General features: G+C 41.3%; 4 protein-coding genes and 1 long non-coding RNA gene across 14 annotated transcripts; 2 read left to right on the top strand and 3 right to left on the bottom strand.

Annotated features, from left to right (window-relative positions):
- The first annotated feature begins 5,407 nt into the window (after positions 1-5,407).
- On the top strand, positions 5,408-43,763 carry LOC100927035 (protein regulator of cytokinesis 1-like). 2 transcript variants are annotated; one of them, XM_031955619.1, is made up of 13 exons: positions 5,409-5,593; positions 19,170-19,290; positions 21,035-21,157; positions 21,462-21,695; positions 22,326-22,496; positions 23,325-23,474; positions 24,702-24,849; positions 30,425-30,561; positions 32,501-32,596; positions 34,124-34,270; positions 35,355-35,465; positions 40,346-40,519; positions 43,094-43,763. In XM_031955619.1, the coding sequence occupies exons 1-13, from the start codon at positions 5,589-5,591 to the stop codon at positions 43,166-43,168; spliced, it is 1,692 nt and encodes a 563-aa protein (XP_031811479.1). In that variant the 5' UTR covers positions 5,409-5,588; the 3' UTR covers positions 43,169-43,763. The 2 variants fall into 2 exon arrangements, with proteins under 2 accessions (XP_031811480.1, XP_031811479.1); XM_031955620.1 differs by lacking the exon at positions 32,501-32,596 and having other exon boundaries at positions 5,408-5,593.
- A 7,634-nt stretch (positions 43,764-51,397) lies between these two features.
- MAN2A2 (mannosidase alpha class 2A member 2) lies at positions 51,398-71,748 on the bottom strand. Of its 5 annotated transcripts, XM_031955626.1 has the most exons (24): positions 71,267-71,340; positions 69,775-69,926; positions 68,937-69,194; positions 68,709-68,853; positions 68,059-68,230; positions 67,433-67,560; positions 66,706-66,879; positions 65,684-65,870; positions 64,783-64,960; positions 64,257-64,459; positions 63,721-63,903; positions 63,456-63,570; positions 62,956-63,023; positions 62,598-62,763; positions 62,071-62,307; positions 61,450-61,572; positions 60,655-60,769; positions 60,205-60,338; positions 58,969-59,110; positions 54,325-54,458; positions 53,989-54,066; positions 53,400-53,594; positions 53,084-53,194; positions 51,398-52,411 (listed from the first exon to the last, which is right to left on the bottom strand). In XM_031955626.1, exons 2-24 carry the CDS (start codon positions 69,904-69,906, stop codon positions 52,259-52,261), a joined length of 3,531 nt encoding a protein of 1,176 aa, XP_031811486.1. In that variant the 5' UTR covers positions 69,907-69,926; positions 71,267-71,340; the 3' UTR covers positions 51,398-52,258. The 5 variants fall into 5 exon arrangements, with proteins under 5 accessions (XP_031811486.1, XP_031811482.1, XP_031811485.1 ...); XM_031955622.1 differs by lacking the exon at positions 53,989-54,066; XM_031955625.1 differs by lacking the exons at positions 53,989-54,066; positions 71,267-71,340 and adding an exon at positions 71,730-71,748 and having other exon boundaries at positions 51,900-52,411.
- A 6,884-nt stretch (positions 71,749-78,632) lies between these two features.
- FES (FES proto-oncogene, tyrosine kinase) lies at positions 78,633-94,189 on the bottom strand. Of its 3 annotated transcripts, none has more exons than XM_031955628.1 (19): positions 93,884-94,189; positions 92,581-92,799; positions 91,931-92,104; positions 89,585-89,681; positions 88,780-88,963; positions 87,865-88,002; positions 87,606-87,725; positions 87,215-87,337; positions 86,907-87,093; positions 86,671-86,754; positions 85,255-85,464; positions 84,551-84,673; positions 84,177-84,230; positions 82,665-82,783; positions 81,825-81,919; positions 80,672-80,795; positions 80,350-80,507; positions 79,843-79,965; positions 78,633-79,085 (listed from the first exon to the last, which is right to left on the bottom strand). In XM_031955628.1, the coding sequence occupies exons 2-19, from the start codon at positions 92,791-92,793 to the stop codon at positions 78,943-78,945; spliced, it is 2,469 nt and encodes an 822-aa protein (XP_031811488.1). In that variant the 5' UTR covers positions 92,794-92,799; positions 93,884-94,189; the 3' UTR covers positions 78,633-78,942. The 3 variants fall into 3 exon arrangements, with proteins under 3 accessions (XP_031811488.1, XP_031811487.1, XP_031811489.1); XM_031955627.1 differs by having other exon boundaries at positions 93,628-94,189; XM_031955629.1 differs by lacking the exon at positions 91,931-92,104 and having other exon boundaries at positions 93,628-94,189.
- A 40-nt stretch (positions 94,190-94,229) lies between these two features.
- LOC111719232 lies at positions 94,230-100,317 on the top strand. The gene is made up of 2 exons (XR_004232450.1): positions 94,230-95,123; positions 99,621-100,317. It is a non-coding gene; the product is annotated as an uncharacterized LOC111719232 (long non-coding RNA).
- On the bottom strand, positions 99,790-116,282 carry FURIN (furin, paired basic amino acid cleaving enzyme). Of its 3 annotated transcripts, none has more exons than XM_031955633.1 (16): positions 116,263-116,282; positions 111,146-111,497; positions 109,263-109,361; positions 108,509-108,604; positions 107,717-107,845; positions 107,462-107,538; positions 106,859-106,947; positions 106,053-106,225; positions 105,642-105,854; positions 104,976-105,076; positions 104,412-104,515; positions 104,179-104,296; positions 103,705-103,884; positions 102,911-103,035; positions 102,669-102,788; positions 99,790-102,396 (listed from the first exon to the last, which is right to left on the bottom strand). In XM_031955633.1, the coding sequence occupies exons 2-16, from the start codon at positions 111,314-111,316 to the stop codon at positions 101,846-101,848; spliced, it is 2,346 nt and encodes a 781-aa protein (XP_031811493.1). In that variant the 5' UTR covers positions 111,317-111,497; positions 116,263-116,282; the 3' UTR covers positions 99,790-101,845. The 3 variants fall into 3 exon arrangements, with proteins under 3 accessions (XP_031811493.1, XP_031811494.1, XP_031811492.1); XM_031955634.1 differs by lacking the exon at positions 116,263-116,282 and adding an exon at positions 115,542-115,870 and having other exon boundaries at positions 102,669-102,785; XM_031955632.1 differs by lacking the exon at positions 116,263-116,282 and adding an exon at positions 115,542-115,870.
- Positions 116,283-142,382: the final 26,100 nt, after the last annotated feature.

Below are 142,382 nucleotides of genomic sequence, written 5' to 3' on the forward strand. Positions count from 1 at the left end.
ATTATGCAGTTATCTAGGTTAAACAGAATAATATTTGGGGAAAAGAAGGTAAAATAAAATAGAAGTTCTGGTTGATTAACTTTTAAAATAGACATCATCCTATTCAGTCCTACTCTGGTGCTTTATTGTGCCATTTGAGGTGACCCTGAGTTCTTAAAAGGCTATGGCAATGGAATACAAATTCTGGCAAATCCCTCCATGCTGGAAAGACTAAATAGGATGGGGTCAGCAACACACTTCATTGGAGAAGTAGAATAGCTAAATTCAAAGAGGGTGGTTACCAAAGACTTGGGTACCAGATGCTGAATTTTCATCGGAGCTCCTAAAAATCTTTTTAAGTAGAAAGAGGTTTTAATTCGATTTGGTGAACATAGTTCTCTCTCCCAGTGAAATCAGATGCTGGAAATATATTCCCTCAGAATTTGTTTTGCTTGACTAGGCATAATTGCTACGCGAGTTTTTTTGTTTTTGTTTTTAGTAATAGGAGTAGGAAAAAGTGGGAGGGAGAAAAAAAATAAATGCTTATAAATTAAAAAAAGAAGTTTTAATGTGTGTATGAGTGTGTATACATACATCATATATATTCCTTTATCACCCTTCCCTAGCATCAACTTGGCCTTTGACTGAAGGAAAAATCCCAGGGAGCTCTGACCATTACATTAAAATTCCCAGGGACCTCAACAGCATTCTCTAAAGGCTCAGAGGTACACTACTTTGTAGCACTTTTAAGTAATTTTTTCAGTTGCAGGAAAGGGCTTTAGGATTATCAGTTTCCTAGAATTTAGCACTAAAACATTGCAAGTTAAATATTCTTTCATTATCCCTTCCATGAAACTATAGAAGTCTCATCTTCTAAATCTCCAAATAGAGCTCTTATATTCCATTAACTCCTGGTCTCTGGATTTCTCTTACCTTTGAGTCACAAGTTTGAGGTACAGATTGAAAGCTGATATGTTTCTACGACTTGTGGCCAGCCACCAGTTTCTGAAGTCTTATTCCAATAACACAATACAACTTGACAACATTACCCTCTCAATGTAGCAGCAGACTTGATTAGCCCCAGGAGGCATGGGACAGGTGTGTAAGGTTTGGGGAAATAGCCCATGTGACAGAAGAAAACAGTAGAAATTTAAATCAGCATCCTCAAAGCTCAATCCAGGCACTGGACAAGAGAGGAAAGAGAAGATTCTACAGAAACATCCTTGTTATCCCCTAAATCAAATAAAAAATAATTATCAGGATCATCCTTTGTAGTACCCCTAATTTGAAAACAGACATAATTGGTGCTTAGATCTTAGGCAATTTTCTTATTAATGAGTTCTTTTGGGTTTAAGGGTTAGGATTTGGTCCCCATAGCAACCATGTCTAAACCTGTTGGGAGAAGTGTTTAAAAAGCACCTCAGGGGTTTTTCTGAAACTTGGTAAATTGAGAGTCCCTTTCCTGGGGGAAAGGAAGTACCCCTAGTCAAATCCTCAGGAGATTAAAAGAAGACTATGTAAGATCAAGTACAACATTTGGTACCTCTGGGGCTTGGAAAACACCCAACCAGCTGAGTCTATCCTTGCCTCTAGAGAGGGATAATTGCTTTCCATTGGCTCTCTCCCATCTTGCTTCTAAGGTAGATTGGAAATTTTTAATTCAATCTTCTGCCTGCCTTCTTATCTCAAGCCTGTGTTGAATCTGGTAATAATATTAAAATTAAATGTTTGGGGGTTTTTTTTTGTTGTTGTTTTGTTTTGTTTTTGAGGCATTTGGGATTGAGTGACTTGCCCAAGATCACACAGCTAGGAAGTGTTAAGTGTCTGAGGTCAAATTTGAACTCAGGTCCTTGACTTCAGGGCTGGTGCTCTATCCACTGCGCCACCTATCTGCCCCTAAAATTAAATGTTTAGTTTTCGAATAATTAAGGACTATAGTAATATCTGTCTGGTAGTTACATAACAATACTAAAAATATTTGATTTTTCTTGTCACAAATGTACATTTAAAGATTGGCAAAGCAAGGCTTGATTTATATTTGATTGCCTGTATTTTAGGAAAGTAATTTTATAATAGTAATACCAGAATGGGAATATTACATGAATTTATTTTTTCTTGTTATTTTTTAATGCTAAACTCAACAAATAGTAAATAAAACAAGCACTATTATATAAATTGTAGAACTGAGAAATTGAACATGAAATTGCCAATATTGTGTATAGAGCTTGCTTTTCTTTTAAAGTATATAATAAATTCAACATTTTTTTGGTTAATTAGTTTTCAACATTTACTTTTGTAAGATTTTGATTTCCATTTTTTCTCCTTGCATCTCTCCCAAAACAGTAGGCAATCTTATATAGTTTATACATGTACAGTCATATTAAAATTTTTTCCACACTAGTCATCTTGTGAAAGAAGAATTAGAAGAAAAGGGAAAAAGCACAAGAAAGAAAAAAACTTAAAAAAAAAGGCAAAAACAGTATGTTTTGATCTACATTCAGACTCCATAGTTCTTTCTCTGGTTGTGGTCAGCATCTTCTGTCATGAGTCCTGGAATTGTCTTAGATCATTATGTTGCTGAGAAAAGCAAAGTCTATCAAAGTTGATCAACAACACAATGTTGGCATTACTCCGTGTTCTCCTGGTTCTGCTCAATTCACTCAGCATCAATGTCTTTCCAGATTTTTCTGAAATCTGTTCATCATTTCTTATAGCACAATAGTATTACATTACTTTCATATACCACAATTTGTTCAGCCATTCCCCAATTGGTGGGCATCTCTTCAATTTCCAATTCTTTGCCTCGACAAAGAGAGCTGCTATGGACATTTTTTTAAAAATGTGGATCATTTTCCTTTTTTTATGCTAGTCTCAAAGGTGTCCTATTTGTGATTCCTCTGGTCTTCTTTCTGTACTTTTAAAAAACATGATTCAATGACTCTTTTCTTCCTTTGCTTCCTTCCTTCTTCTTCCCCTCCTCCCTCCCTCGTTTCCTTCCTTTTTTCCTTCCTTCCTTCCCTCCCTCCTTCCTTCCTTTTCTTCTTTCCTTCCTTTCTGATCTCCTTTCCTCCTTCCTTCTTATCTTTAGCTCTCATTTCTCTCACTTTCCCCTCTTCTTCCAATTTGAGAAAAAAAAGAACAATTATTTGTAAAAATATTCATAACAAAGAAAAACAAATTACCACATTTTGGCTGAAAATGTCTCAAACTGCAACTTGACTCCATTGTATCTCTGTCAGGAAATATCATGTTTAATCTTTGGTCCTCTAGAATTATGTTTGTTCTTTGTAATTAGTTAATAAGTCTTTCAAAGTTGTATGTATTTATAGTGTTATTGTGTCTACTACTCAGGAAAAGCTGGGGCATTTTGCTTGAAATTGACCTAATTACTATCTAGCAGAACTGTATGAGGGTGAGTGGTAGAATTGGTACTGGAGCTTTTGGTAAGGAGAGTAATTTTTAAAGATTGTAAATACATTGGCAGACACTTTCTGGGGAGAGAAAGAGAGAAGAGAAGCTTTGGAAGTTGTAGATTGGAGGAATATTATTTTTCAACAAATGTCCCTGATTTTCAGCTTCTCCCTTTCCCCTGCGAAGCTGGAGAATCTTCCTTTGCATGAGATCTAGCCTTTTTCTTGTTTTGACTTAAAATATACTCAGGCAGAGAGTTCATTCACTCTTGTGTATTTTCCGATATATTCTAAATTGTAGAGCATCTCTACTTTATATTGGTTATTTGATTTGATCAATAGTTTTACTTGCTATTTATTATGGTCTTTTATGTAACAAGTTTTTGTGGGAAAGACCCATGGCACTAGTTAAAAAGCTGGGAATATTCCTTTCCCTTTAAAAGAAGACATATCAACTAAGAAAGTAGCTTTATGTTTTGAACCTAAAATCTTGCCCCCAACCAGCAATATTTATAAGAACTCAATATATAGTACTCAAAGACTGCTGAGAGCCCAGTCTCATCATTCTTTTACTGCCTTGAGAAATTCAGTGAAGGAATTGCAGTCTTCCTTGGAGAAGGTCTATGATAAAACATATTATCTACTTCCTGACACTGAGGTGACAGACTCAAGGTACTCAGTAAAAAAATACTTTTTTTAAGACACGGCTATTGTAGAGTCATTTTATGTGCTCATGCTTATTTCTTAAAAGGGTTTTTTTTTTCTTTCAATTTTTAATTGGGGAAGAAATTTAGGTAGAGAAAGTAGGGTTTAGTTAATAGTGATGTCAAAAAGGGCAATTGAAGCATTTTAAAAAACACAGAAATGAATAGAAGAAAGCACAGACATGCAGGAAGTTTTGAAATGAATGTGTGAAATTATATATTAAAAAAAAAAACAAGCAGTATGTAATGGAAATTCTTGGTATTACATATACCGCCCCCCCCCCCCCCATTGTGTACTGTTGTGTATTTGAAAGTGCTTTTTTATGTTTAAGTTCATAATAAAAAAAAATAAAAAAACTGCTATTTGATATATTTAAATGAATTTAGAATATGTTAAAATACCATTTGAAGCAAAAAAGGGAGAAAGACATACCAACAGATTATTGCATGCAAAAAATATGATAATCCTGAAATGCTGACTACTTAGGTTCTGGCAGCACCATTAATTAGGTTAATTTACTAGTAAGTGTGATGCAAACAGTTGATCAGTGCAGGAAAATAGTAAATAACTTCATCCCTTAAAAGGCATATGAGTGGGGTTGGAATTCCACAACTGAAAAGAAGTTTGAGCAAAGTTTGAGGAAATTTCTAAGAGTGCTGGGTCTATTTAGAAAGTGAATTACTATATTTTGATTCGACTCTAGAGGGATCACGGTAAAGAATAGTATGAAATTCTGTGGGAAAGGTGAATGGAGGGCCTTAATCCAGGCAAAAGATTTAGAATTGTATTTGGTGGACAATAGGGAACCATGGAAGTTTTTAGAGCAGAAGAATGACGGAGCCAGATCTGTGTAAAAGGTAGCTTGTTTTAGCAGTGGTATGAAGGTAGGATTGGAAGAGGAATAGAGTGCAGTTGTTAAGACTGGAAATAGGACGTTGCAGCAGCTCACGATAAAAAGTCTGAATGCACTGCATGGGGTAGCGAGGGGCACCGACACAGTGATCCTTCCTTTTCCAAAGGGTTAACTTAAAAAACAAAACAAAACACTGGTGGGCTTAACTATTTGAAGAAGGGAAGGAATTAAATCTTATGCATAGTTCGTGATGAAATCTGGTCCCTAATTTCCCTTGTCCATAGCACTTAGTTCCTGGAACATCCTCCCTTCCTCCTCGGCCCTTCCAAGTCATTGGACAAAACTTAAATCAGCCTTTATCGCGGTCACTTTTCTCTGGCTCAAGTGCGGCTGGGGCTGCGCTTCTCGGGCAAGGGGAGGAGCATTACAGCCGCAGGCCAATTGCAGCGCGGGTCCTCCCAGCGGTTCTGATTGAAATTTGCGCCGCTCAGTTTTTCAAAGGCTTTGCCGGGAATCTGAGCAAGTGCGAGGACTGGGCGGGTGAGGGCGAAGGCAGAGCTTGCTTACTGTCCGGGATCGGACCTGCCTGCTAGCTCCATCGGGACTGTAAGCCTCCCTGGGAGCGGCTCGAAACTGCAGCTATGAGGTGCGGGCTTGCGGAGGGGATAGGGAGGTCAGAGACCTCTGGGAGGCCAGAACTTGGGCGGATGGGGCAGGGAGCAGCTTGTTCTGCTGGGTAGGTTATTCGCCCCTTCCCTTGTAGGTTGCACCTGCGTTTTTCCGATCCCGACGTGGCCTTCCTCTCCCTCCCTCCGTTCTCGTCTTCTCCCTCCCCTCCCTGTTATTGATGTTAATTTTAAGCAAGCATTCAGCAGACTTTAAGAGGTCGACATGTGCAGAACACTGGATTAGGTGCCTACGTAGATACAAAGTTTAAAGGCAGTGTGGGAAAAATGGTTGCCTTGGTTTTTGGAACACCTGAGTTCGAATTTTGCATTCAGTTATCTGGGTCACTTAAGCAGGCAATTGATTTAACTTTTCTGAGGCTTTTTTTTACGTATAGAATGGGAATAATATGTATATTACCTGAGTTGTGAGGTTCAAGTGAGATAAATAATGCATGCAAAGTGTTTTGCAGACATTTGTTAGCAGGCTTTGTAAATGTCACATTGTGATCTCTGAGCTGAGGTTAGGGCTTGAGCAGATTAAAGTTTTGAATCTTGAACGAATGTGTGAAGAAATATTACCTCCCTTGCTTTTACGAAACTTACATTATTGGGAGGGAGGTCCGTGTCCCATAACTAGGAGAGTACTATCAGAGAAGTCAAGGGCATCAAATGTGGGGCCATAGAACCATTGTTTGGACTCTCTTCCAGGAAGGGTAGGTTGATTGGATTATTATTTCTAGAGCCAGAGCTCCTGGAAGCAGGAGGTTAGTAAAAGGGCAGTGATGGGTCAAATTAGAAATGGTTAAGATTCACCAATCAGAACCTCAAATCCCAGGAGTTGGAGATGGAGGCTGAAGTACAGCTGCATGACAAGGAGATAATTGAGGGAATTTAAGTAATAACTAACACTCAATAGATATTTCTTAACTGCCATCTTTTGAGAAGAAAAGAGAGAAATGGAATAATCTCCCACAAAGTGCTATTCATTGTTGAATCTCAGCAATACTTGTAAATTGTTGTGGTGTGGGAAACAAGTCTGTACTTGGATTTGGGAGAGACCTGGGTTCAAATCCATTGCCTAGCTCAGTGCTTAGCATATAGTCGGTACTTAATAAATGTTTAAGGATTGAAATCCTACCTAATTGCATGACTGGCCAAGTAGTCAATTGGCCTGACCCTTAATTTTCTTTATAGGATCATAGGTTTATATATCTTTTGTGAAATGAGGCTAACCCCCAAGTACTGTAGTCATTCCTTTACAGGGTTGTGAGGTCAAGTGAGATAGTATATGTAGAACAAAACTAGAAAACCCGTTAGCTTATGTTTATCTTTGGTGTGCCAGTAGAAGCCACACACAAGGCAACCAGCCACAGATCTTTAGCTCAAAGTTTAGCCCAAGAATATGAAATAGGGAGCCCAAGGACATTTTTCATTTCAGGTATTTCCATTGATCAAGAGCAAGGTAAACATCTGTGGACACAGAGCAGTTGCCATGAAAATCTTAGGAAGAATTGGTTAGGCTGGTTTGCATTTCTAGCCCATTTGTTGACTTCAGATGGTTTGGAAAGTTGGAGAACAATGACTGAATTGAAGAAAATACACTGTTACTATTTATCAGCTAAAGAGTGTGGGGAGCCTGCAATTTAAATTAGTGATTTGAACATCAGCTCCACAAGAGAGTTTTTTTAAGTGGGTGTGTTCTTAAAGGTGTGACCCTTCTATCTCATGACCCTAGGACATTTTAAAATACAGTGAAATTTGGAAGAGGAGTTATAAACAATGTGGTTTTTTGTTTTTTAAGAGAAGACGATATTAAATACCAACACCTTAAGGCATAGTTCCCAAAGATTTCTTTAATCTAGAAATGAGATTATACAGAGACCACAACTATATATGCAAGCTATAATTTGATTCTCTTAATTTGGGGTCTCTAAAGTTGTTTAAAATGTTTTAATAACTATTTCAGTATAATTGATTTCCATTGTAATCCTATATGTTTTGTTTTGTACATTTAAAAACATTATTCAGAGAAGGGGTCTGTGGGTTTGACTATACAGCCAAAGCAGTCCATGACAAAAATGATTAGGAATCCCTGGTTTAGAAAGTAGTTTTGTCACCAGATTTCTGAGTACCCAAGGCATGTCCAAGCCTCTGCAGTTAAACTCCTTTTACTCATAGGCTAACTCTTCATTTCATCACTTAAAATGACTTTCTAACAAGCCATTTTTTTTTAAAGTCAGGTAGATTGTCTAGTTAATGAAGCTGCAGATTTGATAAGGGGAGATGGAGTTTGGCTATTCAGTACTGCCAATAACTGTTAACTCTTAACATGTAAGGAACAGGTAGAAAGGAAGCATACATTTCCAGAAGCTTTAATCACAGGGGATATAGAGTATATTGACCAGAATACTGCCCTAGATCTGGGATCCTCTTCCTTCCATGTGCCACTCTGACAGTCTGGTGAAATCTATAGACTCTCTCAGAATCATGTTTTTTAAATAATCGAGGAAAATGATAAATTTCAGTTAGATGTTAATGGAAGTAAAGATATATATATATACACACATATGTTATATATGTAATATTTATATATATATGTGTGTATATGTATATATTTTCCCCATTGAATTTCACAGGTCCTGAATCTGTGCACCCCTAGTTTAGGAACTCATTCTTTGACCTATTAATGCAGGAACTTGTTTCCTTTTCTATGTTTAATTTGTTACAAAGTTTTTGGGGTTTTGTGTGTTTTTTTAATTGGGGGAAGAGAGAGAATATTTTTATTTATTGAAAAGTATAAGATTAAAATAAATAAAATATAAATTTTAATTAAAATTAAGATGAAAATGAAAAAAAGCTTTCCTTAGATGTTTTATTTAAGATAGACACTGAAGATAACTTCTGCTTTATTATCTTCCCCTTTGCTTTATTAGGGTGCTGCTTTTCAGAGCTAAGTAAATTTAGCCAAGGTTCTTTGAGAAAATAGAGTTAGCAACCTCAGTTTTAGGCAGTTTTGTGGTTCTGACTTGATGCTGAATAGAACTAGATTTGTGACTTGTATATATTTTCTTCAGAAGCTAAATACCAGAATTGCCCTGTTAAGTCTTTTCCTCCTGGAATATTTATTGAATTGAATTGAATCCAGGAGGACAGCTCAGTTCTATTAGGAACAACAAAAAAGAGCTTCCACATAATTCCACTTGATTCTCTCTTCAACCTTGCTTGTGGTAAGTCTGTGTCTCTCCCCTTTCATCTCTCTAGTCTCCCTCCCTCCCACCCCCCAACTTTCTTCATGAAAGTTTTAGATTCTAGTAATCTCAGTCACCATGGTTGCATTAATTCTTTGACCACTCATTTCCTGCTGCTAGCTTTGGAGAGTTGTTGGCTCAACTTCTATAAGTAGTCTATGAACTTTTTAGGGGAGTGGCTTTTGAATGGTCAAGTAAAACAGTTGGGAAATGAGGTCATTCAAATTCTGGACTGGAATACTAGAGCCCTTGTTGGAAGTTTGGTAACAGAAGATGAATACAGAAGGAAGGCTTTTTTGTATGGATATGGTTGTAAGAATAGGTTCAGGAGTACTAAAAGCTCAGAATAAGCCTAAGGCCAATAAAAAAGGTTTTGAAAGCTAAGTTGGGGGAAAGGATGATCAAATAAAGCTTAAACCAATTGCTTTGAGAGGGTAGGGGTATTGAAAACTGGTGCCAGAACTTTTGGTTTATTTTTACTTTCTTTGATGAGAATAATCTTTGAATTGTCAAGGATAGAATGAAAATTACTAATAGGGATTTGGTACTCAAATAAAAGAGCACCTGCTTGTCCTTGGTGAGTTTAAAGTCACCCAGGACAAATGATTTATCTAGAGGAGTACTGAAATATTTGGCAATTATTATTGTTCAGCTATTCAGTGATTTTTGAAAGATTGAAGAAAATTGGAGAGATGCTGTAGGATCGGAAGTTGTTGTTCTGATTTTCCAGAAAGAGAATGGAATCAGTGAGCTTGCTTTTGTTTCTTGTCAAAATTCTAGAACATAATAAAGGAATGGATTGTCAACATCTATCTGGAAAAGGAAGCAGAGATCACAGAAAACCAGTTAGGTTTTATTAAGAATGTTGTTTTTCAATTCTCTCTGACTCTTTATGAGTCTGTTTGGGGTTTTTTCAGCAAAAATACTGAAGGTGGTTTGCCATTTTCTTTTTCTAGTTCATTTTACAGATGAGGAAACTGACACAGACAGGATTATATGACTTGACCAGAGCATATCATGCTAGCTAGTGTCTGACGCCAGATTTAAATTCACAAAGATCCAGCACTCTATCCACTATGCTCCCTAGCTAACTTTTTAAGAACAGATTATCTCAGATTCTTCTACCATACTTTAAAACAATGTCCAAATAGGTTGAGTGACCTAGATATAAAAGATGATATCATAAATAAATTAGAGCAGAATAGATCATGCCAGATGAATATTCTCCCCCCCCTCTTTTTTTGACAAGATTACTGTTAAAAGGGAAATTATTTATTCAGGTTTTTGTCCTGATCAATGAGGCAAAACTCAGGAAAAAGACAATTAAAACAAATTTATTTTAAAAATAAGCCTAACAAGTACAAAAGACTCATGGAGGAAAATGCTGTCCATATTTAGATAAAAAACTGATGGACTCATTCTGAATGTGCTTCAAAGTATACTTTTTTTTTTTTTAAACTTTATTCTTTTTCATGTTCTTTTATATGAATTGACCAGAGTGTATCATGCTAGCTAGTGTCTGACGCCAGATTTAAACTCACAAAGATCCAGCACTCTATCCACTATGTTCCCTAGCTAATCTTTTAAGAATAGATCATCTCAGATTCTTCTACTATACTTTAAAACAATGGCCAAATAGGTTGAGTGACTTAGATGTAAAAGATGATATCATAAACAAATTAGAGCAGAATAGATCATGCCAGATGAATATTCAACCCCCCCCCCTTTTTTTTTGACAAGATTACTGTTAAAAGGGAAATTATTTATTCAGGTTTTTGTCCTGATCAATGAGGCAAAACTCAGGAAAAAGACAATTAAAACAAATTTATTTAAAAAATATGCCTAACAAGTACAAAAGACTCATGGAGGAAAATGCTGTCCATATTTAGATAAAAAACTGATGGACTCACTCTGAATGTGCTTTAAAGTATACTTTTTTTTTTTAAACTTTATTCTTTTTCATGTTCTTTTTTTCTTTAGATCTGTTTTTTCTTTCATAACTGGAAATATATTTTGCATGATAGTTCACGTATAACCTATAATCAGATTGCCTGTCACTTTAGAAAGGGGGAAGGGAAAAAGGGAGGAAAATTGGGAATTCAAAATCTTATTACTAAACATTGAACACTAAAAATTGTCTTAACATATAATTGGAAAAAAATAACGTTAAAAATGTTAAAGTAATATATTTTAGGGTTGTTCACTATAGAGATCAGCAAGAGATTTAAGATGGAGCCAGCTTTTTTTTTCAATAATAGCTTTTTCTTTTTAATAATAGCTTTTAGTTTTCCAAATACATGCCAAGATAGTTTTCAACATTTACTCTTTGCAAAACTTGTTCCAAGTTTTTCTCTCTCCCTTTCCCCTCCCCTAGATAGCATAGAACTTTGTTTTCAAAATACCTGTAAAGATAGTTTTCAATATTCACCAGTGTAAAACCTTGTGTTCCAAATTTTTCTCCCTCCCTTCTGACCATTATTCATTTCTAGATAGCAAGTAATCCAATATAGGTTAAACATGTGCAGTTCTTCTAAACATATTTTACATTTATCCATGGAGTCAATTTTGATTGATAATTTTTTCCCCTGAGGCAATTGGGGTTAAGTGACTTGCCTAGAGAGTCACACAGTCAAGAAGTGTTTAAGTGTCTGAGATCCAATTTGAACTCAGGTCTTCCTGACTTCAGGGCTGGTGCTCTATCTATTGCACCACTTAGCTGCCCCGATAATTTTCATATTGAGATGGACAATTTAGGTAAGTCAGTAATGGGCCATCTTGTCTCAGCTCCTCTCCCATTACTGGTATTGTTACTTTACAGGTGGCCAGATACATTCTAGATAGTAGATAATAATGAAAGCTGCAGCCTGAGTGGCATTCCCTCTCTGCTGACAAGCAGAGCTGAGATGTTAACATGGGTCACTGAGTCAGTTTTCAATGTTACTAGATTAGTAGAACCAAGGAATATTGCAAATATTGCTTATCTACATAAGACTTTAGTAAAACATGAGAGAGAATTTTAACACTTTTTGTACAAAAGATAGAAAGATAAGGAATATAGCAAAAATTAATTCAGAACTCATTAAATAAACTTAAATATGTATTAGTGGTTGTCAGCAGTTCAGGGATCTGTGTTTGGTACTTTGCTCTTAAACATTTTTTTAAATTAATGATTTGGATAAAGGCATACAAAGGTGCTTATCAAATTTGCCGGTAACAAATTTGCTAATAAATTGGATGAAAAATTTAGGATTAAAAATTATCTTCATGGATTAGAATATTGGGCCAAATCTAATTAGATAAAATTTTAAAGGAATAAATTTGGTTTTAAACACCAATCTCACAAATACAATATGAGATAAATGTATCAGGAAAGCAGATTGTTGGAGAAAGATCTATGAGATTGAATATTCTGCGAACTCAGTATTAAAAAAAGACCAAACAAATCCCCCAAACCCTGAGTATAATCTGAGGCTACATTAGAAGAGGCAGAAGAAGATCCAGAGTTAGAGAAGTGAGAACTATACTCTGTCTTGGTCTGACAACATTTTGAATATTATGTTTGGTTTGGGGTACCACATTTATTTATTTTGGTTTTCTCAAAACATTTTTTAAAAAGCAGATTTTACTGATTTAAAAAAAAATTCATAAATATGTATAGAAAAATTGTACATATTTAACACATTGAATCATTTGAATCTTGGGAAGGGGTGGGGGAAAGGGAGAGAAAAGAAGTTAGAACATAAGGTTTTGTAAGTGTGGAGGTTGAAAATTATCCATGTATATATTTTGAAAATAAAAAGCTTTAATTAAAAAAAAATTGTAGTTATCTCTTGACCAGATTGATTCCTCTTTTATAACCAAGAAAAACAATTAAGCACAGACATCTAATCTAATGATCTGCTTTAACAGTGTATACAGATTTCTTCCAGTAGCTCCCCATGTTTCTGCCATCAGGAGGGAGATATGTTTCATTACTTGTTCTTCGAGATCATGATTGATTTTTTCATGATTTGGAGCTCAGCTTTTCTTTGTGATCTTTCAATTTACATTGTTGTCTTTCTTGTATATATTGCTCCTGTGGTTCTGTATTTCTCTCGGACATAGTTGCTAGACCTCTATCTCAGTGTTCACTTTGTTTCCGCTTATTTACTCTAATTTCTTATAAAAGCCTTCCATTTGTTGTCTGTGCCATATTTCTCCTTTCTCCAGACCCTCTTCCACTCAGCGGCCAAAGTGATCTTTTCAAAATGCAGGTCTGCCTATGTCACTCCCATATTTATTAAAATCAGTTTAATTTTAAGATACATTTAAACTCTTTTGTGTATTTAAAGCCCATAAACTGACTCCAAACCAAGGGAGACAACCTAAGGTGGCTAGGTGGTATGGTGAATTATTGGGCCTGGAGTGACGAAGACCTGAGTTTAAATCCAGCCCCAGATACTTGCTAGTTTATGGACCTGGGCAAGTCACTTAAATGTTTGCCTCCATTTCCTTAACTGTAAAATGGAAATAATGAGAGCACTTACATGAGCATCAGATGAGATAATATTTGTAGTATGCTTAGCACAATGCTTAGTATATGCTTGATAAGTGCTTGTTTCCTTTTTTTTCTGCCTTCTCTTTAAACATGTTTTTACATGTTACTTTTACATACTTGATAATATAAATCTGATGGTATAGATGGTGGTCCTTTCATGTGTCACTTAAACTCCTTTCCCCCGACTTTGTACGGATTGCTTTTTCTTCTTTTTTTTTTTTTTAAACTGAGGCAATTGGGGTTAAGGGACTTGCCCAGGGTCACACAGCTAGGAAGTGTTAAGTGTCTAGAGACAGATTTGAACTTAGGTCTTCCTGGTGCTCTATCTCCTACACCACCTAGCTGCCCCATACAAGACTGCTTCTAATAGTTAGGATGAGCTCCCTTCTCTCCTCTGCCTTTTAGAATCCCTGGTTTCCATCAGGAATCACTTTTTACACAGGACTTATCTTAATTCCTCAACTGTTTCCCTCAGCTGCTTTCCTCTCAAAATGGCCTTGGATCTGTTTTGTATGCACTTGGTATCCATCTACATATATATTGGTTGTCTCCCCTGATACAATGTAAGCTTTTTGAAGCTAGGGATGACTTTACTTCTTTTTGTCTTTCTATCTTCAGAACCAAGTAAAGTGCCTAGTACATAGTAGGTGCTTAATGTGTACTTGTGAATTGATTGCTATCAGGTGCTTCTTTGAAAATTTTGGTATTTATTGGATCTTTTTATGCCTATTTTTGGTTTCCTTGGAGTTATATATCCAGTAGAGTGGTTGGTGGATCAAAAATATGGGTAGTTTTATTTATTATTCTTGAATCATTCCAGACTCGAATCCATAATAGTTGAACCAGTTCATAGCTCCCTCATCATGATATTGCTATTGAATGCCAAATTTTAGGAAGGATTTTATATAAACTGGATTATATGCTGGCATATGGCAACCACACTGGTATATGACCCTTGAGTTGTGACATGGGATTTAAGGAAAGACTGAAGCAGGATATGATTGCTGTTTTCAGGTGTTTCAGAGCTCATCACATGGAAGATGGATTAAACTTTTTCTGCTTTGCTTTAGAGGGCAGAACCAGGGGAAACAAGGAAAGATCCAAAGAAGAATATTTAGGCTTTTAAAGTAAGGGGAGAAAACAACTGGAGCTATCCTATGGTAGAATGTATTGACTTGGAAGATAGTGGGCTCCCCTTCCAAGAAAGCTTTTTTAAAAAACTTTTATTCAAGCTTTTTCTTTTCAAAACATATGGCAAGGATAATTTTTCACCATTGACCCTTGCAAAACTTTGTGTTCCAATTTTCTACATCTTCCCCCCGCTCCCCCCGATGGCAAGTAATCCAATATATGCTAAACATGGTAAATATATATATTTATATAAATACAATATGAGCATACATATTTATACAATTAAAAGAAAGTCTTGAAACCAAAAATAGATAACTATTTGCCCAGAATTTAGTACAGTGCCTGATAGATGCTCAATTGTTGATTGATGATAGAAGTCATTGTTGTTCAGATACAGATTGTATTTTTTTGATTCCTTCCAACTCTGAGATTTTGTGATTCTGTGAGTGATGAATGGAGATAAATCCTGGGGAAAATAGCAAACTGTATACACACATAAGTATGAATACATATATTACATGTATATGCAGATACACACGTATATGAATACATATTTATATACAAGGCAAAATAATTTATTGGAAGGGAAAGAACATTTGGCAATGAGAATTCTGTAATCGGAATGCATGTTCCTTGTTGAAACTCACACAAGTAAGAGTGAAAAGCTGAAGACAGAAGGATGCTAGGCCATGTGAGTAAAGTTGATGAGGGCTGAATATATCAAAACAATTTTGATTAGTCTTTTGAGATGAATGAGTGACAGTTGGGTAAACTGATGTTGGACTGATATTCCTTTCCTGTTAGAATCGAAAGAAATAAGTCAACAAGTTAGCCAGCATTTTTTTAAAATTTTATATTTTGTAACTGTGAAGTTATACAGTTGTTTATTATTTTGATTAGCTTTTATTATTATTATTATTATAGCCTTTTATTTACAAGTTATATGCATGGGTAATTTACAGCATTGACAATTGTCAAACCTTTTGTTCCAAATTTTCCCTTCCTTCCCCCTACCCCCTCCTCCAGATGGCAGGTTGACCAATATACATGTTAAATATGTTAAAGTATAAATTAAATACAAAATAAGTATACATATTCAAACAGTTATTTTGCTTAGTCAGCATTTATTAAGTGCTGTGTCAAACATGTTAAGTCCCGGAGATACAAAGAAAGGCAAAAGACAATCCCTGCTCTTAAAGAACTAATAGTTTAACTGGGAATACAACATGCAAACAACTATGTACAAAGGAGTTATAGACAAGATAATCTCAGAGGAAAGGCTCTAGCATTATGGGGGTGGAGGGTCAGGAAAAACCTATGGTTAAAAAAGATTTTAGCTGAGATTTTAAGGAAGCCAGGAGGTAGAAAATTCTAGGTGCGGAATTCAGCCAGTGAAAATGTATAGTCGGGAGATGACCGAAGTCACTAGATAGAGTACATAGAGAGGAGGAGAAAAATTGATTGAATAGGGGCTGACACTGTCAGATGTGGGCTTAAGGAAGGTAATTTTTAATAACTTTGATAGATGAGTAGAGGATAGAACTGGAATGGGAAGACACTTAAGACAGATCGATCAGATGATGAATATGAAGTGATAATAGCTTGCACCGCAGTGGGGGCAGTTATAGAGGAGAGAAGGGGGCATAGTATTTTAGGGGGAAAATATAATATTCTTATTTTCCAATGGATTTCCTGTTTACATCATGGAACCACCAGGGTTTCTTGGAACACATTGTGAGAAATACTGATCAGTAGAATTCATGTGGTAATCAACCTGTCTTATACTGTCATGTTTGCTTATTTTTTTCTATATTCTTTGTTTTTATTAACGCTTTTTATTTTCAAAACAGATGCATAGATAATTTTCAACATTCACCCCTGCAAAACCTTGTGTTCCAAATTTTTTTTCTCTCCCTTCCCTTCACCTTCTCCCCTAAATGGCAAGTAATCCAATATATGTTAAACACGTACAATTCTTCTATACAAATTTCCACAGTTATTATCATGCTGCACAAGAAAAATCAGATCAAAAAGAAAAAAAATGAAAAAAAACAAAAAACAACCAAACAATACAACAAAAAGTGAAAATACTATATTTTGATTCATACTGTTCCCATAGTCCTCTCTCTAGGTACAGATGGCTCTCCCATCACAAGATCATTGGAATTGTCCCGAATCACCACATTATTGAAAAGAGCCAAGTCCACCAGAGTCGATCGTTGTATAATCTTGTTGTTGTTGTGTACGATGTTCTCTTGGTTCTACTCATTTCACTTAACTTCAGTTTGTGAGTCTCTCCTGGCTTTTGTGAAATCATCTTGCTAATCATTTCTTTTTTTTTTTTTTAATTATAGCTTTTTATTTTCAATATATATATATATATATATGGATAATTTTCAACATTTACCCCCTATGAAACCCTGTGTTCAATTTTTTTCCTTCTCTCCCCCAGTTGGCAAGTGATCCAGTATATCTTAAACAAGTAATTCCCCTATATACATATTTCTACAAATTTGCTACACAAGAAAAATCAGATCCAAAAGGGGAAAAAATGAGAAAGAAAACAAGATGCAAGCAAACAACAACAAATGAATCTCTTGGTTCTACTCAATTTCACTTGGCATCAGTTCATGAAAGTCTCTCCAGTCCTCTCTAAAAATCATCCTGCTGATCATTTCTTACAGAACAATAATATTCCATGACATTCATATGCCATAATTTATTCAGCCATTGTTCAACTCATGGGGCATCCACTCAGTTTTCAGTTCCTTGTCACTACAAAAAGCACTTGTGGGTAATTTTCCCCTTTTTTTATGATCTCTGAGATACAGATCCAGGAGAAAGACTGCTGGATCAAAGAGGATGCAGCGTTTGATAATCCTTTGGGTATAGTTCCATGTTGCTCTCCAGAATGGTTGAATCATATACTGCCATCTTAAAAAATAAAAAAACTTGATTTGTCCTTTCTCCTTAATTTATTGAAAGTTTCCTTTAAGGCACTGGGTATATCTTATACTTTTTGATGGGCCCACAGTTGTCTGAATATAATAGGAAATTAATAAATATTGTTATGGCAAAGGAATCAGTGGGGAACAGCTCATACTCTCTAGCTATACAGTGTGATCATTATCTCTGTCTCCTATTTGAGAAACCCAGTAGTTTGTTGTGAATGAGATTGATGTGAGAATATAACTTGTCCAAGTCTGGATTTTTCTGTTGCTATTTTCATGCATTCACCATATGCCCTCTAGAGGTGGGAAAGGATAACCTTTTTCATGATTTAAATTGGATTGCTCTTCTGGTGATTTTGGAGTTGGGAAGTATGAAGCAGGAAGGTTTAGTTATTATTATTATTTTTTTTTTTGTTCTGGTGAAAGAAGAAAGACGTTATGAGAGTTGGGAGATGGCAGACATATGGGTCCCAACTCTGGCTGTCCCACCAAATAGCATGGCTTAGGGAAAACCACTTAAGCTTTCTAAGCCTTAGTTTCTTTTATGTTTTATAGATGCTTTAAAAAATTTCTGCCATTTCTCAGTAATTTCCAACAATTCAGTAGGCTTCTTTCTTATAATAAATACAGTAAATGAAACAAATGTATATATTTACAATGTCTGATAATGTATTCCTTATGGCAAACCCATAGCCTACTACCTCTCGACCAAGAAGAGAAAGAGAGAGATTTCATCATCAGTAGTCCAGGGCTCAGTTTCTTCATTTATAAAATAAAAGTTTTATCTAACTCTGTGGTTCCCTCCTATTCTGACAGCTATATAATTCTATGAAATGAGGATTGTTAAGGAAGAAAGATTTTCTGTTTTACTTAAAGTGACAAAATAGTTGAATGACAATCACTCCAAGATTTCCTACATTCTATAATATGATCACTTTCTCTACCTCCCATCTGAGAATTCTTATGATTTGTCAGATGTGTGAGCTCTGAACCTAGGAATCAGGAAACTAGAGTTCTGGACATGGTATTGTCCCTAATAAGGGACATAATCTTGGACACAACATTTAGTTTTTCTGTGTCTGTTTGCTTCTTCAACTGTAAAATAAGTATTATACTTTATAGGGTTATTATAAGCATCAAATTAGATGATCATAAAGTGATAAAAATATATAGGTTTTTAAAAGGATTTTTTTGGATGCTTTTTGCTTTTTATCCCACATTCCAAAAAACTCTCTTACCACTTTAATCCCTCTTGTAAAAAAAAATAATAATAATAACCAAATCAACCAATAAAACAACCTTGTCTAACATATACATTTCAATTCTATAGTCCCTCACATCTGTACCAAGATGAAAGAAATGTTTCATCAGATTTTCTCATTAATAAACTACAACTACTTTGAGTTTGACTTCTTTTTAAGTGTTATCTTGATTTACATGATTATAGTTATGCATGTTGGTTGGTCTCTTGTTTCTGTCTACTTCTTTCTGTACTAGTTCATACAAATCTTCCTATGTATTTCTGAATTAATTATATTTGAATTAATCATTGTCTCTTATGACATAGTAGTATTCCATTATAACCCAATTCGTTTAATTTTTCTCCCTAAATTGAGAGTGAACCCACGTTGTTTCCATTTGTTTTTATTTACTTATTTTTCTTTTTACCACCACTAATTGCCTTCAGTGAGGTGCTGAATGTGGAATCAATGGCCTATCTCCACAAAGCTCTGAGTTTTCTTCAGGATCTCTTTGAGTCAATGGGAATTCCAGAAGACCAGAGGCTAGAGAGGATGGAAGTGGTGAAAGTAAGTATAGCTTTGACTTTGCTGATATTGTTCATGGTATTCAGGGTCCATAAACTTTTTGATATTTGATCACTATTTCAATATAATTGATATCTTTTGTAATCATGTATTTTTTATGCATTTAAAAACATGTTTTGAGAAGGGGATCAATAGGTATAACCAAACTCTTAAATACAAAAGCAGTTGAGAATCTCTGCTCTTGAGGGAGATACTAGTTGAGACAAAGAGTGTATCAAAAGGTATGTTAAGCAGCGATAGATTTCAGTTCAGCCAGCATTTCTTAGGCACTGTGGAGATATCACAGTGGAGATAGAAATATAGAAGTGAAACAGTCCCTGCCTTCAAGGAGTTTATACTCTGTTGGAGAAACACAAATAAACGCAGAATAAATATAAAGTAATCCCAGGAGAATATAGGGAGGCTATTGCCCAGCAAATAGCATCTAGCACTAGACTTTGGAATAGAGGGAAACTATTTCTTTATTTGAAATTAGTAAAGGAGGAAGGGGAAGGGAGGGTTCCTAGGGGCTCAGATGATAGAGCACTGGTCCAGGTATCAGGAGGACCTAAGTTCAAATCTAGCCTCAGATACTTTCTAGTTGTATGATCCTGGGCAAGTCATTTAACTCCAGATCCTCCTCCATCTCCCTTTCTCCCCAAAAAAGGAAATTAGTTGTAGCATGTCAAATCAAGAAGCTTATATCTGAGCATCCCTCTTTTTTCAACATTCACTTTTTTTATTAAAGCTTTTTATTTTCAAAACATATGCACAGATAATTTTTCAACATTGGTCCCTGTGTAGCCTTGTGTTCCAAATTTTCCCCTTATTGTTCCCAGCCCCTCCCCAGATGGCAAGTAATACAATATGTGTTATACATGTTAAAATATATGTTAAATCCAATATATGTAAACATATTGCACAATTATCTTGCTGCACAAGAAAGATCAGATCAAAAAGGAAAGAAAATTAATGAGAAAAAATGCAAATGAACAACAACACAAAGAGTGGGAATGTTATGTCATGATCCACACTCAGTTCCTGCAGTGCTCTCTCTGGGTGTAGATGGCTCTCTTCATCAGAGATCATTTAAACTGGCCTCAATTATCTCATTTCAACATTCACTTTTAAAAGATTTTGAGTTACAAATTTTTTCTCTCTACCTAAGATGGAAAACAATCTGATATAAGTTATTCATGTACAGTCATATTAAAAGTATTTACACATTAGTCACACTGTAAATGAAGAATCAGAATACAAAGGAAAAAACAAGAAAAAAGACCAAAAAACCATGAAAATAGTATGCTTTAATCTGCATTCAGACTCCATAGTCCTTTCTCTGGTTATGGATAGCACCTTCCAACATGAGTCTTTTGCAATTGTCTTGAATCATATTTGCTGAGAAGAACTAAGTCTGTCATAGTTGATCATCACACAGTATTGCTGTTACTGTATACAATGCTATCCTGATTCTTCTCCCTTCACTTAGCATCAGTTCATGTAAATCTTTCCAGGTTTTTCTGAAATCTGCCTGTTCCTCATTTCTTACAGCATAATAGTATTCTATTACATTCCTATGCCACAACTTGTTCAGCCATTCCTCAGTTTATGGGCATCTCCTCAGCTTCTAATTCTTTGCTATCCCCCAAAAAGCTGCTGAGCATCCTCCCTCTTGAAAGCCCTGGACTTTCATGTTCCCAAGAATCCAAAGAAGTTGGATTGCTAATTTTCCCCTCTCATGCCATAGAGCCTTTTGGACACAATAATTGCAGAGGAAGAGAACAAGAAGATGAGGCTTCTGGAAAACATAGCATTATATCGAAAACAGCTAGACACTCTGTGCTTTGAATTAAATGTGGAACATTTTCAAGTAAGTTCTGAACTAATTGGAATATTCCCCCAATTCTCTCCAGTCTCCCAGTGTTAATTTAGCATTTTATTTCTTCTCTAGTTATATGTAAAAAAATTTAATATGCATTTTTAAAACTTTGAGTTCCTGATTCTTTCCTTTCCTCCTTACCCACTCCTACTCTCTGCATTGAGAATACAAGCAGTTTGATACAAGTTATACATGTGTCAGCCTTCCAGTCTTTAGATTCCCCCTTTTAGTGTAATAAGAGTCACTCGAGGAGGTAGTATTTGGGCAGAACTGATGTGGGTTTCCTCTAGTACAGGAGGAAGAGGGCATCACCATGCTGCAGCTGAAGAAGGACTTAAGCATCCAGCTGGAAGTCAGATTAAAGCAGAAGGAGGACAGGCTATGTGAGCTGAAAAGACTTCAGGAGCAAGACCAGGCCTTCTGTGAACTCCTTCACACATCCCCCTACAGCATGGACAGGGGCTCAGTGCCCAGCCTGGAGGAGCTGGACCAGTTCAGATGCTACTTGGCAACCCTGGCTGAGACAAAAGTATGTGGCAGACACCTGGCACTTCAGTCCTTCCCTGGCGCATCACAGCCAATCTGCTGATCTGTAGTAGTGGTAGTAGTAATGGTAGTAATAGCTGACATCATCATCAAAACAACCCGGAAAGATATTCTCATCATTCCCATTTTGCAGATGAAGAAACCAAGGCTTAAAGAGCCTAACATCTAAGTAGCACAGGGCTAGAGCACCAGCCCTGAAGTCAGGAGGATCTGAGTTCAAATCCAGCCTCAGACAATTAACACTTCCTGGCTGTGTGACCCTGGGCAAGTCACTTAACCCCAATTGCCTCACCAAAAAAAAAAAAAAAGTTGTCACTTGCCCAGGGTCACACAGGAAGCATAAGGGTGAAGCTGTCCAGTGTTCTTTCCAGCACATTACGCTGTCTCTCGTTAAAGAGTTGTATGGTTGGAAAGTCCATCCCTTGTGGCCATCCTCATGGTGATGAGCCCCAGCTAGGTCAGGCAGCTTCTTCAGAGTTTGTTGCCAGGTCTTTTTGGCTTGTGAGGAACTGCCACTTACCCCCCGATGATGAGTCCGGCTGAAGTTTGTACATGGAGGCACCTTTTTAAAAAGTCACCCTGAGGGGAACATGTGCTTTCTGTTCTCTTCTAGGCCTGCAGACAGGAGGAGTTTGTCAGCGCAAAGAGGCAGATCCTGCTTCTTATGGAAGAGTTAGATTACGCCCCAGACACAAGCCTTGAAAAAGATGTGTCACGTGGAGATGAAGATACTTCTGACCTGTCACTGGAAAAGCTTGCAGCTCTGCATGACCTGCTCCATCGGGTATGGAGATGCGGCCTCAGGTCCTTCTTGGACCTGATCTGTTGCTGAGGGAGTGCTAGATCAGGACCTGGAGATTGCCCTGTTCTGAGCCAGATGACTTGGCCAGAGCCCTACGAGTGCTTCACTGCTCCTTAATAACACATCCATTCTCTTTATTGCCTTTATCCCCATTAGAATGGGGAGAGGAAATGTTATTTTCCAGGAGGAAAAATAGGAAAGAAATGCTAAAAATCTCTAGTTTTGAATTCAAGTTTACAAAAAATTTAACTAATAGATGATAGATGACAGGTAACTATGGAGAAGGGTTGGGTAAAGGTGGTGTTTGAGCAGCATTGATGTGTTTTCTTCCTTTAGAGGAGGGCATCACTATGCTGCTAAAGTTAGGAGTGTATGTATCACTTGCAGCTTCTCCATTAGAGCGTGTATATATTTAGAAGCTCCTCCATTAGATTGTCAGTCCTTGAGTTCAGGGACTATCTCTGGCCTCTTTTTGTCTTCCCAGTGCTTGGCACAGTGCCTGGCACATAGTAGGATGCTTTATAAATGTTTCTTGATCAATCCCCTTTATCAATCTAGAGTTTGGTGATAATTTCTGGTCTGGGACATTGAGGTTCTATTCTGTGGCATTTCCCTGAAATGATGATTTCTGGATGTTCCTTGGTCCATATGCTGAAAGAATTGTAAATACAAGCATGACTCCCTGATTTAAGGCAAATACTCATTTGCTTTCCCTCTCCTTATAGGCTGGTAGGTTTTAGGCATCTTCCTCAGGTAGGTAAATGGCCTACTGTGAAAGGCCCTTTTCTCTTTTTCTTTTTTTAATGGCAGTTAGAGGTGCTGAGAGCTGAGAATGAGATTGTGTGTGAAGAACTACATGCTCAAATCCAAAAGCTCTGGAATGAGTTACAAGTTCCTTGTGAGGAGAGAGAAACCTTGGCTATACTTATGACTGACTCATTAACCAAGAGAAGAAAAGTGGTAAGAGAAAACAATAGGCATTAATGCTGCTGGCTGGGAGGATGGCGACTTTTGGCCCATGGGCCACTTCAAGATTGCCCTCTCATTTCACCTTCCTTGTTTCCTTCAAAATTTGACATGGATGCTATCTTCTGTGTCCAAAGCTTTCCCTGATTTTCTCCCACTGCTGATATTTTCCCCCACCCTCATTGCTTTCTGGTTATTTTGTATATGATTTTATGTATAGATATGTACATGCAATTTTCCCTGATAGAATACGGAACAGAAGCTTATTAAAAGTAGGGACTGCTTCATTTTTGTCTCTGGTAGTAGCTGACATAAACTAGGTGTTTGATTGATTGGGCCAGCAGTGGAATTTGTAATGATTGTTTTATTTTAAATAGACATGATTCCTTAATTCCAGTCTGCAAGACTTCTTTTGGGGGAAGGAACCTCACTATGGTTTTAGTCTTGGAAACCATCATGGAATTGAGGTTTAAGTAGTTAACATTTTGAAAAATGCCTAATATTCCATTACTTTGTACCTAACTCAGCTGATCAATAAGCTGATACCCATAAAACCCATTCTAGAGGAAAGAAAATTTTTTTTAGTGTCATAAATTAAGGCCCTATATCTGGCCCATTAAAAGGAGAAAAGAAATGCAGCAGAGCTCAGGTGAATGTTCAGTATAAAATTATGATGAAATGAATACTATAGGTGATAATGAGCTTAACGATCATGGAATGATCTTTGCACAAAAAAATGAAGAGTAAAATGAGCAGAACCAAGAAAACACCATATATAGTAACAGCAACATTAAGAATGATTGTGAATGAATACTCATTTTGAATCAAATTAAAGGTCATATGAAGAAAGACTTTCTGCATCCAGAGATAGAACTGATAAGTAGAAATATGTATAAAATAACTTTACATATATATATGTGTGTGTGTGTGTGTGTGTATATATATATATTATTTATGTCTAATCATAGCTATTTCTGAGTCAAGGGGAAGGGAAGAAAAAAACTTATATGATAATTTTATTATATGTCTAAAAGGAATAACAAATTTACATAATGGATTTGCAGTTTTGTGTGCCAGTCTTTTTTTTTTTTTTTTTTTTTTTTTTTTGTTAGACTATATTGTGGAAATACTTGTTTAACACCATAAATTAAAAATAAATAAAATTAAGCAAACCACCAAAAAAGAAAAGCTCTTTTTGATGCTTCCTCCCCTTTTTGGCAGCTTCAGTCAGAAGTAGATCGGTTGGAAGAGCTGAAGATTGAGAACCTGAAAAAAGTGATTGAAGCTGTGAGGGAAGAACTGTCTCTGTATTGGGAAAAGTGCTTCTATAGTCAGGATCAGAGAGAAGCCTTTGCCCCCTACTATTCTGGTTGGTATGGGAGATGTCAACACAGTCTCATAGATAAACCTGTCTGCTCATTCTTTTTGTGATTCTGTTTTCTCTTATTTGTCTAACAACAAGTATCCACATTTATAAGAGGCCATTGGATGCGGCCTGCCTTTTCTATTTCAGGGGATCACAGACTGAGGGTCGGGAGGAACTTTGAAGAAAAGTTAGTCTGGCCTTTTCATTTTACAGATGAGGAAAAATGAGGCTCAAGGGAAATAATGGGATGCTCAGTATAAGGCAATAATGTGATTTGGCAGCCAGAAAAGCTAACGTGATATGAAGTTAACCTGAGAGAGCCAGGAAGAAAGTGATTTATTTTGGGGGGAAGGAAGAAAAGGGATACCTGGACTTAGGACTTAACTAGTCTATTTCCCCTAAATAAAATCCCTCTACCTGGGCAGATTAATATCTATTCATAATTTACAATCTTAGATGTCCGGAGTACTGACAGATTTAATGACTTGTCCAGGGTCCTAACACCAGTATTTGTCAGGCAAGATTTGTAAGCAGGGCTCACTATATACAGTACTACACTGCCTCTCATTTCAGTCTGTCACATTGGAATTAGGTCTGGGTGCTACATTTTGCAAAGGAGACCACAACCAGACCAAGACAATTAGGATTGTTTAGGCAGTGGAGACAATGTTGTAGCATGGTTATTTAAAGGAACTTGGAATATTTAACCTGGAGAAGGGAAGATTTTGGTGGGAGGGGAATATAGGAAAAGTGATAGATCTTCAAATATTTGGGGAATTGATTGAGGAAAAAGGATTGGAGGTTAGGAAGGTTGATTATTTTGGTTTAGTGTGAGGAAAAAAATCTAATAACTAGACCTGTTCATAAGTAGAACTGGAATACCCAGGCAGATCTATTCCCCCTCGCTGAAGGCCTTCATGTGGAAGTGGCGTGAACATTTGTCAGGTCATAGAGGAAATTCTTACTGGATTATTGGTAGATGAATTTTAAGGTTTCTTCCAGCGATGGGGTTTTGTGACTATTTCAATAATGAGAAGTTCTCTGCCCCATAAGGTGAGCTGTTTTATTGGCAGATGTCTATAGCTGAGAGTCCTTTCTTTTGGTGAGTTAAAATCTATCTCCTTCCTGCTGGTCCTAGTTATGTCCTCTGAAAGATTATCGAACAGATCTGGTCTTTTCTGGGATTAACTATTCCATTTTAGACTGAGATTTAAGGTTACTCATGTGCTTCAGAGATAAATGTGGATCATATTTTGCACAAGAGCCATTCTTTCTATGATATAGTTACTGGATTCCCATCATGGTCTGAGCCTCCTTTTTGAGACAAACTCTGTTTATTCAGGACCCTTTTAAATTATAGATATCCAAGTCTCAATAAAATTGCTGAGGAATAGCCATTGAACCTGTGATTTCATTGATACACAGAATTCTCAGGTGATAAATCTCCCTTTACCAAAGCAGGCTGGCACACTTTCTGCAATTTAAACTCTTAGTAAGTGTTGAGATCAGGTGACTTGCTTAGGGTCACACTTTTGGATTGGTGCCATCTACAGATTTTTTAAAAAAGTAATCATACCTTCTATGACTGGCCAAGCAAATTTATAGTTTGAGGTGGGGGCGTGGAGAAATAGGGACAGGGGAGTTTTGTCTTACATGGTTAAGCTCAGATTTGTAGGACAGGTTGCCTTGGCTTGCAAGTTTCATGGCTTGGACTATATTACTCCATTACCTTTTCCTTTTAGTGGATGCAGAAAAGTCCTGTATTATTTGATTGTCCTTTCCTTTTTATTTGAAGGTTTTTCTCCCGGTGGCTTGCAGAACTTATTTTTACATTGAATTGTTAACCATGGTATCTTGGAATTTGCAGCATTTTTTTTTCTGGAGGCAATCTATGAATTGTTTCCATTGGAATTTCATTTTTTGTGTTTTGAAGTTCTGTATAATTCTCTTCTGTTTTTCCTTCATTTTGGTGTTACAGTTTTTTATCTGTTATGTTCTTCTGGGAGATCTTTGATGCTTGAGTTATCTCTGTACATCCTGTTTCAAAAATCAACAGCATATTTGCTTGTATAGTGAACATATTTTCTTTAATTCTTTTTTGGTATTTTTCTTTTACATTGTTCTTCAGTTCTATGTATTTATATCCTCAATTCATTGTTCTCTCTTTTGTTTCTTTGGTAAGGCTTGCCATTACAGATTCAAGTTTTTCTATTCTCATTATTTTTGTTGTACAGTCCATAAATTCAATTCCCATAATTCTTGTTTTTCTTTAAAGCTACTTAGAAACAGCATATTATGATCCCATGTTCACTTCAAGTTCTATATGATCCTTTTTCTTACCAAGTGTTGAATCATTTTCCTTCATTTTGCAATATTTATTCATTGATGCTGAAATTCATTTATTAGATCCAGGAGGCCGAATTTCCTTCTGATGTGACTGTTTTCCTTATTGATATATGTTTGTATGCAAGGTCTTTGAGTTTTCTTCTTCCTGAAATCCTTGGTAATTTTTGTCTTTCCTCCCCTTATTTTCCTCATGGCTCAATTCTAATTCCCTCCCCTATAATTGTGATTTTCTTGGGGACTGGATGTCAGAGCATGTTAGCCTCCTCCCCACAAAGGGCATTTCATTGTTTCCCAATCTAGGTTTCTTCCCCAGTGACTTTTGAGTGGTCAGAACTAGCCCTAGCTCTTTATCTCAGGCTCATTGGAGAGTTTTGCCCAGCTCTCCACAGTTGAAGTGCCCTGTCCTTCACCCGTCCCACTCCCTCTGTCCCTCAGTTTTCTGACCTGGCAGCAGCAGTTCAGAACTTTTCTACATTAGTGCTTCTGGATTGCAGCCTCCAGAAGCTTTTTGCTTCTGAAGCTGGCTGGCAACGTAGCCTCTGTAGTCTAGTGCCAGGGTCTTTACAGCACTGGAAAGAGATAGAGGTCTGGTGTGGGGTGGGAGGGGATGATCAAGGAGCTGAGGTGGATTTTAGTATAAGTCTCTGTTCTGTTCTTGGGTCTGCTAGTCCTGTTAATATGAGAGATAGGGGTGGGTGCTGAGTGAGCTCAGGGTCATGAGCGTCAGTTCCTGGGTTTGGACGATTTTTCGTACCATTTTTTGGATTCTGAGTGTCTTAGATCATGGAAACAGTGTATGCTGTTTATCTTTGGTACATAATTACTATTTTGGAATTTAAGAGGTCATGGAGATCAGAGAAAATTTCCAGTCTACAGTCTTGTTGCTCATGTGACCAAGAAGTTCCATTAGCTGTTATTCTTATCTGTCTGGTGATAGGATAGTTGGGAAGTAATGAAGATGGGGCAGGCCTCCTAGGATACAGTAATCATTGAGTAATTAGTTAAAAGCTTAAAAGGCTGAAAGGAGCTAGCCTAGGATGATGGCAATAGAAATGCAAAGAAAGTGATGGCTACAAGAGACATTTCAGAGAAAGAATTAGTAGGATTTGACAACTAATTGAGAGGAAAGAGGTTAAAAATGTCTTTGAGGTTTTGAGACTAGGTAATGTCATTGATAAACATAGAAAAAAAAATCCAAGTAGGGGAAGTTTGTTTCCAGTACTAAAGATGTTTAGTTCTGGATGTCCTAAATCAGTGATAATGGCAGGAAAGTGAAATGGAGATGTCCTAGGCAAGTGTGAATATGGGATTAGAGCTTGAGTTGGTTTTACTCTTAAGTGGAATGCAAGTTGCTTGAGGGAAGGGACTTTTTCATCCCCAATGCTTAGCATAAATCCTTTCACATAGTTGTACTTAATAAACATTTGAGTAAAATTAAATGTCAGTTTGAGAGTCATCCAGATAGATTATAGCTGAAGCTGACTAGATTGGCTTTTCAAAGGGAAATTATAATTTTGATATTACTCTATGCCTATTTTTTCAGTTATGTCATGAATTAATAACTATGAGAAGGGAAATAATAATGGATAACATTTATATAAAGCTTTAAGGTTTGCAGTTTCCTTCATGTGTATTATTTCATACAAATCTGTGAGGCAGGTTCTATTATTATCCCCATTTTACAGATGAGGAAACTTAAGCTGAGAGTTTTGTGAAGACTGAGTTAGCACCCTGGATACCTTAGAATCAGCCAGAGTTAGAATAAGCAAAAGTCCTTGGTCTTTATTCTTGGTCTTTAGAGGTAGAAGTGAATTGGATGGACACAGGATTTCCACGACCTCCTTCTTCCCTGTCTACTGCCAAAGTGATTCTGGCTTGTCTTACTCCACCCCCTAATTCTTCCCATAATTCTCTGTATACACCAAAAGATTGAACCAGCACAGAATAGTGGGAAAGGCCATTTTCCAAGCATATGCTAGTAGAGTTTTGTCCAATTGGTAATTAGCCTTAAGTGCTCGGTTGTCCAACCTCGGTGCATCAATTCAGAGTTTCAGCCCTTTACAGAGTTTAAGTGACTTGTAGCTAGTAACTCAGGGGTAGGATTTTTATTTAGATCTTTTTGATTCCAAGTCCAGTGCTTTGTCTACTATGATAGAATGAAAAGGAGAAATCTTTAGTGATCTAGGAATATTTCAGAAGACAGTCACACTTGTTAGTAGAGGAATTGGGGAAGGCATCATAAAAGAATGGTACCTGAGCTAAAACTTGACAGAATAGAAGCATTTCAGTAGGTGGACATGAGGAAGAAAGGCATTTCAATGATGGGGGATGGTTTATACAATTATACAGAGGCAGAAGAATTCAGGGTAAGACTGGGGAACACCTGGCAATCTGGTTATCTGGCTTGTAAGATTCACAAAGGGAAATAATATGTAATGAGGCTACAAAAATAAGTTGGAGTAAAAATAGAGATAAATTAGAGAGAAAAAATTGAGAGAAAAATGAATTCTAAGCTAAAACAATTTATTTTTTCTTCTAGACAATAGAGAAACATTGGATATTTGTAGGCTTTGGACTAATGTAATCAGACCTGTGCGTTAAGATCATTTTGACATCTGTCTGAAGAATAGATTGTGAAAGGGGAGAGATGTCATTGAGCCTGTATGTAGGATCTGGTTCTCAGTAAAATTTTATGCAGTTGACTGGAAAAGCACCAAGGCTGACATCCTCATTTATCTCCATAGTTACATAAATACAACATGACTTTAAAGTCATTAATGGCAATCTACTCACCGGGCTAAAGATGGTAATGTTGCTCCGTGAAAATCTGTGTATCTCTTGTATGTATCACTGTCTTTTTCTCATATCTTTTGTGTCTGTGCTTTTCTGTCTTTATGTCCTTTAAGAAGGCAAATGGTAAGAAAATTAATAAACATTTAAAGCGAATTTAAGCATAGTCTAAAAATGCTTCATTTTAAAAAATGAACAAAAATCTAAATTTTATATTTTAGAAAATGAGTGGCATATCTTTAGGGACCTTAAGGAAACACTGGAGGTAAATGTGTATGAAAAATAAGAATGTTCTTTCTCATCAGACTTGCATTAAAGGCTGAATAAAAAAGTAAGGGGATGCATAAGCTGGGGCTTGTGACTATTTAGGGGCATTGAAACGTTAATGGGGGCAAATTTGGATTTTTCCCCCCTCTTCTGTTGGACCCTGACTGTTGTGCAGAAGACTACTCAGAGACTTTGCTCCAGCTCCATGATGCTGAGGTGGTGCAATTGAAACATTACTATGAGGTGCACAGAGAGCTCTTCGAAGGTATCCAGAAGTGGGAAGAAAACTGGAAGCTCTTCTTGGAGTTTGAGGTACTATTCTGGTATTTGCTGAACAAGTGGAGGGCAGGGGGGAAGCAGCCAAAGAAATGGGGATGAAGGATGCATCTGGGCTTTCATTGGGATTCCCAGATAATGAAGCTCCTCCTAGCAGCACATCAGCCTTTCTCTGTAACTTGAGGGAGTTAAGTTCATTGTCCAGGATCACACAGCCAGTATATGACAGGTAGTACTTGAACCCCACAACTTTTTGCCTCTGTGGCCAGCTCTCTATCCAGGATCTCAGATTGCCTTGTGCACAGTTACATGATTTTGGTATTACAATATTTCTAAAACTTGTGAATTGCCTACGGATTTCTTGATAAGTACTTCTGTGGATCAGACCAACATGTAAATACTGGTTTATTATGTGCTCAGTGTATAAACCCACAGCATACAAACACCAGTGGGCCCTGAGCAGCAGTTTTAGAACCCTATAAAAGTCTTAGTTACATAGGCAGGGCACAATGGAATTTTATAGAAGAGTAACAAAGATTTACACATGAGAAAACAGCTAGCAGAAGGGCAAGATTTATATACGTTAAATAACAAACTAGTTGGTAAACACTGGGGAATATAGCTAGACTTTGCAGACTAACCGGTAACACTAGAATGATAGCTAATCCTAATAGTGACAGCCTAATCTTAGGTAAATAGAGGTAATAAAGGTTGAGCTAGAAATTCTCTTATTGATAACAAGTGAATGACTAGAGCTATAGTTAGTTCTCTTAGCTTGATTTTTTACTGTATTAAGCAAATATTGGTCATATCCAGAAAAATTTTCCTATGCCCGTTTGACTTTGGCACTTAAATCTCCTAATTTTCACACCCCACACACAACCCTCAACATTTTGTGAAACTGCCTGAGTATCAGTTTTAGTTTGGGATCCATTTAGATTCCTTTACCTTTAATGTGATGAGATAATTTCAAACTTTACTACCTTCCAGCTCTTGTTGGGATTTGAAAATCAGAGACAGAGATAGATGGGCAATCAGTAAACATTTATTAAGAATGTATTATGTGCTTCAAAGACCATTACCTTTAATGTGTACTTTTTTTTCCCTCTGAGGCAATTGGGGTTAAATGACTTGCCCAGGATCACACAGTCAGGAAGTGTTAAGTGTCTGAGGCTGTATTTGAACTCAGGTCCTCCTGACTAAAGGTCTGGTGCTCTCTCCACCGGACCCCCTAGCTTCCTTCCCCCCCCACCTGCAATTTTTTTTTAATGTTTATCTTTAATGTGAGAAGATGATCTCAAACTTTCCTACTTTCCAGCTCTTGTTGAGATTTGAAAATCAGAGACAGATGAGCAATCAGTAAGCATTTATTAAGACTGTATTGTGTGCCAAACACTATTAAACTCAAGGGATACAAAGAAAGCCAAAATTATAGCACCCCTTCCCCTCTCCTCCTTCCCCTTACCTCCCCTTACCTCCCTATCCTCATGACTGTCCCTGCCATGAAGGCACTTACATTTTAATGGGAAAGACTATAAATATTTAGCTATATATAGGGAACCAAAGAAGATTTCCTTCAGAAAGTGACCTTTGAATTGGATGTTGAAGAAAGCTGGGGAGTCTAAGAAGTAGAAGTGAGGGAGGAAGTATTGGAGGCCTGGAGAACCAACTCGGCAGCTCTGGGCTTGATATAATTTAAGCAAAGTCAGAAGAGGGGCTCATCATCATTCTCTATCAGTTCTCCAGTTTGTCAGCCTGCCAGACTGAAATGCTTTTTCAATTTTGGTTTATTCTTTTTTAATATTGGACTTCATTTTTTTTATTGATCCTTAGAAAAGGAAAGAAACATTAGACTTCCTTTCTAATTCCTTCTAAGAATAATTCTTTGAGATTAAGAGATTTCCAAGGAACTAACTAGTTATGCTGAGACTTAATGATTGAATACAGTTCTAATTGAAGTTAATTGTCTTCACAGAGAAAAGCTTCAGATCCAAGTCGTTTTATTAACCGGGGTGGAAACCTCCTGAAGGAGGAAAAACAAAGAGCCAGGCTCCAAAAAACTTTCTTTAAGGTAGTGTTATTTTGGCTGGTTGACTCCTAATTCCAAAAGAAATCAGACACTTGAAGGTTATTCTGTATAATTAATGTCTTCTATATACTAATCTAGTAATGTTGATGAACATTTGGAACCTGTGATATAATTTCTTTTCTGAGCTCAGGATCAACCTTTGTAGCTTTGTGAGAGCCTTGGGTTATTCATTCTCATCTACTTTACATAAATGACTCATATCAAGGTTTCTTGTTATCAATTGGACTTTAGGGCAATATCTCAAAGGCTAATGGGGAAGAACAGCTGCAAACTATTATGTACAAATGAGATCCATGTAGGATAATTTTCAGGTAATTGCAGAGGGAAAGTATGAGCATTAAAGAAGAGCAGGCTTTTTGCAAAAGATGAAATTTTAGCTGAGACTAGAAGAAGCCTATAAGGCCAGGAAGTAGACAGGGAGGGAGACAGGCCTGGAATGCATAGGGCATGGCGAATGGAAATAGAGTTGCAAGATGTGCAACAGCAATTGTCCCTGAACATAGAATATATGGAGAGGGAAATAAGGCACAAAAAGACTGAAAATCAATTGGAAGGGACCAGATTATAAAAAGCTTTAAAAGCCAAACAGAGAATTTTATATTTTATCCTGGAGACAGTAGAGTTAATTAAATAGTGGAGAATTAAGTGGTCAGATTCACACTTAAGGAAAATTTTGATTGAAAAGTAGAAGTAAGATTCCAGGTTTGATGAATTATGAGTACAGAGCAGCATGATATTTGTGGAAATATGTATAGAGGAATTGCACGTTTAACATATATTGGATCAACTAGGGTAGGGGAAGAAGGTGAAAAAATTAGAACACAGGATTTTGTAGGGGTGAATATAAAAAATCATCCATGTATATATTTTGAAAATAAAAAGTTATTATTTTTTAAAAAGCAAATAAGTACTACAGAGATGGTCAGTTAATTTAGACTATAGTGACATTTTCCCCTCCAAAATAGTAATTCTAAAATTAAGTGTTTATCAAAAATAGTTTTGTAGTCCTCCCTTTTGGAGAGAGATGTTATAGGATTTTTAGCTCCAGAATTTTCCTAGTTCCCCCTCCCTTTTTTTTTTTTTTTTTTTTAAATTTATGCTCCCAAGATCACATATCTCTGGCCACTTGTTAAGTCTTAAAGTGCATTTCCATTTAATGAGATTAAAAATAATGGGTGCTACAGCACCATGGCCTCCCAAGCATTAATTCATTTTTTAAAAAATAATAGCTTTTTATTTTCAAGCATGAATTTCTTTTAAAAAAAAAAGTGAAGGGTTTTGGATTTTTCTTCTTTTCAGCGTGTTGTGACTGAATCAGGTCTTTAAATTTTTTAACATCTGAACATTTTAGTCACTGACAAGCACATCCTTTGCTATGAATTACATGTTCCTGTTAGAGATACCCCAGGGAAGCTCCTGAACAGAAGTCTTCATTTGAAGAGATCTCTGGAAATTTCATTGTGACAAAAGAGAGACAGTAACACCCCCCCCCTTTTTTTTCCACCCCAGCTGGAAGAGGAATTAAAAACACAAATTGAACTGTGGGAACAAAAATATTCAAAGGACTTTGTGGTGAATGGGCAGAAATTCTTGGAATATGTGATGGAACAGTGGGAGATGCATCGTTTGGAGAAAGAGAAAGCAAAGCAGGAAAGAGTAAGTCTGAATAAAGAAAGGGAAAGAAGAAAAGCAGTAAGTTTTTTTTTTTTTTTTTTTTAAATAATGAAGCACATTTTAATATTTCTGCTAGGAACTATGGGTGAAACCACCCAGGTCTGCATCTTTTAGTTTTTCTTTTTGTTCTAGAGATGAGACATCATATTTTTCTTTTTACAAAATTTTTTTATTGATATATATGTATATAAATATATACATTTATATATATACAAAACACTTAACATATATATATATATATATATGTATATATATATATATATATATATGTATATGTTAAGTATCTGAGACCACATTTGAACTCAGATCCTCCTGACTTCAGGGTGGTGCTCTATCTACTACATCACCTAGCTGCCCCTATATATATATATATTTTTTTTTTATCACCTTAATTCCCTGATATATTCATACCTACCCTTGAACTTCTCTGTGAGACCCTTTGTAATAAAGAATAAATATGAGGGGGAAAAAAGTTCAACAAAAATAAACCCACATACTGAAAAAATCAGGTATATGCAGTATTGCACACATTGTACCTCGTCTTTAGAAAGTGGAGATATCTTTTCTTTGAGACCAACTTTGGTCATAATGTAGCATTCAGTTTTGATTGTTTTATTGTTCCATTTATATTGTTGAAGTTGTTATGAAGTTTGTTCTAACTTCTCTTTGCATCAGTTCATATATATTTTATGCTTTCCTTCATTCATCATATTTATTTCTCACAACACTAATATTTATTACATTATATACATAATATATATTACAACATTATATGCAAAATTAATGTACCATAATTTGTTTAGTCATTCTTTAGTCATTAGGTATGTATGTTATTTCTTGTTCTTTGCTACTATAAAATGTGCTAAGAATATTTTGAAATCAGATTTTTTTAAAAAATGAGCATAGTGTTGGACATATAGTAAGCACTTAAATGCACTTAAAAATGCCTTTTCTATCTATCAACTTCATTTCCAGGCTTGTCCCTCAATTCATCTCCTCCTATCCCAAGCCTCTAATCTTTCTGTTTTTTTATGGTGATTATCTGTTTCTTCTGGCTCTCCTTCAGCATCTAAAGAAGAGCCAACAGATAGAAATCGAAATGTTTTATGGCAGTGCACCTAGAATTCCTAGCAAGAGGGAAGGCCTGGGATCCCGAATAACAGGCAAAGTTCTCAAGGTAACAAACATGAAATTACAAAGGGTTTGGGGTGTTTAGAATTCTTGGCTATAGGACTGTAGATGAGAATGGATTCTTGTTTTTTCTGAGTAGAGTTTGGATTGAAGTTAATGATGAGGAGTATTCTGTAGCTTCCATTTAGCTGATTTCCAGTTGAGATACTACATAAAAAAACTTGTTAGTATAATCATGCTCATCATAAAATAATTGTGCTCCCATACTGATGAGCTGATCTTGACATCTGGGAAACAGATTAAAAAAACCAAATTATTATATGAATATTGTTACATATTATATAAAATATAATTTTAACAATGATGGATGTCATGGCAGTTGATTTCAGGAACTGAGTTGCACTGGGAGGGATGGGGCCAGTAACTGAGTTTGTTTATTTTTCCCCTCCTACTACAAGCTGCTGCTGTTGTGATCCTTCCTATATGACTGAATGGTGTTAGGAGAAATTGTTATCCTTTGGAAATATTACTGGTATTCTTTGTATTTACTAATGAATGGTACTGTAATGTGATTAGAAATAAATAAAAGTCTTTGCAGACTCTTAATGTTTTTGCTAGTTAGTCTTTATCAATTATATTAATACTGAAATTCTCAATTATTTCTTTCATCTGGATTCCAGGATAAGTTTTGAAATGGCTTTTGTCTTTTCATCCTGTTTTAGCTGAATAGACCACTGTTTCCCATGATGTCTACAGACTGACCAAAATGTTTGAGTGCTGCTTTTGATCTACCTGTTTCTCCATTTCCATCTTTCTTTGCCTGTGCCTATGCATTCATCAGCCAATCTATCTCCTCTTTCTTCCCTTAACTAAGAAAAACAAACAAACAAAAAATTCCCCACAAAAAACTGGAAAAGCATGATATCATACACCCAGGGTGCTTTTTGGAGCAACCAAAGCATTCCAGCACATCATTAGAATGCAATAGAGGTAGTATGCTGAATGGTTAAAGTTCTAAATTTGGAACCAGGAAAGAACTGGGTTTCCAAATCTACATCTGATATTTTTTAGCTGTATAACTGTGGGCAAGTCATTTTAACATCTCTGAGTTCGTTTCTTTATCTGTAAAATGAGGGAAGTTGGACTAGCTAGCTGATCTCAAAGGTCCCTTCCAGTTCTAAATTGATTGTGAGCCAGTTGACCAGAATTTTATTATTTATTTTAAAAATTTTCAGTAATATTTTTTCTAAATACATGTAAAGAGTTTTCAAAATTCATTTTTGTATGATTTTGTGTTCCAAATTTTCCTCTTTCCTTCCCTTATTTCCCTCCTCCCTAAGACAGCAAGCAATTTGATATGTTATGTAAATATGTGCACTTCTTTTAAACATATTTGCATATTTGTCATGTTGTATAAGAAAAATTACAAAAGGGAAAAAAGTACAAAAAAGAAAAAAATAAACAAAAGAAAAAGGTGAAAATACTATGCTTTAATCCACATTCAGTTCATAGTTCTTTTTCTGGATGCAGATTGCATTGTTGAGAAGAGCCAAGTCCATCACAGTTGATCATCACATAATCTTGTTGTTACTGTATATAATGTTCTCTTGGTTCTGCTCATTTCACTCAGTATCAGTTTATGTAAATCTTTCAGGCATTTCTAAAATCAGCCTGTTTGTCATTTCTTATAGAACGGTAATATTCCATCAATATTCATATACCATAATTTATTCAGCCATTCTCCAACTGATGGGCAGCCACTCAGTTTCCAGTTTCTTGCGACTACAAAAAGGTCTGCCACAAACATTTTTGCACATATCAATGGAGTTTTGAAAGCCCAGTTTTTAGGTCTATTATGCGCGCTGTGCTTCTATGGTACATTTTTGTCAGGTTCTCCTGCCTTACTTTTGCCATTCTTTCATTCTTTGTATTTCTATATAAACAGATAGTTGATTTAGGAAAATGATGACCATCAATTGCCCTTTGGATTCACTCACAGTCTCTGTGATTCACACCCTATATATGCTGTCTTTCCCTCTTAGAATATAAACTTCTCAAGAACAGGGAATTTCTTGCCTTTTCTATTTAGCACAGTACCTGATACACTAAACTTGCTTAATAAATGCCTGTGCCTTCATTCATTCATTCATTCATTTCAATGTCAGTTCTTCTTGCTCAAGGCTAAACTCTCATTTTCTCTTTTTCTATCTTCTGTGGAAACCATAGTTTGTTGATCTCAATTCCAGCAAAATTCTAGAATGGATTTTTAAATGGATAGTTCAGAAGAAACAACCATCAATCCACTTTGATTTGCCTTCTATCAATTATTTGTATTTGCATTCACTTCTCAACATTCACCTTTGCAAAACCTTATGTGCTGATTTTTTTCTCCTCTTCTTCCCACCCCTCTCCAGATGGCAAGTAATCCAATATATGTTAAACATATGCAGTTCATATAGACATATTTACATACATACATATATAAAAATACATATTTCTCTGATTATGCTGCACAAGAAAAATCAGATCAGAAAGGAAAAAAATGAAAAAGGAAACAAAATGCAAACAAACAATAACAAAAGTGAAAATGTTATGTTGTGGTCCACGCTCAGTCCCTACAATCCTCTCTCTGGGTGCAGATGGCTCTCTCCATCACAAGACCATTGGAACTGGCCTGAATCATCTCACTGAATAAGCAGATATCCTAAACAACCTCACTTGGGAATTCCGATTCCCAAACCCAAGGATCTTGACCCAATGCAAAAACAACTCATTATCCTTCAGAACTATGGTGCCGAGTCAGCTTTCTGGGCCTAAGGGCTGTACTTTAGGAAATAAAGTATTTCAGGCTCTTCCGACTCAGCATGTCCCACTGGGCTCTCTTTCCCCTACCAGACCCAGCTTTTCCCCAGCTTCCCAGCTTTGTTTAAAGCTACCACCATTTCTTTCACCAGACTGGAAACCTGAGCATCCTCTTTGACTTGAACTCCTCCTTCCCCTCATCCTCTCTACCCATCCCAGGAGCTTCCAGTTCCAGTTAAGGCTCCTTCCACAGGGTTCTCCATGCCCCTACCACCACCACCCTAGTTCAGTCCTTCATTACTTCTTGTTGGACTATGAGAGACTAATAACTGACATTTACATGGACGTTTAATCTCTCCATCGTTTCATCTGTCTCAGCAAACTTATGAGCATGGACTCAGTAGTCCAATTAGTCCAATAGTAAAGTTTTTTGTTATTTGGGAAGGATCTAGATGTGTAATTACATCGGAGTGGAAACTCTTGCCCACTAATTCAGGTCAGCAAATTTAAGAGTCTTTGGAGCTCTGTGATCCTGAGCAAGCCATTTATTCCCAATTGTTTTGCTAAAAAAAAAAAAAGTCTTTGAGGGTTGCCTGGACCCTTAGAGGTTCATTGACTTGTCAGACAGCTGGGACATTTTAAGGAAGGACCTGAATCTAGGTCTTCTGGCTCCCAGGCTTTACACAGAGGAGCAGATCAGGTTTAACAGATGAGATAGTGAGGCTCCTGAAAGTTATTTGTCACACAACTAACTAGTGGAGTTGGGTTCATATATGGCTCTCTCCTGACTCCAAGGGCAGTATTCTTTCTGCTACTTTCCCCACATTACTGGGCTCTGTCCTGTACCTGATGGAACCTTTCTTATTTGCCAATGTCTAATTCATAGACCACCTCCTCTGAGAAGGTTTTCCTGATTCTCTTTCTCCTTAAAAAGCTAGAAATGCTCTGTCCTTGCTGAGATCTTTCATGCTGCTTTTTACCTTTTCTATGTACTTAGCATATTGCAGTTAATAATAAAATTATTTCCCTTTGGCTTTTCCTCCCCTGCTGAATTGTAAGTTGCTTTTGGGCAAGAACTATGTCATAGCCATCTCTGTATCCCGTAGGATGCATACTTAGCAGGGCACCTTGGATGAAGTAGACTTTAAATGTTTGTTGATGTACTTGAGGTGATCATAGAGTTCATTTTCTGAAGCCAAAAGAAAAGAAAGCAATTTAGCTGAGACCAATAGCTAATTAATGATGCAGTTAAGACTAAATTTCAGATCTTAATTTCTGATACTCTTCTTCCCAATGTAGTATATTGTCTCCCTGTAGCATAAGCAGAGTTATAAAGCAGGCTTTAAAAAAAATAGTGAAGAGATATTTTTAAAAAATTACATAGATCTGCTTAAATAGGCAGGAAATAAGCCACAAGTAAAATAGTGAGAGTGAATGGACAAAGAATACTTCTTATAGAGTCTCAGGAGGAAGAGCTAAAAAGAAGTATTATTATTTTGTGCTGAAATTCATTAAAATGTAAATCATGACCAAGCAAGCAAGTTTATATTGTTGTTTAATGTTAATTACTTTTTTTTAAAAAATAAAAAAAGATGAAATTGAAGGCCTAAAACAAAGGGTGGCATAAGTCTAAAGCCTAGAATTATCTGAAGCAAGTTAAAAATTAATGACAACTGAGGAAAAAGCAGAATAATTCAACCCTTATTTTGTTTCTTTCTTCTCTGTAAGGGAACTGACCAGTGAAATGGAAAACACAGAAATATAGTTGTGCTGGTAGGGGAAGGAACATCCAAAGGAATGGTGGTGGTAGTCAAATAACGCTTTTTATTTCTCAAATTTCTGCTTTCCAATAACTTCCATTTTAAATAACAGGGTAAATAGAATGGCATAATTATGTATGAATCTTTCACAAATATTCTACATTTTTCCTTATTTGTGCCACACAAGGTTCCTGTGGCTAATTTTATGTTGATGGAAATTAAATGCCTTTTCTTATGAGGGTTTTGCCTAGTTAGTGGTAGTTCTTATTAGAACATAGGCTAGATTCACAGTGTTGGCAGCTTTTCTCTTTAAATGTTTAAGTCATATTCACCTGTCTTTCATTCTTCTGCTTTCTTTGGCCAGTCATCCTGGAATATTGGGTCCCCTGAGCAAAAGATGCTGAACACTAGCCAACGGGAGCACAACAGAACCATTGACTTGGATGAGAGTGTTCTGAGCAATGGATATTCTCAGCTATCTCTACTCCAGACAGACTTCCAGATTCATTCTATTGACAGCACTTATTCCGAATTTATGGTAATCCACCTTTTCTAATATCTGCCTGCCCTTGGGGAACACACAGAGAGAAAGGGCAACATGGGTAGTCTCCTGATGGCACACAGAGCCATCTCTGGGGTGGGAAAGCTATGTGCAGGAGAGAAAGTGGCAGTTTCACTACTGAGGGGGAAAATGGACAATGAAAGCTGTGTAATTGCAATGACCATGCTTGACTCTGGGGGAAAAAAAAGATGAGAAATGATAACTCCCTCCCTTCTTTGCAAAGGTGGGGAAACTCTGGACATAGAATATTGCAAGTACTGTGAGATTAAATTCATTAATTTTGCTGAACTGTTTTTCCTCTTTTTCTTTATTGTAAGGGATGGTTTTTTGGGGAAAGGAAGGGTGAAAAATATATTTAGAAATGAATTTAGAATTATTTAGAATTAAAATAGGAGAAATCAATAAAAATTTAAAAAGGGAAAAGAACTGTACTTCAGAATTGGATCTTTCTGAGACAGTTTGGCTATAGGATCACCACCCTGGTGTGCTCTTGGTAACACTTTGGACATCATCATGGTGCTTTTTTTGTAGTAGAAGGAACTAACTTTCCTTCTAGCTTCTCCTCTGTCAGATCTCAGATGTGTATGGCAGTCCTTTCATATTCTTTCTTCCAGACTCACCTGATAAAATCTGCTGATTTCATTATCATCTGGATATAGCTTTCTAAGAGCAAGTCTTCTCCCACTCACTGGGGCATCTTCCTAAGATTAGGAAGACCAACAACAAAACTCTAGTTACTTTCTGGCTTTTAACATTTAACATCTAGTTTTCTATAGAAACATGTTGCTCTAATGTTATGTAGATTTTAGCCAAAGCATCTTAACATAAACTTCAGTTATTTATCTAGCTGACTGAATTCTATCAAAAGAATTGCATAAAAAAGTAATTAAGGACAGTAATAATCTTCTAATGAAATATGGCATCCCTCACAGCAGAGAGATGGAAGACTAGTAGAACAAAATATTGTTTGCACTGTCAGATGTGATCATTGAAGCTGATATTTTTGCTTAATTGTTTCATTTTGTCATGTGAAAATATTCCTTAGGGAGAAGCAAGGGAAGGCTGAATTGACCTGATTCAAAGATAAAAGATTCCCATTAAACTAAAAAAAAAAAAAAAAAAAAAGGATAACTGGGTCACTCTTTTTGTTTGTTGTGAGGAAGTTCTGACTACTGTCTCCCAGTTTTTTATAGCCTTGGAGTGTTTTACATTACACTGGCCTACTGTCATCTGGTGTGACTTAATCATTGTCATTTTCCTGATTGACTTCCTAGGAAGTTGCAGCCCTATAGATGATAAAACTAAATAATATGATAATATAAAACAATATATATTAGATGGCATACATTTCAATGCTAGATGATGCTTCTGACTAGTGTCCCACCACTTTTGCTTAAACCTATTGGCTCATTTCATTTTACTGTTTATTCCTGATGCTATTGATCTGTGAATCTACTCTCATGTGAGTGCTAGAGTAAAATTTACTAAGTCTAGAGACTTAATTTTATAGCACTATTCTCTCTTCCCTCAACTTTGCTTGTACTTTTTTTCCCTGGTCCTCTTTCTATGGGTAGGAAATGAGTTAATTTTAGGAAGTGAAGCTTATGCTTAGTTGCTCTGTAGATAAAGCTGTTACCCAAGTGATTTGGTAATGACAGGACTAACCTTGTGATTTCATCAATAGAGGAATCTCCCTCAACTAGTTCAAGTCAGTTCCTTCTCTGCAACATTTAGTTTTCCTTGCCTAGAGCCCTGAGAACTCAAGTGACTTACCTGGGGCCACACAGTCAGCACATGTCAAAGGCACGATGTGCACCCAGGGCTTCTAGCTGGGGCCAGCTCCATCCCTGACTGGCTGTGATCCCTGTAGCCATCTGCGTGATAGGCAGGAGGTTAGCCAAGGTCCCCTGTTGCTCCTTCAAGGTGGGATCACATCCAAACCTTTGATAAATTGTTCCACTGGTCTAGGCCAAGTTCTCTTGTGGCCCTCCTTTCAAGAGGTCTCATCTAGCATTAGTTACTGTATGGGTATGGTGTCTTAGATAGAATGCTCCTTATTTAAAATGTCAGCGACTTTCTAAATTGATATACTTTAGCATGAGATCAAATCATCAGCAAGCCAGAGGACTCTTGGCTCCAAAGATTGGCATCTGATCTGTGGTCTCTGGATATCTCAGGGTGCCAGGCTATCAATATTTGTTGCTTCCCTGGACACCAACTCATTATTTTTTAATTAGAAACTCAGCTGTCTCTCATAATCCATTATGGCTTGAAGCATGCACATGTGCATATGATCTTCTCCTGTCTGATTGAAGGCACAAAGTAATGACCTTGAGCTAATAACCTCTTACTGGGGTGACTGACCCATGACCCTTCAGGGTGACATCATTGACCTTTGCTTGTGTGCTGAAAGCCATAGGACCTCCAAGAGCATTTGCTGTGCTAGGAGGGAGAGGGAAGAAGATGACTTATCTTAGCTGACAGATCTTGTGCTGATCCAGGAAGGAGCTTGCTACCCATTCTGATCAACTCACTGTATTTCTTTTCCAGCAACAAGAATTTTCAGAGGCCTCCAAATCTGATCACAGTTCAGGAACTTTCACCTGTCCCAATATAGAATCCTGAAAAGGATCCTCTTCACCTACCAAGCTCCCTGTCTTCATTGGGGTGGTTTTGACATCCCTATAGTTCAGGTTTGTTCTCATTTGAGAATATGTTTACACCAGTGATTGGATTCCCTAAAGTGTCTATGGCTTCTCATTCTAGGGACGGAGTAGTCCCCAGCAATTATGTTTATTTATTTTGATTGTAATCTGGCTAACGAAGTGTTGAACTTAAGAGTCAGGAGACCAGGCTTCAAATCCTCCTTCTGCCACTTAACTTTGGGATAGAGGAAGTCTTTTTAACTCCTCTATTCTTTAGGTTCTCTGTTTGTTAAGTTTGTTAAGTCTGCTGACTTGACAAGATTCTTGGGAAGAAGGTTATAAAGTGCCATTTAAGTTTTTGTTGTTGAAATAATGTTCTTTAAAAATAAAATAAAGTTAGTTATCAATGTATTGGATGTTCACATTCTATTAAGATCTATCTATGAGTATGGTGTACTATGGTAGATAAATGTATTCAGGGTGGGAAATGTTGTTCTTTAATTCATAGGTTGCTAACAATTTATTAGCTTTTTTTCTTTTGTCATAGAATTAACCTAGGATTTTAAAATATTTTGATAAAATTATTATTGACAATAATAATATTTATATATCACTTTGAAGTTTGCAAAGTACTATATATACATGATCTCTTTTGCCCCTCACAAACAATCCTGTGATATGGGTGTTATTATGCCCATTTTATAGATAAGGAAGTTAAGGCTGAAAGATTAAGTGATTTTTTTCCAGGGTCACACAACTACTAATGATTAGAAAAGATTTGAACTTGGGTCTTACTCATTGTATGACAGTTTATTTGTTGCACTATAACTGGCTTCCTCTGGAACTTTATACCATTTTAAAATATTTTGAGAGGGTCCATTGTTGTCACCAGATTACCAAAGTGGTAATTTAAGAAACTCTGCTACGTTATCCCATATTTGCTATTTTGTTCTCTTGTGTCTTCTGTCCCAACTAGGAGAGCTCTAGCATCTTTCTAGCCAAGCATGGATTTAAAATATTTCATGTTTCCAATGGAGCAAGGGTAATATGTTTATATAAACATACATACATATGTATTATAATTACTATAGAGAATACTATATATCTAAAGAAAAAATTAGAAAAAGCATTCTATTTTCAGAAATAGAAATTTCAGAAAAAAAAAATAACAGTTCTGATTCACAAAGCAGGAAGGAATAAATCAGAAAAAGAGAACCAGAAGCTAATAAACATTAATGTCTCATAAGTTCTCTAATCCTAAATTTTCTTACCTTTTACTATCTTTGCTAATTTGCTAATCAAAAATCATTTATTATTGGTTATTAATTTGATGGTTGGGATAAATGTTCACATGATTTTAATTTGCATTTTTTGATTATAGCAATTTTCAAACTTTTTTGTATGATTGTTGATAGTTCTTTCAAAAACTTTACATTTTTTTTTAAAAAATACAACTATTGAGGAATAATCTTAACCTTAGTCTAATGGATTTTTCTCAAATCAACCTCAAATCTGCCTCCTTGCAACTTTTACCATGATGCCTAGTTCTGCTCTTTGAGTCAAAGCAAGAAAAGTATAATTTGTTCCATATATTTAAATATATGAAGACTATTATTTATATCCTTGATAACTTTCCTAGCTAAACATTTCCTAGTTCCTTCAGTTGATCTTCCATGACTAGAAATCCTTTACAATTCTGGTTGACCTTTTCTCGTCATTTTATCAATGCTTTTTCTACATGGCGCCCAAAGTTAAACACAAGAGTACAGAAGGATTATCATCTACCTAGTCTTGGATATTTTTTCTTAAATTTTTTTTTCTTTAATTAACACAGCCCATTGCATTAATTTTCTTGGCTTCTGTATCACTCTGCTAATTCATGTTGAGCTTTCAGTCTTCTGAAACCTCAAGAACTCTTTCATTTGAACTGCTGCCCAACTATATCTTCCCGAATTTATACTAATAAAGTTAATTGTTGAAATTCAAATGGGATATTTAAAATTCCTGCTACACTTCAAGTTATTCAGTTTGGGCAAATGCTTTCCTCTATTGAGATCTCTTTGAATCCAGATTGCTGTCTGTCTCCTCAGCTTTGTGTCATGAGTAAATCTGATAAGCCATCTATGTCTTTCTCCAATTCACTGATGCTTCAGCTTGCTGAGACACACTCCAAGATATTGCACTAACTACCCTTGGGTTTTGGCTGTTCTAATAGTTTTGAAACATTCTTTTTGTAGCCAAGATCTCTTCATATTTTCCAAAATATTGGTATTGGGAACTTAGCCAAATGTTTTGCTAAAATTTAGGTAAAGTACAGCTACAGAATTGGCCTGATCTGCAGTCTAGTGACGCTGCCAAAAAAAAAAAAAAAATAGGAAAGTAATGAGGTTTGAATGGCATGACTTTTTCTTGAAGAAACCATGTTGGCGCTCTCTGTGATGACTTCTTCTATTTCTACATATTCATTAACCATTCCTTTAATAATACATCCTAAACTATTGCCAAGAATTTGTTGGGTTTCCTGGTGTGTAGTTGGCAAATTCCATTTTCATCCTTTAAAAAAAAGAAAATGGAACACTTTTTCTTATCCAAGGCCATGACACTTACCCTGTTCTTCAGTATCTTTCACAAATCACTCTTAGTGTTATATATATATACTAGTACTCTAGGATGTAGTTCATTTGGATTTGGTACCATTACGCTATCATCTTAATTGTCTTTGGTATTAACTCCCTTTTGGCCATTTTTGTTCTGCCCTTTCCATTCAGCCAAACAACAAACATTTAAGTGCCTAATACATCAGGCATTGTTGGAAGCAAAATAAGAATTGAATATTCCTGCTTTCCCTCCATTGTTTGTTTTCATCCCATTCAAAAGGAGCAGTTTTGGGGCAGCTGGATGGTGCAGTAGATAGAGCAAATGGCCCTGAAGTCAAGAGGATCTGAGTTCAAATGTGGCCTTCAGACACTTAATATTTCCTAGTTATGTGACCCCTGGGCAAGTCACTTTAGCCTAAAAACTAAAAAAATAGTCCTAATCCTTTTTGATCATCTTCCTCCAAATACTGTTCTAAAGAATCTTTATTGCCTTTAGCTTTTCTTACCAGGATGAGCTCACCATGAGCTTTTAAACTCCTGAAAAATTTATATTTCTCATTTCTTGTCTCTAAATATTTGTAGATAATTTCAACTAGTTTTCAATTTCCTTTGCCCTCATTTCCCTTTTTCTCCCCCATTAGCTTAAAGACCTTTTTTTAATCCTGAAACTTAAAACTGGTGACTGTTTACAGATGAATTAAATCTGGAATTCCTGATAATGTTCTGTGGATTATTGTTCTGCACTTTGTCTTTTAGGTTTTGACTCTTGAGTTTCATATCTTTCTTGGGCCCAGTTCCCCATAGAAAGGTTACCACTTTCTACATTTATGTAAATTACAGATTTTTTACTTGGGGTCAGTGAATTTTAAGAAAAATTTTAAATTTTTCAATATAATTTACTTCCTTTATAAATCCTATGTGTTTTATTTCACATATTAAAAATACTATTCTTTGAAGAGGTTCTTAGGCTTCACTAACCTGCCAAAGGTACCTGCTACATACAAAGAAGCCAAGTGCCCTGATTCTAAATCCTATTCTCCCAAAGTCTTAGAGGGCATGTTAAACTGTAGTCATTTTTACTCTCCTTTTCTGAGGAATTTTAAGCTTAATGTTTACTTCCCCACCCCCAAAGTTCCTATCATTTTTATTTCATCCACTAGTTCCTTCTCATTGATCAAAATTGCCTAGTATTGTGGTTCTCCGTCTCATTTCTTCCCCTTTTGAAGAATGTTATTCATGTTAAATAAATTTATGAGGTTTTCTGTTTTTGGAAGAGAACTCCAGCAAATGTCTGGACAGTTGAAGTTCCCATCATATTTCCATGCTGGGTTTTTGTTTCCCAAACTTCTCCCTTGTTGTTCTCCCCTCACTCCCTTCTCCAACAATAGCACTTGTTTTTCTCTTCACTTCTCTCTACCTAAATGCCCTCCATCAGGATCCTGGATTTTATCACATGGGTTATGTTCTTAGTAAATAACATTTCCGCTATTCTTTTTTTCTCTTCTGTTCCTATTAGGAGCTATGTTCTTCCAGACCTAGACATGAGACTTGGTGATAGTTGTGAATCTACTTTACTCCTTGTATTAGTATCTCTGTTGATGGCTAGATGGCACAGTGGAGAGAGTTCTAGGCCTAGAGTCAGGATCACTCATTTTCCTATATTCAAATCTGGCCTCAGACATTTACTAGCACTGTGACCCTGGACAAGTTATTTAATCTTTTTTCCCCCAGTTTCTTCATCTGTAAAATGAGCTGTAGAAGTAAATGGCAAACCACTCCAGTATCTTTGCTTAGAAAACCCCAAATGAGATCATGAAGAGATGTATACAATTGAACAACAAAAAATTTGCATCTCTAGTTTATGCTGTTTCTTTCCCATAATTTATACATTTGTATAGACATCTGAGACAAGGTTTAGTAGCTGTGATCCTCTCTTCTGTTATTTTTTCTAAATTATATTTGCTATTCTTAGTAATTTGGTTTATGTTTTGATTTAAAGTCTTTTTGAGGCAGTGTGGTACAGTGGAAAAAGTATTGCCTCTGAAGTCAGAGGATGGAGTTTTAAATCCTCTTGTCACAATTTGTGTGATTGTGGGCAAGTCATTTAAAGCATTTGGGCCTCAGTTTCCTATCTGCAAAATGAAGGGAGTGGATTAGATGGCCCAAGATCCCTTCTAGCTCTATGATCCTATTATCAGAGTTAAAAGACTGAAAACAAATACATTTTTATTGGATATGATCCTTCTCTGGCCTACAGCTTATTAATTATCATTCCTATCTCTGAGGGTGTAGAAGTCCAAGTCTTATTTTCAGACTTAATCAAGTGTTCACTTCCTAAATTTGTTTGTCTTCAGAAGCCCCTACCTTCCACTGTAAGCAGTGAGAAAATAACCACCCATGGTCCCACAGTCTTCATTTACATGCATGGGACTTTGTAATCTAGTGTATTAGTGGCATTAATTGTCATTTTAATGGATTGTGATATTTTAAAAAAATCGTATTTAAAGCAATTGGCTTGCCTTGAGGTCACAATAAATATCTGAGGTCTGATTTGAACTCAGGTCTTCCTGACTTCAAAGTCAGGATACATGCATACATAGCTATTACTTGCTATTGACAGAAATACACACATAGATCACTCTTTGCAAGTTACTATAAAATTTACCTTCCTTTTCACATGTGCTAGAATGGAGAGCCTAAGTTTTCTAGCATCATACATAAGGTACCTCACCTTATTTGATTATTGTAGTGACCATCACTTGAGACTTCTGAGCAAGAGGCTATTTATATTTTTTCCTACCTTTTCTTATATCTACATCTATATCTATATCTATATACACACACACACATACATATAGATATGTGTGTATATTTGTATTACACACACATAAATTTTTGTTTCCTTGCTCTCCTGCAATTAATTTATAATCCCCAGGTTCCTACCAAATCCCTCATACAAATAGATGGGTGGGTTCAGCCGCTGTCCATAAAAAGTCAAATGTTCAGCTACTTATTCCTTTTCTCCCTCTAGACTGATGCAGTAGAGCTCATTATTAGGTTTGAAAATACTGAAGGACTAAGATGTCAGGATTTTTGAAGGGCCTTTCATAAGGTTATTAAAGTTGCTGAGGATCTTGGTAGAGACACAGAAGAAAGGCAGAGTCTGGTACTCAAATCAGGAAAAGGTTGGCAGGTGACTAACCAGGATATCAAAAGAAAAATATAACATGTAATTAACCTCAAAGGAATAATGGGTGATGGCAATGAAAAATGGTCTGGAAGGAAGGAGGATGCCAGTCCTGCCTTGAGAGCAGTGGAAAAGATCAGTTTTCATTTGGTAGATGCCAGGTTTCATTTAGTGTCAAGAGGTAGAGACAATCAAGGAAACATCTGGAGGTGGAAGGGTTTGTTTCTAACAGTGGCACTTCTCAAGTGCCCAGTGGCAGGAGTTCAGTAGGAACAGATGGTGATGAAATGGAATTATTCTCAGAGCTAGCATTTATATGGTACTTTCAGATTGACAAAGTCCTTTTCAAAAATTGTCATTTGCTCCTTAGAACCACCCTAGATGTTTAGGGGTTCCCTAAACTCCCATTTTGGAGAAGAAACTGAACATAGGTTTAGAGATTTTGCCCAGGGTCACACAGCTAGTAAGTGTTTGAAGGTAGATTTGAATTCCAGTTTTCCTAACCCTAGGGCCTATGTGCTATCCACTATTGTATCTAGCAGTCTCTGACCAGTGAGGGGAAAGGGCCCTGCAAGATCTGAGTTTGGAAGGATACCAGAGGAAGAATTTTCAGCTAATGTGATGTTGCAAGAAAATGAAGATTGCAGAATAATCCATTGAAAAGGAGGCTGAAGGGGAGAGGATGCGATGAGAGCTAAGAGCCAAGAGACAATGTGGCACTGCAGGTTTTGGCAATGAAATATTTTGGTACTGCCATTTATTGCCCATTTGTATATGCACAAGAAAAGTCCTAGGCAAAAGGTGGACCTCCACACAGTGGGTGCTCTGGTTCGGACTTGCATTTTCAGTGCCTATGACTTCTTCCATCTTCCTGAAGTCAAAGTACAGGATGGAAATAGGCGATTATGTGGTTTCCTTTCCAGCATTAATTGGCTTTTCCTGTCATAATTAAAGCAACTGCAAGCGTTCAACAACAAATGCTTCCACAGATGGTTGCAGAACTCATTGATGATGGATATGACTTCTAGGAAGAGGGAGACATGAAGTCTTGCCCTGGGAGGTTCCAAAGCTGTGGTGATGACAGACACAGCTTTCAATGGAGGGAGGGGTCTTAAAGCAACAATTCCTGCCTGATCTACAGATGCTGGGAGCCAGTGCTGTCTTGGCCATAGAACATGAAGGTCAGTCAGGTGAAACATAGTACAAGCCTAGATCTCTCTTATCCAGAAACCATTTTTTAAAAAACTCTTTCTAAGGGGAAACAAGTTCTAAAATGGCCTCCTGGTAGAGTTTCTTCATAAGAAATGTAGTTGTTTTATATTTGGTTCTGTGGTTCAGGACTGTTAAGTAGCTAGAGGGGCCTAATGTAATAGCAGCAGTGCACCTCCTCAGCCCACTTCTGGGCACAATGCTTTGCAAACCTTAAGCTTTGCACTATAAAAGTTATTAGCTACACATAACCCTTACCTTTGCCAGGGAGTACATCTCTGGGTGGATGGGAATACCGTGTGGCAAAACAGGGAAATGTGGCGACTGGCTGAGGTATTTTACATTTCTGGGATTAGGGAGCTGTCTGTTACCTACCACGATGGAATACTAGGCTCTCCCTGAAGCAGTTATTTATTCTGTGGCAAGTTCTGCCTTTGATAAATTTTCTGGCTGGAAGGCTAAACAGGTGTGGCCACCCTCATCCCATTAAATCTCACAAGTCTGCGATGTTTCACACCTTAGTCACCATAGGCTACTGTTGATAGCCTCTAGGCCTTCCCGACTTCCTTCGGATTGTGGCTTAGGTGCCGGCTCCAGAAGACCACGGCAGAGTTTGCTTGTTACTGCTGCAGCCACCCTGACTTGGGGCATAGGCCAGGGCCTCAGAAGTACTTGCTCTGCTGATCTACCCTGTCTTAGCCTGGAATTGAGAAGAAGCTAGAAGTGTTTTCCAAGGTCTCCCATTGTTACTGAGGGGAGGATCTGCTATCACCAGGAAGGAAATGGATAAGGACTTGACCCCAGACCACTTTTGGGTGGTCTACCTGAAAGGGGAGGCTCATGACTTTCTGTCCCATCCCCAGTCTATACCAACAGTCACAGTGCTTCTAGATCAGCTGTTTCCTACAACCAGGGAATCTCTAGAACGAAGCTTTAAAGTTCCTGGGGGATTGGAGGAAGGGAGACATAGCAGATTTAAGATTTTCTTCTCTGGGAAAAACATCACCTCTGTTATGATCCTCATCTGCCAGTGTAAGGTACCCACCCCTTCTGTATTTGAAGAGGCTGGCTGCTAGGCCTGGGAAGGAGCCTGGCCCACTGGGCTGTTAAATACATCAACCCAAATGGATACCCAGCAAGCACAGGAAGCTGAAGCTTGAGCAGCAGATGAAAAGGGCACCCATCGAGATCCCAAAGCAACACACAGACCAGGTCACTAGTTTGAAATGAATTTTGTTACCTGAAGTGTCCTGTGAACTCTGGCAAAGTCACAGTCTCTAGTTCCATACAAAGAGTTCTTACCGACTGCTACAGAATCACCTGCCTGATGCAGATCCCTTGGCCAGGGCAGCATCTAATGTAGCCGGGCCTGGGACTAGCAGGTCACCTAGGGATTCCAGTTCCAAGGAGAGAGAAATCTTCCCTTTGCCCCCATTATTCCTTCTTTCCTTGCAAGTTAAAACTGTTCTCAGACTCCTTTTTACACACTCTCATCTCAGATTTACAGACTGCCTGGACATCACACCAAAGCATCTGGTCTCTACATGATTGCCGTACTTAATTTCAGAGCCTGCTGTGGCCGAGGGAAGGATCATGATTCCATTCTCCTTGCATATCTGCCTCAATTACTCCCCAGAATCAGGGCAGCAAGACAGGAGCAGACTGCATCTCACCCCTTGCTGCCTCAGTTCTTCTCTACACTTCTGCTCTTGGTCCCTCACATCCTAAAAGCTAACAATTACGGAGACAGAATAGACATGGGGGGCAAGAACCTCATGTCCAAGCGGGCAGCCACTCATGCACCTCAAGGCACGGCCCAGCACATCTGCTCTGGCACTCGGGGCCAGCCTCTCACTCCTGAGCCGATCTGCACTTTGCCCCGTCTGTCTAATCCTGGGCTTCTGGGCAGCCCTGCAAGCACAGGAGCAACAATAAATAGAGAACAATGGGGCCGAGCTCAGTCTGTTACATTTGGGGAAGGTGGATCAGTTGGGGCACCCAGTGCAGCTGTCCATCCCAGCCTTATTCCAAAAGGTGGTCTGTATGGATGTACTTTCTCTCCTGGCCACGAAAAACGCTAGCCCAGGCGGAGGCGAAAGGTGGAGATCTCCATGGGCTCCAAGTGGATGTCCATGCTGTTAGAAGGTGAGCCCAGCGCGTAGAGTAATGTCAATGAAGTAGGCTGCAGGAAGCCCATATCCAATCCTTGGAAAAGGCTCCCTAGGGCCACCTGTGGAGAGAGTCAAGATGAGCCAAACACCAAGTGGAAGACAGCATCACATACTAGACAGAATTTTGCAGAGACTCCATCTGTAAAATGAAGTGCTTGAAAGAGATGATTTCTAAGATTCCTCTAAATATAGCACTTCTATTCAGTTCTAGGTACTTATGATGCGAATTTAAGCATACAAACATGATTAAAAATAAACTGTTCAATCATTTATGGATGTTTTTTAAAAGCTTGTTTTAATGTATGTTGTTTTTATATCATCTTCATTTCTAAATATATATCCTTCCCCCCATCTACCTAGTAAACCACAAGATTTTTTCTAATTTTGCTAAGTTTATCAAAGATCTTATATAATATAAAAGTAGCTGTAGACAGTGAGTCTATGTTCCATTATTTTGGCCTATGAAGGCTTCTTATCTGAGTATGTTTTGGAGCTTAGGGTGGAAGGATTTAAAGAGCAATGGAATAGTATTCATCTCATCTTTCAAAGACTTCTTAAACATGAGCCTCCAATTCACACTCTCCTCCAGATCTAACTGTCTTCTGCCTTGCTATTTCCCGAGCCACTCCTGGGTTACCTTTTGGTATTTCTCAGAATGAGATGTCTGCCCTAGCGAACAGCTGACGTTCACTCTCAAGTCATCTATCTGTCTAATGCTGTCCCATGCTCACCTTGCCTTGGCTTGTGGTACAGTTGAAACCCAAGTTCTTGGCCTCCAGGCCACAGTCAAAGCCCTTTCGGTGTAGAATGAGCGCAGCCTCAGATGAGGGTAGTTTGTCATCCTATGAAATGGAGGGGACAATAAAAGTAGGGTTACTGCCAAGGTGTATGGATTTCTCCACACATGAGATCTACTATGAAATCTTGGACCTCAAAGGACTTCCCGTCTACACAGGAGGACAAGAATGGGTCAGGAAACAGCTGCAGTGAATGAGAATACAGAAGTTGTACAGACTGGAAGCTGAAGAGTGAAATGAGGACACTCACCTCTGCTTGGAGTGTTCGCAAGTTAAGCAGGTGAACATCACACGGAAGTGAGGAGGCCAAAGGCTGAAATGAGCGTATGGCAGGGCCCCCAGGCTGCACTCTGGCCACAGGTAGGGCCATCACCGGTGTATTCAGGTGCATGGAAGTCAGGTGGCTAAGAAGAGATGGGAAGCTGGTTGGGCGACCATCTTGCACCTGCAATGTTTAGTACCAAGTCCCAAGTGAGACAGCAGCTGAGGCGATGGGAAGGTGGGAGAAGGGATACAGGTATATCCTATAAAATAACCTCACCTTTCCTTCTGATCCAAGTATAACTTCCATACATTCTATCCTGGCTTTATCACAATTCATAGCACACAGGCAATGCTTAATAAATGTTTACTGATTGACTTGATAGTTCTTCCCCCACACCCATCTGGTAGTTACCATTCCCAGACAAAAAAAGCACTATTATGACTTAGGCTTCCTTTTTCCTCTAGTCCTACACACAGACACAGGGGACTCTGCTACTGGATCTGAACTCGACAGGGCTCCAGACACAATTACCACTGGCTAGCACTAGACAAAAACGACCTTTGCTGGACTTTACCTCTTGGTTGCTGCTCCTGCTGCTGGGAAAGACCAAATGCCTAAATGCAGAGGCCAGTTTGGAAAAGAAGCTAAGTGGCTGATGGCAAAGTCATTATGGAATGAAGAAAGATGGATGATCAGAAGGAGTATGTAAGACAGCAAGGTGATGGTTAGTGGAGTGGAGAGTCGGACAGCAGTAGGATGAATGAGAAATCTACCTGCCCCCCCCACCACCACCCCAGAAACAGATCCCGCTCCTCAGTGCACTCCAACATACTAATTTTTTATTCCCTCATCCTCAAGCTGAGCCCCGGTAAGTGGCGAGCCCGTTTGGGACAGACCCCAGGAATGCTACCTTATTGGCAGTGGTACGTCTTTCCAACAGGAGGCGAAACCGGTTGCAGGTTCTCTTGTTATCTTTTAGCCCTTGGCCCAGACCCCGGTTGTCATCCTGCATCAGGCGCCTGTCTAGGATAACTTCCAGCTGGCCTGAAGAAATTAAAAGAATGAATCTCCTAGACCTATCTACCCACCCGTCCTGACAAATCAAACCCCAACCAGAATGGCAGGAAAAAATGCCAAAGCCCTCCAAGAGGAGAGCAGGATGGGATGAGATGCCAAAAGGCTCAAAATAGGAAGATATCAAAGGATCATGGCTCTAGAGGAAGGGACCTAATGCCCTTCATCTTGCAGATGAGGAAATGGGTCCAGAGGAGCCTGTCCTGAACCACAAAGCTACTCAAAGCCAAGACTCCATGCTCCCACCAAATGGCATTCTTTCACAGGGCCACGAGTTGTCTAGTAAAAATTATGTGTCTTAAAAGTATTTTAATAAGGACTTATTGTATGAAGCAAAAGGCTATTGGGAATTTTGTCCCAGGTATCTTGATTGGAAAAGAAAACCCAGTTTTGAAAGGAGGCAAAGTAGAAGAATCTCTGCATCCCAAAAGTTACGAGCACTTTATCAACAGCTTGTTTGGCAGTCATGGGAGAGTCAGAGGAATGAATGGACACTTGGAGGGTTCCTGCTTCATGCAGGTAAATTGCTCTCTCAAATATGAGTAACACAGAAGATCCTTTTATTGGTTGAAGAACTTGTCTGGTCTCTAAAGAATGCCCCCAGAGATCTCCACTATTAAACCCTTAGGATACACAATATTCTTTGGGGCTCTTGACTATACCCCTTCTCCTAGATACTCTATTTTCTCTTCATTTTTTTTTTTACCTGACTTTTTTTTAGTCTAATTTGCCAAGCATCATGTCTCTCTCTCTTTTTTTTTTTTTTTTTTTTTTTTTTACTATAATGACCTTGAAGTCCTCTCATCTTCTCTTTCCATTCTTGCCCTCTGCTCCCCCATGCATTTTATTGTCATCTCACTCCTAAATTTCAGTCCTCATCATCTTTACCAAGGATGTTCAAATGGCATCTTAGATTCAATATGTATAAAGCATTTCATTTTTGTTGCCAAGCGATTATCACAACAGCGTAGGGAGAATCTGGGGGACAAATCTCCTGTCAATACAGAATGGAACTGTTCTTTAATTTGGAGAATTGTCCAGGGTCATAGAGCTGATAGAACTTGAACATGGGTTTTTTATTTTGCTGTTGATTTCTGCTACTACTAATATTCCAATAAACTCCTTTCAAAGCCTGTGAAACATCCTTATTTCTCCCCTTTTGTACACCTCCCCATAATAAATCAATTGCCAAGTCTCAATGATTCAACCTCCACAATATCCCCTTCATGTTCATTTCTCTCCTCTTGTGTAGCCATCAACCTAGTTCGGTTCTTCATTACCTCTGCCTGGACTATTACAATATTCTCCTAATCAATCCCCTGTCTGGTCTCTGCCCTTTCTAACCCATTCTCCACATGGTTATCAAATGAATACTCCTAAAATACAGATCTGACCCAGTGGGATGGTGCAGTGGATACAGACTATCTTATCTGCTTTGCAACTGTAACTTTTCCACCAGCAAGTTAAGTTTCATTACTTTGTATACCAGGTAAAATTCACCCACCTATGAGATCTATTAGACAGCCTAATAAACAGAAAGGATTATGGTTTATGGGTGAATAAACTCAATTTCCAGAATTACTGTATCTTCTTCCTTATGGTTTTGCTCAAACTTAATCTTTTTGTTATTTGTTTGCTGTTTGAAATCTAATTACAAGTTTTTTATGCCATGATTCCTTGCTTTTATCAAGTTGCTTGAAATTGTTGTCTGCAAGTTATTGCTTTTGCCTACTTGCTTGTGATTGCCACGTCAGTCCACTTCACCTCTAATATTCTACTTCAAGGCTCACCCCACATCAGCTATCAAATACTCATTCTTGTTAGCTTTTTCAGACCAATAGCAACATTTTCTAAAATTCCTGATTAAATGTACTAAGTTAAAGCAACATTTTCTAAAATTCCTGATTAAATGTACTATGTTAAATCATTTTTCATTGTGCTTTTTAGACATAAGAACCTGATGGCTCTTTGATCTTGTCAAAGAATTCCTTTGGCCACATATAAGTGTAGGCTTTTAATAGTGTTAGGTTAGTCATAACCTGTGATTCTGCATTGTCCTTAATTTTATTTGGCTATTTATAAATTCTAGAAGGGACAGAATATTATATATATATATTTTTTTAATTTAAAAAGAAATTTGCAAGTATGTTACAAACTAGAAAATTTTCTAGGAAAATTATAAATTAACATTAATTCCCTATTTCCTGTTAAACCTCAACTCTGTTGACTAAACTACCTGTATTAGGTAATTAGTGTTGGAGAATGGATCAGAAATTATTGAATATGGTATCAAAGTGATTAGAAAGAATTAATTTACATCAATTTAGTAAACAGTTTATTTTTTCTAAGAAGGACTAATGTCATTAAGTCATTGTACAAAAAAATACATACTACACTGCTAGAAAATTTGCATTAATTTCTTCATTTCTTCAGTTTATGCAGTGGCTTTTGTTTATGAATGCAGATATTAAATAATTCACTTTTGCTTATTTTATTACCATTACTTTATATTCTATTATAGTATGACATCTAAATATAAAAAAAAATTTTTAATGTATTTTCATCAGTGACATTCTATAGAAAAATCAATTAAATATATATTTTATGTCTTTAAAAAAAGAAAAAAGGACCTGCCAGGTTGGACAATGTCAGACTGAGGATGTTCCTTAGATCCAGCCTGCTATCTCTTTGGCACAGACTGTGTTCCTCATGCTTAAAATGCCCTCTCTCCTTATCTCTGCCTTGTAGAATCCCTAGCTTCCTTTTCAAGGCTCTATCTTCTCATGGGAAGGTTTTCCTTCTCTCTCCAATTGGGGTCCTTTTCTCCTTCCATTTTTAAATTGGGACTCTGAGTACAATATTAGATTAGGATTAGAACCCATCCAGTGACCATAACTGAATTGTTAATGAAAATGACTACAGTATTTCTGGTGGAGCTTTGGTATAATTTGTACAAACGTTTTGGAAAGCAAGTCAGTATTATATAAATTAAGTGTCTAAAATGTGCATGTTTTTTGATCCGGAGATTTAACTCCCCAGGTCATTAATACAAAAGTCCCCATTATGTACCAAAATATTTTATGGCAACAAAGAACTAGAAAGTAAATGCTTATCATTTGGAGAAAAGCTAAATGCTGTGGTACTTGGATGTAATAGAATATTACAGTGTTGTAAGGAACAAGATGAATACAGAGAAAACAGAAACATGCAAAGGCATATAAACTGTTGCAAAGTAAACAATGTGAGGAAAAAATCTGCAATGACTACAATAATGTAAATGAAAAATCAAGCTGAATGTTGTGAAATTATAAAGAACAGATTTAGCCTCAAGGAAGAGGTGAGAGAAGACCTCCCCTCCCATCTTTGCAGAGGTCATGTTAAACATTGCATATAACATCAGATTTTTTCCAATGTGCTTGATCAGTTTTGCTGAATTTTTTTCTTCCTGTTTTTTTGCTTAATTCATTAAAAAATATGGCTTTTTGGAAGGAAGGATATAGGGAAATCTAGATGATGTAGAAACAAAAATGGAAAATTTTTTTGTTTTTATTTTTGCTGAGACAATTGGGGTTAAGTGACTTGCCCAGGGTCACACAGCTAGGGAGTGTTAAGTATCTGAGGCCATATTTGAACTCAGGTTCTCCTGACTTCAGGGCTGATGCTCTATCCACTGCACCACCTAGCTGCCCCTAAATATATTTTTTAAAGTGACTATGAAGGCTCAGAAGACAATGACTCTTGCAAAAGCTAACCCATGTCTTCATGACAGACATGTCTGGAATCTTTGTAATCCTCTTTTCTCATAGCTCTTTAATAAGAGTTTATAGCCGCCTTTTATCCTTTTGATTTTTCCTAGTGTTTGTTCTGTCTTCTGTGTACCTCATCCTAACCTTTTTTTCCCCTACTATATTATCACTGAAAAGAGGAAAAACATTTTTAGAAATGATTACTTGTGTAGAGATCTAGATAGCTAATTAATATTTATGCTCATATCTCTGAGGGACCGAGAGAAGTAGACCATGCTCACTATAAATTAGGAACACTTCATTTGTTACAGTAAAATAAGTTCTCAAATAGCTACACAAAGGGATGTGAATTGTGTGAAAACAGTTGCTCGACAGGCTTCGGATCCCTGACTCTTCAAAGTCATAAAGTACAGTGAGGGGCAGGTTAGCAGCAAGGCTCACGGGAGATCAGCTGCTGCCTGACAGCACTTGTTACTGTGGCTTGAGGGTACGTTCCCATCTATACCCTGAACCCATCCAACTCCTTCCTTAAGCTACAGTCACAACAGTTTTAACTGGACCCACTGAAGGGATCCAGGGCAACTGGGTAATTTTATTTATACAAGATCCAGAGAGGCTGAGTGATCTACCCAAGATCAACCAGAGCCAAAACGAGAACCCCGATCTCCCCTATTTCTCCGGATAAAAAAAAGTTGCCTGGATGCCCCCTGCAGCACCACGGCATGCCCACTCACCGTTGCCCAGGCTGGAGACTCCCAGGGCCTGAGCGGTGTGCAGGGTGAGGCGGCTCTGGCTGTCCTGGATGTAGGCCATGGCTGGCATGGGGTAAAAGTTGGCCTGCAGCGGCAGCTTCTTAAGATACCGACGGGGCTGTATCTGGAGAGGATGGTAACATAGGGCCCATGAGAGGCAGCTGGGTATTTATCCCCTATATAAGAGGCTCTCCACCCTTCTTGTGTCATGGATCTTTGGACAGTTTGGCAAACCTATGAGCTTTTTCTAAGAATAATGCATACAGTAAAAAAGAAAATTATAAAGGAAACTGCTAACAATGAAAGAGTTGATCAGATTTTTTTAAAAAGTCTGGTAAATATGGAAATACATTTTAAATGATTTCACATGGAATCATATTACTGTCTTCTCAGTGGTTGGAAGAGGGGGCTGGTGAAGAGAATTTGGAACTCAATATTTAAAAAAATGAATGCTATGTATACTTATTGTGTATCTAAGTTATATTTTAATATATTTAACATCTACTGGTCATCCTGCCATTTAGGGGAGGGGGTGGGGGGGGGGGTAAGAGGTGAAAAATTGGAACAAGAGGTTTGGCAATTGTTAATGCTGTAAAATTACCCATGTATATATCCTGTAAATAAAAGGCTATTAAAAAAAAAAAATAGAATAAAAGGACTGAATTGGGAAAAAAAAAAAAAAATGAATGCTAAAAATAAATAAATAAATAATGGGCTGAAATGAAAGCTCACTGACCCCAGGTTAAGAACTCTTTGCTTCATGTTTAACATATATTGAATTACTTGCTGTCTAAGTGGGGTGGGGAGGAGGGAGAAAACAAGATTTTGCAAGGGTTAAATATTTAAAACTATGCATATATTTTGAAAATAAAAAGATAAATAAAATGCAAATTTTAAAAAAATTGACCATAAAAAGTAAATAAAAGTAATGCCCTTGTATGGACAGCTTTTATGGATTAAAAACAACACGTTTCAAGGAAAATAGCATTAAGTTATTCCTTTATTTTGTCCAGCAACTATAGCCTGATAAAGGATTACTTGTAACTTTTTCTCTTCCAGACAACATATTTGGGAATTGAAGGAAAAATAAACTAGGACACTTCATTAAAAAAAAAAAAAAAAACAAAAAAAAAACTCTTTGCTTGCCCCCTCCTTCCTAAACTAGGTCCAACAACCAGTACCTTCAATAGAAGTAGGAGAGATCCCAAGGCTTCATACCTGGAAGCCGTTGAGGTCTGTGAAGAAGGTGCCTTCACTTTCAATGTCTGTCTGGATACGAAATGCCAGTTCCTTATTTACATGATCGCGGATGTCCACAAAGGAGGAGACATCTAAGGAGAGACCCTCGACCCCTGGGGGCAAGTGAGAGGAGGCAAACGGATGGGAAAATGAGAGGAGGTGAAGAGGAAGGGAATGACTTTTCAGCCACAAAGAGGCTACCATGTGGATTCATTGGGCCTGACTTATTTGTTACAAGGTTTGATTTTATTGTGGTGCCCCCCTCCCCACTTTCTCTTTGTTAAGGGGGTGGGAGGTAGTATAGAAATAGTGATTCTCTCCCTCCTCCCCCTCCTCCCCCCAAAAAGAGAGTCACTGCATCTCTCTGAGAAAAGTGTCCTGGGCGATGAAGGTCAGGACTGGGAACAGGGCACCTCCCCTGGGACTCACCGGGCAAGTTGTAGAGCCGAACCACCTGCTGCATGTGCTGGTAATAGGCAACGACCTCTGAGAAGAAGGGGCCTTCGGTGACCCGAAGAACAGGGGGCTCCTTGGGGACATAGGGCTAGGAACAGAGCAGGCAGGTGCTGAGCATCACAGCACAGTGAATAAACTAAGAGGAATGGACCCCTTAACCTGGTTAATAACAATAACAACAACAGCACGCATTTATATAATACTTTACATTATCTAATTGCATCCTGACAATTCTTTTGTGAGACAGCACATGCATTATTACCCTCACAGAAATGGAAATCTCATTAGGTTAAGCAGGGGCAGGAATGATTAGGACCAGGGTTCTTTTCAAAATCCAGCACTCCTTCCACCAGACCCCTCTCTCTAGCTGTAGCTCTTCTACCATTTTACATATGAGGAAACAGGCAGAAAAGGGTTGAAGATTCCCCCTCATTTGTTCCTCACAGTAATCTTGGAGTTGGGGTAACTTTCCACACCCTCCCTCCATTTTGCAGATGAGGCAATGGAGGCTGAAAAAGGACAAAGTGATTTAGTCTCTGAGGCAGGATTTGAATTCGGGTTTTCCTGACTGCAAGCCCAACACTGTTATTTGCTGAGCCCCCTAACTCCGTCCCATGGCACCTCTCGAGTCTATTTCCTGACCAGACTTGCCAACAGTGACTGGAGGTGTGGTGGTAAGCATGGACTTTACCGAGGCTTGGTCTGAGCGGGGAGTGCGGCCCCCCGCCCGACCTCTCCCTGGCCGGGCTCTAAGACCCCTGCCCGTACCTTGGCCACGCCATCAGGCAGGAAGAGGTAAGCCCCGCTCTTGTCTTTGGAGGTTCGGGTGCCATAGATGAGGAACTCAGCATTGAGGCGGCGCTCCTGCGCTTCATCCACCCTTCGGACGCTCTGCCAACAAACACAGCCCTGACCCCTGGCCCCACCCCGAAATATCAGACCTGCCCACCCGGGGAATAGGCTGACAACCACCGGAAGGCACTGCCCTCCAGGCGTTCCCTAGCACAGCGAGGACACTGTCTGCTTGGGAGGCCCAGACCCGGGGACCCCCCCACCCCGAGCCTGACTTGGTTACCTTTGGGACCTCCCCATGTAAAGTTACAGTCCCACTCCAGTCCCAGTTACTCTTGAAGCCTTTGGGACCTCCCCTTTACAGATCCTGGTCCCTTTCTCCCCAACTCTGCTTTCCCTGACAACCACCCGAAGGCACTGCTCTCCAGGCATTCCCTAGCATATCGAGGTTACTGTCTGCTTGGGAGGCCCAGACCTAGGAATCCCCCCATCCCAGTCCCAGTTATCCTCAGAGCCTGACTTACCCTTGGGCCTCCCCTTTTAAGTTCACTGATCCTGGTCCCTCCCCTCACCTCTTGCCCCAGCCCTCTCCTTTACCTTGAGAAGCCCAGTTTGGCCTGAGAACCAGACTTGCATATAGCGGTTGCTGAGAGCAAAGTCACTAGCCCCAGCCTCATCAACACGGACAGGGAACATCTCATGCTTGCTGACAGAGAGCTGGCGGCCATGCAGGTAGATCCGCACGGAGGAAGGCAGAGTGCGGCGCCCATCGAGGCCTGGATGCAACTGCAGAATGCTGAGACCCAGAGCAGGTAAACGGGCCGGCACAGAGACCTGCTCAGTGCAAGGTAAGACATAAGACCAGAGCAGCCTCCTCACCTTTCCCAAGTTCTAACTCCAGGAGCCGATCTGCTTTCAGCTCAAAGCTTCTCCTCCAAAAAGGGACCAAGGAAGGTGGCGGGAAAAAAGAGGGATGAGTGAAGACGGGAAGACTCATGTGGATGAACACGAGATAGAGTATAGGGAGAGTCTGAGAACTCTAGGAAGAGGCAAGGAGACATTGATCCCACCCTACCTGGGGGCTGACACTCTAGAGGCCCCACAGCCCTCCCCTTGGCACCTACCTGGTAGACATTGGGCACAATGTCAGTGGCAGAGCTCCAGCGGGCACTGAGCTGCACGGCCAAGGGCTGGCCCTCCTCAGAGAGGACCCGGATCCGGGGAGAGTTAATAAGCAAAGAGACAACACTGAGCCTCTCCTGATCCAGGGGGTTGAACAGTACCACAAACCTGCCAGGCAGATGGGTAAAGCTTGACCAGACAAGGTGTATATCCACAGGAAGAGAAAGAGCAGGTAAGGGGCTTTCCAAAGGGAGTCAAACATGAGAATGGGTCTTTGAAGATGGGTAAGGGCTGGACATAATGGGGACAGGGTGTGAAGAGTAAAAAACTTTCTGAAAAAAGTCTGGTCTAGCTGCTCACCGGGGTGAGGAATCCATCTGAATCACAGTCTGCTCTGGCAGGGCATCCTGGGTTAAGCGTGTGTCATCCTGGAATAAAGTGACATTTATTTTCAGACATAGTCCATGTATACAGGTCTCTCCCAACAGTGTGTAAGTTTGAGGGCAAGGACTTTCATTTTTGTCTTTGCTGCCCCAGTAAACATCCCAGTGCCTGGCAGACAGTAGGCACTAGATAAATGCATACTGGTTAAATGGCTATAGATAGTAAGAAAGAGAAAATAACTAGACAGAGAAGGCCAAGATCAGATCAGATTTCTGTATCTATTCCGCATATAACTTCCTACCAGACTTTGCAGCTGTTCACCCAGGCAAAGGCAGACAGACCAGGACACCTGTTCTATGGCAGGGCTCAAAAATAGGAGCAGATATGATGAGAGCAGGGTAGCTTTTCCATATCCCTCTTAGGACAGGATTCCCAATGGCAGAAATAGGGAATAGTAGCCCAAGGGCAACTCTCACCATACTGAGGAAGGGTGTATTAGGATCAAAATGGTAGGTTCCTTTGTCCCCCAATATCAGGTAGTGAGCAGCATTGATGATGACCTGTTTCAGGCTCACAAGAGAATGCAGTAGCCTATAGTGAGGAGAGGGAGAGAAGGAAAAGAAATCACTTCAAGGAAATGTCTTATTGTCAAGCTTCCCACTTTTCCCAGTTGCCCACTTCCCACTGAACCCAACTATCTAGTAGTAAATTTGCCCCCAAAAGGAAAGTATGGGGTCCCACCTGACCCCGTAGTCTACCACCACTGCTTCCTTGGCAGTACCAGTGATGGCATCGTGGTGCTGGAAGAGACCTAGGGTGCGACGGGCATCAGTCAGCAGGGTATAGTCTGAGAGTGGGTACTGACTGGTCATGCCAGAATGCCGGATGTGAGCAAGTGCCAGACTGTACAGGATCTCTGCGCCCCTGCCCCAGAGAAAGATGTTACCATCCCTTTCTAATGTATCACCCATAGAATTTCCTGTTCTTCCACTTTCCCAGTTACCCTGGACCCTCCTTCCCTTCTTTCGCTCAAACCTAGTCCTGTTGAATTGCCATATCCTTGCAAAATGAATTTCCGTATTCTTATGGACTTTTCTTTAAGTGGCCACTGGGGTCCTTCCCAATTCAGAAATTCTGTCATCCTATCTATCCCACTCTGCTTTAATCTCCTTTCTATTCCCTTCAATTTTCCAATGATCCACCCAAGCACTCGTCTGATTCCCTCCTTTAAATCCCAGGCCCCAATCATTCCTTTATGGTTTAGCTTCATCTCTCACCGCAGATGGGCCTCTAGGACCCGGTCCAGACTCTTGTAGAAAGGCCTGGAGGTAAAATATCCTGTCCAGTAGTGATCCTCCCGGTCAGCATAAGAGAAGAAATCCCCACTCAAAACAGGAAAACCTGGAGGCTGGACACCGGGCTCCACCCCTGTCTTCTTGTACAGGGCGTCAAAATAGTCAGACAGAGTGCCAAACTGGGCCTGTGAGGACAGGTAATCCCAGCTCTCCTCAGCACTGTAGACAGCAGAGCTCCACAGGAATTCTACTCACCCACAGATGGCTATGGGGAGGGAAGGCGGGTTTTTCCCTTTTAGATAGACCAACAACCAAACCCAGCAGTTCCCAGGGGAATATCTGGGTATTTTGATATAAATTGGGAAAGCGGCCCTATGTAATGCCTTCTGAGTCACCAGTAGAGTATGCTGACCCTAACAGGCTGGAGCAGGGCTAACTACCCCATACACTAATCCAAACCTTGCATTCTCTGAGTCAACCCCAACCCCAGGTCCTGTAGCCATCACACCTGCACATGGAGATCAGGTTGGTTATTGAGAAAGTCAAACAGCCGCTGGTAATTGAAGAACTGGGCATCCCACTCTTGGGGCTTATCGTAACGGAAGTCATCGCCAAGTGGCACCAGTAATACGTTGCTTCGAAACAGCTTGGACTTCTTTCGGTACTGGTCTAGAAGCAAGGCTGCCCTGTGGGGAGGCGAAGATAATCCTAAGCAAGGCAACTTGGGGGGCTACGATTGAAGGAATTATGGAATCACTGAGGCCTGCATTACAGGAATCCTAAAATAAAAAGTTGAAGAGCTGCTCAATTTGCAATACATTCTAAAGCAAAAATTCTTAATTAATCTAGTTATCCTCCTCAGAATAATTCTTTTAAATGCATAAAATAAAACATACATTTATAAAGGAAATCAATTAGATTGAAATATAATTATCAAAACAGTTATTAAAAACAAGTTCACAAAGCCCAGGTTGTTCTAATGGTTGATCTAGTTCTGACAAAAACTACTTGGATTTGAGTTTGGACCATCCCAATAAAATTCCTCAAAAGATCTGATTCAATTAAAATGACCCTGGTCCCAAATCTTTCCACTTCCATTTCAGAAGAAATCCAGTCTAGGACTCTGATCCTAGAACACTGAGGTCCCAGTGATCCAGATTCCCTAAGAGGAGGTTGAGGATAACTAGAAATTTAGATTTACAAGGAAGCATATCAGCTCTAATAATGTTTTGCCTCAGAATTAGTCAACAGGCTCTGCCAGCTTCTTAAGGACCATTGGGGCTGATGGCAGAAAAATGCTCTGGGAAGGGTTTTCTAGAGCTGTTCCAGAGAGCCTCAGCTAGGCTCAGATACCAGGGGACACAAGTAGCTGTCCCCTACAAGGTAGGGCCTGAGCTGCAGACAGATACCTTTCAGCCACATTGCTCTCGGTGATGGCTCGGGGTGGCACCTTCCAGGGGCAGTTGATTCGCCCCCCAGGTAAACGTTTGAAATCAAACTGGCAGCAGATCTTGGGGTCAGGGCCACAGGTGTGTGGCACATCGTAGCTGTAGAACGGCATCATGTGGCAAAAGATGTCTGTGCTGGCTTCTGGGTCTGCAGAAGGCATAACCAACAAGGGTTTACATTTAATTACAGAAGGCCGTGGTTCTGGGGGCAAGGAGCAGGCTTTCCTAAGGCTGTCCCTGGACAAGGTAAGGCTGTTAGAGAGCAAGAAGCCTGGAATCCATCAGAAGTAATGAGAATACGAACCCTGAGTTAGGGTACACTGTTAAGCCCACAGAGAAATGGAGACTGGTGAGCAATTATTTTTTCAGTTCAGTTGCAGCAGACTCCTTGTACTCTTGCAGTCTTTGATAATTCATCATCTGCAGCTTATTTTCTAAAGTGGGGCAAATGTACCAGCCAAGTCTTGTGTTTGGGAATGAGAGATCATGAAGTAGCTGGGTGGAAACAACACTGATCTTGGAATCAGAGACCCGAATGTGAATCTTGCCACACTAACTAGCTGTGACCTTGGACAACCAGAGGATTAATCTTAGCCTACATTTCCTTATCTGTTAAATGAGAACCATAATTGTATCTACTTCACAGCATTATAAGAATCACATGAAATCATATATGTAAGACATAAATCTTAAGGCACTATATAAATGCTTTATATGTAAATTATTATTTAAATTTTCAGGAAATCAAGGATGGAAGGAAGACTATCTGGAGGACTGAAGAAAAGCCAACATAATAAGCCCTTATGTAAATGAAAACCGGTTCTAGCAATTACCCTGCATGCTGAAGGTAGCTGAGAAAGGGACTTAATCTCTGTTGTCTCCATTTCTCTGAGCACAGCCTTTAGCTTTTTTTTTTTAGCAGGAAGAAACATAAATGCCAGTGATGTCCCCCTCTGAGGATTCAACCCCACACCAACCCTTACCCCATGTCTGTCTCCACATGAACTCCAAGCTGTGGGTAGCAGCAAAGTGCTTCTTGATAGCATAATGCACCCTCTGGATTAACATGCTGGTTAGATTTGAGCGTCGGAGTAGGTAAGGCATTGTTGAGCTGTATCCAAAAGGGTCCACAGCCCAGCCAGAGCGTGGGGTCACACCTGAATAGGAAACAAGGCCGGAGGTGCTGAGTATCTTTCTGAATTTCGTCTGTTCCATTTGAATCCCCCCAGTACTCACACAAAATGCTAAATAAGATGCAAAGCTCTGAAAATGGTGTGGGTGAATTCCATCTCAAATTAAAAGGAAACTGATGTCTATGAAAGGCACTCCTTTCCTGTACACACTGTCCACTCTATACCTGTTCCTAATGCAATCATGCTTTCCTATTCAGAAGGTGAAAAAGTCTGTGGAAAAAACTTATTTCCAGAGGTCTGATGATAATTTATACTACCCACGTCTCCTGGCAGAGAAGTGATGGACTCAAGATGCAGAATGAGACATATGTTTTTGGATATGGGCAGCAGAGAAATTTGTTTTGCTTGACTATGAATATTCAGTTTAAGAATTTTGTTTTTCTTTTCCCCCCTAATGTATGTGTGTTGAAGGATAGGGGCGGAGGGAGGGTGGAGATGAGAAGAAAAAATAAACTTTTAATTGAAAAAAATTTAATATAATTTAAAAAAAAAGCTAATATCCCAAGTGTGGGCTTACCAAGGTTTTTGTCCAGCCACTGGTGTCCTTCGATGAGCTGATCGATCAATGCAAAGTAGTGGGAGTTGGCTTCATCAGGCATCACCCAGCCTCCAGTTGCTATTTCCAGTTGCCCGTTTCCCACTAACCTGCAGGCCAGGGGTTCCCATTCAGGATGGTTCAAGGTCCCAGGGCCCATCTCTACTCTCACACTGTCCGCCACAGCCAGGAAAATGATCACCTCAGCCTAAAAAGGGCCTCGTTGGGCCAACTTACTTCATCATGGACAGAAAAGGGGAATTCACTCTGCAGTGATAACAAGGTCACTCGTTTTCTCCTTCCTCCTAACGTTGGGCTTCTCTTTACTCAGGGTTTCCTTTGACCTCCAACTCTGTGGTTTCCACTGCTTCTTCCTAGTTCCAGATGTCAACTTTTCTGATATATTATTTTCCTTTACATTCATTCAACACTGATTCCTCTCTATCCACAGGTAACCACTTGATCATTCTTCCTTCCTTGCCTTCTGCAGCACAGTAGGTACAGAAATCTCTTTCCATATCCCCTCTCCCTTGGTCTTTTCCCAATCTCCTTCCTTCTCTCTAGCTTTGTGTACTCTAATCCCTCCCTCTGGCCCCCCACACACTTGCCTTCGTACCGCTGCCCTTTTCTGAGCGTTGATGTTCTCCCACCACTTGGCAAAGAAGGAGACCTCAGCCCAGAGGAAGCGTCTCCGGGGGTCCTCCTGCAGCTTGGGCACCATGCTATTAAGGATGTGTTGTGTCTGTTCTGTGTAGTACTTGTCAAAGGTCTTGATCCAGCCTGTAAAAAACAACAAGAGTGATTCTCCAGGAGTGAGTTCCATTGAAGATTCTTCCCAAAGACTATGGCAGCTCTATTGTAGTGGACAGAAGAATGAGTTTAGAATTAGAAGGTGGAGGTTTGAGTCCTGGTTCTGACAGTTACCAAGTGGGTAACCTTGGAGCAAACGATTTAATTTCCTCGTTTGCAAAATGGAGATTAAATAATGTTTGCCTTTTCTATCTCACAGGATTGTTGTGAAGAGTAAATAAAAATAATATGTGTAAAATGCTTTATAAAGTGTAAAATTACATATAAGTGTCAGGTAATGTTGCTGCTATTATTATTATTATTGTTACTAAAAGAATTCTCTGTCTCAACACAAAAAAGCTTTACCTTCCAATCACTGAGCAGAGGGAAGGAGGACTAAGTGGTTCTACCAGAAGCCCAGTGATCCAACTCCCCTTCCTCCTTCCCTCACCCAGGGCTTCATCCTTACCTGGGTCATTGTGGGAATGGGGCACCACAAACACCTGGAGGTTTTCTGAGTCCCAATCATGAGGACTGTAGGGAATATCAAAGCCCTGCTTCCACACACCTCCATCCACATTGTCAAAGGGCAGCTCCTCTGACACTGTAAGCATCTGCCGAGCAAGGGAACGGCTAAGTATCTTTATCGGTGACCATTCCAGTTCCCCAGCCACCACACTATCTCTCTGATGCTCACCTGGAGCTCTGTCTTTTGGCCTTGCCCTCCCAGAGCAAACTGGCAGTCTTGGGGGGAAATGGAAAAGAAGCTAGGCCGGGGCTCAGGGGGCACTACCCAGGAGCCATTGGGGGTGTGGTAAGGGAGCAAAGCAGGAGGACCATCGGCATTGGCTGTCAGCTCGAGCACTGAGTCCTTGATGTGGCTGATGATCTCATGATTCTCCTCTAGCAGCTGTTCCAGTTGTTCAATTCGGTTCTGCAGCACTGAGATCTGGCTCTGTCAATTAGTTACTATGGACAATTAGTTACCACGTCCTAGCCAAGAATGAGAATTACTTCATGGCAAACACCTGGGGTGTGGCCATGATCCTTTCTGCTCCAATAGGGACAAAGAAGCATAAGGATACAGGGAAAGATGGACTGTATTCAAGATGAAGGATGAATCCCAAACAAACTAGGCAGTTCACAGGACTCTTCACTGTGGGACCTTCTGATCCACCACCAGTATTGGATAGACTGGGTAGCGGTGATGTAAGCTAGGGCCTTCCCTCTTGGATAGACAGGGTAGGGGCGATACTGCGTGTAAGCTAGGGCCTTCTCTTGAAACTAAACTTACCACCTTCAGTACCTTCCCTGCTGTGAATATTCCCTCTGCCAGGGCCACCCAACAAGGATTTAGGAGAAGGCACATCAGTACAGGTTTTAGACATAACTAACAGGAAGTCAGCCTGAGATCTTGGCTTAGTGGGTAGTAGGGTCACTCGTTCTGGCAATAATGTATGTGTCCATAACTAACAATTATTTGAAGCTAGAGAATCTGGTCCTTAAGATCCTGGTCCTCAGCGGGCAGGACTCACCCGGGGGAAGTTGCCGCCATTCTGGTGCCGGGTGGGATCATGCTGTACTCGGTCTAGCATGAGGTAGAGGGAGAAGACTGCCACACAGAAGATGGCTGCCCCACATACTGTCACTTGCTTCTTCAACTTCATGCCGGTCCTCCTGCACGCACCTGTAGAAGGGGCAAGACTGTCTACACACCCCATGGCTCCTGTCTTCCAGCCAGTGCCACAGCGAGGCCATGAAAAATCAGACCAAGCAGTGGCTGTTTTTCTGGCCCCACGCAGAGCAGTTTCCCAAGGCCAAGGAAGGCATCAATTCCCAATTTGGCTCGGGAGCCTCGTTCTCAGCTGATTCTGTTCACATGGACAAGAACCAAGACCCAAGTGTGTGGCATCTCCCTTAGCACAAGCCTAAAAGGACCTCTTTGTTCCCCCATGTCGGGTGAGGAGCAGGAAGGGAAAGCGCTAAGCCTTTCTCGCAAGTTCAGCTCTAGTTAAGGTCATGGAATTATTAAGTTATTAGAGTCTTCAATTCCAGGTCTCACCTCCGCTCTCTGGCTACCATGCTGGCTCCCTTGAAAATCATGGACAGGCTGCTTGGTACAGTGCCAGCACAAAGCCCATCTATTGTCACTTCCCTCTACATTGTGATGCTAGAAGCACAGGACAAAGTCTGACATAGTTCTAGGAAAAGCTGGTGCGTCCTGTGTAAGAAAGATTTCTTTGGCCTCTCGGGTCACATCACTGAATCTGGAGCAAACCTGGTCTCCGAGAAGCTTGAAGCTTCCGCGGGGGAGACGGCGAGCCAAGAAGAGCTTCTGTTTTGGAGTAAGATCACTTACAAACCAGGCCCCTCCTGGAGATGACAGGCGTTTTATTCTCTGGATGAGCACAGAAATCTCGGCCTGGGCGCTGAGGCTGCACATCGGCTGGGGCACTACACCCCCAGGCAGGGACCCAGAAGCCTGGAAAGGCTGGGAGCCGCCTAAGGAGCCGTGTCCTACTTAACATAATCCCGGCTTGGTGCCTCCAGACATTATTTTTAGCCCCGGAAGGCCGGGCCCGGGCCAGAGCTGCTGGGGGTGGGGGTGGAGCTGGGGAAGGCACCTGTAATCCCCGCATCCCGACAGGACCTGCGGGCCAGTCACCCTGCGGGCCAGTCACCCTCCCGGCCCCGAACCTCAAGGATCCGTCCTCAAAGCTGCGTGGCTCTCAAAGCGCAGCCGGAAACCAGCGGTGCCCGGGAAGCCTCCCTCCAAGCCGCACTCGCCTAAGCCGTCGGTGCCCCCCGTCCTGACCTCCACCGCTCCGCCTGCCCCTCACTGGAGCCTCCCACCCGCCCCTCCTCCTCGCCTCCCTCCTGACGCCACACGCAGCTGGTCCGGCAGCCCCAACCCCCAAGGGACTGAGCCGCAGCAGCAGCAGCAGCAGCAGGGAGAAGGGGGCTGCCCGCTGCGGACCCCCTCGGCGCCCAGTCCCACCCCCCGGGCTCCGGACGTGGGCACGTTACCGTTCTGGGGCTCCGGCCTCCTCGGTGCCTCTCAGGGCCCCGGGCCGGCCGCTCCGCCGCCTCTCACATTCCCGGCGCCGGCCGGCCGGCCTCGGGTCCGGAGCGGGGGGCACAGGAGGGCAGGGAGGGGGAGACGAGGGAGGAAGGAAAGGCGGGGGGCTGGCGGGGCCAGCCGGCCCTGGCGCCTCCGGGCTCCGCACAGCGCGCCCCGCAGCAGCCCCGCTCCGCTGCGCGCTCCGCCCCGGCGCCTAGGCCGGACAGCGCTCCGCCTCTCCCAGCTGCCGGAGCCGCCGCGGCCCGGGCAGCGAGCTGCGTGCGGGGCGGGGACAGCCGCGGCCCCACCCCCAGCTCCCCGGCCTTCTCCCCCTGCCCCGCCGGGCCCAGCCCGGGCCCCGCTGCCGTCCCCCGCCCCGTCCCGTCCCCGGCGGCTGCCCAGCGCCGGGTCTCCAGCCAGAGACGATACCTGCTCCATACGTGGCCTTGGAAAGTTTTAAAAACGAGGCCGGCCCCGCCTGCCCTCAGGAAGCTGACACTCCATTGACCTCAAGGAGCTTCCTCTCATCCTTCTCCCCCAGGGCTGTCAGGTCCTCTCCGGCCCCTCTGCGCCTCGCTCGCCCAGATTCCACTTCTCTAATGGCCCACCTGCCTCTGCCCCCGGTACCTTGCCGCCGCTCCTCCCGAACAAGTAGAACAGGAGGCTTAGGTGGATTTTGGAAACCGCAGTCCAATAGAATTTGGTCAAAAAATCTTCCACTGCCTCCCAGCCCCCAGCTCGGGGCAGATGCCTGAAATCCTAGTTAGACCTAACCCCCCAAACTTTGTAGCCCAATTAAAATGCAAACGCCGTACCGAACAATCACTCGTTAATTATACTGTTTGTTATCTTGTGCGAATTTGTTTGTCTAATCCCTCCAGCTGAGCTGGAAATTTCTTGAGAGCAGGAATCTGTTTATTTTTCTCTCCTAAATCCTAAATTGCCAGGTCAATGCTGAGGATATCCTTAATTGCTGGATTCCTCTGGGATCGGTAACACTTTTAACCTATCCATCAACTGCATCTTAGTATAAATGCATTTTATATTATTTTATGGACCGGGGGAGAGAAATAAGGATTTTAAACAGCTGTGGGAAGGTGGGATGATACCATACAAAGGGAGAAAGGGGTGCAGAATAGATTGTTTCACTGCTCTCTTAGTTATCCTTCCTGTCTGACCACTCAGCCCCTTCTATTGCATCAGCATCCTGATCTATAGTGCTGGGAGGACCACATGACTATATTCTGAGGCATCTTTTCTTTCTTTACATTTTGGTTTGTTGATTTTAGCTCTCAAGATTAGATGATCATTCCCCAAACTCCTAATTCTATGCATCTAGCTCTACTTCCTTTCCTGATATACAGGCCCTGTATCCCATCCACCACAAGCATCCCAAACTCAGCAGACCCAAAGTGGAACTCACAAGATTCCTCCCTCCCCTCACCCCATCTCTCCTTTAAGTTTCCTCAGTTCTGTTGATGCTATCACTAGGCTTTCAGCCACCTAAGTTCATTACCTTTGGAGTCACCCTTGACCCTACTTTTTTCTTGAAACCCCATATACCCATTCAGTTGCCAGTCTTGGTTAATTAAATCTTTACACCATCTCTTGTATTCATCTCCTCTTCACTCTACTAATCTGGTTCAGGTATTCATCAATTTGTACGCCTTTAAATGGTGGTCTTGTTTTCAGTCCCCTTTTTGATTCAGCCTCAACAGAGCTTCCAAATATTATAATATTCCTAAAACATGTATCTGGACATATTAGTCCCTCTCGCATTAAAAAACCCTAAATTGGAAAGGATGCTATCAGGGTATGATGCAAATTTGCCAATCTGGCAATTTTAAGTCTCTGTAATCTGGCTTCCATTTACCTTTTTATTTCATATTGATGTAGTTAGGGAACCAAATGATGCGGTTAGTGGCAGTGCAGAGAATTGTGGGAGCCCCAATTTGGTTGGTACAGGTCCAAAGTGAAAAAATTCATGAACCCAAAATATTAGATTGGCAAAAGAAGTTTATTGTTGGCATTACAGAAGCCAGCTTTTGCTAAGAAGACTGACTTCTGAGTGACAAAGTCCTGGCAGAGAGATAAAGGTCCTAGCAGAGAAATACTGGCAGCGAGATAACAAAAGGTTTATCACTGAGAAGAGAATGTCTCTTCACAGTGCGCAGGGGTCCTGGTAAGCAGCTGTGCCAAGGGGAGAGAGGTTCCTTGGTATGGCATGATTCCTACTTCAGGCCTTCTGCAAATTATGAGTTTAAACGGATCCAACCATGCTTGAGAGCAATTTGGAACTATGCTCAAAAAGTTATCAAACTGTGCATAAACATTTGATCCAGAAATGTTTCTACTGAGATTATATCCCAAAGAGATTTTAAAGGAGGGAAAGGGACTCACATGTGCAAAAATGTTTGTGGTAGCCCTTTTTGTAGTAGCAAGAAACTGGAAAATGAGTGGATGCCCATCAGTTGGAGAATGGCTGAATAAATTATAATATACAAATGTTATGGAATATTATTGTGGTAAGAAACAATCAGGAGGATGATTTCAGAGAGGCCTGAACTGATGCTAAGTGCAATGAGCAGAACCAGGAGATCATTATACACAGCAACAAGAAGACTATACAATGACCAATTCTGATGGACGTGGCTCTCTTCATATTGAGATGATTCAGACCAGTTTCACTTGTTCAGTGATGAAGAGAGCCATCTACACACAGAGAGAAAACCATGGGAACAGTGTGGAACACAACATAGCATTCTCACTCTCTCTGTTATTTGTTTGCATTGTGTTTTTCTCAGCTTTTTCTTTTTCTTCCTCCTTGTTCTGATTTTTCTTAAGCAACAAGAAAATTGTATTAATATATATGCATATATTGGATCTAAAGTGTATTTCAGCACATGTAACATATATTGGACTATCTGTCAGCAAGGGGAGGGAGTGGGAGGAAGGAGGGGAAAATTTGCAACAAAAGATTTTGCAAGGATCAATATTGGAAAAATAGCCCATGCATATGCTTTGTAAATAAAAAAGCTTTAACAAAAAAAGTAAATAAAATGAAATAAAAAATAAAATAAAACTAAAAAAAAATTATGAGTTTAAAATTGAGTGTTTTTATAAGGAATATGAGACTGAAGTTTCAATTGAATGAGAATTTCCCTTTAATGTTGTCACTGCCCCCAGGCCTAGATTTCTGGTTGAATGAGACCACTTACTGGGAGTGGTTTTGAGCCAATTTTCAACTCAATAGAGGGTGCAGCTAGTCCCACCAAGATAACAGAATGAAACCACTTTATCTTGATTCCCTGAGACGGGCCTCTTCCAGAGGAGAGTTTTTCCAAAGTTCAAGGAGAGTTTCTTCCCCCAAAGTCAGGAGAGTTTCAAGGTTCTCCCCATCAATATCATACCTTTCATATCATACCCCTCTTTTTTTTTTTTTGCAATAAATTTACCTGTTAGCCTTTCCCTGTAAAAAAACAGAACAAAAACAAAACAAAAAAATTTCATTTTCCATCTCTGTGCCTTTGCTTTGCATTATCTTGTATCTAAAATGAACTCCCATCTCCTCTCCTCTTGATAGAATCTCTGACTTTCTTCAAATTATAACTGACATGTCCTCCACAATTATGACCATTCAGCACTCTTGCTCACCTGAAATTATTTGTATGTGTTTTGCATTTATTTCTCGGGGTACATGTTGTCTCCTACCAGTAGATGCAAGCCCCTTGAAAGCATGATGTAATTTTTGTCTCTGTACCTTCAAATATTACATGCAGTTGATATTTAGTTAAAAAAAATATTTAAACCAAGAAAGCATTACACTTTTGGCTATGGCTGTCTGCCTCTGTGTGTGTGTGTGTGTGTGTGTGTGTGTGTGTGTGTGTGTGTGTACAGTGAAGGAAGGAGGTGTTATCACAGCCTTTGGATTTTGCTGCTAGTGTACCAAATATAGAATAGTGAGATGCTTAGTAAATGCTATTCAATGATGATGAAATAACAGGGCAACTGAGGTTAGAGACTTACTCAGAGGATTATCAGCATAGAAGTAGAAGGGGTTTTGCAGATCATTTAGTCAGCCCCACATGGTTTAGTGGCAAGACCCCTGTACTTCAATCAAAAAACACTTGTCTCTGCAGCTTAGAACTTGAGTGTCCTAACTTGCATTTCTTTAATCAGTAGTCATTTGGAGCATTTTTTAACACATATCTTTATTTTAATAATAGGTTTTTATTTTTCAAAATACATGCAAAGATAGTTTTCAATATTCATCTTTGCAAAACCTTGTGTTCCAAAATTTTCTCTCCCTTTCCCCATATTCCTCCTCCCCCAGAGAGCAAGCAATCTGAAATAGGTTACACATGTGCAAGTCTTCTAAACATATTTCCACATTTGTCACGTTGCACAAGAAAAATCAGATCAAAAAGGGAAAAAAATGAGAAAGAAAAAAGGAAGCAAACAACAACAAAGGTGTTGTTGTGGTGAAAGGTGAAGGTGAAAATACTATTACTAATCCACATTCAGTCTTCATAGTTCTCTCTCTGGATGCAGACGGCCCTTTCCATCACAATTTTATTGAAATTGCCTTGAATCACTTCACTGTTGAAAACAGCCACGTCCAACACAGTTGATCATCACATAATCTTGTTGCTGTGCACAATGTTATCTTGGTTCTACTCATTTCACTTTGCATCAGTTCATATAAATCTTTCTAGGCTTTTCTGAAATCAGCTTATTCATCATTTCTAATAGAACACTAATATTCCAATACATTCATATATCATAACTTATTCAGTCATTCCCCAACAGATTGACATTCATTCAATTTCTAGTTTCTTGTCACTACAAAAAGGGCTGCTACAAACGTTTTTGCACATGTGGGTCTTTTCCCCTCTTTTATGATCTCTTTGGGATAAGGTCCAGTAGAGACACTGCTAGATCAAAGGGTATGCACACTTTTATAGCACTTTGGGCATAATTTCAAATTGCTTGAAAATGGTTCAATCAATTCACAATTCCACCAACAATGCATCAGAGTCCCAGTTCTCTCACATCCCCTCCAACATTTATCATTATCTTTTCCTGTCGTCTTAGCTAGTCTGAGGTGTAAAGTGGTACCTCAGTGTTGTCTTAATTTGCAGTTCTCTAACCAGTTAGAACATTTCTAACTCAGTGAGTTAGAACATTTTTTCATATGACTACAAATGGCTTTAATTTCTTCATCTGAAAATTCTCTGTTCATATCCTTTGACTATTTATCAACTGAAGAATGACTGTATTCTTATAAATTTGTCTCCATTCTGTACATATTTAAGAAATGAAAACTTTATCAGAAACGTTGGCTGTAAAAATTGTTTCTTAGCTTTATGCTTTCCTTCTAATCTTGATTGTATTGGCTTTGTGTAAAATCTTTTAAATTTAATATCAGAATTATTCAGTGAAGCATATTTTCACTTTTTTGTTTTTTCTTTCATGTGACTTTTCCCTTTTGTTCTCATTCTACTTTTACTATATGACTAATGTGGAAATATGAGTAATACAACCTATATCAAATTGCTTAATGCCTTTGGGAAGAGGGGAGAGAGAAAAAGTTGGAACCCAAAACCTTATAAAAGTGAATACTGAAAATTATCTTTACATGTATTTGGAAAAAATAAAATACTATTAAGTAGGGGAAGAAGAACTTGAGTGTCCTTAGGAATATCACTTTATCTCTCTAGGTGATAGTTTCTTTATCTATAAAATGAGGGAGTTAGATTAGGTGACCACCAAGATCTTGTCTAGCTCCAAATCTCAAGGTCTTTCATGATTCTCCCTATCTAAATCTCTGCAACTATCTTAGTGCCCTTCTGGACTCACTCCCAGGGCTTGACTTCCACCTTTTCTGAATCTAGATGCTCAAGTATCAAGGAGAGGAGGTTGGGTTTGGACAAAATAAAACCAGACCCAGCACTCAACTTACTATACCACCTAGCTGCCCATCATAATGGTTAGCAAACCCAAGCTTCCTGTCCTTGTACTATCTTTTCAGATGAAGAGTTTTGCTCCAGGGGATAGAACCAGGCCCTCTAGACTAGTGGAAGCTATAAGGAACCAGATTTTGGCCCAATGTGAGGAAGAACTTTCTAAAATCAACCAGACCACTTGGCTAAATGATAAATTCTGTCACTGAAAGTGCTCAGACAGGTGCTTGTTTTGTGAGCATATACATTAAAACGGGAACAATACAAATAATAGAATGGTCTCAAGCAAGGATGACATAAATTTATATTTCTGATATAGTCTCTTTAAATGTCCATATTCTTTGGCCCAGAGATCCCACAATTAGGAATGTACTCCAAGTAAGCCATTTATAAAAGCAGAGTTCCTAAATAAACCAAAATACTTATAGGAACATTTTTGTGGGAGCAAGAACTGGAAACAAAATAAATGCTATTGATTGGAAGGAGGGTGAACAAACATTGGTACGTGCAAAGAATGGAGTATTGCTATGCTGTAAAAAGTGACAAATATAATGAATCCAGAGAATCATGGAAAGACTTAAATGAACTGATGCAAAGTGAAATAAGCAGAACCAATATACACAATGATTACAACAATATAGGTGGAAAGAACAACCACAAATCTATCAAAAATGGATTTTTCAAAATTATACAAAACAAGCAGTCTTGAAGAAGAGATAGTGAAAAACACCAGGACTTCTTCACAGAGGTGAGAGGTCCCAGGGTATGGATTGTATATAGTTTGTTCCCCCCCCCCCCAAAATATATTCACCAGTTTTACTGGTTTGTTTGTTTGTTTTTTCTCTTCTTCCTCCATTTACTTAAAAAAATTCTATTGTTATATGGGATGGCTTTCTGGGAGAGGAAGGAAGAATGATACTGGAGGAAATTTAGGCAATTTAGGAACAAAAGATATCATTAAAACTTTTTTTTTGTTTTAGAAAGTTCCCAGAGGCACTTGCCAGATACATTATATACAATGGATTCTGGCACTGGGTAAGAAGCCAGACAAAATGACCTCTAAAGTCCCTTCCTGTTCTATCCCTCTCTGATCTGTTCTGGGCTCAGTTTAACTTTCTGGGCAGGCATATTTCTTTTGTTCTCTCGTGTCTGTTGCTCAGACAGGGCTGCCTGCCAAATGGGCCCCAGACTCAGGGCTCTGCCATCTCTCTTTTGTTTCCAGTGACTTGTAAAGCAGGCCCAGCTACTCCCACAGGATGCAGGGCTCCCAACCCCCCACTCCTTCCCACATACCTCAGAGTCCCTAAAGACATATTCTTCTCAATGGCACTACTGAAGTCCGGCCTCCCCAAGTTAGCCACATCCAAAGTATCCAACGTAAGGAAAAGTAGCTTTATTATTTCTCACAGAAGGAAGCAGCTTGTACCCTAGGAGCACAGGAGGGTACAGAACAGACCCAGTACAGAAACATGTCCCTGAACTGATTTTGGCAGTGAGAACTGTGGGTCTAGAGGGAATGGTTGGCTCCAGCTTAGGAGACTAAGGGCTTCGGCTGGCACCTGTAAGATTCCCCAGTCCAGGGGCTCTGAAAAAGCGGAGGCTAAGGCAGATCATGCTTCCTCAATCAGGATCGTGTCCTTGGGGACAGGGGGCAGAAATGGGGGTCCCTGTTCTTGGTATCACCTATGTCGTTTCCGGATCGCCTGTAGTTCCTGGTGGATGGCACTGAAGTTGGGTCGCTGGCCTGGATCATAGGCCCAGCATTGCTCCATCAACCGGAACACAGCATCTGGGCACAGGTCTGGGCAGGGCAGGCGCCCACCTGGGGGTAATAGGAACAGGTGAATAAGAAGAGAATAGGAGACCAGATGTCCAGAAGGAGCCCAGTAATAATCATGTTTCCCAAGCAACTCTCATTTCCTAATATAATATCTACCATCTTTGGATTAATTAGATCAGGCATTCTGGTGAAGTTTCTTAGAACCCTTTCTCAGAATAATACTTTTAAAGGCATAAAATATAGTATATAAAGTGTGTTGCAATCCTTAAGTGCTATATAAATATTAGTTATAATTAAATGTATAAAATAAAATTTATAGTATTACAAATGAAACAATTATATTAAATAAAGATGTATTTTTTTTTTCTATCCAAGGTCATGTATCTCTTTGAAATCTGTTCACAGATCCTATGGACTCCAAGTTAAAAAAAAATTTGGCCTAGACAATTGCTAAAGTTCCTTCCAGTCTTAAATCCTTTGAATTTTTGCCCAAGTGAAGTGTCCTAGGGAGCAGTAAGAATCTAGCTGTCAAGGTCTGAGTTCTAATCCTACCTCAGACACTTACTAGTTGCATAACCCTGGGAAGTCACTTAACAACTCTTAGCCTCAGTTTCCTTATCTGTAAAATAGGGATAACAATGATTCCTATCTCATAGAGTTACCATGAGAACTGACTGAGATAACACCCATAAAGTGCTAAATTAAAGCTAGCTATTGAGAAGTGGCCACAAAACCACCCTGGTGAAGCCGGATCCTGGAAATTTACAGCTGCTGAGGGGAAGTTGCTCACCCTTCCTACCTTTTTCTACAAGCTCCCGAGTTTGCTGGTTGCTGAGGTTGGAGTAGGGAGATGCTCCCAGACTGAAGGTCTCCCAAAGCAAGATTCCGAAGCTCCATACGTCACTCTCAGAGGAGTAGCGCCCTGTGAGCAGAACCAAAGAGGGAGGAAAGAAAAACCCAGGAGCTAGTTCTTGGCCTTCTGACCAAGTCAGAGAGACAAGAAGTGCCCGATAGCTCAGGGCCATGGCTGGGAGCATAGCTCTCACCTGGGTGGGTGGCAGAAGGTAGATGAGGGTCTCTAAGTTGGGCTAGGCTAATTGCAGAAAGGGAAGAGGCAATAAGGGGGGAGCTGAGGGCTGGGTGCAAGCGGGAATGTTAGCTATAAACCAGCCAACTCCACCATGCAAGGTACGCTGGAGACCCACTTCCAGGTTCAGAAAGCACCATTAAAAAGGACAGCCTGTCTTACCCCTGCTTGGGGACCAGTGCCGGGTAGGGCAGTGGGAACAAGGAAAGGAATTGGTACCGTAGTTCAGAGCTTCAGGCGCCGTCCATTTGACAGGGACCTGTCTGAGACCCCCCGAGGCTGCATAGATTCCATCTGCCCCCTCTCTAGACATTCCAAAATCACTGATCTTCAGCACATTCTTCTCTGTTACCAAGCAATTTCGAGCAGCCAAGTCCCTGGGGGAGGCAGAAGCACAGGGAACTCGATCCGTAAGACCTCCCAGTCCCAGAACCCCGAGTTTTCCCAAGGCCAATCATGATGGCCCCCAAACCTCAGCAAAGGATCGGGGTGGCAGCTCCCATCGCCCTGATGAGGGGTACAATGTCCTCTGAACGCTCACCGGTGGATACAGTGCTTGCTCTCCAAGTATTCCATGCCAGCAGCCGCGTCTCCCACCATCTGCAGCAACAATTTAACCCGAAGCCGGGCACCCTCTGTCCGAAGAAAGGTCAGGAAGTCCCCACCTGGGGAGGAGGGGAGGGGAACACAAAGAATTGGGGCATCTTGGATGCTATTTCATTACAGGCCTTGGGAAAATCACCAGTCAGAAGGCCTGCATTTAAGTTGTGCCTTTCATACGCTTTATGGAATGAGATAATTTATGTAAAGTGCTTCTAAAAACCTCAGAGTGCTACATCCATCAGTGAAGGGGACCAAGTGCAGCTCGGTGTGTCGGCCACTTTGGATCCCGGACTCCTCCCTGCGGAGGGCCTTGCATCACTCATGAGCCTTGCCACACCCAAGACGGACAGGCCGTAGTGGGGAGTGTGCTGACACAATGGGAGCCACTGGGGAAGAAGATGGCAAAGCACTCGGGTGTCTGCTGAGAAATCTCACAGACAGTGTGGGGGCAGAAAGGCGACGTCCGGTGGGCTGTGGTCCATGGGGCCACAACGAGCCAGACATGATGAACAAAATGCAGCCTTGGATAAGGATGAATAACCATTATTATCCCTGACTATGTGACTACTGGCAAGTTGAGGCAAGTCTGGGTAATACAGTAGAGAGAGCTCTGGCCCTGGAGTGAAGACGACCTAAGTTCAAAACCTATTTTCAGATGATTAGCTCTGTGACCCAGGTAAGCCACTTCAACTCTGTCTCACCTGTAAAATGGAGATAATAATAGAATTACCTCCTAGGCCTCTTGTGAGGATCCAATGAAATAATAATTGTAAAGCACTTAGCATCGTGCCTCATCTACAGTAGTTGCCACATTCAATTGTTAATTCATTTTCCTCATCTGTGAGATGGGGGATAATAATACTTGTGCTAGATTGTGGTGAGGAAAGCACTCTCTAAACCACAAAGTGCTAGATGAGTACGCTGTTATTGCGATTGTTGTTTTCCCTCAATACTTCTCATTCATCTTTGTTAAACCTTCAAAAAATATCATTGGATACTCTTACTCCTGAGGCACTTTCAGAAGCCTTGGACTGAAAAAGAGAAGCTATCTGTTCTGAAGAAGGCACCTTCTCTCACCCGGCGACACTCACCTTGCACCAGCTCCATGACGATGTAGATGGGCTGTTTTTGGGTACAGACCCCAATGAGGCGCACGATGTTGGGGTGACTGTACTGCTTCAAGATCCTGTGGAGGAATCACCATGGGAGGGGTCTGGTCAGGGTCACATTTATAGCCCTATTTCAACAGAAACCTTTCTATGTCCTCTCTTCCTTGGCAGCGGGAGGTGGCGAGTGGTAGGTACAGCTCATCGCTAGTGGTAGGCAATGCAGGTGGCTGCCCAGGGCCCAGCACAGAGGACATTTCTAGAGACCCTTTTTAATATTACTTTTTATAAATGTACATATTGTCAATGAGCTCAGCTCTCAGGGGTATGGGGGAACTTATTTTGTTTTATCAAGTGAGAGATACCATAGTGAAGCTTTCATGCCCATAACAAATAATGGAGGGGCAGCTGTGTGGTGCAGTGGGTAGAGCCCCAGCCCTGAAGCACCAGGACCTGAATTCAAATGTGTCCTCAGACACTTAACACTTCCTAGCTGTGTGACTCTGGGCGAGTCACTTAACCCCAATTGTCTCAGCAAAATAATAATAATAATAATGGGTAAGAGCAATGAATAAAGGGTTCAACTTTTTCATGTTGATGAACACAATTTCCAAAATTTATTGAGGGATTTAACTTTCTTTTCTAGGCTCTGACAGGACCTCCCTGTGATATGAACCAAGAGGCTGGGGACTATGTCTTGCCTAAACTTCTTATTTCTGCCAAGTGCACGATGTAGGTGCTTGCACAAGTAAATTGAATAGGGCATTAGCTTGAAAACGAGCTAGGGCAGACTAGGAGCTTGACGACAATACTCCTCCTCCTCACCTTGCTTCCTGCAGAAACTTGGCCTTGAGATCAGGTGGGAGAGTTTCTCGACAGGATTTTACTGCCACCAGAGTGTTGTCAGCTCGCAGACGGCCGCTAAACACTTCTCCAAAGTTCCCCTGAAACAACCTTAGATTCAGACTAGTTTTCACTAGTTAGTCACTCTTGTTTTCTTCCCTTTTCTCCTGCAACCACAGCATTATACCAGCCGACTCATCTTCCTTCTGCAAATGCTCTGGCCAAAAGGCAGCTCAAACCCAATGTCTCTCAAAGAGTTAAAATGAAGTTGGGGAAAACAGCATAAGTACATATGTAATAAGAAAATACACTGCTATTTTCTATGGCAGTCGAGAGAAACGACATAGATAATATTCCATTTGACTCTATTTTTTCGCAGATTTACTCTCCTAATCATGTTTCTAAGCTGGTGTTAAAACTACATATCTTGTTACCATCTTATACTTACCAGATTGGCTAATACCAAATAAAAGGAAAATGACAAATACTAAAAAGTCTGTGGAAGAATAGGGACACTGATGTACTGTAATTGGAGTTGTGAACTAGTTCAACATTCTGGAGAACAATTTGGAACTATGCCTAAAGATATAAAAAAAATTTTTTATAGCAGTTCTTTTTGTGACAGTACAGAATTGGAAATTGAGGGGATATCCATCAAGTGGAGAATGGCTGAACAAGTTATAGTGTAGATTGTGATATTGTAATGATTAATTGTAAAAGACTTAGATACTCTGATCAATACAATGATCCAAGCCAATTACAAAAAAGGACTCATGATGAAAAATGCTATCTACCTCTCATGAGAGAATTAAAGAACTCTAAAGGTAGACTGAAACATATTTTTCCCTTGTTTTTTTTTGAAGCATGGTTAATATAGAAAAATATTTTACATAACTTCATGTATATAAAGGATATCATATTGCTTGCTTTCTTAATGGGTGGGGAAAGGGCTAGAGGGAGGAAGATAATTATGAACTCAAAATTTTAAAAAAGGATATTAAAAAGCTTTAAAAAGTAAAAATTATAAAAAAATTATAAATTCTAAAAAACACTTTGAATATATACTAACTGAGAATGACAAATTATTTAGCCTTCCTGAACTTTAGTTTCCCAATCTGTAAAACCAAGGGGGTGGCCTGGAGGGATTCTGAGTTCCTTTCAAGCTCTAAAAGTAGGTTCCACACAAATTGAAGTGTGTGTCATAGGGAAGCCATCTTTAAAGTGATCTACAAGGTGTCTAATAATTGGCGGTTGCCAGTATCCAAAATATCTGGATCAAGCTAAAGGTTGGTGACTAATTTGCAATCAAACAAAGCTTCCCAGAAAGTGTACCTTAATGGGAGACAACTAGAAGAAAAGAGGGAGGCTATTTCATGTATATAACTTAGGAGTTAGGAAAAAGAGAAGATGGATATGGAAGAATGAGGCAGGGGCAATGAATTAGGAGGGAAATGTAACTCAGAGAATGTAAATTGGCATGGTGCTGACACTTACCCTTCCAATTCTTTCACCCAATACCAGGTCTTCATGGTTCAGGGCCCACTTGTCCTGGGAAAGAATTGGATTTGAGAATATTCAAAAAAAAGATGGTTGTTGGGTTCTAAGGGAGGACTGCATGAGTTTTGGGTCAACCAGGTCTGTTGGAGAGGTCTTTTCCTACTTTGTGAGCTAAAAATTATTGAAAATCTTTACTTCCCTCTCTCCCTCCCTCCTCTGCCCTTCATATTCTAGGAAAAAAAAACCTCCCCTTGGATGAGGATCAGGGTACTGGGTACAAAAGGGGAAAGGTAACATTAGGGTGAGGGCAGAAGGATCAGTTTGCCAGAGGATAGGGGAGGAAATTGAGAGGCTTGACTTGAGATAATTACCTTGGGGATAGCCTTGTTGAGACTGATACCACTTTTTTTGGTGAGGGGCTGCTGGGAACGGAGTAAGTGGTCAATGAGCAAGGGGATGCTGGGGAATCCATCCCCTTCTAGCCGGTAGAGGTTCTGTGAAGTGGATCATAGTAGGAAATCAGCACTCCTAGATGATGAGAGAGGTCTAGCTCCTACAGGAAGAAGCTGCCTGATTTTGGGCTGGCCAGGTTTATGGGAACAACTTTGCCCTGATAAAGGGGAATGTGGTCTTCTTGGCTTAGTTGTTAAACCATATGTCTTATAAGCAATAGATCAAATCCTAGTCATATTTACTTGGTTCTATTTAGCATATCACTAATATACAAATATGGCCTCCTCTCCATTCCCCAGATAGAGATATAGCATAGTTTAGTGAAAAGAACAATAGTTTAGGGTAGGAAACGGCTCTATCTACTTCCAGTTTTGTTATTAATTAGAAGTATGACATTAGATGGTCATTTAAGCTCTCTAAGCCTCAGTTTCCTTTTGTGTAAATTGAATAGTGAGACTGGATAATTTCCAGATTCTTTATAGCCCCAGAATTCTATAACTCTAAGATCCAATGCCCTTTTTTGCCCCTATGATTTATTTTTATAATTTTAAGAGTGTCTGATACAGTTCTCCCTGGGACTTAGGCAAATATATGTCCTTCATAAGGCTCCCCTTGAACTCACATCTGAGGACTGGATGATGAAATGCCGAGGCTGCCCATCCCACATCACGGATAGCACATATTCTTGTTTTCCCTGGCTTTCTCGCACAAGAAAATCCCCAGAATTCACTAGTAACTCTTGCACCTCTGTTCGTGGAATTGCACCATGATACCACACCTGGTCCTGTAGAGGCTTCTGTATATCTGGGATGAGCTGTAATGGTGGAGGGAGCTGGGGGAGGGAAGGGTGGATAGAGTAGGCAGGGAGAAGAAGAAGAGGAAAACAACCCAAATAAACACATGGAACACTTTCCATTGCTTCCTCCTTGATTCGGATTCTCATTATTTTTCCCTGGACTATTCTAATAACTGCTTAGCTATCTCACCAACTCCAATTTTTCACCCTCTCATGAATTACTGAATTTATATTGCCAAAAGAACAGCTTGGATTATGTAACTGCCCTTCCCCTACTCTACATGTCCTCCTCCTAGTGCCCTTCGATAGAGTCCTACATAGCTTACCAAATTAAGTATAAATTTCTTAGTTTGACATTCAGAGCTCTTTACCATATGGCTCTTCTATCTCTGGTCTTCTCTCTCACTACTTAGCAAATGTTCCCTTTGTGGTAGCCAAAGCAGGATACCTGCTGTTCCCTGAACATGTTCCACACCTTTACCACATCCATACCCTGCTTCTTTCTATTCCCTCCACTTAGAATGCTCCTCCCTCCACCCCCATCCCTCCTGTCAAAATTCCACCCATTCTCTGCGACAAAGAAGGGTTTAGTGTGGGGGCGAAGTGTTAAGGGGAAATAATGATGATATAAAAACAAAAGGCAACAATAATTTTTTTTTAATCCTACTTGTCAAAAAAATAAAAATCCTATTTATCCTTCAAGGTGCCAGATCCTTAATCTTCTACTATACTCTCAGTGAGATATGATTTACTTCTGTTCAAAATTCCTGAAACTGTTCTCTTATGGCACTTACTCAAATACTGGATTGGGTTGCAGCTATTTATGGACGTGTCCCCCATTGTTAGCTCTCAAGGGCATGGAACATATCCAACTCATCTTTGATAACCCATGGTTTCCACCACTGCATATGTTAGGTTCAATAAATGCTTGCTTGACTGAGCCACATTCTTAAGAGTGAGGGGCTAATGCATAATCAAAGTCAAAGTGTGGGTGGAGATATACTGAGGTTGTAGTCAAGGCTGGGGGGAAGGGAACTGTGGGAGACTGATGGTGAACATTGTGGCTTTGAATTCATGGGAGAGATCTGGTTAACCCACCAAAGGAAAAACAGCTACTTTTTTCCCCAAAAGTGAAGGCCCAGACCACCCTGCTTGACACAATCATGGAGAAAAGGAGGAAAATCAAGTGGGAGGAATATAGAGTGAATGGGTTTAGAACTTGAGTAGTCTAGACCTACTTACTGAGAACTTAGGACGGAAGATTCCTGAGATATGGTTCTTCAGGATTTCCAAGGTGGGTGTCCTTCCACCCTCACGTTCCTGTTCCTGTGATCAAAGATAGATCAAAGAAGGCTGACTTTTCAAGAAAGAGGAAGAAGTCTAATAAGAATCTATGAATGTTGAGAGAAGCAGAAATGAGCGAGGGGGACGTTCTCTCGGGGCTGGGGTCACAACGTGAGGTAGGAGATGTGGCGTACTGTGGAAGAGGTGGAGTGCTGGTCATCCTGGAGCACAAGGACAGGGGGTGGCTCCCCAGGGCCCAGCTGCTCCAGCTTGCTCTGAAGCAGCTCCTGCTGAGCTTTCAGTTTTGCTTGGCTGCACAGGGCCATCTGGAAATCTTGGAGTGCCTCCTGTAGGGCTTGGCGCTTCCCAAGGAGCTGTACTCTGCAGGGTAGACCAGATGGCCTGATAGAGAAGATCCACCACTTCTGCCCCTTCCCTCTTTTCTCCTCTAAACTATATTTCTCCTCCAGATCCTCCTTTAACTCTATTCTTTCAGTCTCACCTCTCTCTTGGGTGAATACTTTCTTCTTCCCTCTGAATCTCCCTCTGCATCTGGGTGACCACCTGCTGCCTGGTCATCACCATTTCTGTGGCTGTGGTCATCTCCTCATTCACAGAAGTTAGGCTATAGTCCCCAAAACACGCGTCAGTGATGGACCCATCCCTTCCCGCCTCCAAGGACAGAGCAGTTTCCAGTAAAGTTGCTCACAATCTTACTTGTTACTACCACCCCCTCCCAAGGACCCTGCATCCTCAACCCCCACGCTGCATCTTGTGTGATTAGAATCTCCAGCTGTTCTCCCCACACAGGGTACCCTCAGCACCCCCTGCCCACACACAGACACCGTGGCACCCCCCCTTGCCTCACACACGGGCCATGTTCCCACACATACGCGTGCTGTACGCTTTCTATCGTCAGTTCATTCAACTGCAGCTCCCCGGGTTCCAGCTGTTCCCCTTCCTCCAACAGAGTATCATCAAAGGTCACACAGGGAGGGGTGTTCGGTGGTGATCTGTGGAGGAGCGGGTAGTACCATAGAGGTCAGAGTTCAAGGGTGATTCCTGCCCTGGGCAAGGAGAAAGTACTCAATAAAGAGGCTCTGGTACTTGGTGGGGACAGGGAGAAGGTAAGTGAACTCCTTGTGAGCTTACCCATACTGCTGAAGAAAGCCTTCATACTCAGTGTAGGGATTGATGCAGGCTGCAGCAGCTGCAATCTCCTGATGGATGGTCACCACTTCATCCTGAACCAGGCTGCTGATCTCAATGTACTCCTGTAGAATCTCTCTCCTGTTTGCCATCCCCCACCCGAAGCACAGAGAGCTGTAGGAGACTCTCTCACAGGAGGGAGGAAGCTTTCTACACCCCAAATCCGCCCCCACCTCATTTACTGCTACCTGCCAGGTCCAGGGCCTAATAAACCCTAGATGCAGAAGGAGGGGGTGATGCAGTGTATGCAGTGCCAGGCTCTCAGAGGCTTACTAGTTGTGTGACTCTGGGCAAGTCCCTTCACCCATCTGTCTCAGTTTCCTCAACTTTAAAAGAGGGTTAATAACACCACCAGCGGTCGTAAGATCTGTAAAGCACTTACCCCAATGCCTGGCACACAATTGTTGGGAAAATATTTGTCTCTCTTCCCTTCCCCTACCCAGTCCTTTCTTTGTCCTTTTGTCCCGGCCCCTAGCCCAGTCCTTGGTGCTACCTCTTGCAACCCTACCCCTTTTTATTTTTCCTCAAAGAGATTGGTCAATGGCTCAGGAAAGTTTTACAAGCAAATTTAGAGTCTTCTGATATTGGGAAGGGGGAATCATAGGATCACAGATTGAAAGCTAATCCCTTCATTTTACAAATGAAGTAAATGAGGCTCAGGGAAATAAGGTGACTTGACCAAGATTTCACAGACAGCAGAGTTCAGATTTGAACTCAGATCTCTTTTGATTATATTGTGCTGTCAGAAAGTGTGTGATAGGATAAACCAGTCTGGATTTCTGGGGAATGTAGAGGACAATATGGAAGGTGAGGAAAAGGATTCGGGGAGCTACAGAGGTCAAGTGGGAGGGTCTTTACAGGATTAGGGCCATCTCCTGATGCAGGTCTTGCAGGGACTGTAGCAGGCCAGGCAGCAGCAGCTGATGGTGGTGTTGATGGTGTAGCTGGGCAGCCCGGATGCCCAGCACATAGCGATTGTGATGAGCGTAGAGCTTCCAGAGGCTCCGAACATATTTATCCTTAGCCTTGTCACGGTCTTTATCTGTAGGGAGAAGTGACCCACGACATAGGCAGAGTGGATTAGATCCTTCCCAGTACTAAAGAGAAATCAGTAAGATGCATAGCAACCCACTTTCCAGGGCGACCCTGATTTCTCCAGGGCTAGCTAGGAATTATCCCAGTCTTTCTGAGCTTCTCTAGATCAGGGATGACTTAAGGATGAGCTTATTCCCCTCCTCCAAGACTATATGCATAGGGCTTTTCTAGAGCAAATGAGTTTCTAAGGGGAAGGAGGAAAGGGAAAATTTGGTCCAGAAGCTCCTTCCTCAGCAGTTTTTCTAGATGAGAGGCTATTGAGGAATGGACTTGGTATTTAAAGTATTTTTTATCAATTCCAAACCTAGATACTGCCTGAGTATCGATGGGGGCCAATGAGGATGCCCAAAAGTTAGGACGTAGTTCTTATCCTCAATAAACCTCAGGTTATATTGAACTCAGAGACTAATGAGGCATTTGTATGGGTAAGAATTGGGTTCTTTTCAGTTTGGCTTCCTTTCTTTAGGAAAGAAGTCCTATTGTTCCCCTCGGTTTGACCTTGGACATGGCTCCTCATTCTAGATACATGCCTCTGGAGAAGGTATTATTAACCAGTGATGTTACCTACCTTTGCTTGCTTCCTGGTATTTGCGTTTGGCGTGAGCGCTGTCACGTGCCAGCACCCGATACTGACTTTTCAGCTTTTCAATATCTAGGTTGTGTGTCTGATAGAATAAGGGAAAATAGTTAGTATCTGTTCTAAGTCCCTAAACCAGGAGATGCTTTGGGGCAGGGTTGCCTCTGTTAGGAAGTAGACAGAATCCCTAGAAGTGATGTGACTCTAGTACAGTGGAGCTGAAAAGTTAAACAACACTCTATTCAGAAATGATAGTATTACAAAGGCAGCTAGGTGGTCCAGGGTCCAGACTCTAGGTCAGGCCTAGAGTGAGGAAAAGTTGAGTTCAAATTTGACTTCAAACACTTGTTAGCCGTGTGACCCTGAGCAAGTCACTTAACTGTTTGGCTCATTTTCCTCATGTATAAAAAGAGTTGAAGGAAATGACAAATGACTCCAGTATCTTTGCCAAGAAAACCTCAAATAGGTTCATGAAGATTTGGACATAAATGAAAAAATGACTCAATAAATGATAGAAAAACAATCTATATCAACAAAAACCATTCAAAGGTTAAAGAAAAGTGGATTAAAAATAAACAATCTCTTTCTGTATGCTCTGGCTACAACAATGTAAAAGAGGCTACTAGTTTTCTCAAGGTCTGGGAGGTTATTTTGAAAAAAAAGATCTAATTTTTAAAAAAATTTTATATTTCAATTTATTTTATTTATTTAATATTTTCCCCAGTTATATTCAAAACTTTTTTTTACATTTGTTTTTAAGACTTTTGAGTTCTAATTTCTCCCCTTACCCCCACTCATAATTAAGAAAACACATGTGAAATTATATAAAAAATTTCCTTAACAGTCAAGTTGTGAAAGAAAACATAGAAGATATAAATTTTTTGGCTCTTCAGAAATGTAATGTATTGCTCTGATAGAGTACTGAGACCAGGATCAGGAGACAGGGTTCTCATTTTAGCTTGGACAAGTTGCTCTAAGTCCTCTAGGTCTTAGCTTTCTAATAGGTGGATGAAGCTATATCAGAATGTCATGTTTGAATAATAGAATTGGGAATACATAACATTCCTTTTAGAAGAGCCTGTGATTTTTGTCATCATGGAGAATTCCAGATGTGGACATTTCTTTCAATAAGTCTGTAACTTAGTAAGTTTTAGGGAATTGCAAAAAGTATTTAAGAGGTCACAATAACTTCCCAAAGTCAAAGTTAGTGTCAGAGGCGGGATTTTTCAGGTTTTCCTGACTCCCAGATCAACACATTACCTTTATTAAGATCTCTTTCACCTCTAAAACGAAAAATCTTCAAATTTTTGAGTTCTGTTCAGCCCAAAACAAATGAGAAACTGTAGATCACATCTTGACCACAAGGTGTCACCATTTCCAACCAAAAAACTAGAGAATTCCTTGGTTATTTGGATACTGGAATCTGAGTAGGGCAAGGCCATGAAGTCTGGGAGTTGGAGAAATTAGGCAGGAAGAGAGGACCCTGGGGAACTGGAAACACATTCTTAGCATATGAAAGTGAGGGGCCAAGTTAGTGCCATTGATTTTGAAAGTGCTCAGTCCAGACTAGATGGGTAGTAGTTACCTAGAGATCTCTAGAGAAGTAGGGGTGGAGGTTGAGGATAAATTTTGGAAAGGAAGGAACATCATCAACTTTAAAGATTCTAGAACCTTGGAAAGATCAACCAATCTTCTCTTCTTTCTTTCAATATTTTCCCTTAAACTTCTGACCATACACTGGATTATTTTTCATATGGGGGATAGGGAGAGTCCCCTAATCCATGATTCATTTCTAGGAGGGATTGGGTGTCACCAGTTTTTTGCAGGAAGGGAACTGGTCATACAAGAAAAAGGATTGTTTTCAGGTCAATGTGGACAACTGGAGGTGGGTGCAGAGTAGGAGTAAAAGATTGGCTTGGGCAAAATGATGAGGAAAACTGGAAGTACAGTACAGGCAGTCCCTTAAAGGAAAATTAACAAAAAAGAGGAACAAAAGAGAAATATTTTTTGAAAAGGAATGTGGTTAGAGAAACCAGACTAGATAATTTCAGAAAAGGAAGGAGAACAGGTTATGACTAAGGAACTTTTCTTTCAATTTTGAACCAAGAAATTCTTAGAAAAACTCTGGAAAAAGAATGAAATGAATGGGCAGCTTACCTGAACCTTTCATAAATCACTACTTACCACCAAACCTTTTATTCTACCAAAGTAGTCTAGAGAAAGGCACCTCCAGCAACAATCCCTTCCTGAAGTCTCCCTCCCCAGATTTACTCTTTACTTTTTGGGAGATATCAAAAAGATGGCAGCTTGGGCTAGAGGGAGAAGGGGAAATGGCACCTTAGTGAGATCTTGTTGGAGCTGCTGCCATTGTTCACTGTAACTTTTCCGAAGTTGCTGCCGTTCCCGGATCAGGATGCTCAGCTTGCTCAGGGGGCCTGAATTCAGATCTTCTGCATGCTGTCTAAGAAGCCGGCTTAGGTTTTCAGTCTGACGAGTTATTTCTGCCCAGGACTACAAATTGGAAAAGCCAAGGTAGAAGATACTAGGGAAGTTGAGGGCAGCTTACTTGGAGAAGGCAGAGAAGCAGTTTGGAGTAATAATGGCTAATAACTAATCTAGATAGCCTTTTTAAAACATTGTCAAAAATATATAATAATAAATGTGAAGAAATATATGTGAGGGTAATATATGTGAGTAAAAATAAAGAAGGATGGTGGCAAAGTCTAATTGTTCACATTGGTGTTGCCAGGCTGGCACTATAATGCCAACCTGTTTGGTCTCAGAGAGCTTTGATGTGCTCTACCACTTAGGATATTGAAATAACTTTGTGAGACTCTTTCGAGTCTTTTTTTAGATAAAGTGAAATCAAAAGGAGTTATAAAAGAGTAAAAACACTGATCAAGAGCACTTGTTATGATGAGAAAAAGTGATAAGAGCACCAGTGAAGGAAATAACGTAGGAAACAGGAACAGAAAATAGGAGCCCACCTGACTGATTTGGCTGACATGGTCAAGGTTTCGGCCCTGGCTGCCCCCTTCCTGTACAGACATGTGGTGTAGCAGCCCTGCATACTCCCGGTCACTTTTTACTCTCTGTGCCATCCATTTCCTCATGCCCTCCAAGAGTCGTAACTCAGCTTCCTGCAACCTTTGCAGTGCTCCATGCCCCTGAGGGCTACATAATTCAGAGGAGAAGCCCATGATGTCCTGGAAGCAAAGATATGTTGTCGTTTCCAGTTGGAATCAAGGTATGGATTGTGAAAGCATTCTTGAGCACAAAGAAGCTGGGCAGAGATGGGGGGGAATCCACCAAGCAGATTCTTGGGGATAGGGTTGTGGGGGTACCCATTAAGATATGACTGCCCTGGAGGCCTACAAAGGAAAGATCCCTTGAGACACTCAATTTCAACTAAGCAAAATAAGATGTCATTTCATTTAGTAAATTGGGGGTGGGGTTCTAAGATCTTCTCTGGGTCCCTTCTTTAAGGTTTAGAAAAAGGAGATCCAGGATGTGCCAAGAACGACTCACTATTACAATCCTCACAAAGCCAAGTATGACCAGAAAGAGGAACAGGAACTTGCGGTTTAAGCCCTCCGGTTCCTTTTATTGATACTGCCCGCCCCAGGTCAGGACTTTATGTCTCTTCCTCCCCCCCCCCATCCCAAATTTCCAATGTTTTCCTATTCCTCCTCCCCCTAACCCGCCCCAGCAGAGTAGGAAACCAACTCGCCGCCTCCTTAAAATTCATAGGGGGCGTTTCCGATACGAGTAGAGGATCCTGAATTTACAGGTGGCTTGATCACATTCTTTTCAAACCGTTGTTACTGGAAGGTCGCGGTCCCTAGACCTCGAAGGCCAGTGGGGAGCTAGTTTATTTAGCTAAGGTGATGAATGGTGCCTCGTTCACTTAGCCAGGCAGCTTTGCCTCCGGCCGCCCCCAATTTTCTCCATTCTTCTAGAATTGCCCGATTCCTGACCTACAGGGATCACTACCATGCTTCCTCGTCCTAGCTCGGGATCTTTAGGATACTCACCCCTGATTTCCTCCGCAATCCCTCCCAGTCCCGCCTGGGCTCCTCAAGACCCTTCTAAAATTCTCCTTCCTCTTCTCTTGCCCGCCGTGCCCCCAGCCTGGGGATCCTCGCAGCCTGCAGCTCTCCACTTTCCCCGGCTCCCGGTCCTCGAGTCCTCTCCCGCACCCTCCCCGCGGCCGAGCCTGCTCTCATCCCCGGGGACCAGCTACGATGCTACGGCGCCGCGGCTGCGCGGCTGGGGGGGGGGGGGTGTTACCGGCGCTGAGAGCTGCTCCTGGCGGCGGTCGCGCTGCCCCCACTCCGGCCCCAGCCCCCGCTGCCTCTCTGTCCAGTTCCTGATTTTGTCGCTTCCTCCTCCCGCCGTTTCACGTGGCCCCGGCCTTAGGGCGGGTCGGAAGAAGGGGAGACTGGAGGAGGGGTTGGGGGGAGTGAGGCGGGGGCTGCTCTGGGACCCTCATTGCTCAGGATGGTCTCTTCTCGTCGGCCTAGGGTTAGTGGGGCAGCTCGGGCTCAATTCTTCTTCCCGTGGGGAAAGCTGGTCTTTCTTTAGTAGCCTGACAAGCTTCTAAGAACTGCGAACCTCTCGCCCCTCACCCCAAGCTTTGCCCGCCCCTTCCCCCGAAGCTTCGAATGCTAGGATTCTGCAAAGCCGTGGAGCTGAGGCTTGAGGCCCGGGGCGGTCCTTTTAGAGGTTCGGTCGGTTGCAGCTTGTGGCTCGTGGGCAGGTGAGAATGAGTCAGGTCTGGATGGGGACAGGGAGTGGTGGACCAAATTGACCTTCTTGAGACTGTTCCCCTCCCGCTTCCGCCCCCGCCCCCTCCCCCCTCGGCTTCTTCTCCAGTGGCTTAGAAACCAGGGAAAGAGACAGAGGGACAGGGAGGAAGGACGGGTGAAGCACTCTTTCAAATGACTGATGATGGATGACCTTTTGGCAGAGAAGTGATGGGCCAGAGGTGCAGAATGAGAGCTGTGTTATCAGAGCTGACCAATATGTTGATTTCTCTTATTTGACTATACAAATTTGTTACAGGGGGAAGGTTTTTACTTGGTGGAGGAAGGTGGATTATTGAATAACAAGGGACCTAAAAAAGAATATCAAGAAACATTTTTAAAAACTCTGAAAGCAAAAAGTGTAAAGGGGAAGCAAATAGAGTATTTTTGTTGCTACATTGTTATACTTTATACATATCTTTTAAAAACTGTAACAAATTGTTTCTTATAAAGTCTTGTGGGCAGTTTTTAGTTTTTTTTTTCCCTTTCTTTCTTTGGTAACTTTAAATGTTTGTGCTCATTAAGTTGACAATACAAAAGAAAATTTTAAAAGGAGATTGGGTCAAATGAGGATGGCAAAAACCATGGGAAAGCCAGACTCTGAGTTGGGGAAAAGATGGCCACAAATTGACAGATTCTTTTCCTTGATTCTTTTCCAAGAGGAATGGGGCTTGAAGAAAGTATATCAGAAATCCGGGATTTGGATGGACCAAACAACTTGTAAGGTACTTTTCAACTCTAAATCCATACCTTTTTAATTAAAACCTAAAAATAAGAGGTTAGAGAAAAAGTACACCCCAGGATAAGGGAAGTTTAGGGGGAACATGGTAGGTAATTGCCTTTAAGCACAAAAATCACATAGAAGAGGGACTAGATGTGTTTTGTAAGGACTCAAGGGCAATATAGTAAGTGGCATTTGAAGAAGCAAATGCAAGTTTGATTTAAGGAAGCCCTCCCAAACAATTAGAGTGAACAAAAACACAAGATTGCCTTGAGAAATAGCATGAAGGTCTTTTGAAGCAAGAGTTGGACAACCACTTATTGGAAATGTAGACAGAATTCTCATTCAGATATATTGACTAAGCCTTTGGGGTCTCATCCAATTCTTGACATTTCTATGATTCTGAGGCTTAAATACCTAGGATAAAAGAGTATGTCTGTTACAACTTTTTTTGCTATTAAAAATGAGCATCTATACTTCTGATAGGCTAATAGGATGGTGAACCCTAGGGAGAAGTCAGGTTGAAGTACACATGGTGCTATCCAAGGGTCTCCATCAGTCAACCAGCACCAAAGAGGAGCTTTATGATCTACGATAGGGATAGAGAAGTAAACTGAGATTGGATACTAAAAGAAAAAATTATGAAAGACTTTAGATGTGATCACAGGAGGGATGCGGAAGACATAGCTCCTACTTCTTCAACAAGAACTACAGATGCAGAAACATGAATTTTTAAATATGGTCAATGAGTTTTTCTAAAGTATATTTAGATAAAACATTTATTAAACACTTACTATGTACTAGGCATTGGGCTAATGAATAGGAGTACAAATCTATCCAAGGTGGTACCTGCACTCAAGAAGTATGGCAAAGGGAGTTGTAAAGGAGTGGGGAATGCTCATCATTACAAGGTGTGGAGATGGGAAATGGAGTGGAAGTGTAATTTAAGACAAGATAAGGTGAAAATTCAGCACACCCAAGTCCTGTTTTCTAAGAGAAAAATACAAGGTTTCTGTAGGAGAGAGACAAGGATGACTTATTTGATATATGGAAGAACTATTTGGTAAAAGGTTAAGTTAATGAGAAATGCTGAAAAAAAAAATCAAGAAAGAAAAGAACATCAGTTCTAGGCATTGTAGTGCATGCCTGTAATGTCTTTTACTGGGGGTGTTTAATGGTGGTAATTCATTTGTATTCTGGAGTTTATGAACTGGAGTTTTGCGGGGCTAAAGGGAACTGGATGTTTGCATTATGGGATACAAATATGATGAATGCTTGGGAGTATAAGGCCACTAGACTGCCTTAAAGAGAGGCCACCAGGCCCAAGTCAGAAAAACCGAGTAGGTTAAAACTTTTTTGCCCACCAGTAACGGGATCACACCTGTGAGTAGCTATATTTTCAGCCTGGATGAACAGGGAACTCAGTCTTCCAAAATAAGAGTAATTTTATTGTTTTTGAATTGCTTCAGTTATGTCCAACTCTTTGTGACTCATTTGGAGTTTTTTTGGCAGATAATGGAGTAGTGGCCATTTCCTTCATCTCATTTTACAAATGAGGCAAACAGGGTTAAGTGATTTGTCCAGGATATCTTCCCCATTCCAAGCCTAGTGCTCTTATCAACTCTGCTACTTAGTATCCTTTAAAAAAAAACAAACCAAAAAAAAAATAAAATAAAAACTGCAACAGAAGTTCACAGTTTCACATGTAATCGTCTGTTTCTGGAAACTAAAATGTTTGATTAAATTTACAGTTAAAAAAACATTTTTTAAACTGTGTGAGACTAAGCAGGGAATTCTTATTTGGGCTCATGAAGAGTCAGTATCTAAATACCTTTTCTGCTCCCTCAGAAATAATAATTCACATTTATAAAACTTCATACAAGGTCATCACTAAGGACATTTAGGCAGAGATGTTTGCCTTCCATCAACAGCAAGCCACACCTCCTATGATTTTGATAAAGAAGTTGAGGTAATAAAGTAGAATAAAGTCATGATAACCATTTTTCACTTTGTGAAAAGGGTGTGTCGTGGACCCCACCCAAGTCCGCATTAGGAATCTAATCAAGTTGATCTGGCTCTCCGATTTCCGTTTGCCCCAGTTGCTTCTGGTAGGGACACAGAGCTAAAGTTGGAAGTTACCACAGAGGTCATTTGGTCCACTCTCCTCATTTTGCAGATGGGCTCAGGGAAAGACAGGTGCACCTCAGGTCACATAGGTAAGATCAGGGGGAATTTGACTCCAGGTCCTAGCACTCCAGAGCCAGGGCTTTGCCTTGTACCATATATACTAGGAGAGGTTATTAACCACTCTCAGGGAAGGAGCTCTCAGACCCCCAAATAATGTTGCTACCAGTTTCATAACCACTCCAATTTTGCCTCACACTCCTTTTCAAACCCCATATTTAGACTAATGGGGCAAGAGCCACTACTTTCTTAAGAGGAAATGTATTTAAGGAAAAGGGTGGGGCCAGCAGGAATCAACATTATGAAATTGAAGCAGTCATTAATACATGTTAATGCAGAAACTCCCTGACTACTTACTTGACTCAGGGTTTTCTTGCAAAAGTGGGCGCTTTACTTAATCTACCTGGAAAATTACCTTCCCTCTGCTCTGCCTTGTGACTCTGTGCCTATGCTGGGCTCTTTCAACAACCTGACTCAGAACTTCAGATTTCACATTACTCCATGATTACTACATAATTACATTACTACATGAGGGGAGACAGATACTGCCTTTTCCAGGTCATTTCCAGGTACCATCATCTCAAAATTCCACCTCTCCAGAACCAATGGAGACATTCATGTTAAAATGCACCACAACATATTCCCAGACACAGTGCAACAGAAGAGAGCCTTGAAAGGGTTATACTGATATGGCTCTAGCTCATACAGCCACAAAGAATTGTGACGGAGTAAAATGGCAAATTGAGGACTAGCACTGATGCCAGCATGTTCTGCCTCCCCACAAAGAAGTGAACTATAGATTTGGAATATATTTTCAGACATGCCTAAGGTATCGATATGTTCTGCTTAATTTATTGTAAGGGAAGTTTGTACTGGTGATCATGGAAAGGGGTGATTGGGAAGTACAATGCAGATTTACATTAGGTCTAAGAAAACTCTTCCTAAGAACTGTAACCTTGCAAAGGTGGAAAAAGGCTGGCTAGGGCAAGAGTGGGTTTCCCTTAGCTGGAGGTTTTTAAGCAAAGGCCGCATTGTGATTTTAAAAGATTATATTGCAGAGACTAGATTGGATTGGATGATCTTTGAAGTCTCTTATGACTCAGATTCTGTGATTCCAACTTCTTTAGGGACCTATTAAAATAAGAGTTAACTACTCAACCCATAGGCAGCTGAGTATAAACTAAAGGCCAAGTCCAGCCAAAAAGGCCATGAAATATCATAGCCAAGTCTAGGTCTCCTTATTTTAAGAACCTCATTTCTGGTGTGGTGGAAAGGACTAGTTTGAAGCCTGGACGACCTAGTTGAAGCCTGGCCATGGGATCCTGAGTAAATTTTCACTATTCCAAGTCAGTGCTGTCAAACTCACTGCACTGTCTGCATAGAAAGAGTAGCATATCGACTTAGTTTTAAGATGTAATTTTAATCTATATTTTATTATATTAAAAATATTTCCCAATAACATGCACAGTTGGGAGTTGTGTTTGACATGTATTCTCTAAACAACTCACTGGGGACTGTGGTTGCAGAGGTGCTGATCAGCCCTGATAGGAGTTTCCTATTCCAATGAAATCACAGACCCAGTCCCTAGTCCTGTTCTTCTTTCCCCAGATTTTCATAGTTGGAAGGTAGTGAATGTTCCTAAATTAAATACCTCCTTCTGTTCCAATTCTCCCAGTTAGAGATGGCCTCAATTCTCAGGAAGAGTTCTTAATCAAAGCACAAGACTGCTGAAAACCAGAGCACAGCAGTATCAAGGATCACAGAACTTAGAAGTGCAAGAAACTTTGGAGACTATCTGGTCCAATAGCCTCGCGGTACAGATGAGATAAATGAGGTCAAGTAATTTGCCAAAGATCATGAATCTATTCAGTGGAGGTAGAATTTGAATACAGGTCCTTAAACTCCAGATTCCTCCTTAGGTAGGGAAGACAGAAACCAGGAATAGGAGTGGACAGAAACTAAGAGGTAGAAAAGCTGGGTGGACCAGGCTTAGGGGTAGATGCCAGAGTAGCAGTCGGCTATAAATTAAGAGACTGCATGCAGACAGGCCAGCTGCCCTGCAATGAAAAAGGGTAGGAAAAAAGGCTCTTTAACGAAATGCTAACTGAATGGGGGTGGGGGAAGAAAGGTAAGAGGATAGTCTATGGGGAAAGTGGAGAAATTTGGGAAGGCTCACTTGGACTGATGCAGAACAAAGCAAGCAGAACCAAGAGAACAGTGTAAAAGCACTCAAAAAGAGGAGAATTCAGGCTGGTGCAATGAACAATCTTGATTCCAGAGAACTGACGGTGAAAACATTTCTTTTTCCTTTTGTTAGATGGGGCAGACTACAGGTAAGACAAGGGAACTAAAGCTGGAAAAGAGCAAAAAAAATCTATAGACTTGCTGACCTCTGGCCGGTTTCCCTGCCCCACTGACAGAAGTCTGGATTGATGGCTAAGTGCTGGGAAGAAACCTGGGTCAGAACATAAATGAGGAACAGCCAGTTTTGCATAGTCTGCACATTTAATCACTTAAAAACCTCTAACATCATCTCGCGTCCATTAAATAGAACCCACCACACTGGGCCTGTTTAAATTACAAGAAAAATCACTGTGCACCAAACCCGGTATCATACAAAACCAGCCCGGGCTGGCCATGGGAGGACAATGGGGGGGAGGGGGGAGATGGAAACACCAGGCATGTTCCTGGCCAGGAGAGATGGCTGCCTCTCACCCTGGTGGCTGGTTAACTCCCAAGGGATTGGGGAGAAAGAAGGGACTCCCAGGTGGGAGATGATTCTGATTGTCCTAATGGGGGGAGGAGGGGAGGTGCAAAAGGCACATCAGAAGAGGGAGACTGGGATGTATGAGTGGGGGAAGGAAACTCAATAGGTCAGTGCTTTTTCCCATTAGGCACAGTGTGGGGAGGGGGCTGGCGAACCTTATGCCACTGCCTACCTACCCCCTCACTTTTCAGCCCTGGCACAAGGAGAATGAATGACCCATGAGCCCTTGGCACTACCAACCATTGTTCTTAACACACAAAAAAATACTCCTTTCTCTCCCTCCACCCCATATGACCCCCTATCATTACTTCTCCTCCTGACCAATGCCCTGTCCTGAGCTCGGTAACTCAGTTTTCCCACCAGGGCCAGGGAGTTGGGGAGGGGAACAGCAGGACAGGTGTGGGTGTTCCGGCTGCTACCCCAAGTTAAAAATACAAAAAAATCAGCATCTAAAGTGAAATCACAGAGTGAAAATATATCCTCGAACGGCCCCTGAGATCCCCACAGGGGAAAGCAGCATTGGTGGGGTGGGGAAAAACAGGTAGGATGGGGGGGAGGGTTCTGGGGATGATCTCCCTCCCCTCCACCCAGGGGCTCCAGAGCTGTGAGGGGGAACAGCCCAGAAAACCCCGGGCTCAGAAAACAAGAAGAAGTCCCTGGCTGTACAAGGGGCCTCTGGTCTCCCTGCACAGCAGGAGGGCAGGAAGAGGGATGGAACCGGACACAACCAGCTCTGCTCATTGCTGGAGCTGTGCCCTGGCACCTGCTGCCAGCCTGGCTGAGTGGACGGTACTGAGCTCGCCTGGGCTTATGGGAAGCAGTGCTGGAGGCACAAGGTGCAGAGATGTGTGTGGGAAAGGTGGGGTGGTCCAGGAACACACATGGAGGCAGGATAAGGGAGGGTCCATCCATCCACCCATGCATCCAAACACACACACACATACGCACACACATCCTTGAAAGCACCTGCCCTTCCTTGGTCCCTTCCTAGGACGATCACTTCTATGGCGCAGGCCACCAAAGCCTGTGGCTTTGCAGGGAAAGACAGGCTGGGATGGAAAATCGGAGGGGACAAGAACCCTTTAAGAGGTGTCCTCCAGTTACCCCCCAGACTTCCAGGCAGATGCCAGACAGCTGCCCAGTGCCTCCTGCTGGCTGGATTGGGACCATTATTGCTTTAGAAGGAACTGAAGCAGCTGGAAAGAACCTGGACTAGAGGGAAGCAAGAGGTACCCAAAGAATTATAAAAGGGAAGGTTGTGACAAAATCTACTTTCCCTCCCTTTTCTCCCCACACAAACCACCCCGCCACAGCGGTCTCATCCTAAGTACAACTGGAAAGTGAAAAGGGGGCAGTCACTGCCCCAACATCTCATTCTCTCTTCCAACAAAGGTGAGTTTGGCAGTGGGGGAGAGATGTAGCATAGCCCCCTAGGTAACAGGAAATGCCTTTGAAGACTGACTTTGCTCCTATGTTGACTGAGACCCACCCCCGTCCCATGCCTCTTCTGCCCCAGAGCTTGTCCCAGAAAAGCTGGTATGTGTCCCAACCCTCTACCCCACTTTGGAGGTGGCAGGTAGGATCTCAGGGCTCCCCAGGTAGCATAAGAGGGGAGTGGGCAGACCCTACCACTGCACACCCTCCCCTGGGCTGGGGGACCTGACCCAAGTCCCGATATAAAAAAATACTTTGGTGAATTAAAAAGTGCCCGAGGGGGGGTGGTGGAAGGTGTGACCAGGAGAGTCAGGTAAGGGGCAGGAAAGATCTGGTGCTCATCAAAGGGCACTCTGGTCCTTGATGAAAGCAGTCCTCTCGCCCCGGCTCTCATCCTCGTCGGACTCGGAAGGGCACTCCTCCTGCCAAGCATCAGGGGGCAGCCCTTTGTAGGATATGATACCACTGTCCAGCGAGTACACTTTGACCCCCCGAAAGCTGAAACCAGAGCGCAGCTGAAGAATTAGGAAGACAATGATGAAGACCAAGACAATAAAGGCGCAGCTCAGGCCCGCCACGACTACAGGGAGGTGACTGGGCAACAGCCCTTCGCTATGAGGGAGTCCTGGAGACTTAAAGCCGGCTTGCCTCTGTGGGGTGCAAGTCAACTCCACCACGTCATAGTTGGAGAAGATGGGGCAGCTGAGGCAGTCTGTGGGTTCGGTCCCCTTGCAAGTGGCACAGGAGGGGTGACAAGGGGAGCAGACATTGGCATGGATGGGCTCCATGTTGTTCTCTATGCCATACTGCGTGTTGACAACTTGTGAGATGAATCCTTGGGGACAGTGCCGCACACAGTTCTTCTGATGCAGGGAAAATCCTTCTTCACACACTGGCAGAGAGGACAGAGAACGGTCAGGGACTTGAGCACGTTCGAGGGGACTTCTACACCCACAGAATGCCGGACCACTATCAATGAGACCCCCAAACACTTGCTGGGAGCCGCCTCATGAAGCCCCCTCTGGGGGGCTTTACGCCCTCCCCTAAAGAGGTTTCAGTGTCAGGCGGGCCAGAGAGCCTTCCCTGAGGCCTGCTGCCTCCCAGAGGGAGGGTTTTTACAGGGATCAGCTACTGGAACAGAGTTCTCTCCGTCCTGCCACTCACCCACACAGGTTTGGCTGGAAGCTAGGGTCTTGCAGCCGATGCTTTCAGCTGGTGTAGCAAGATTGGGCTCCTCAGTGGCAGTACCATACAGCACGAGGGTGAATTTGGTCAGTGTTCCTGCTTCCAGAACAGAAGGGGTTAATTCTCCCCGACTACCAGTCACGATCCCCCCTGCTTCCCATTCAGTCTTTCCCTCCTGCCCCGGAACTGTCACTCCCGCTCCCCTCCCCACCCCTCCATACCGTAGTTGTTGGCTTCACTGGTGTTCTCGATTTCCAGGACCCAGTCCCCGGCAGGATCCTCATCCCAGGAGTGGGTAGTCATAAAGGCCCAGTCATTAAACCCATCAGCTGAGTAGTCATGAGGTCTTGGAGGTAGAGGACAACAAAGGAGGTCAGCCTCCCTCTGGGGAACAACAGGAGTCCCAAACATCTTTGGGGGGCTAAGAGTTAATCTTCATTTGAAGTCATGATCACAGGATCACAGAATTTAAGAGCTGGAAAGGGGCCACGGCTCTCATTTTACATGGGAAGTCAGAGGCCCTGACATTAAACCACTTGCCCAAGGAAACACAGGTAGTAAAGGGGAACAGCTAGAATGTGAAACCAGGTTTTCCAATTCCAAAATCCTAGTCCCCTTCCTTTAAGAGCTCTGGGTAGAGGGCTGCTGAGAGGGAGGAAAGGGGAATAGTAGTCAGTTTCTATCTACCCACCTCTCCTGCTACTGCTGGAGTTAGGGCCCATAGTCAATTAGGAAGATCTTTTTTTTTTTCCTGACTCAATTGGGATTAAGTGACTTGCCCAGGGTCACACAGACAGGAAGTGTTAAGTGTCTGATATCAAATTTGAACTTGGGTCCTTCTGATTTCAGGGCTGGTGCTCTATCCACTGAGCCACCTAGTTGCCCCAATTAGGAAGATCTTGATTGATCTATTGAGGGTCCCCTGGAGTAAGGGAAGCCATGGGCTAAGAATTAGACACAAAAGTTCCATAGATATGAAATGAGGTTGTGTCCCAGGGAGAAAGACAGTATCTACCTGGAAGCCAGCAAGGTAGAGCGGGTGCCCATGGGGCTGACGAGGTAAATGGCCAGGTCCCCACGGCGGTTGTAGGACAGGGTGAGCCGGGCCTGGGCATGTTCTAGCCTGGTGATATGGTTAGCCTCCCCCTGGCAGGCAGTCACCTTCCTCCGTACCTCCAATCGCTTCCCTATGTCCCTGCGCAAAAGAAACAAACAGCCTTTTCAACAAAGCCCCTTATTCTTCCCTGGCCCAGACGGTCTTCTAGAAATGCTCCTGATGATACATGGGCAATAATGTCACAAAAGAAATTGTTTGGGGGAAAAAAAAGAAATCTTCCCAAGGGGTTTATATAAGAGCATAATCTGAGTGTTAGTGGTCCCAGCTCTGAGGAGTTGGCCCCTTGTTATGGTCCCATCTGCCACTCTCAGCCCCTCCTTTCACCCCTCTGGGCCCCAGTCCTCCCCCTCCATGTCCTGCTCCCTCCCTCACGTAGGCTCAGTGAGGATGTCAATGAGGCACTTGCGCTGGGGGCCTACTGTAGTCCAATTCCGGGCCAAAGCCACCATGGCTCCTGCATCGAGGAGTCCGTAACCGTATGAGTGGCTAACTGCAGAAAGAGAAGAAAGACATGTTTCGTTAAAGTGGGACAGTGTGGAGGCAGCCTGAGAAGGTCAGGTCCCATTTTTCTTCCCCCAGCCCCCCAGGGCTTTCCCCCTCCTCACCTCTGCGCCCAACTCCATTAGTAGCCCAGTCATTGGCATTGAGATGCGCGGGCCTGGAGGTCTGGACCACCAGATGCTGCATGTCACGCCACGTCAGGTTCTTACTGCAGAGGGAGGAAGAGGAGAAGGGAGGAGACAGGGCTGAAATATTCCTTGTGGACACCAAGACATTTGCAGGATGTATCAGGAGGGCAAAAAGAATGCAGGCCACTCTAAGTTCTACCTCTCCCCAACAAGCATAAGACATGGCTGAATAAGCACATGGAAACCCAGGGAGATAAGAGGGCTAACTAGTTTAAGACTAACCCAAGGACCAGCTAAGGAGACCCACCCTCCTCCTCCTCAGCTCCATTTTTTTTTAAAAACTCATAAATTTCTCCTTTATTTTTAAAAAATAGCAATTTTTAAAAAAAAGGAGTAACATTCTCTCCACTAAAGCCAACATTGAAAATACAGATCCTAGATGTAACCTGAAGTACTTTTTGCCTTTACTAAGATAAATAATGGACAGACCAAATTCCCACACAAATTTAATGAAAACATCCATCTTAGTTCCATCCTTACTTGGCCTCCAGGGTGAGGGCAATGATGCCAGCTGCCAGAGGGGCAGAGGCCGAGGTACCAGTGTGGGAATCTGTGCATTTCTGCCTCAAGTCCGTCGTGACCTACAGAGAGAAGGACAAGAGCCATGTTAGAAGAGGACAGAGCTCCTGGCTGTCTGGGAGGTTTCATGCCATATGAGCTACAGGGTCACTAAGCCCTATCTTGGCCACTATTCTGCTGGGTAGACCTAGGGAAGTAGTTTAGCTTCCTGGGCGTCAGTTTTCCATGTGGAATGAGAGGAACAGATAAGACTGATGATTGCCCAGTTCAGCGCTTATATTTATGATTCTATGGTCTGTGATTCCTGAGCTATTCCCACTTACTTAGCCTTAAGCTCTGATTTTTACTTCTAAAGCCTGAGCTAAAAGACAAGTGGGGAAAAGGGCGAGGGAGGGGGAATACATCACTGGCATCTGAGGGGAAACAAAGATGGGGTCCACAGGGGTCTCCAGCCCCCTAAAAGACGTTCCTAGACTCAGACCGCCTCAGCTGTGCCTTTTTCAACCCCCTGCAGAGAGAACAAGGGCTCTGCCTCTCAGAGGAAAGGAGCCGAGGGCCGCAGCCTCCGTGGGCTCTTGGGAAGCTTCCAGCCCCACTGGGTCCTGCTGCCCAGAGCCCAGAACTCACAATCTGCTTCTCGTTCTGGTTGCCGCTGCTGTAGGTGGTGGCGAGGGTGGAGGAGCAGGCTTCGCTGTACCAGGGCACGTTACCAAACTGGGTGGTGCTGCTGATGGACAGGGTGTAAATGCTGTTGGTGTAGCCGTCGCAGTTGCAGCTATCGTGCTCCCGGCCCCCGTTGCCTGAGGCCCAGACAAAAATCGATCCTAGACCCCCACGGCCCTGTGAGAAACGGGACACAAATGAGGGCTAATGCCTGCAGGAAGACCCCCAAGCGGTGGGGGCGCCCACAAGGGGGATGCACGGTCTGTTTTGGGCCCCGCGGAAGACCAGAGAGCGCCCGACTGATCAGTGGGTCTCCACTTTTCCTCTTGGCGGCTGCATGGCCCCTCTTGTGCCTCCTGGGACCCTGGGCCCTACCTGGTTGACTCCCCGGGAGAACGCCTCCTCAGCCAAACGGGCTGGGCCATCCACGGTTTTCCCATCATCTTCAGGGCCCCAGCTGGCACTATAGATGTGGATGTGGTTGGGATTCAGTCCCAGAGAACGCGCTTCCACTGCATCGGTCACTTCTCCATCCAGCATGCGCACACCTAGAAGGCCGTGGGAGAAGGTGTGACTGCCTGGGGCCTGTCGTCAGTCAAGGCCACTGGGAATCCCCCAGGCCCATCCTGGTAGACTCGGGCTCAGGGAGCTATGATGTGGTCAGCAGTCCTAGATATCGCCTGGTCTCCAAATTCCATTTACTAGTGAAGAAACTGAAACCCAGAGAGGGATCTTGACGGATCATGGATTTAGAACTGAAAGATGTCCTGGAGGCCACCTAGTTCCACCTTCCATTTTACAGCTGTCCCACCCGAGGCCCAGGGAAGTGAGGGGGCACGTGTGACAAGCAAGAGTAGTGACAGTGACGGTGCATGGATCGGAAACCAGCTTCCCTGATTCAGGAAACGTTTAATGAAGATGTTTGACAGAATACTGTGCAGTGGCAGGTGGGAGAGGACGTTTATCAGGGATTTCCTACCAAGCACGGAGCGAGAGACAATGGCAAGGATGGGGAGAGATGCCAGCCATCCAGGATGCATGAGAAGGACACAATAAAGGTCCTGCTTCCACTCATTCTCCTCTAAGTCAGCCAAAGCTGGGCAGACCCAAGACTCAGAAGCTAAGGACAAGCAGCTAAGGTTGTTTCCGGGCTCCACTGCCCGGAGCGTTCCTGGACCCACCTCCAATCCGGGCATTGTAGGCAACACCGACACCACAGATCCCGTTGTTGGCCACAGCAGCCACCTCCCCAGCACATCGGGTGCCGTGCCTGAGGATGCAAGGGGAGAGGGTTAGTACAGAGAGCCAGGGGGATGACAATGGGATACTCTTCCTGAGAAGGGCCTGCTCTGGGGACGGAGAAGGAAGCCCTAACTCAGGACAAATCCATCTAATCTCTTTCTCCTCTCTTCCCAACTCATCTGCCTTCTGAGAACCTTATTCTTATTTCCCTTCTGTTTGAATCAAAATTAGTACTTTTCTGTAGTCTTCATCTGGCCTTCTGGTCCATGAAGCCAATATGGCAGGATGCCTTAGCATGGCCCAACTGGGCCAAATTACATTCCCGGTCAACAGCCCCAGCTTTCAGTGGCCTGACACATTCCGGGCTCACGCCGAGAGAGCACAGATAAGGGTGGCAACAGAGAAGGCAGAGTTATGGGCGATCAGGAAAGGAGCCGTTCCCTGGGCCCTCTCTATGGGGTGCTTTCTGTCTCCTCACTGACCAAATCTATTCCTTTCTTGTTTGTGGAGTTCTGAGCTCCATCCCTCGGCCTCAGTGTTACCTGTTGTCATTCATCTGTGTGTAACGAGGCTGGGGGTCTGGGTCCTGGTCGTTGACATCAAAGCTGGCGCCTGGATCCTGGGAGGGAACAAGACTTTCAGAGACTGTACTAGCAAGGGAAAGCTCCTGGCCGTGCCTGGGAGGTGCCCAGGGGCTCCTGCGCGAAACTCCTAACAACTCTGGCTCCCAGAAACGGACCTCACCACATACCCTGGTGGGCAGACCCCTGTGATGCTCTACTTAAAGCCTAACTCACGTAGTTGCCTTCCAGATCAGGGTGGTTCTTCTCAATGCCGTCATCCAGGATGGAAACCACAATGCCACGGCCAGTGTAGCCTTGGGACCAGGCCCCTCGAACGTTTAAGTCTCGCTGATTCGCCCCATACTGCAGAGAGACCCGTAATGGCTCAGCACACACCCAGACACCTAACAGAAGTCACTTACCACCACCCCAGACCCCAAACCCGACTTCTAGGGATCCTGCAGAGCTCCCCCAGCTTCTCTACGGTGATACTGAGTAGGGCCAACCTTATAAGGAGATGGAATAGGTGGTATAATTTGAAGAGTTCCTGAAAATTTCCCACTTCCCCAATATCTATCATTGTGCCCTAAATTCTGCCATTGGTGTTATTTTTCTGGGCCTTTTAAGAATCTCCTAATAAAATATAAATGCTATTGGGAATATTAATATTTTAAGCCTTTAAAACCTGTTAACAAGTTACAAGATTCAGCAAGGGTTAGTTAACAAGAAACCAAGATGAGGGAGGACTGGAGGGTCAAGAGAAGACTGGTGGGAAAGGCATTAAAAAACCAATTTTGTTAAAACTGAGTCCCATTGGTGGAGCATTACTATGGCTACAACCTTAGCCAGGCCAGATCAGAACAGAGAGCCAAAGGCAGCAAACAAGCTGCTGAGGATTAGGATGAAAGGGGCACCTACAGTCAGGCAGAGGGGAAAAGGTTTAGAGCTGACAAGCTTGTCCCAAAGCTCCCCTCATGAGGGTGCTGAAAGTGAGAATCTGCACAGAATCCCCAAAACTCTACATACCAGATACCACTGCTGGGGAAACTTGGGGTCAGTGGGCTCCATGAATATATCCCGTTTCTTCCGACGCTTTGCCACCTGTTGCTCCAGCCACTGCACCTGGAACATAGAGTTAAGGGGGAAAAGACATGGTGTGGGTTGAGGGGGGAAGGCTAGGAACGAAGGGGAAAGGTGAAGGAAAGGCCACCTCATTAAGGTGTTAGACGCAATGTTAGATAAGTTCCCAACGTAAGTTCAAAATTCCCTTACCATGTAGTAGGTAACTGTCACACACACACATCTACGCACAAAGATGTCAAACATTTTCCTATCTATAAGGTATTAAATTAATATTTTGTTTTTGGAAATTTGCAACATCCTTTGAGATAAGTAGAGACAACCTGGAGTGCAATTAAATCAATATAGGGAAATGTGTCCCTAGAGACCAAGTTTCCTGCCTTATACAATAAATAACCCCCTCCCCCCCAATTTTCCCTTTTCCCTCCTGAAGCCCCCAACAAAGACCCAAGTTTCTGCCATAAACTAAAGGCTCTGTTGCAAGCACCTTAAATCAGGCAGAAATATTATGTCAATAATGCCCATGTAATTCAGGCAATTGGGCCAAAGACTCCCATATTATGCAGGAGGGAAATTCTTACAGGAGCAGAGGCAGGTTGGACCCCAGGGCCTTCTCATTTTCCTACCAGATATAAACCCTGGCTCAATCAGCAAGGAGAAGTCTCTCCCTCAATGGAAGGGAAGGAAGAGTTGCACTTACTTTGGGTTCCCTCTGTAGTCGGCTGTGATGAGGGCGGTGGGGTGACAGTGAACGCTTCACTACTGCCCGATGCCAGAAGTGGTAATAGTCCCCAAAAATCTGAAACCAGGTAAGAGTGACTGAGTTGGCATTATACCAGAGGGAGACACGAGCTTCTGACCTAACAATTTTCAGGAATGAGTATAAGGGAATAAACCTGCTGGTAGAGAAAAACCGAGGCAAGAGCACATGGAAAGTATTGCCAGTTAGGAAGTGCATGGAAGTCCTTCCATGGCTTTTTCCTTCCCTCAGTCAACTCTCAATCTTTCGTCTAAACCTTTGGGCAGGGTTATGCTAGAGCCTCTTTTTCCTTTAATTTGTACCACTATATGCACAAAAATGCTTAATTTTTCCTTTGAGCAATCCAGGTTTAAAAGAAAGCAAAATACTTCACCCTTTCTCTGTTGTTGTTCTTGGGCAAAGTTTAGCCCTCTACCAAAGGGCACTCTGAGTTTAAGAGAACATATTAATGAGTGCTCTCTTGGGATAACCTGGGAAACTCAACTCTTAGAAATGGCATTGTTTTGCAGCCCAGTTGAGGGAAATCTAGGAAACTAGAGGGGCCCATAGCCTCACCTCCAAGAGATAAATATAGGGCAAATCCTATCACCATACCAACAAAAATGTTCATATTCTTTTTACTGAAATTTCATTGTACCAAATACTGTTTGAATTGGGTTTGCAAGTCTAATAATAAGGAAGTTGTAAGATTATAGGTCTATGCTGGGTTCTTCTGAAGTCTGAGTCTTGTCTCACTAAGTTCCCTTTTTCTTACCCTATTCAATCTTAAAAACACTTTTACACTAGTAGCATTAGCTCTTATAGCAAAGCAATCAGTTTCTGAGAAGAGATAAAAGTGTGAGTGTGAGTGAATGTGCTTGTGCGTAAGGTGAATATTACCAAGCATATTCTGGAGAGGCAGTGGTATTATAGCGGGGAGAGAGAGCTAGACTCAATAGGTTTGGGTCCAAATTTTAGCTCCAACAGTTGTTGGTGGTGTGTAAACATGGGCAAGTTGCTTCATTTCAATTTTCTTATCTATAAAATGGACATGATAGTTATACTCCCTCCCTCAAGGGTAACTGAATAAATAATTAAAGCGCCATATGAAAGTGAGCTCCTGTTTTGTTTTGACCCTGATCCTGTGCCTAGATAACTCCTGCAGCCTGAGAGCTGGAGGACACAAGTTCTGTTCTGGCTTAGGGACACTGAAAGCCTTTAACCTCCACCCTAGCTCATACTGGCCCAGGATACACAGGCTATGAGATTCTGGCTGGCTCACCAGGTGTCCCTGAAGCATCTGAGAGACCTGGAATTCCCTATTATTCAAAAGGGCAATAGCAACAAAGGCTGTGTGGTACCAGACTAAGGAAGGGACTGCCACAGCTAATTTTCACAAACTGCTAAACAAAAAGTCACACCACTCCTTCTCTGGAGGCTAAACAGGAACTGGGACTTCCTGCCACATGGTCAAGGGTCAAAGTCTTGCTGACCATCCCTAAGCAAGGAACTCTGCCCAGCCCTTGAGAGCAGTGCCTACCTTCCTCTGCTCCCAGGCCAGATTCCTCCATTGCCAGATCTCAGGCAGCTCTAGACCTGTTTCACCCTCAGCTTCCCCCCTTCTTATTTTCCAAATATCAGGCCTTGATTTTGCACAGGAAGAAAATAATAGATTCTCTCTCAGTGAAGTCTGATAAGTAGATACCAGAAAGCCTAGTGTAAATGGCCATTCCTCTGCCCATTAGCTGAAAGAACCCTCGAGAAGGAGGATTCATGTGCTTGCCCCTCCAAGAACCCTCTTCCCAAAGTTGATCCCCCTGAAGCAGGACCAGCTCCAGACTCACCGGTCCCAGGTTGAGGAATCCATGCTTTCGGGCCACTCTGTCTGCTTCAGTCAGGCCCCCTGGGATTAACACAGCCCAGGTGTTGGTGTAAACCTTCTGAGTGAGGGCCTCTCCAACCAACAGAATCAAAGTTGCCACTACCGTCCACTGCAACCAGGGCCTCAGCTCCATGGGGTGGGCGGGCAGAGCCCGGGGAATCCCACTTCCCTCTTATGTGTTCAATGCCTGTGCCTGGTCAGAATGGCTTCGGTCCCGGGCTCTTGCTCGGTGTGCTGAGCCCTGGAGTGGGTGGGTGGGGGCATGTGGCCAAGCCAAAGAGGGACAGATGGAGCAGGACTCAGGGCCACTAGCTCTGTTAAACAATGGAAAAGAAAGAAATTAATTCCTTTGAGATGTCTCCTCCAAGTCAGAGCTGCTCCCTCCCTCACCATAATTTTGCCCTAAAAACTGCTTTTGAGAAAAAAAAAATTTTTTAATTGTCTCCTCCAGAGAAACTTGGCACTCTATTTCCATCCCTCCAGCACCAAGGTCTCTTGTGGGACAGCACATGACTGACCCCGCCACATGACAACACAAACCTTCAGTTCTTACACTCAGTATACTTCTCAACAGACGTGTGTGTGTGTATGTGTGTGTGGGAAAAAAAAAAAAAAGATCAGAGACTGACTCACTCAAGATTGGTTCCCACCAGGAAGAAGTCAACATGGGCCCAACAAGCTCAATTCTAGCTCCTTTCTTTGTCTGGCCTATATTTAGAGTTAAGTTGTTAGCATGTGAAAGACAAACATCAGAGGACAGAATTAATCTAGTTTGAATCCAGGATTTTTTGCCACTTGTGTCAACTGGATACACAAGAGTTTTATTTCTATTAGTGTAAATATGGACAGAGTTCCCTAAACTAGGAGTATCCCTTTCCTTCTGGGTTAAATCCAGGGACATTCAGCTTAGAAATGAAGGCGGCCCAGGATCTCTTCTGCTAACTGATCCTGTGGTTTCCCTTTAGGTACCCCCCTCAACGGTCCCCGATTAACTTTTTGGGGGGTTCCTGTCTCGGCAGTGCCCACAATAGGAAACCTGCCAGCATGCTAAAGCTGGGTGGCACCCGCACCCCCACGCACAGGAGCACATACACCATGTCTTACGTAAACTAAGCCACGGGCTGCCCAGGCAAACACAGTCTGCTAAGCCAGGGAGCTAAGGTGAGGCAAGAAATCAATAGGCTGTGTGTTGCCTTTCCTCCTCCCTCGGCAAACAAACAACGGGACCGTTCTGCCCACATGCATGTAACTGTCCCTTACTCGGGCCCCCAGCCCCTACGAGAAACCACACCAAGCCAATTCCTGAGCTAAAAATGTACCCATGGAAGTCTGGAGGAAACGCAGAGTTGTGACACTACTTAGGACTCAGTTTGCTTGCCTAAGGAGGGCTGTGAGTGTGTGTTAGTCAAGGTGAAAACTGTTCTCCTTTTGAGGCTCCTGGTTATCTTCCCCAGTTTGGGGAGCACCACTGAACTACCAGAAGGAAGGTATCTCATGGTGGGCCAGGCTTTGAAAGTGGTTCCTTAACCCAGCAAAAAGGAAAACCAGAGAGCCCCTCATCTGTGAAAAAGTCTTCTGCCCAGCACACCAGAACTTATATAACTGGGGCCTCCCATAGCTCAAGAGGCACAGAGATGGTTCAGTGGATAGAGCACGAGCCTGTAGTCAAAAAGACCTGGATTCAAATTGGTCCTTATACCCTTATTAGCTGTGCTGCCCAGAGCAATTCATTTAACCTGTGACTCAGTTTCCTCATTTGTAAAATGTCAAGTAAGATATCTGGCAAAGCAAAGCCAAATTGAAATTAAGGGGGCATATGTCAAACTGGGTAGAATATGTCCAGGCTCAGCAACACCTCTTTGCCAGGGGTATCCACAGTCTCCAAGCAGGAAGTGGCAGCCTCCCCCCTCAACCATATAGCCAGAATTCTACATACCACACTCCAGATTCTAGTGGGCTGCCATGCACACATACAACCACCACCTGTACTTCCCAGGATATTTTCAGTTTATACCAAAATAACTTGACAGCTGATAGTTGCATCCATCGACTGTCTACCCCTTCTTAGCCCTCCCCCCAACCTCAAGATGAACACAATCTCTTCACAGAGGGGCTGAGGGAAGAACTGCCACCAAGACACTACAGAATAGCTGGAAGTAGGGAAAAGTCAGACTTTTTCCATATCTATTTACTCAAGGACCTCAGCCTTTACAAAAATGCCAGGAACCTGAAGGAGCTAAACTGTAGCCCAAGTAAAAAACTGGCTCAATAAAGCTGGTTTCAGATCTCTATGGGATCAAGCAGCAGCTGCCTGATGTTAAAGGTGATTAACCAACTATTTAATTACCCTGCACAGTCCTTACAGCTCTGAGAGAAAGGAAGTTTGAAGCAGAACTGAAACATTATTCCTCTTTCCCAGTCCACATTTCTTCTTCCTCCTTTCTCTAATGAATTTACCTACCTTAGTAAGTGAGCAAGGATGTCACCAGCCCCCTAGTTAAAAGGAATAATCCTTACTGAGACCTCAGCCTTGAAAAAGACCATCATGCTTGCATCTTAGTTGGCCTGAATGGAAGCCGAGGGAGCCAAAACTTTAAACAATGGGCTTCCCCACCACCCCCACCCAGACTCTGACTCACCCACCAAGTTCTAACTCGTCTACAACTGAGGTTGTTTCTTCATTGAGATACAAATGAGCCCCTCATACACACAGACACACACACACAAAACTTGGCACAGAGACTCTCACCACTTCAAGGAAGCTGTTTGTGCTGGAGTCTAAAAGGTTTTTTGGAGATTACTAGTCAAAATCTCCTGTCCTTTCCAATCCAGATTACTAAAGTGGCCCAGTGAAAACCTGGAATTGCAAGCACATTCAGTGATTTTCCAAGCAAAGATCCCTATAAGGTAGGGTTCCTCCCAGCCACATCATAGTGTGGATGAGACACTGACAAAGCAGTGTGACAAAACTCAGTATCATCCCGGAAACTTGATCCATTTCTTCTTTTCAGCTAGGTAAAGACAGGCCAGGCACACTTAGGATGGCTGAAGGTGGGTATTATTATGGACTCTGGAGTACACAAAGCTATCAAACAAAATCCAGATCTCTTCCTTCCCCCTCCCAGTTCTTGATCCTCATTCCACACCATCCATCTGACCAGTTTCAGGTGCTTTCTCCCGAAAACACTTTTCCTCCTCTCTTCAATGGGGAGGAAGGGATGAGAATCAGTAGAGCAGGCGGGGGCTGGAGAAGGAAATTTCAACTACCTTATGTGCTCTCTTCCCATCTGCCCGACATTTGTAAATGCTGGAGAATGCAGCAAGCTCCTAGCTCTGCAACTGGCCTAGCTCAAACATGCCAGCCACTGGGGGGGTGGGGGTCCCTAGCTTGAGGTTTGGCTTCTTATTCAGATGAACGGTATAAATTCATGCTCAGAGCTGTCCAGCCCTCCAATCGCAATTTCCTCACCTCCAGTCTTCCCCAAGCCTTTCAAGGGTCACGAGTAACAAACATTTTCAAAGAGGCACAGGGTAGGCCTTTAAGAAATAGCCCCGGAGATCTGGTCTCAAAAAACAGGAGCCAAAGCTCCTCCAGCAAAATCACACAAGCATCTTGATTCTCTTTTCCCCTACACAGGTAGGGAAGCCAGGGAGGGCTCTGGGCTAAGAACAATGCATTGTGTATCAAAAGCCGCTCTCCCCTTCCCACAGTAGAGAAACTCTGTCCCTTCCTGGCTGGGGAGTGGGAGTGAGAGCAACCATGCTCAGGGGAAGGTGGAGGCTGGAGGAACCCAAGCTCCTTCAGGACTCAGTTCCCTGAATCCAGTAACCAGTAGGGGCCAGACAGGCACTTCCTGGGGTCAGAGTTGGTCTATATGGTCCCTAGTGGAAAAGTACTAGACTGGGAAGCAAGAGAGAGGGACCCCTCCCCAGGAAGGCTGTTTCCCCGGAGGCACGCCTCAGGGGGGCTTTTCTCCCTCACCCCAGCCCGCTCACCCCCCAATTCCTGGTCTCGCGGGGGAGGGGAAGGTCTGGAGGCGGCTCACCGATGAAAGACTGGGCAAGGGTCACCTAGTGCGTTCTAGTGGAGCCAAGCAAGGTCCCCGATTGTCCCCTGACTTCCCAGAACCGGGGGCTCCCTTTCGAGCCCCCCTTCCCCCAGGCGATCGCCCCTCTTCCCCGCACGCAGCCCGCCCCTTCCTCCCCGCCGCTGCCCGGGCTGCGGCCGGAGTCCGGGGGCCCGCTCCCGGGCTCTCCCTGAGCCCCCTCCCCACTCGACCTCGCGCAACCCCGAGCGCCCAGCCCCGGGAGAGGTGGCCCGGGCCCGGCTCCCGGACGCCGGACACTTCGCGGCTTACCCTGGGGAGCTCGGGCTGCGGAAACTTTTCCGGGTGGGAGCGCGGGGACAGGGCCCCGGTGCGCCGTGCACGGAGCCCCAGGCGGCGGCGGCGGCGGCGGCCTCGGCTCCGGCTCCCGGGTCCGTCTCGGCGGCGGCAGCTCAGTGCCTCGGCGGCGGCGGCGCCAGCCCGCGGCGCGGGCTCCGGGCTCCGGGGCCGGCTCGCAGGCGGGGAGGACTGCAAGGGCCGCCCGGCCGCGGCAGCCGCGCTTGTTTACTCGGGCCGCTGTCAGCGGCGGCGGCGGCGGCGGCGGCTCCGGCTCCGGCTCGGGCTCCTCCTCCTCCGCTGGGCCGCCGCGCCCGCCCCTCCCCCTGCGCCCCGCGACGCCTCCGCTCCGCGCCGCGCCGCGCCGCTCCGGCCCGGCCTGCGGTCTCCGTGCTCCGCGGGCTCTCCGTGCTCCGCGGGCTCTCCGTGCTCCCCCTGCCGCGCGGCCCGGCCCGGCCCGGCCCGGCCCAGAGCGCGCGGGCAGCGGGGAGGGGCAGCGGGCGCCCGCCCGGCGCGGGGGCCGGCCGGCCGACCCCGGAAGGAGGGCTTCCGCCGGGGCCGCAGCACCCCGGCCGGCCGGGGGTGCACCGAGGTCCTCCCGGCGCGGGGGCGGGGGCGGGGGGGACGCTTCCCCAGTGTTCCTACCCGAGCCTCCCCCCATCCCGCCCCCGCCCCCGCCCCGTCCCGGTGAGCTTACCCGGGGCCGGCGCCGGCTCTACACAAAGGGATTTAAAAAACCATCAGCTCCTGCTCTCAAGGAACTTACATTCTAATGGGGGGGGATTGGTTTATTGACCGAGGATCAAAACGTAGGACTGTTAGGCGACGGCTTCTTTAACCTTCTTAAAAAAAAACAACCAAAAAAAGCCGTTCCTAACCCTGAGGAGATTTCCGGGATTTTTCGGGCCGGCCAGCCTCACCTTTGGCCCTTGGAGGCTGGCTTACGGCGCCCTGGAGGTCTAAGGTGAGTCTGCCTTAGATAACGTGGGTCCGTCTGCACCCTCGCCTCGCCTCGCCCACCTTGCGGCCGGCCGGCTGCCCCCTCGTGCAGGCGCCTGGGTGGGATCTTCTATTCTGCAGGAGGCCCGGCCTAATGGAAGCCCCTCGCTGTCATATTTTAAAATGCATTAAAGTAAATGACCGGGAAATGGGTTGGAACACAGTGACCAGATTTTTGTTCTGTTTTTCCTCTGCTTGAAGATGAGGGGCAATGAAGTAGCAGTGGGACAGGACCCATCCTGGGAGCCTCCTGGAAACATTCCATGTTGCCTTTTAGCAAGAGCAACAATGTAGATCCTGGAGGAACTGGAATAATTGTTTGGCCAATAAAATGTGCTCTTGCTCTCTGTCTTCTATTTACTTTCTTCCTTCCTTCACTACTTGCCTACTCTTCCTGATCTGGAAGGATGACCTCTCCCAAACAACTATTTGGGTAGTGAACCACACCTACCTAGACCCCACGCACAGGTGGCCTGATGGTCAATGCAGGCTCTGTGAACCCCTTCTTAACCTTATTCCTTCTGGGGAGTAGGGAGACAAGTGATTTGAACTGCAATGGCACACTTGGCTCCCATACCACCTTCTCTGCCAGCCTTGAAAAGGAGGGGGCTGGCAGAAGTGAGAGGTGCTAAGAACCTCCCCAGGGGTGGCTCAGGCCCTGTGCCAGGACTGTTGTGGGAGAACAATACCATTGGGTCAAGTATGGTCAGGAAATGATGCAAAACTCTTCCTCTGTCCGGCTTGAGAACCTGGATAAAAGGAAATTGGGAGGCTGGCCCCACCTAAACAGTGACTACCCAGATTCAAAGGCCTTCACATTTCTTTGTTGTCTTATGGTGAAGCAGAAAGTTAAAACTGCAGTAAAAGTAGTGAATCAGGTACATGCCCTTTGGATCTGAGGTTTGAAAAAAACAAACAAATATTGTTCTTACAACAATTCTATGAGAGAGAGATTACAAATACAGGACCCATGTTACGGGTGAGAATAGGGGCTTTGATATATGTATATCTGGACACTGTAGTCAGTAGATATCTGAAGATTCAGTGGTGACTAGAGGCCAATCCAACTCCAGCCTGCAGTTAAACCTGAGAAGACTCTTCTGGGGTTTGCCAGACCATTCTCTGAGTCAGCAGGTAACAGGTATTAAAAATGGTATTAATGCCTTCTTTTCCTCCCCACCAGCCTCTTCCCCAATCAGTCAACAAGCTGCTAGGCCCTGTGCTACATTAGCCATTACAAAGGTAAAATATGAAATGATCTCTGGCCTCAAGGAACTTATATTCTGTCAGGGGAAATAATAAAACATGTATATATGTTTTAAAAAGACTACAGCAAAATATAATCAGTAAATACTAGGTAATATGATGGAGGGGATGGGAATGGAAAATACTAGCTGTTTAGGGGATTTGGAAAGGCCTCCGTTAAGAGGAGGTGCTTGAGCTGACCTTTAAAAGAATCAAGAGACTCTTTTAGAGACAAAGTTGATGAGGGAATGCATTTCAGGCATGAGAAACAGCCTAGCAAAAACCTGGAGACAGAAAGCAAAATGTATATGAGGAGCTACAATAAGTCAATTTGGCTAGACAGTAAAGTGCTTAATGGGGAGTAACCTGCAATAAACCTTAGAAAAGGTAGGTTGAAGCTAGATGGTAAAAGGCTTTAAATGCCAGAGGAGTTTGTTCATGTTCCTGGAAGAATAGAGTACCACTGGAACTTTTTGAGCAAAGGAATGACATGATTAAACCTATGCCTTAGGAATATTCCTTGAGCCAGTATGTGGAGAATGATTTAGAAAAGGGAAAGACTTGAGCTGAGAAGGCCACCGAGGAGGCTACTGTAGCATTCTTGAGGGTCTCATCTAAGGGAATAGCATGCGAGTGAAGAGAAGGAAACAGATTCAAGAGACGTTCATACCATGTTGACCCCTTCATATTTTGGTTCATACCAAAGTGACCCCAAAGGCATTTCCTCCAGAAAGACCCCTGCTAAATTGAAGTGCTAAACAGCTGGGTCTACTACTAGCCATTATCATGAATAATAACACCAACAGTAATAACAATGAATAACATTTATGTAGCACTTTAAGGTTTGCAAAGCATTTTTACAGATAATTATCTTATCCTCATAACAACCTGAGAGCTAAATGCTGGTGTTATCCCTAGTAAAATAAGGCACACAGTAACATAAAGCCAATAAGTGTCTGAGGCTCTGTTTGAACCCTGGTCATTCTGAGCTCTGAATCCAGCACCCTTTCCACTGCCTAGCTTCATTTATCCAATTATCTTTAGATGGGGGTAGAAGGAAGGCAACAGGAATTAACTAACTCTGAAGCTTGTCCTCCTAGAACAGGCCTCACTTGGTAAAAAGTCCTGGCTCCCAAGTAAACTGATGAGTAACCTGAGAGCAATTGGGTACAGAGAAAACAAAGATGATGGGAGAGCATGGTGCTAAAAGAGAAAATTATCGACCTCCCAATTATGTCTTGGACTGGCAGTGCAGAGCTGAGGAGGAGGGAATCTACCTTGCCCCAGTTTTTCAGAATCATAGAAAGACCTGGATTATTCTAGGACTGATCTGAGGTTTGGGGCTAATAAAGTCCAGGATCCCAGAGGACTGCCCCAGGCTTATTCAAAATTAAACTTAAACTCCTAAATAGACCCTGTCATTAGCATGGTTCCTTTCAATTGTTCCTATAGAGCAGAGCTTCTTAAACTTTTTCCACTCACAACCCCTGATTTGAGAAATTTTTATGTGACCCCCCCCACCCCAGGTATATTGGTATATAAAATAGGTATTCAAATCAAGCATTTAACAGATAATAAATCATCATTTCATGATCCCCACATCCAGTAATGAGATTCCATGTGGAGTTATGACCCACTGCTTAAGAAGCTGGACTGAGCATTTTGAAAAGAACAGAAGAATTAGTCTGGTACAAACTAGGTCATAGTTGGCCCCAGAATTAGAAAGAAGACCTGAGTTCAAGTTCTTCCTCTGACACACATTGGCTGTGTGACTTTGAGCAAATCACTAAGCTCTTAAGTGTTCCAATGAAATCATAGATCTGATCATGCTGTCCCTCTCCCTGATAACCTTCCCCCCCCCCCCCAATTATCATGGGACTGTCACAATTGAAGGAGACCTCAGAGATCTAGTTCAATCCCCTCATTTTTGCAAATAAGAAAATTGAGGGTCAGAAATGTGTTGTAAATTCTTCAGTCACACAGCTGGTTAGTGAGAGAGCTAGAACAAGTCACTAGTTTTCTAGATTTCCTTTGGAGTCCTTTCCATAACACTTAAGGGAAAGAGTACTCTGGTTCCTGATCAGCTGTTATCCTCACTCCCAGTCACTTATCAAAAGCTTTGGTAAAGACACAATCCTCATTCTAAAAAGTATATAAAACTTTGGATAACATCACCAACTGGATTCAGATCTGATGGTTTCCCATCCCAATAGTTGCTTCTATTTCCTTCTGGCTGATTGTATACAAGGAGGCTTCTTCCAGGCCAGTTGTACTCCACACAGTTCTTGGAGTAATTCCTGGGGGCAGTCTAGCCAAGATGCTTTGGAAAATTTTCCTTTATTTTTCTTATATAAAGGGTATAAACCAGGCTTCTGGGGGCGGTGGGGAGGAGTTGGATCTCATTTGTGTCTGGTGACACATCTCCCATAGGGACTTGCTGGGAATGAGAGGCCCGTCTCATATTCCCATTTATTAGGGTGGGTGGATCTTCTTAATGTGCATTTACCTTCCTGAATTTTCCAAGATATATGTAGTAGGCACATAATAAATGCTTGCGGAATGATTTGTACTTTGTAGTAATTTTTTTTCTTAATGTTTTCCTTCTGTTGAACCTATGTTTGTATGTTCCATTGTCTTCATTCATCATCCAGCTCATTGTTGTGTACAATTAGGCCCTCAATAAAATGCCTTTAGGTTCTGCCCAAATTAGAGAAATATCTTGCACTTACATAACACTTTTTATATATTATATAGTTTTTATATAACACTTTTTATATACTTGGCCTTCACAAAAAACCTTTCTAGGCACATAGAATAATATCCCTATTTTGTGGATCAGCAGCCTGAGGCTTACTAAAGATCATATGGCTAGTGAGTGGTAGGAAACTAGGACTGAGAATTTCAAAGTTGGAAGAGACTTGAGAGGTCCTATCTGGATGCTACTGGGTGAATTCCCTTTCCATTATCTCTGACAAGTAGTCATCCAACCTCCATTTGAAGACTTTAGGTGTTAGATATAGGAAGCTCACCTCCTCTTAAGACAGCCCATTTTACTTTTGTTTGACTCTTATTGTTAGGAAGTTTTTCTTGATGAACTGCCTAAAACTGAAATTAATATCCATTGCTCTTAGTTTAGGTCTTTGGAGTCAAGTAATACAAATCTTAACCCTCTTCCCATAAAATACGTACAAGTACTTAAAGATAATTATCATCTCCCTCTTCCCCACCAACTCCACTCTACCCTAGGCTCAAGTTCCTTTAATTGAACTCTAATAAATGGAAATATGAGAAAAGTCTGTCATTCCCAGCAAGTCCTTGTGGGAGATGTGTCACTAGGCATAAATCTCTCCAGTATCCTTATCTCCAAGTTTCCTTCTTCTGAATGATCTCCAGCTGATCAGTGTCTTTCCTAAAACATGATGCCCAGAATTGACATCAGTACTTCCTAAGTGGTCCAATAAGCAAAGGACTTTCTACAACACTAGTAGTTTGCAGGCCTACTTTCCTTCTCCCATTGGTGAATTCCTTCTGGAGTCTCCATTTTATGGAGGGCTCATGCTGCCTTCATTCTCCTCCTGGCCTTGTTTGTGGTTTACCAACTTCAAAAGCATCTTCCCAACAAGGTACCATCCCTTCTGTTCTCTCCCCTCCCTCTCTCCCCAGCCTTCAGTTTTCTTTTATGTGTTATTTTTCTTCCTTTAGAATGTAAACTTGTGGGAAAACTGGGACACTGATGGATTGTTGGTAGAACTTGAATGGATCCAGCCACTCTGGAGAGCAATTTGGAACTATGCTTAAAAAGCTATCAAACTGTGCATACCCTTTGATCCAGCAGTGTCTCTACTGGACTTATTCCCCAAAAAGATCTTAAAGGAAGGAAAGGGACCCACATGTGAAAAATGTTTATGGCAGCCCTGTTTGTAGTGGCCAGAAACTGGAAAATGAATGGATGACCATCAATTGGAGAATGGCTGAATAAATTGTGGTATATGAATATTATGGAATATTATTGTTCTGTAAGAAATGACTAGCAGGATGAATACAGAGAGGCCTGGAGAGACTTACATGAACTGATGCTCAGTGAAATGAGCAGGACCAGGAGATCATTATATACTTCAACAACAAGATTATACGATGATCAATTCTGATGGACATGACTCTCTTCAACAATGAGATGATTCAAACCAATCAATTGTTCAGTGATGAAGAGAATCAGCTACACCCAAAGAGAGGCCTGTGGGAACTGAGTGTGGACCACAACATGGCATTTTTACGCTTTCTGTTGATGTTTGCATTTTGTTTTTCTTCTTAGGTTTTTTTCTTTCTAGATCCTTCTATCCTGTGCCTTTCTAGGCATGAACTACATGTTCTGCTCCTCCAATGACCCAGGAGAAAAAAAGAGACATTTCTTGATTATTCAGAGGCTAATTATCCATTTTGTTAATTTTCTAGGTCTTTTGCTTTAGTTTCCTCTTGATACCTATCTTCCCAGATTTTCTTTGCTATTTCTTGCCCTCACAGGAGATTTATAAGACCAGAAAAAGCAGAAGAAATTCCAGAGCTGTCTACACTGTAGATAATTGGCAAATGCTTCTTTACTGGCTGAATTCTGAATAGTAGTTCTGAAAAAAGAAGTTTGGTGAGGCAGGAAGGAAATTTCAATTAAATGGTTTTATTTTATTCATTGATTTCAGTTATGCTACTTCTGTCACATTACTCTGGATAACTGTTTGCCTAAATCTTAAAAAAAAATGACTTGAGCAGGAATTCTAAAGCAATTTGTTAGGTTAGTAGTCAACTTTGTACCTACCTTCAAGGTTCATCTCAAGTAACACTTCCCACAAAGTCTTTGATGCCTCCAACTGGAAGTAGCTTGTTCTTCCTCAAAAACAAAGCATTTTATCTTATGCATTTATATTCCACTTTGTATTACATTTATGTATGCATACCATATTTCACATTACTGAGTTATAAGCTCCTTGAGGTCTCAGGGACTGAGTCTTTTTTAGCTTTATAACTGTCTTAGTATCTAGAAATAGTGCACCTCATCTCTCTGGTAGATGCTAATGAATGTTTGGGTGTTGAATGAACAGAATCAGGGAATAGCTTCATTTCTTATTGTAAGGGATTTAAAAGTTTATTAATAGCACACTAGACACAAATTGTTAGTGCTAGAAAGAAGCATAGAAATCGTTTTACAGATGAGGAAAGTAAGACCCAAGGAAGGAGAAGTGACCAAGGAAAACAATGGCAAAGCAAGGACCAGAATCCAGGTCTCCAGAATTCCAATCCCTCCTGCCCCTATGACACAGTTATATCCTGGCTAGATTTCAGCAAGCTAATCATCTATAACAGTGGATTCCAAACTCTTTTGGTCATGAAACACAATTTGAAATCAATAAACACATTTTGAAAACATATTTGTATAGTTACTTATTTAAAATTATATGCATGGACTACTGTACTAATAATTGTGTTACAGTAATAATTACAATAGAATGTTCACAAAATTTTTTCTTCTTTCCATTTTTATTTTTTTATTAAAGCTTTTTATTTACAAAACATATGCATGGGTAATTTTTCAACACTCACCCTTGCAAATTTTCCCCTCCTTTCCACCACCTCCTCCCCTAAATGGCAGGTAGTCCAATACATGTTAAATATGTTAAAATATGTTCAATCTAATATATGTATACATATTTATAGTTATTTTGTTGCACAAGAAAAATTGGATCAAGAAGGGGAAAAAAAAAAAACCTGAGAAAGAAAACAAAACGCAAGCACAAAGAGTGAAAATGCTATGTTGTGTTCCACACTCATTTCCTACAGTCCTCTCTCTGGGTGTAGATGGCTCTCTTTATCACTGCACAAGTGGAACTCATTTGAATCATCTCATTGTTGTAGAGAGCCACGTCCATCAGAATCGATCATCTCATAGTCTTGTTGCTGTGTATAATGATCTCCTGGTTCTGCTCAAAAAATAGAAATTTTAAAAGGATGAGATAAGAATGAAACAAAATTTGATCTTAGAATCAATAGAGAGTCCCTGGAGTTTATTCAGTGACATAGTCAGATAAGTGTTTTAGGAAAATCACTTTGGCAGCTCTGTGGGAGGTTGGGACATGAGAGTCTTATGACTGGGAGATCAAATGACAAAATAATGAACAAAGTTATAGATTTAACAGATTTGTTTTAATTTGTTTTAACCTATAATTTTTTTTTCCAGGTTACAAAAATAACAGCACATGAGAGAGAGCCAGAGAACCATAGAATCTCTGATAGCAGTCAAGGGTAATTCAGTGTGGGGTAATGTAACCCTAAATGTGTTAGTAATCCTAAAACCATCACTCCCTTGTAATATCAGATAAAATAATTTACTCCTTGCACTTTGTGCACTCACTATTCCAGCAAAACTAGGCCCCAGATATTTCCCAAACTCAACATTCCCCTCTTCCATCACAATACCTTTGCTCAGGTGCTCCTGTTCTTTGTCAAGACTACTCTCCTTCACCTTCTGCTCTAGAATTCCAATTTTCTTCAAAACACTGCTAATAACCTACGGCTGGAGATCCTTCCTGAGCTTCCATTCTCTGCCTTCCCTTCTTCCACTCTCCTTTGATTGTTTCTCCCTCATGAACTTACTTTGTATTAATTTACATTTACTTTTCTTTGCACTTTTAATATTTGCTCACTGGTAGTATTTAAATTTTTTGAGGGCATGGACTGTTTTTGTCTCTCTCGGGCTTGACCCAGCACCTAGTACAAAGTAGGGACTTGGTTAAATATTTGTTGCATGGAATTACTTAATTGAATAATGGGTGTTCATAAAAATGACTCAACCATTAAGAAAAGATTAAGTTATGTTGATTATATCCTGTTTACTAAAGCAGGGAAATATGTAATGCAGTTTTGAAAATTTTTATCTAAAATATTAAGATTATCCCCAAAGGGGTGTTTCAGTTTGAAACATTATTAGTTTTTGTTTAAAGAAAGAAAAGGAAAGGAAAGAGGGGAGGAGGGGGATGAATCAAAAGACAATCCTGAAAGGTAGTTTGAGCAATATAGAGAAAACTACAATGAAGTTAAGCCAGTATATGCCCTGGGGTTTATATGGGAATTATCTAATCACAGCCTTCTAAGATTTGGGATATGGCAATCAACCTCTAGTCCTGGAATGGTTTTATCAGTAGGACTGGAAACATAAAATAACAATTGTAGTACCTTCTGCCAGGAAAGGAATAATGATCTTGGGAATTATAGGCTCCTACATTTAACTTTAATCCCTAAGACAAACACCGAAGGGAAAAAATCAGTTAGCTGCCCAGTGGACAAGTCTAGATAGCTTTCACTGTGGTATTGCAAACACCAGTAGAGCCGGCTGTGTTTACATAGTGCCAGTCCTGCTGGGAAGACTTGTTAGCCTCCTTTTGGCAAAGTGCATCAAGATGTTATGGTAGTAAAAGGAGACATAGTTGATTAGAAAGGATACTAAGAGACCTGTAGAAGGGAGAGTTGTTGGCAGAAAATAATGATTAAACTCTTTAGTAGTCCTTCCTAATCTTAACTGAGTTTCTTACCGACTTGATTCTAGTAGTAGTTGTAGTAGCAGCAGTAAAAATTTGTGTGTAATGCTTTTAGGTTTTCAAAGTGATTTATATATTATTTCACCTGATTCTCACATCAGTCTTGGGAGATAGGTGCTATTATCATCACCATTTTATAGGTGAGGAAACAAGGTCACATAGCTAATAAGTGTCTGAGTTAGGACATTTAGATCTGACTGACTGCAAGTCCAGTGCTCTATCCATTGTGCCAGCATCTTGGAGAATATGGGAGTATCCTAAGGTCCTGGTAGTACATTCTTGGGGAGAGTAACTCATATATATATATATATATATATGTATATATACTCATAGAATATTAGAGCTGGAATGGAATAGACCTTAAAGGTTATATAGTCCAAGCTCCTCATTTCACACATGAGGAAAATGAAGCCCATAGATGTGAAGTAATAATAATTAAAGTTTACAAAAATTATCTCATTTTATACTCATAGCAATCCAGAAAGGTAGATATTATTATTATCCCTATTTTATTTTATATTCTTAAAATAATATTTTAATTTTTTTCCCCAAATACATGTAAAAATAATCTATTCCTTTCCCCTTTTCCCTCCCCTTTCCCTGAGATAGTAAGCAATCTGATATTTTATACATGTACAATCATGTAAAACATTTCTGTGTTAATCATTTTTGTATAAGAAAACTCAAATAACAAAAGAGGGGAACAGAGAGAAGGGAAGAAAGAAAGAGAAAAATAGTCTGTACTTAGATGACATTAATTTTTCTCTGGAGGCAGATAGCATTTTTCAACATGAGTCTTTTGGGATTGTCTTGAATTATTGTATTGCTAAGAATAACTTAAAGAAAAATTAAATAACTAAAACAGTTTTTCATTGTATGATATTGCTGTTACTGTTTTACAATGTTGTCCTGATTCTACTTACTTCATTTTGCATCAGTTTGTGTAAGTCTTTCCAGATTTTCATGAGAGTATCCTATTTTGCATGATAATATTCCATCACAATCATATACAACACCTTTTTCAACCAGTCTCCAATTAATGAACATTTCATTTTCCATTTCTTAGTCACTACAAATAAAGCTGCTATAAAGTATTTTTGTGGGTTATTACCTCCCCATCTTGAAAAATCTCTTTGGTTATTTTGTAGATGAGGAAACTGAGGCAGACAGATTAAATGACTTCTCCAGGTCATAAACTAGTAGACTTTGAACTCAGATTTTTTGACTGCTTGCACAGTATTCTTTCTATTAAATCACCCCTAGATTCTTTTGGGGCAGTGACTTTCAGGGTTTTAGGGATTTAAGATCTTGGAAATAAGAACTGAAGTGAAAGCAGTTAATATTTCTGTGTCATTCTGATGTGGAGCCAGGATATTCTAGAGACAAGGAGAGAGCTGGGGGGAGGGGCGGAAGTTGAAACATAGAAGAAGGATGTCATAGCATACTATAAATTGGAAATCAGAATTTCATAGAAATTCATATAGAATTTTTAGACCTGGAAAGGACAAATCTTAGGAATATAAAATTTAGAAACTAGTGATTTTCTAGTCCAGTCTATATTTTATAGATAAAGAGCAATCTAAAGGTTTAGATTTGAACGCAAGTTCTAACTTCAGAGCTCTTCCCTTGTTAGTCTTTTTCCTTTTCCTTTGCTCTTTACCCTCGGAATAACAGACGACCCTTTTCAGTGTTTTGGAGGATTACTCTGCTAAAGATTATTGGGAAATATACACAGTGCTTATAATAACAAATCAACGCAAAACTTTATAAGATTACACAAATCCTATCAGTTAATCCTGATCCTGCATGCAGATAATTGTTCATGGAACTTATGCTTTTTCCTATTTTTTTTGTTACTCCTTCTAAACAGGACTGTACCTCATAATTGACAGAATTGAATGAAATACACTGACACCATCTTGTGACTCAATTCTAGATCTAGCGCAGTTTTCTTTCTATTCAATGATAGGTCTAGTCCAGTTTTTATCTTGTGAAAAAAATTTTATTAATTATGGGAATTACAAGAAAACTTTATTATATTGTTTGAACCTAGTCCTATAAGGCTGGGAAACTGGACTACCTGTTGCTTAGACACCCTTGACTAAGGATTTAGCTGACTAGAAACTAGATCACATCTGAGGATTGACGCAAGGAGTTTTCTTACAGTTTTAATCTCAAACAACCCATATATCTTATCTGAAAGTTGGCTCCATATTGGTCAATCAGTTACTGTTTCCTTGTTGCTTTAAACAGAGACACTTGTGGGAACAAGATGCCTCTTTTTCTGATTTCAGGGAATTGTACCTCACTTTCCCCCTCACAATTCAAAAAACCCCTAATCTTTCTTCCAACTAGAAATCAGATTACTTAATCTTGTAAACTTGTTTATAGACCTTATTATTTTCTTTTAGTGCATAGAAAGCTGTTTCCTCCTGTATTCCAGGTCCAGTGCCAAGCTGAGGAGGGCCTCATCCCAGTTTGTTATGCAATGGGCACACATTGCTTGATAAATCAATATGCTTAGAATCTCGAACCTTTCTTTCCTTAGTCATTTTGGATTTCACTTGCCACGTAGTTCATGAAAAATAGGGGCCCAATCTGAACTTCCTCGTCTACATCTGAAAATACCTTGAAATCTTTCATTCTTTCTCTCTTTTCTATACTCTGTGATGAAGTTAGTCCTTCTCTTCAACATGGCTAAACTTTATGCATTTGTGATGGTATAATTTGGCTCCTTTTCCCCCTTTGAGTTTATGTAATCATACAAAGTAAGGGACAAATAATGTGGTATTAATTTGTTAACAATGTGTAGCATAAAGTGTAGAAAAAGCCTAATTGAATTGGAAAGGGAGCTAAGTCATTGTTGAAAAAGACTGGCTACAGCCCTTAAGGCCTTTAAAAATTCTTTGTAATAAAGGATGATTTTCTGAAAGGAGCAAGTGTGCATAGGGAAATTCAAAGGATGTAAAAAACCTAAAATATATCAATATATCTAAAATGAATTTATTTAAAGAAAAGAAAAGGCTCAATTAAATTTAAAGGGGAGCCTGGCTATTGACTAATAAAAGAATCAGTCACATCCCTAGAAAGCACTTAAAAAGTTAGCTTGACAAAATTATGTTATAATGGGTGATTTTGTGGGAGTCATCCCTATTCTAGAAGAAATACAGGTAACTAAAAGGCAAAATATATTGCCAATTCTATAATCAGTTTGTGTAGAAGCTCACAGCAAAAACAACCCAGCCCAGTAGAGTGGGGTGTACCTGTATCTGCGCATGTGAGTGTGTGTGTATGTGTGACAGAGAGAGATTTTTCCCAACCTATTCCCTACCCCACCCTGGCTGTTTGCCTTGAAAACTCTGCCTTACAATAGATGGAGATATAATTAAGATGCAGTCAAGACACAGATTCAAGGAACAAGACCTATGGCAGCACAGACAAGAGCTGACTAGGGTCAAGGACAAACTAGATCTGGAATCTGAGAGTCAAGTTGCTGAGAGGAGCTGAGCAGCTCATCTAGCTGAGATGGTATACCTGGGCTGGACAGAGAAGAGAAGAAGAGAAAGAATACTGCGGCCCAGAACTCTAAGCATGAGCTGCCTTGGCCACATATGTTCCTGATGTGTGTATTTCACTATGCTAAGTTTATGTACACTAAGTTTGTTGCTATCCTCCTACAGACACTATGCATATTTATGGGAAGATGTGCCCCAGATTTACAAAGGGGAATGTTTTATTGCTACAGTTCTTACATGCCATTTTAGTGAATGGCACAGTAGACCAAAAGCTCAGAACTTTTACTTTGAGCTAATTTGCTTTGGGCAGCTAGGTGGTGATTGAATAGAGCACTCATCTTCCTGAGTTCAAATCTGGGTTCTGACACTTAGGGACTGTGTGACCCTGGGCAAGTCACTTAAGCTGTTTGCATCACTTCCTTCATCTGTAACATGAGCAAGAGAAGGAAAGGACAAATCATTCCAGTATCTTTACTGCAAACACCCCCCTAAATTGACCATCACTGAGCAATAACAACAATTTTGTTTACTGATGGAGTCTTATGAACTACAGTTTTAGGAGTATGGGCCCAGAACTCAGGAGTGCAAGCTGTCTACTGGGAACTCAACCTTTGAGAATGAGTACAAATCGGAGAAATAGTCCTAGAAAGGTTAGTATACTTATACTCTTGATCTTACCCCATTCCAGATTGTTATTCTCCAATACTCAATCTCCATCTACAAACTTTCTTCCCACAGATATGAATAGGTTTTCCATATCCTTAAATAATCTTCATTTTTAAGATGACAGGAAAAGATAATGATGAATTTGGGAGGGGGGATGTGGGAAAACTGGGACACTAATACATTGTTGATGGAATTGTGAACTGATGCAACCATCCTGGAGAGCAATTTGGAATTATGCCCAAACGGCTATCCAACGGTGCATATCCTTTGTTCCAGCAGTGTCTTTATTAGGTTCTACTAGATCATAAAAAAGGGAAAAGGATCTGTGTATGCAAAAATATTTGTAGCAGCCCTTTTCTGATGTTGCAAGAAACTGGAAACTTGTGGATGCCCATCAGCTGAGGAATGGTTGAACAAGTTATGTTTAAATGTTCATAACATTCTTATTATGAAATATTATTGTTCTATAAGAAAGGATTAACAGGATGATTTCAGAGAGGCCTGGAGAGACTTACATGAATTGATGCTAAGTGAGTAGAACCAGGAGAATATTGTACACAACAACAGCAAGATTATACAGAGATGAATTCTGACAGACATGGATCTTTTCAGCAGTGAGGTGATTCAGGCTAGTTCCAATTATCTTGTGATGGAGAGAGCCAATTGCACCCACAGAGAGGATTATGGGGACTGAGTGTGGATCACAACATAGTATTTTCACCTTTTTATTGTTGTTTGCTTGCATTTTTTTTCTCATTTTTTTCCTTTTTTGATGTGATTTTTCTTGGGCACCAAAGTAATTGTAGAAATATCTATAGAAGAATTGACATATGGGGAAAAGATAGGTAGAAGGAAAGGAAAAAAATCTGGAACACAAGGTTTTGCAAAGGTGAATGTTAAAAATTATGCATAGGTTTGGAAAATAAACAGCTTTAATTTAAAAAAAATCTTCATTTTGACTGTATCTTAAGCCATAGCTCTGTATCTTTCTTCCGTTTCATGGCCAAATTTCTAGAAAAAGCATTTATTTTCTCTTTTCCTCTTACTTCTCAACTTCTTGAGATCTGGTTTTCAATCTTAGTCACTTGAAACTGCTCTCTCAGAGATGACCGATAATCAGTCTCAATCTCTTTTCTCCCTGTCTCTCTCTTCTCCCCCCTTCCCCCAATGATTCTTAATTACTATATTCCTTTTTCCTATATTACTTTTCCTCTTGGATACTCTCTCTTCTCTGTATTTTTGTGAAATGGCTCCATCTTGATTGTCCCTTCACTTGACAGCTCCTCTTTTGCTGGATTATTACCTGTGTCCTGCCCCCAAACTAGATGGAACTCCAAGTCTCTATCCTAGGATGACTTCTTTATCTTTATACTCTCTCTGGGTGATCTCAGCATCCATGGGGACCATTATATCTTTGCTCTGGGATTACTTTAGCCCTGGGTTGGTTTTTTTTTTTTTTTTTTCCTTTGATCTCTCCTCTTTCCTAGTTGGTTTATTAAAACAAATTCACCAGCCTGTCTTTATTGCTGAAGTTGGCTTTTTTTGCCCCCTGTTCTCCCAGTGACTTAGATTCCTTTTAGGAGGCCATATAACCTGTGGATTACAGTCTAGTCTTCCATGACTTTTGAAAGTTCTTATTATTGATCCATTTAGATTTAATTTCTTCCTTTTCAAGTTGGCACCCTGGTAGATTTTCTACCAGTTTCTGTGACTCCATAGTTTATAGCTTATAGCAAAGCTGGCATAACTGATATGTATTGGTATCAATGAACAGTGGATTCATGGTCCACCAGTAGGCTCCATCCATTTTCCTGTCTCTTTCATGACTTTTCTTCTTCTTATTCTATGTGTCACCATAGAAAAATAAATGCAGTACATACAGTAAATTCTCTTCCCATGCCTCCCTCATCTCATTTCAGTCAAGTAAGATAGGGTCTTATACTCTCATTTTAGTAGATGGGGAAGATGAGACCCAGAGAAGTTAAGTGACTTTTTCTAGGTGACATCATTTGTTAGTGCTAAAGTCAAAACTAAAATTAAGGTTTCCTAGCTCTTGGTCCAATTCCCGCCCCCCCCCCCCAACAACATACATAGAACTTTACACTTATCTGAAGAGTGATATTGGCAGGACCCTTTTAGGTAGGGTCAGAGCATACGTCATACTGCTCCCCTGGCTCACTCATGTTTTTCCTGGAATGGCTTGTATATTGGAGAATGAAGGCTACAGAGAAGAACTTGGTTGGAGGTATTTCCAGGATGTTTGAAGACATTAAACCTAAGAACTAATCTTTTCCTTCTGTCTGAAGCTGTAAGCAAAAATGAGTTGACAACTCCCACATGATTCTAATGCCCCTTTCCTATATTAAATAGCACACATGAAGACAAATTAGATGCATAAAAAAATTTATGATCTTATCTGTTACTCTAAAGATGACCTTTTGTCAAGTCCTTGAAGATGAGGACTATATGTATTAGCATAGTAAAATGCTAATAGTTACACCTTCCTATATGAATGTTATGGAATATTATTGTTCTGTAAGAAATGACCAGCAGCATGAATACAGAGAGGTTTGGAGAGACTTATATGAACTGAGGTTGAGTGAAATGAGTAGAATCAGGAGATCATTATATACTTCAACAATGATACTATATGAGGATGTATTCTGATAGACATGGATTTCTTTGACAAAGTGGATTTTCTCAGTTTCAATTGATCAATGATGGACAGAAGCAGCTATCCCCAAAGAAGGAACACTGGGAAATGAGTGTGAACTGTTTGCATTTTTGTTTTTCTTCCCAAGTTATTTTTACCTTCTGAATCCAATTCTCCCTGTGCAACATGAGAACTGTACGGTTCTGCACATATATATTGTATCTAGGATGTACTGTAACCTATTTAACATGTATAGGACTGCCTGTCATCTAGGAAAGGGAGGGAAGGGAAAAGTCAGAACAGAAGTGGGTGCAAGGGATAATGTTGTAAAAAATTACCCATGCATATGTACTGTCAATAAAAAGTTATAAAAAATAGTTATACTACCCTTCCCCCCAATTAGGGACTTGATAAATAATAGTTAAGGAAGACTGTCAAACTTGTCTTTATCTCCTTATCCTTTCTACTCTATACCCAATTTTTTTTTTTGTGGGGGAGGGTGATTTTCTTAATTTGCTTTCAAATGGTTAACTTAGTTCTATCCCCCACTTACTATTCTCCTCTCACTCTGCATTCCATATCCTTCCATAGCTAAGACATTGATTTCATTTTTTTTTTTTTGAGGGGGCAAAGGTGGATTTATTTAGGGAAATAGGTTACAGACAAAATGAAGGGATACAATAGACACTGGGAATGGTAAATATGAAGGAGAGTGGGAGAGCATATGAAAGACAAGTTCCTCAGTGAAACTCACAATTAATTACCCAGTAGAAAGGGAGTATGGGACATTCCCTTAACTGGAAGGCTAAATCCTGAAAGGGACTTAGCTCTTCAAAAGTGTTAGCTGTAAGGAGGAGCCACTTGATTTAGAAGCATAATGGAGTTAGGTGGGATACCATGTGGTATGGGGAAGGAGAAGGGGAAAGATACCCCAAGGCAGAATGTTGTGGCGGACTGTTGGTTCCATTTTCATACTTCACTCTTGAAGTTCTCTCTCCACTCTGGTTTAGTCTGCACTGTCCTTTTATCAATATCTCTGCTGGCTTCTTCATTACGGTATACACTTTTCCCTTCACAAGGTTTTCTTTGTTATAGGCTTTCTTACTTAACCTTTCCTCCTTTATGCTTTTGCTTCTCCTAAACACTGTATTAACCATCCTGTAGTTAGTTGGGAGCACCTGTAGCATACCAGGCATCATACTAGGAAATGAAAGACTATGGTAATGGAATGGAAGATCTCCATCTGATAAGTTCTTTCCTTCAGGCTCCTCTTGTCATTTTTGTCCTTCCATCACTATTTCCTTCAAGCGATGCAGCTAATCTTTGAGACTCCCCAAAGTCTTTTTTTTGGACTTCATCATACAGAAATATCGAGAAGATAAATTCTGAATCTTCTTTCATTACAAGCTCAGAAACAAATTGTAACTAGGAAAAAGGACATATCTGCTCTCTGCAGCATCCTATCCCAGGATCCTGAATTGAGGGGAAATAACCCCCCAGACCCAGAAAGCTGAAAGTGGAAGGGACGGCTGGACTCTAGCAGCAATGACTGGAAAACAATAAATGTATATGAGTGATTATAGTTCAATTAAATAATGACTAAGGTTGTGGGTGTATGTGTATGTTTCTGAGAGGCCTAAGAAACAGGTAAAGTAGATGATGACCTATCTAGTTATGATTTGAAGTATTCTACAAAGGCTTTTTGACCCCCAAATATCTCTTCTTTTACCTGTTAGAGTGCCTGAAATTCCAGTATGAGAGATACATTCCTTTTATTAAAGGTAGTACATTATATCTCCAAACTTCTTTTGAAGAGCAAACATTCCAGCAAGTGATAACATTAAATTGTTTCTATGACATATGGAAAGAACACTGAACTTAGGAGTCAGAAAATATAGGCTCAAATTCTAATTCTGATGCAAATTATTGGCAAAATAGAAACACTATTACTTGTATTACTTACCTTCCAAGGCTATTGTAAGCATTTTGAAAAAATTTTTTATAAGTGTGATTCATTTATCCACCATGAATTATAATTCATAGGGGTGAACCCTATCTATCTCCTCAGTGAGGTGAGTGGCTAGAGGGAGAGGAGTTTTGTTGGAGCACCGGAGAAGAGGAAAGGATTGGATTCAGAAGGTAAAAATAACCTGGGAAGAAAACAAAAATGCAAACAGTTTTTTTTAATAGCCTTTTATTTATAGGTTATATGTATGGGTAACTTTACAGCATTGACAATTGCCAAACCTCTTGTTCCAATTTTTCCCCTCTTACCCCCCACCCCCTCCCCCAGATGGCAGAATGACCAGTAGATGTTAAATATATTAAAATATAAATTAGATACACAATAAGTATTCATGACCAAACCGTTATTTTGCTGTACAAATAGAATCAGACTCTGAAATATTGTACAATTAGCTTGTGAAGGAAATCAAAAATGCAGGTGGGCATAAATATGGGGATTGGGAATTCAATGTAATGGTTTTTAGTCATCTCCCAGAGTTCTTTTGCTGGGCGTAGCTGGTTCAGTTCATTACTGTTCCATTGGAAATGATTTGGTTGATCTCATTGCTGAGGATGGCTAGGTCCATCAGAACTGGTCATCATATAGTATTGTTGTTGACATATATAATGATCTCCTGGTCCTGCTCGTTTCACTCAGCATCAGTTCGTGTAAGTCTCTCCAGGCCTTTCTGAAATTATCCTGTTGGTCATTTCTAACAGAACAATAATATTCCATAATATTCATATACCACAATTTATTCAGCCATTCTCCAACTGATGGACATCCATTCAGTTTCCAGTTTCTAGCCACTACAAAAAGGGCTGCCACAAACATTCGTGCACATACAGGTCCCTTTCCCTTTTTATGATTTCTTTGGGATGTAAGCCCAGTAGTAACACTGCTGGATCAAAGGGTATAATGCAAACAGTTCACAGTCATTTCCCAGTGTTCCTTCTCTGGGTGTAGCTGCTTCTGCCCATCATTGATCAATTGAAACTGAGTTAAATCTCTTTGTTGAAGAAATCTACTTCCATCAGAGTACATCCTCATACAGTATCATTGAAGTATATAATGATCTCTTGGTTCTGTTCATTTCACTTAGCATCAGTTCACATAAGTCTCTCCAGGCCTCTCTGTATTCATCCTGCTGGTCATTTCTTACAGAGCAATAATATTCCATAACATTCATATAGGGTGGTGTAACTATTAGCATATTACTATGCTAATACATAGAGTCCTCATCTTCAAGGACTTGACTAAAGGTCATCTTTAGACTCTGAGATATTAAGTGATCTCCTGATGTCACAGATATCAACATGAAGTGTGAGTCATCCAGAATTCAAACCCAAGGCACCTGACTTCAAGTCTAGTACTCTCTTCAGAATGCATCTTCATAGATAAAACATACCTACACATAAAAGATTTAATTTAATTATTTTCCTTTTTTTTGTTTTTAGACATAGATAAATACATTAGTCAAAAAGGAATGAATGGGGAATTTTGAGTTGTTTTAAGGGACTTTAAAAGAATTTGGACTTTTTCTGCTTTTAAACTGAACCAGTTGACTAGAGGAAAAGGCTCTTTGTGATAAACAATGATGCAGCTGTTGTGGCATCTGAAAGATATCCTTTTGGCCTGATCTTTAGTAGATAGTACTTTTATTCTTTTTCAGAATTGCTTTCAAGGAGAAATAATATATTATGGGTGATAGGGTTTAGAACTAGAAGGAGAGCATCTAGTCGTCCAACCTCTCCTTTCCCCCCAACATCTCATTAGTTGAAGTAGCAAAATTCAGACTTGCACTCAGACCTTCTTCTTGACATACAGTACTATATCTACCATACAAGGGGAAAGAACATTGGGACAGGGCTCAAGTAACCAGGACTAGCTGTGGCTCTGGAAAGTAATTTTACTTCTCTGGACATCAGTGTTTTCACCTATGAAATGATCTTCCAGTTCTAACATTCTTTGATTCATTCTGTGAATGGAAGGAATTTTTAAAGCCTTCATTTTTTTTATACTAAGCCTTTCAGTTCCTGTTTATCTTCAGTTTGAGCCACTCTTACTTGAACCCCTCAAGGTTTTCTGGGACATGGATGAAGCAGAGATTTCAAAACCACAAGGCATTCTTCCTGGGGGTCAGCCTCAGGATTACCAAAGTGTTGGCCTTTCTAAGGAAGTCCCTTCCTCCTCTGCTCTCCTCCTTTTCCCTTTTCCTAGCATGTGGCTACTGGAATTGGGGAAAGGAAGATTGACAGAGCAGATTTGTGTGTCTCTGAAAGCACTTCTTGGAAGGACAGAAGTCACATTGCATCAGACTTTGGATGTCAATCTCCATTGTGGCTCAAACTTCCTCTGAGCTCTTAGAACTTGGAGGCACGTGAAGTGGAGCTGGGGGAGGTCCTACAGTTGAAGAGGGTTGGATTTCGTTGGATTTTAGTGGTTTTAAAATTCTAAGGAAAAAAAAAAACAATATAGCCTATATTTTAAACTCTGCCTATGGGTGTGTCCTGTTCTTGGAGAATAAACTCTAATGATAGGGTGGATGTAAGTTGACTCTTAACCCTTGCCCCTATGTTCTAGTCCTTGTATATTTTCTCTTGGCCCAAAGGGTTCTATTCCCTTTCCTTAGAAAAGAACGCCTTCAGAACTTGCTGTGGTTTTCCTCCTTCTGATCTCTGAGAGATCTAGATCATGTTTTTTCCCCTCTTCTACTCTAGCCAAGAGTAACCATAGCAACTGGGGAGAGGAGCTCCTAGCCCCAGAGAGGATGATCTTAGCAGGAACTGTGGCTTTCTCCCACATCCGTCTGGGTGGTAGATCTGCCAGAAATCAAACCATGGGGACCGAGAAGGGATGGACAGTGAAGGGACTTTCCCTTTAGCATCTGTTGCTGCTGAATCAGAATGTCTGGCTTTTAGATAGAAAAGGGTGACACAGTATGAAGAATGCTGTTTATATGAACTGACTGGAAATAAATCTAAAGGATTTGTAAGTTCAGAGACTTTAAAGATAAGACTAGAAACTTAATATCAAAAGCAAAGAAACAAGAGCCTATCCTCCACAAGTAATTAGTTATCAAATCTTATTCATTATTTTCCATAGAATGCTTCTCTTAGGCTATCAATTTTACTATGTTCTCCCTATTACAAGTGTAGTTCAGACTTTCATAAACTGATACTTGGGTTCTTTCAACAGCTTTCTACCTGGTCTTCTGATCTTCTGAATACTTCTTTTTTACATTTTTATCTGTTTTGTACACTACTGTCAAATTTATCTTCTTAAAGAAGATGTTATCTCTAAGCAAATTATTCTTGTGCTCCCTCATGCTTACCAAATTCTTTAGCCTGGCATTCAAGACCTTCTATCATTTAGTCCTGCTCAACCTTCCCAGCCATTTTCCATTACATATACTCCAGCTAAACTATTCTACTCATTTCTCCAAAAACAGCTTCTGTCTCTTTCGCCTCTGTGGCTTTGCTTAAAATGCTCTCTACAAACTTCCACGCAGATCTTGCCATCATCTCTGCATTTTGGAAGTCATATTATCTCTTAAGGTTTTCTCCTTTCCTTAAGGAGATCTCCTTGATTCCCCTTAGCCAAAAGTAATCTCTCCCTCTGGATTTTAGAGTACCTCATGGGAACCTCTTACTATACTTGTCATGCTTTATAAAGCTTTGAAAGATCTGATTTCAAATTTTGCATCAGATACATTTAACTAGCTGTGTGACTCTAAGTCATTTGATCTCTTTCCATCTTGGTTTCTTTATCTGTAAAAAGGGAATAATAACAGTACATATGAAGCATTTTGCAAATCTGAAAGCTTCATAAAAAAGGGAGCTATTTGTCTAATTCTCTCCCTCTTCACTAGATTATCATTTGATGTTAAGGTTTTGTTTCTAATTCTTCTTGCTATTATTCACAGTTATTTGGACATACGGAAGGGGGGAGGGAATAAGCATTTATATAATAACTATGTGCCAAGCATTTTGCTGTGTTTTTTTAAATAAGTATTATCTCATTTGATCCTTACAGAGTAACTACTCAATAAATATTATTTGGTTGATTTGTATCAAGCATTTAAGGCCCCCCACAATTTGGCTTCAATCTACATTCCCAGCCTCATTTCACATTATTCCCCTTCAGGCACACTTTTTTCCCAGCCAAACTAGATCACTGGCTATGGCCCATCTCATCTTACTGTCTCCTGCTTTGTGAGTTCAGCCAAGCCATCTATGCCTGAAGTATACTGCCTTCTGGTCTCAGGCTGTGGGAATCCTTTTCCTCCTTCCAGGTTTACCTCAGGTGTCTCTTATTCCATGAACTCATTCTTACCCCACCCTCCCACCCCCAGTGCCTCTTCAGAAAAAACTTCTATGGAGTTTTGTTTTCTTCTCTTCTTTGTTCCATCTGATCACACTCAACCCGATGTTGGACTTACTTGTGTAAAAATACAAAATCCTCCTTAATAGATTTCAAATTCTTTAAGGGAAAGACTGTACCATTTTTTATCTATTTTTTTTTCTTAACCAGCATCCTTGCTGTCATACATTCTGGAGGGAAGACATTGTGTGTTTCCTTTTGTAGCTTGGAATTCCAAGGAAATGTGAGGTGCTATCAGTAATGTCCTGCCAGACCCATTTTAAAATAGTAATCAATTTTTAAAAATTTTCCCAAAGTCTGGTTTTCTATAGGCCCAGATTAATTTTCTCTTATTCAAGCATAGAACCCATGTTAAGCTATATGACTATATTTTACTAATTTTATTCTTGCCAACACCATAGAAAGGCCTCGTATTGGTATGAAGAAGACGGTACTCTGGGGAAGCTCACAGTATTGGAGGCCCCACCTTACTGGCAAGAATATTTTTCAGAGGCATTTCCAGCCAGATAATCATTCTGTTTGTGAACCTCTAGGCTAGCTAGCTCATCACTAGAGTCTGTTATGAAAACACCTTTGGTTCATAAAACTAGGAAATTAGGAGTCTGGGAACTTAGTGTGAGTCACGAATATTCACTGAGTAAACAGCATTGCCCTAAGTAAACAGTTTTGCTCCTTCAAGCTAGCAATGAGAGCCTGTTTTCTCCAACTCTGGGATGGTGCTGTTCCTTGGAATCAGTGGATGGCTCCCTGGCAGGCACAAACTAATGAACAGTGAGTTCTGCCCAGCTGGGTTGTGGAGAAAAGAGCTCCCAGAGTGCCCACATAATTGGTCCTCTGGGGCCTCTATAGAGTTGATGTGTCAGGGCTTGGGAGGGGAGTAGGAAGTGGTGGCAAGGGTGCTTGACAGGAAGGCCAGATAGGATCAGAGTTGGAAAGAAACAGAGAGACCATAAAGTCCAAGCTTCTCATTTTTCAGATCAAGAATTATATGGCTAATATGGGGATTATATGACCCAGGATCATGTGGTTAATAAACCTCTGAGGCAGGATTTGAACACACGGGTCTTCTCCACATCTAATGTTCTATCCACTGGGCATTGCAGAAGCTGGCTAGGCGTGAGGAGATCTGGGGCCAGAGCAACTAAGCCCAGGATTTGGAATGAGAGGGGTGAGTTTGGCAGGGGGATCAAGAGCAGGTCACAGTGAGAATTGCATGAAAGGATCAATGTCTGGAAAGAAGACTCCTCTTTGATCCTAAATTCCTCTTCTGTGAATTGAGGCAGCTGGATTAGGCGATCTTTAAGATTCCTACTAGTTACAGATCCAGCAATCTTAATGATCCATATGCCTCAGAACTAATGTTGCTGAGAGGTAGTCCTCACAGTTTAAAGGATAAAGCTCTAGACAAGTCTTGGAGTGGCTAAAATTTCCATGATCTGTAACCCAATTTCACTCTTAGACAGACATTATGTCCATGGCCTATATTCTGTTAAGCCTAATCTCCAGTGGGGCTGCTAGTACTTGGAGGCAAATGTGCCTGCCACATGGCACCAGAAGGTGTGTGCTTGATGGGAGAGAATGAGGATTGAGGATTAGAATTGCAACAAGTAGAACCACAGTCTCATTTTTATTTTTCCCACTTCCCTTTCTACTCAGGTACCTTCTCTAAGCTGAGTGAGGAAGAATTGTCAGTCTTTTAAAAAATAGATTTTTATTTAATTTTTGGTTTTTAGATGTCCTGATCCTTCTTTTCCCTCTCTTTTGGAGAACTATATCTTACAACAAAGAATTTTTTTTAAAAGAAAAAAAGCAAAAAGCAAAAAAATTTAAGCAAAACTAATCAACACATTAAAAAAAGAAAATATCATTTATGCAATGTTCCACATCTGTGGACTCCAACTTCTACAAAAAAGCTAGGATAGTGTTTCCTCTTGCTTTTTCTTTGCCCAAACTTTTTTAAAAAGTAATTTTGTAATGTTCAGTTTGAACTATTTGTAGTTGTTCTTTCTACTTACATCCTTATAGTTTATGCTGTGTATAACATTAGTGTATATTGTTTTCCTGGTTTTGCTTTCTTTCCATGCTCCTCTGTATTCAAATTCCTTGGTTTTTACTGCAAATTATTATTCATGTGCCATAATTTATTTAGCTGTTTCTCAAATAATGGAATCTACTTTGCTTCTTGTTCTTTGCAGTTACAAAAAGTGCTGCTCTAGGTATTTTGGTGTTTGTGGGATCTTTTTTGTCAATAATATGTGCCTAGAAGTGCACTCTCAGCATCAAAGGGTATAAACATTTTAGTCACTTTATTTGCATAATTCTAAATTGCTGATTTTCAAAATGGTTTTTATTAATCCACAGCTCCACTAATGATGCATGTGTGCCTGTTTTTCCATAATTGTTCCAACCTTGACCATTTCCATTTTTTGTGTCCCTGCCCTTTTTTTGCTGGTGATTCAAAACACTTCACTCTCTTCTCCCCAGCCATCTTCTTAATAGTTTAGGTAGTCTAGCTAACTACCTTGCAATTGTGGGATTATACGTTCTATTGTCTTTTCTCCTTCCATTGTGAAATCATATTAAATCAACTCTGTCATGGATTCTGGATGGGCTGCACCAACCTTCTCTCTGACTTCACTCCAAATTCCCTAAATTCCTGTATCAAAATTGGTCCATCCTGGTTGCCATTTCCTAAGATGTATTCTTTCTTCTTTAGGAAAAAACCAACAACAAACAATTCTGAAGGTGGGAGCTGTTTTTGGTTTTGTGTTTGTACTCTCATTCCTTAGCACAAAGCCTTTTTCCTTCATTCCTTCATAGGTGGATAGCAGCTTGTGTTAGATACTCTGATGGTCTACAGTCAGACCAAAGGTCTCAGGTTTTTCCTCTCCCTTCAATCAGACTCCTTCAAAATTTCCCTTTCCTTAGGAAGCTTGGTGACATCTCTAAAAAATATCATTAGCCTAGCTATGTTAGTGGTGTGAGTTACAAGCGGGTCCTGACCTAAGGGATAGTTTCCCTAAATGAGCTGCTTTATATATGTTCCTTAAGTATATTATGTCCACTTATGTTCTGTCTGTATATGTATCTTTTCTTCTTATTGATTCTGGGGAAAATGTTTTATTATTGCTTTTCTCATTGTGCTATTTGCCTTTATTTTGAAAAATTTGTGTACCCTGGTTGATTACTAAACTTCCTATCAATGGAGGCTTATAAGCTATTGGTGTAGAAGTGTGGGTTCACAGAATGCTTTGAACCTGGGGTAGTTGTCTGCAGAAGGACCTGCCTTGAAGTTGGGGGAAAGCTGTTGGTAGCTATAAAAACAAAAAAGCACTAGGATTTTATTTTTTTTAAAGAAAAGAAAAGAAAAATCCTCCAGTCCTAAATATCCTTCCTGAGAAAATTGCTGAAGCTGTGGGCTATATGCCTGAGTAAGGCCAGCATTCCCTGGCCCTTTTTGGTTGTATTAGGTGTTCCTATCTCTTCCTGCCCTCTGCTTTCTCAGCATTTATATAAGTTACTCTCCACACTGTTTCATGCGATCCATTTCTGTCTATTGCAATTTTATTTTTTCTTCAAGGCCCAGCTCAGGGCCCACAAAGACACCTTAGCTTAAAGGGACTGCTTCCTTCCCCAGAACTTCTTTTGGCCCTTTTCCTTTTTCTCTATTTTGTCCCTGTCATACTCTGCCTTACATGAAATTCTTCTGGATGCATGCTATTGTAATTTCCTTGTCTAATACAATGTCTTGCACATAGTAGGTTCCTG

This window comes from Sarcophilus harrisii, chromosome 2 (genome assembly GCF_902635505.1).
Source record: "Sarcophilus harrisii chromosome 2, mSarHar1.11, whole genome shotgun sequence".
Taxonomy (NCBI): domain Eukaryota; kingdom Metazoa; phylum Chordata; class Mammalia; order Dasyuromorphia; family Dasyuridae; genus Sarcophilus; species Sarcophilus harrisii.

What these genes read in the sequence shown, in the direction of transcription:
- FURIN (XM_031955633.1), bottom strand. Translation starts at nt 111,316, where the DNA reads ATGGAGCTGAGGCCCTGGTTGCAGTGGACGGTAGTGGCAACTTTGATT. An exon ending in GACATCCTCACTGAGCCTAC is followed by an intron (nt 103,885 to 104,178) that starts GTGAGGGAGGGA and finishes TCTTTTGCGCAG; the next exon opens with GGACATAGGGAAGCGATTGG. An exon ending in TCTACCTTGCTGGCTTCCAG is followed by an intron (nt 103,036 to 103,704) that starts GTAGATACTGTC and finishes TCTACCTCCAAG; the next exon opens with ACCTCATGACTACTCAGCTG.
- FES (XM_031955628.1), bottom strand. Translation starts at nt 92,793, where the DNA reads ATGGGCTTCTCCTCTGAATTATGTAGCCCTCAGGGGCATGGAGCACTG. An exon ending in GGCTTTCTTCAGCAGTATGG is followed by an intron (nt 87,726 to 87,864) that starts GTAAGCTCACAA and finishes GCTCCTCCACAG; the next exon opens with ATCACCACCGAACACCCCTC. An exon ending in CGTCATGGAGCTGGTGCAAG is followed by an intron (nt 80,796 to 81,824) that starts GTGAGTGTCGCC and finishes CCTCCTCCCCAG; the next exon opens with GTGGGGACTTCCTGACCTTT.
- MAN2A2 (XM_031955626.1), bottom strand. Translation starts at nt 69,906, where the DNA reads ATGAAGTTGAAGAAGCAAGTGACAGTATGTGGGGCAGCCATCTTCTGT. An exon ending in GCCAAACTGGGCTTCTCAAG is followed by an intron (nt 61,573 to 62,070) that starts GTAAAGGAGAGG and finishes GTTTGTTGGCAG; the next exon opens with AGCGTCCGAAGGGTGGATGA. An exon ending in CAGACCTCAACGGCTTCCAG is followed by an intron (nt 59,111 to 60,204) that starts GTATGAAGCCTT and finishes CATCCTCTCCAG; the next exon opens with ATACAGCCCCGTCGGTATCT.
- LOC100927035 (XM_031955619.1), top strand. An exon ending in CTTTGCCCCCTACTATTCTG is followed by an intron (nt 24,850 to 30,424) that starts GTTGGTATGGGA and finishes ACTGTTGTGCAG; the next exon opens with AAGACTACTCAGAGACTTTG. An exon ending in AGCTCTTCTTGGAGTTTGAG is followed by an intron (nt 30,562 to 32,500) that starts GTACTATTCTGG and finishes TTGTCTTCACAG; the next exon opens with AGAAAAGCTTCAGATCCAAG.